The 120658-nt window shown below is 41.2% G+C and overlaps 4 protein-coding genes across 4 annotated transcripts; 2 read left to right on the forward strand and 2 right to left on the reverse strand.

Annotated features, from left to right (window-relative positions):
- Nucleotides 1–4015: 4015 nt before the first annotated feature.
- On the reverse strand, nucleotides 4016–6922 carry LOC135478308 (uncharacterized). Its single transcript, XM_064758584.1, has 2 exons — nucleotides 5231–6922; nucleotides 4016–4579 (listed from the first exon to the last, which is right to left on the reverse strand). Exons 1-2 carry the CDS (start codon nucleotides 6920–6922, stop codon nucleotides 4016–4018), a joined length of 2256 nt encoding a protein of 751 aa, XP_064614654.1.
- A 6574-nt stretch (nucleotides 6923–13496) lies between these two features.
- On the forward strand, nucleotides 13497–16250 carry LOC135477898 (toll-like receptor 4). Its single transcript, XM_064758110.1, has one exon. The coding sequence runs from the start codon at nucleotides 13534–13536 to the stop codon at nucleotides 16048–16050; it is 2517 nt and encodes an 838-aa protein (XP_064614180.1). The 5' UTR covers nucleotides 13497–13533; the 3' UTR covers nucleotides 16051–16250.
- Nucleotides 16251–22433: 6183 nt separating this feature from the next.
- LOC135477953 (diphosphoinositol polyphosphate phosphohydrolase 2-like) lies at nucleotides 22434–40253 on the reverse strand. The gene is made up of 4 exons (XM_064758189.1): nucleotides 40142–40253; nucleotides 25611–25766; nucleotides 23871–23955; nucleotides 22434–23065 (listed from the first exon to the last, which is right to left on the reverse strand). The coding sequence occupies exons 1-4, from the start codon at nucleotides 40238–40240 to the stop codon at nucleotides 22968–22970; spliced, it is 438 nt and encodes a 145-aa protein (XP_064614259.1). The 5' UTR covers nucleotides 40241–40253; the 3' UTR covers nucleotides 22434–22967.
- Nucleotides 40254–45837: 5584 nt separating this feature from the next.
- Nucleotides 45838–117879, forward strand: LOC135477517 (nostrin-like). The gene is made up of 16 exons (XM_064757651.1): nucleotides 45838–45972; nucleotides 93918–94003; nucleotides 97000–97080; nucleotides 102087–102149; nucleotides 102582–102663; nucleotides 103197–103259; nucleotides 103649–103759; nucleotides 104167–104283; nucleotides 107337–107444; nucleotides 108349–108468; nucleotides 110002–110110; nucleotides 111546–111634; nucleotides 112728–112856; nucleotides 113481–113616; nucleotides 114142–114237; nucleotides 116383–117879. The coding sequence occupies exons 1-16, from the start codon at nucleotides 45946–45948 to the stop codon at nucleotides 116487–116489; spliced, it is 1524 nt and encodes a 507-aa protein (XP_064613721.1). The 5' UTR covers nucleotides 45838–45945; the 3' UTR covers nucleotides 116490–117879.
- The last annotated feature ends 2779 nt before the right edge of the window (nucleotides 117880–120658 follow it).

Raw genomic sequence — 120658 nt, forward strand, 5'->3', positions numbered from 1 at the left:
CTTTCCCAGGTTTTCTCCCATCAAAATGCTGGCCGCTGTTGTATTTGTGAAATATTCGTGAGAACGGCGTAAAACACCAATCACATAAACAAAACAGTGCACACAACATGCAGCACTGCTGTTTGGAAACTACATGAGCACATTGATATTCCTTACTATTTATGTAGTAAATTTATCAACTTCACCCCCCCCCCCCAACAAATAGACCTATATCCTCTAAATTTCTAGCACACCATACCACCAATGCAGCTTGAGCAGTTCTCTGCAAAATATAAAAAAATCAAGTTAGCATGACCACCATTTGTTTAGTTGTTCTTGCTGGACTCAGCACAAAAAGTTTTCATTTCTATCCAAAACTGACAAAAATTGTGATATATTTATATGGGCAAAATAACAGTGCAAAAATTTATTGTGTATCTAAAACATATAATTACTATATGGTAGTATTATCCCATCAGTGCCACCTCATGCTGGCTTCCTGTCCGGCCGAACGTGGGAAGGTCTGTCAGCAGCCTGCGGATGGTCGTGGGTTTCCCCCAGGCTCTGCCAGTTTCCTCCCACCATAATGCTGGCCGCCATTGTACAAGTGAAATATTCTTGAGTACGGCGTAAAATATCACTCAGATAAATAAATCAAATCAAATCAGTGCCCCAACACTCTTCAGTTCTTAAGCAAATCTTAGACCCATTTGCACGGATTACGCATGTGCAACCTGTCCCATTCAGGCCAGAGATTCTCATACGAGAAACGATGAGAGGCCAATGAATCTATAGTGGGTACGCACTTAGGTAGCCTATGTTATGAGTTGCCCTACTGGACAACAACGGCTGACGATGAGATCAGCGGGAAGCGGCAAGGGCGATGTGTGTGGGCTGTTTGTATGGGCGTGAACCCTGCGTTGAAATTCCAACCACGCGGTTTATTTGTTAGTCATTGCGACGCCTATTTTAAATTGTGATGCATGACCGCTTACTTCCTGGTCATGATTTTTCCGGGGAATCCCCCTACAGTTTTTATAACCGTCAAGTGGGCAGATCCAACAAAGGGTATGCCCTAGTGTTGTTTTCCCATGACCTGAATCTAGGCGTTTATATATACAGACGTGTGTGTACAGGTAAACAGTAAGTGCATGAGCAATAGCTTTGATTTCAATCTTTATTTATGGTCGATAAATTTTGCTGGATTAAACCGACATATTTTATTAGCAAAAGAAACTTAGCATTAAGAAATAAAAATCCATATATAGTAGATAGATATAAAACTGGGCAAATGATAAACATATATGCAAGAGAAATCGGATAAAACTATATCATGGATCATTCCACCTATTGTTTCCTATAAAAGAGTATAACTCCTAATTTTTTCTATCTTAACACGTGCCGCCATGGATTCAATATCCTAAGATTGAAAGTGATAATAAATGATGTTATGTTAAAGCTGACAATTGTCACAGATGTATATGTCTGTTTCAAGTAAATTACTTCCTGCTTCCTATCCGTGAATGAAATTTGCACAAGCGAGCAACACAGCGTTCTTTTTATGACGACGACATACGCGACACATGGCGGCAGCCAGGTGAACAGCTTTACCTACAAAAAGAAGACAAAAATGAGTAATATAGACACAAAACGGAATAATACTGTTATTGATATTACAGCTGGCCATAATTTATTTATTTATTTATTTGATTGGTTTTTTACGCCGTACTCAAGAACATTTCACTTATACGACGGCGGCCAGCATTATGGTGGGAGGAAACCGGGCAGAGCCCTGGGGAAACCCACGACCATCCGCAGGTTGCTGGAAGACCTTCCCACGTACGGCCGGAGAGGAAGCCAGCATGAGCTGGACTTGAGCTCACAGCGATCGCATTGGTGAGAGACTCCTGGGTCATTACGCTGCGCTAGCGCGCTAATCAACTGAGCCACGGAGGCCCCGGCCATAATCAAATTATTATCATGCTCATTGCTTTTGAATCGGTGCCACAAGATTTGCGGACTCAAATCCGGCGTAGGGCACGGAATTTGTGGATTCGCCACTGTCAGAATTGGGGAGCCCTGGTGACAATGCCTGACGACCCAGGAAGGTCAGGCAGCTGTTCGCACAGTCTAAGATTGGATGAAGAACATTTGTCTTCCACTAATGTGGTGAACATATCTGTACACCATATATACGAAGGCTCATCAGTAACTGAATGTCGGTGGTTTTTTCCGGGCAGTCTGCTATACTTCACCTATAATGCAGACCTCTGATTACTCTGTTGTTTGAGCATGGCATTAAACAATAATGAAAATAACACATAAATAAATGAATTATTGATTTATTAATTTGATTTACGACATATTTTCAAAAATGTTTGAATTCTAACATTTCACAGTACCAGTATAATAAATGATAGAATAATACGAAATAAATATTACCAAAAACTAAAACGATCATAAAATAACAATAGATATTACATAGATACTAATAACAAGCAGTCTTAATGATAATCAGCAGTTCATAATCAGAAACCGTGGGCAAATTCCTACTCGTCCAAGAGTACGTGACAGATTTTGTCCGCTAGAGCTCACTCAGCGCAGCCATTATACTATTTATAACAATAGGGGATGTTCCACATTTTGTTTATATTTCACTAAAACACGAAAATATGTTCATGAATGAATACAAAATACAAATAAGTTGTTGCTCAGTTGGTTAGCGCGCTAGGGCAGCGTATTGACCCTTGAGCCTCTCACCAATGCGGTCGCTGTGAGTTCAAGTCCAGCTCACGCTCCTCTTCCTCTCCTAACAAACTCTCGTATGTTAGCTTATGCCTTGGTTCGTCCAGCGTGGAAAACACAGTGAAGAACCCATGATAACTATTCTTGTATCCCCTCTGAATTCTGTTATGCAAAATCAAGTGGTAAGTGTGTAAATATATTTAAATTTCCATGGTTCAGCTTGAGCACAATGGGAGATGATAATAATACCCACGAAGCCTGTAAATAGCGCACTCCTCAACAGCTCGGTACATTCGCCATCACGTGCAGTTGTTTACAAAAGGCGAATGATGAACAGGTGACGAAAGGCAGGAGCATCGCTTTCGGCGTCGCTGTTGTAAAGAGCATGGCGCCCAAGTATATTAGAGATGTAATCTCAACGGAAGCAGTAGTGTACATTTCTATTTCAGAATGATGTTGGATTTTGGCGGAAGACAGAACACTTGTGGCACGAACCGTTAATATATATATATATATCAGCATCAATGAAAATCAAACTGTGGGGAAGAAACCGTAAGACGGTGTAATTAAGAAACTGTTTATCTCTAATCAAAGATATTGTGTGTTAATATGTCCGACTTTTCAAGACAATAAAATATTAGTCTTCAAGAAATGGACAGTGGGCTACACTCCACAATTAATGCTTCGGGGTGGCAAAGAATGTAAACCCCTGCTTTTTTAAGATATATTTTCTTTTGCTCCTTTGGGTTGCCCTTTTTCGTTTTTCTGCTTGTTAAGTGGTATTATTTTGTAGCGGAGGCTTCAAAGTACTATTCTAGATATAAATTTGTATGTTTGCCTCTGCCTCGGTGGGTTTGGCCCCTATCAGCTGTTTATCAGTTTTATGACATCGGACAAACGTGTGTCAGGGGCTGACAGCAAACCTGGTTGGGCATTACATTGAACCCGAGAGCAGGTAAACCTCAGTTTCTCTGGTTTTCCGTGCGGGGATGACATATAAAAGATGTACTAGGAACGGTCTGTGGGAATATTTTGATACTGTTGGCGGATGTATGACCAGTTAAAGCTGGTCGTTGGGTAACAGTGCTACACGGTGAGTTGTGGTCAGCCGATGACAGGACTGTGACCAGATATGTCGGGAACCGTGTCCCGAGCTGCAGTCGGGCTGGTAAAGGGCTGTAACGGGAGACGTTGGGAAGCGTCTGAAGTTGTGATCGGGCTGTGAAACGGAATCCGTGTCCGGGGCTGCCATCAGGCTGCTGTAGGGTGTCAAGGGAAGCGCTGTAACCAGTCAGTGGAAGTGTGAGGCTGTAATTAGGCTGCAAGGTTTGTTGGCTGTGACCAGGCTGCGAGATTGGTTGGCTGTGACCAGGCTTCGATCAGGTTGGTTGGCTGTGACTAGGCTGCGATCAGGTTGGTTGGCTGTGGCTAGGCTGCGAGTTTGGTTGGCTGTGACCAGGCTGTGGGGTTGTTTGGCTGTGACCAGGCTGCGATCAGGTTGGTTGGCTGTGACCAGGCTGTGGGTTTGGTTGGCTGTGACCAGGCTGCGAGGTTGGTTGGCTGTGATCAGGCTGCGATCAGGTTGGTTTGCTGTGACCAGGCTGCGAGGTTGGTTGGCTGTGATCAGGCTGCGATCAGGTTGGTTGGCTGTGACCAGGCTGCGAGGTTTGTTGGTTGTGACCAGGCTGCGATCAGGTTGGTTGGCTGTGACCAGGCTGCGATCAGGTTGGTTGGTTGTGACCAGGCTGCGAGGCTGGTTGGTTGGTACCAAACTGCGATCAGGTTGGTTGGCTGTGACCAGGCTGCGAGGTTGGTTGGCTGCAGCAGGCTGCGAGGTTTGTTGGTTGTGACCAGGCTGCGATCAGGTTGGTTGGCTGTGACCAGGTTACGAGGTTGGTTGGCTGTGACAAGGCTGCGAGGTTTGTTGGTTGTGACCTGGCTGCGATCAGGTTGGTTGGCTGTGACCAGGCTGCGATCAGGTTGGTTAGTTGTGACCAGGCTGCGATCAGGTTGGTTGGCTGTGACCAGGCTGCGATCAGATTGGTTGGCTGTGACTAAGCTAAGTGAGGCTGTGAAGCTGTGACGAAGGTGCTCTGGGACCACGTACAGTTTAGCGATGAGGTTCAGCAACCAAGCCACCCTGTATTCGTGTTCTTTACACGACAAAATGTAAATAGCTCTTATTTTGAATGCATGTTATTTTTATTTTATTCATTTTTAATACTTTTTTTATTGTGCTTGTTGTTTAGTCGCAGTACAGGTTTACAATCTTCAATGGCCCCACATCCCTACTGCTGAAGGGGTTTCCTTGGTGAAAACCAAGACCAATCCTGTGTGTAACGGTTAACCAAGCTAGCTCGACAAGTTATACTGTAATCACCATCCGGTTGAATGTTATTATTTTTCGTCCTATCTCAGTTAATATATTTAGAATGCTTTCAAATGCATTCTGATAGACAAGCCGGTAAAAATGATACAACCCTCAAAATCAACTTTTTTAATCGACTCCCAGTAGGAAGTAGGGTGGGGTATGGAAGAGGTCTCGGGACGAGGTTGGGTGGGAGTAGGGTGGGGTATGGAAGAGGCCTCGGGAAGAGGTTGGGCGATGGTGAGAGTAGAGTGAGGTATGGAAGAGGTCTCGGGACGAGGTTGGGTGAGAGTAGAGTGAGGTATGGAAGAGGTCTCGGGACGAGGTTGGGTGGGAGTAGGGTGGTGTATGGAAGAGGTCTCTGGACGAGGTTGGGCGATAGTGATAGTAGAGTGAGGTATGGAAGAGGTCTCTGGACGAGGTTGGGTGAGAGTAGGGTGTGGTATGGAAGAGGCCTCGGGACGAGGTTGGGCGATGGTGAGAGTAGAGTGAGGTATGGAAGAGGTCTCTGGACGAGGTTGGGTGAGAGTAGAGTGAGGTATGGAAGAGGTCTCTGGACGAGGTTAGGTGGGAGTAGGGTGGGGTGTGGAAGAGGTCTCTGGACGAGGTTGGGTGGGAGTAGGGTGGGGTATAGAAGAGGTCTCTGGACGAGGTTGGGCGATGGTGATAGTAGAGTGAGGTATGGAAGAGGTCTCGGGACGAGGTTGGGTGGGAGTAGGGTGGGGTATGGAAGAGGTCTCGGGACGAGGTTGGGTGGGAGTAGGGTGGGGTATGGAAGAGATCTCTGGACGAGGTTGGGTGGGAGTAGGGTTGGTTATGGAAGTGGTCTCTGGACGACATTGGGCGATGGTGAGAGTAGAGTGAGGTATGGGAGAGGTCTCTGGACGAGGTTGGGTGGGAGTAGGGTGGGGTATGGAAGAGGTCTCGGGACGAGGTTGGGTGGGAGTAGGGTGGGGCATGGAAGAGGTCTCGGGACGAAGTTGGGTGGGAGTAGGGTGGGGTATGGAAGAGGTCTCGGGAAGAGGTTGGGCGATGGTGAGAGTAGAGTGAGGTATGGAAGAGGTCTCTGGACGAGGTTGGGTGGGAGTAGGGTGGGATATGGAAGAGGCCTCGGGAAGAGGTTGGGCGATGGTGAGAGTAGAGTGAGGTATGGAGGAGGTCTCTGGACGAGGTTGGGTGAGAGTAGGGTGGGGTATGGAAGAGGTCTCGGGGCGACGTTGGGTGGGAGTAGGGTGGGGTATGGAAGAGTTCTCGGGACGAGGTTGGGCGATGGTGAGAGTATGGAAGAGGTCTCTGGACGAGGTTGGGTGAGAGTAGAGTGAGGTATGGAAGAGGTCTCTGGACGAGGTTGGGTGGGAGTAGGGTGGGGTATGGAAGAGGTCTCGGGACGAGGTTGGGCGATGGTGAGAGTAGAGTGGGGTATGGAAGAGGTCCCGGGACGAGGTTGGGCGATGGTGAGAGTATGGAAGAGGTCTCTGGACGGGGTTGGGTGACAGTAGGGTGGGGTATGGAAGAGGTCTCGGGACGAGGTTGGGCGATGGTGAGAGTAGAGTGGGGTATGGTAGAGGTCTCGGGACGAGGTTGGGCGATGGTGAGAGTAGAGTGGGGTATGGAAGAGGTCTCGGGACGAGGTTGGGCGATGGTGAGAGTAGAGTGAGGTATGGAAGAGGTCCCTGGACGAGGTTGGGTGGGAGTAGGGTGGGGTATGGAAGAGGTCTCGGGACGAGGTTGGGCGATGGTGAGAGTAGAGTGAGGTATGGGAGAGGTCTCTGGACGAGGTTGGGTGGGAGTAGGGTGGGGTATGGAAGTGGTCTCGGGACTGCCGTTCATCAGCATACAAAATGGAAGATCCGCAATACTCTATATATATGACACATAGCTGTTCAGACACATTAAAAGTGGAGAAAAACACAAATAGTGCGAAAACTTACTGCCTCGCTACCTCGCTGCCTCGCCACCTCGCCTTTAACGAACACAGTCAGGAGCTTAGTAAATCTTGGAAACTTACCGTTATTTGACTGTAAACTGCCTCGGTGCCTTATTAATATTACATTACTCAACACGTAATGGCTCACGACGAACCTACTAATGGTGTCTTTTTCATAAATCCAGTATTCGGAGCTGATATTACGTAACCTTTGAGAAATCAGGAGATCACTTCAAAGAAGTGGGAAAGGCAGCTGGATGGGAGAGTCCATCGAAACTGTGGATAAGGTGGCGGGGGGGGGGGGGGAATTGAAACGAGGGGAGAGAGTATGGTGACAAATCACGTTGACGTAAATCACCAGAAAAATGTTGAAAACTTTCAATAGTACAAATGATCCAGCGAAGGTTTCCAATGAGTTTTTTGTGCTTAATTGGATGTACAACTCGACATTCGAGTACGGCAAAAGGCGGTAATCAACTAAATGAAATAAATGTTCCTTTCCTTCTTCTTTCCGGTTAACAGATTACCAACAAGGCCCATGGACACAAAACAACGTGGTAGTGACATGTCAAACAGGTCAGATTGTTTTTATTCAATTGTAAGATTTACACCGGTCATTACTTTGAGGCCAGGGGCCTCCGTGGCTCAGTTGGTTAGCGCAGCGTAATGACCCAGGAGTCTCTCACCAATGCGTCGCTGTGAGTTCAAGTCCAGTTCATGCTGGCTTTTTCTGGGAAGGTCTTCTAGCAACCTGCGGATGGTCGTGGATTTCCCCCGGGCTCTGCCGGGTTTCCACCCACCATAATGCTGGCCGCCGTCGTATAAGTGAAATATTCTTGAGTACGGTGTAAAACACCAATCAAATAAATAAATAAATAAACTTTGAGGTCAGGTTTTATGTTTATGCGCACATGTGGAAGAGTAAACACACGGAAACCAACCAATATAACAGTGGCAGACTGAGAAAAGTGTCATCAAAGGTTTCGGAGGTTCGACAGAAACAAAAGCTTCCCTTCACATCTCAGCTAAACAGAGAAGTACTGACCGAGTTTGGACTATTACATAATAGTTCCAGGGCTTGGCAATTAGAGTGTTGTTTTCAATCGGTCTCATACGCTGAATGGATCAGCCTGACACTAAAGTGATAAATAACCGAGAGGTAGCGATGCAAGGCAGCGAGGTTGCGAGATACTGTTTATCTCAAGATAGCGAGGTAGCGATGCCAGATAACCAGGTGGCAATACTAGGTAGCTTGCTATCGATGCGAGGTAGCGAGGTTGCGAGATAATGTAACTTCGAGGTAGCGTGGTATCGATGCGAGGTAGCGAGGTTGCGAGATAATGTAACTTCGAAGTAGCGAGGTAGCGAGATAGCGATGCAAGGTAGCGAGGCAGCAAGGTAGCGATGCAAGGTAGCAATGCGTGGTACCGATGTAGCCAGTTGTCGGCTTTATGTTTGATTTGAGCATATGTTTTATGTTTTGAATTTAACTAAAACAGTCTGTCCTGCTTGCAATGATCAGACGTTTTAGCCTGTTCGCAAAAGGTATTAAATGCATGTCTAATGAAAATTCTTTCTTTTGATTCTGAAGCATTTTGCTCATGGCAAAGACGTTAACTTCATTTCTATATAGTTTCCGATTTCACCTGTTGTCGAGGGATATATGACCACGATGGCGTATCTTTTGAAGATAAAAAAAAGATAAATTCGAGTTCATTCGAGCGTTCACCACATGCATGTAGATCTACACCAGCGTTGTATCCGTATGTACCAATATATGCATGAGATTTTACGTCGTACTTAACAATTTTTCAGTGACGAAGAAAAGCTATAAGGCGTTTGCACAAGTAATGCGTTTTCTTGTAGCACCTGGAATACATGTCGCCGACCTACAGTGCTATATCTATACGACATACAGGCATCTCACATTAAAACAGACGACGTAGCATATATCTATAGGCACCTGGCATTAAAATAAAAAACCCGCAGTACTGTATCTAAATAACACATAGCTATAGACACCTCACATTAAAATAGACCACCTGCAGTACTGTATATTCATGACATATAGCCATAGGCACCTCACATTAAAATAGACCACCTGCAGTACTGTATCTACACCACATATAGCTATAGGGTGAGTGGGTGAGTGGGTGCATGGCATTTAACCTCGTACTTAACAATTTTTCAGTAATTTGACGACGAAAAAACCCTTAGGATGTATGTAATGTGCCTCCTTGTCGCAGGACAGATTTCCTCCGCTTTTTTATCTAGTGCTGCTTCACTGATACGCCTTACCGAAGGCAAGTAAGGCACCCCGCCCATAGCTATAGGCACCACACATTAAAATTGAGGGGGGAAGGGGTACCTCCGTGGCTCAGTTGGTTAGCGCGCTAGCGTAGCGTAATGACCCAGGAGCCTCTTACCAATGCGGTCACTGTGAGTTCAAGTCCAGCTCATGCTGTCTTCCTCTCCGGCCGTAAGTGGGGAGGTCTGGCGGCAACCTGGGGAGGGTGGTGGATTTACCCCAGGCTCTGCCCAGTTTCCTGTCACCATAATGCTGGCCGCCGTTGTAGAAGTGAAATATTCTTGAGTACGGCGTAAAACACCAATCAAATAAATAAATTAATGAAAATAGACCACTTGCCTTACTGTGTCTACATTACACATAGCCATAGGCACCTGGCATTAATACTGCAGATACTGTATCTGCATGACACATGGCTCTAGACACTTCACATTAAAACAGGCCACCTGCAGTACTGTATCTGCGCGACACACGGCTGTAGACAGTTCACATTAAAACAGACCACCTGCAGTACTATAACTACACGACAGATAGCCATAGGCAACTGGAATTCAAATTGACGACCTACAGTGCTGTATCTACGTGACACATGGCTATAGACACTTCACACTAAAACAGACCACCTGCAGTGCTGTATCTACATGACACATAGCTATAGGCACCTCACATTTCTGATCTTCAGTGGTGGCAGCAATTTGGCGGCATGGAATCGCCTTGCCACAAGGAGACACAGTATATGTCCACACACCTGATGACTCCTCGTTGTCATATCGCTGAAAAATTGTTAGATACGACGTTAAACCCAGCATTGATTCATACATACATGACACAAAGCTCACATAGGCACCTCACATTAAAATATGAGAGTGGCCATACTGTATATACACGACGCATATAGCTATAGGCACCTCACATTAAAATAGGAGAGTGGCCATACTGTATATACACGACACATATAGCTATAGGCACCTCGCATTAAAATATGAGAGTGGCCATACTGTATATACACGACGCATATAGCTATAGGCACCTCACATTAAAATAGGAGAGTGGCCATACTGTATATACACGGAGCATATAGCTATAAGCACCTCACATTAAATTAGGAGAGCAGCCATGCTGTATATACTCGACACATATAGCTATAGGCACCTCACATTTAAATAGAAGAAATGCTGTGCTGTATATACAAGGCACATTACTATAGGTACCTCACACTGAAATAGGAAAGCTGCCGTACTGTATGTAAGCTAAACATACGTTAGCAAAATAGCCACCTCGCATTAATTTATTTATTTATTTTATTTGTGTTGACTGTCTTACACAAGAATATTTCTCTTACACCTCAGTGGTCAACATCGTGGCGGGAGAAAACCGGGGAGCCCAGGAAAAAGCAACAACAATCCGTCAGTTAACTTTCCCACGGACGACAAGAGAAAAAGCCAGCATGAACTGGACTTGAACTCAAAGTGATCCCAATGGTGAGACGCTGCTAGATTATTGTACTGCTCTATAGCACGCTAATCACCAGGAAAGCGCCCACCTCACGTTAAAGCAGGAGAGCTGCATTACTGTATCTACATGACACTTGGCAATACAGACGCATGACAGAAGGCCTTATTTCAAAGTTACCCCACTTATGACTTTCTGTATCTGTGTAGCGACATGTCTGACCCGGATCTAACAATTTGGCTAATGGCTCGGGATTTATGATTTTCACTCTCAGTTTGTTCGTTCACTCTACATTAACAATGTGGAGTTGTGATTTCAGCTCATAGTGCTTGAATCATGTCCACTATCGCCATTGTTAAACCAGAGCTCCGCTCTGACTCCATCGGCTGAGCAGGTAAGTACAATGTATATTACATAGAGCACATTAGTATCCATTTTGTAACCAGCTGTCCTGGTGGGATACCTACTGAAACTGTTTGTAGCTGATTTCAAACTCCGTTTGAAAGTCAGATAAACCTAACTCCCCATAACAATATTGAATACAAAGCACAAACAAAGGCATTCCTCCGGTTGTATTCGCCAGGCCAGTATCTCCAGAAAGCCCTCACTTACCTACATACACTTGCAAATATCTAACTTTGATTTGAGTGTGCCAACCAAGAACATACTCCTTAGAGAGCATGAGAGGCAATCTACCCTCGCTTTACTTCGGACAAGCATGACCCTTGCAGCAACATTTTAATGTACCTGGGCTTGTTTAGGCTAAACCCCATCACTAGTGTTCTCGCGACGAATGATTTGATCGGAATTCATCAACAAAAACGATTGGCTAGAATCATCTTGGGTCTACTTCAGGTAAAGACAATGCGCGTGTACACTGGATCTCATGTGTATTAGAACCAAAGGTTGGGAGGTTCTGTAGTTTGCGACATGACTGCCGAGTATAAAATGCAGTGATATAAACCTAAAGGATTATTGTGTGTGTGTGTGTGGAGGGGGGGGGGGGGCGGCATTATCCCAACCAAAAAGGAGAGGGTCCAGGGACCGCCAAAACCGCGGAATCTATTAGATAAAGCCGTACATGTTCTAAGAGAAAAATATCCATCCTAAAAGCTGTGGTGATACTTTTGTCACAGATTTAGTCATTGGATCGATTCCGTACTTTACACGTATCCACTTACTTTTTCGTTGAAATACTCGCTATGAGTTGCATCTACTTAAACAGCGCATGCGGATAAACTGACCAATGTTAATGAAGCATTGAACAGAGTCAGAACCGTAGCCAGCAGGGTGCAGAGGCGAGAAGATCGTACAAAGGCAAGCGGGAGTACTATATCCCAGTTAGTCATAGGCGAGATATTCCAGACAAATCGAAGTAAATGCAAACAAATGTACGGAGCCTTTAACTTGGAAAATATTGAAAATTTGTGTGATAGGGTGGGGGCATCGAATGCTGAGTTACATTTTCTGACAAAACTACAGGGAAATTTCAGACAAAGCTACATGAACACTTTTCCCGAGATCTGACCGATAAAACTACAATGCTTTGATCTGTTTGCATGAAATTAAAAAAAAAATGTTTTAACATACCATTCAAAACAATGAAGAAAACATTGAACATATGTTGCTACCCCTTCCCTCCAACACACATAGGACTTAGAAAGTCTGGGAAAATCCAATTTAACAAAATCGAAAATTATGTTGCAAATAATAATAAGTCAGTGAAAAAACTACCACAGAAAAGCACGAAACTGCAAGAAGTAAACGTGAGGCAAAAACCCCAAAATGCGAAGTAGGTACAGCGTCTCAATTTTGCCTCCACCTTTTTGAGACTTTGACTCACGCCATAGAGTTTACCACCATTTCTCAAGTCCAAAATGTCAATTTAACTTTGTGATTTAGCTTTCCATTTTCTGCTGTATAGTTTACACATGTGCAGTTCGGGCCTCCAAAGTGAAGTGTGAATGAGTTCTGACTAGACTGACATTTTAGGTTGTTGATACACCATGAGTTTTTGCACTCCTACTTTGCACCTGGTTAAAATATGTCAGAATTTCGTCTGTGTTGGATATAACTGAAAGCCCCTACCCCCACGCCCACCCCCACCCCCCACCCCCCCCCCCCCCCCACCCCTTCCTCGGCAATTCATACCAAGGTCTTCACTTCTAGCTGCAGGTAGTGGTCTGGCATGGTCAAAAGTTACGGGAGTAAATAAAAAGTTATGGTTTTAAGGCTCAAGATGACAAATTTACTGCATTGTTACTAACAAACGTCAATGGACTCATGTAAATCCTAAAATATTAGACGCGTATGCGTAGCCTTTATAGGCTCTTTTTAATGCTTAAATATTCAAAAATCTATGCCACATGTACCTTTTCCTCATTAGATCCCTGTAAAGACATTGTAATTTCAGTTTTAATAAGTATCACTATAAAATTGTAAATCAGTGTGTGCAGTAGTATCGTAATATTATGAAAAGACATGTGAAGTTCAACGCACATGTTTAATTCATTGCATTGAACTCAGGCTGCTGAGACTGTACGGTATACTGTATATTTGTTCCTTCACCTTCAGACTTTGCAGACGATGTAATTCCTGTTTACTTTGACATTGATACAGTGCAGAAACAATTAACACCAGACAGAGCAATCTCAAAACCTGTTTTCTGTGTTTTCTGTTATCCACAGGTTCCCAATGATAGATACTGAGTAGACTATCTCAGCGGCGAAGGAAGCTTTTTTGCGTAGAAAAAACATGATGTCAGCGTTACTAGAGACTGTTTTTTGGGGTTTTTTGCTGACCCTGCTTCACCGGTGCATTTCCACCAAAAATCATTGCCATTTCGACACACGCTGGCGGTTTCTTGACTGTAGAAACCGTGGGCTGAGGGAAATTCCCATCCACGAGTTTCATTTCGGTGACATATTGGGTATAGACATCAGTCATAACAATATCACAATCCTCAAGAACTTGACATTTATTAACGTCACCGGACTTCTGACACTGGATCTTTCTCACAACGCCATAAGTCGCTTGGAATCCGATGCCTTTGTCGGGCTTAACCGCCTAACTTCCCTGAATTTGTCCGATAACCCATTTGTCTTGAGCCCCACAGTATTAACTCCAGAGCTGTTTCAACCTCTCATCAGCCTACAAGAAATAACTATCAAACGTTATAGGAACTCAGAGTACCTGAACTGGAAAGGTATAGACGCTTCTTTCGCTGAGCTCAGAAACTTGACAAAATTGCTAATGAACTTCCCCACGGACTTTGTATTTGAGAAAGGATTTCAGAACCTGACAAAACTAATCGGAATCTTCGCCTCTGGAAGGCCAGAACTCGATGGAGACTGCGTGATAGGGACGCTGAGAAACTCCACGTTCGAAGCTTTCAGAGAAATTCCTGTGAAAGAGCTACACCTGGTGCACTGTAACATTGACACGATAGAACTCGACGCTTTCGACCCACTTCGCTCACTGACAACACTGGATCTTACCTACAACCAAGGTGTTGGTTTGCCAAACGCCTTGAAATCTTTGTACAGTTTGCAAGGAAGGAAAATGGAGGCGATTAAATTTTCCCATGTTAATAATGCTACTTGTGGTAATTCCAAATTCAGTTTATATCAGTCCGATTGTGAATATCTGAAAACCATTTGTGTGAAATCCCTGGATATGTCCCAAAATTATATCAACTTTGTGGATGACTCTCTTGAACCTAAAGTAAAATTAGACTGTATAGAAAAGGTAAATATTTCCTTTCATTCACTTCGTTGTGTTCCGTGGAAGCTCCTGATGTCAATGGAAAATGCCACACGTTTAACAGATGTGGACATCAGTTACGGTTTTGGAGCCCCGAATTATGATAGCAATGTCGCACAACGGTTTTCCATTCGCGGAAATACAGATTGTAACATTTCTGACCTGGAAATCTTTTTCCCGCCTGCTTTGGTGAGGTTAAATATGAGCGATGTCTCTTCCTGGCTCCACCTACATTCGGACATAAATATTAAAAGTGGAGGCAACCTCAGACAAGTCGTCGCTGCCTATAATAACTTAGACAACTGCGCAGGCTCTATTCTACGAGGAGTCGAAAATCTAACAGATCTGGATATTTCTGGTATGATTTGCCACACCATCCCGTCAGAATACTTCCGGTCGTTTCCAAAGCTGACTAAACTCTCGCTGTCCAACTCGCCAAAAATGGACATGGCACTAGTATCGACCACACGACCTTTTGCTTTACTCACAGACTTGGAAGACATTGATCTGTCCGGGAACAAACTCGTCGAAATTCATCCTGAGCTCTTCCACAACAACAAAAATTTGCGATCCATCAATCTAGCCAACAACAAACTTCGGCATCTGCCAGCAGCCTTGTTCAACATTCCCAGACTTCGGCAGTTGGATCTGTCCTACAACGTCTTCAGTAATCTTCTTGCCGACGAGATGAGGTTTCTTGACGGCTGGATGCTGAACCAAGGCGGAGATAGCTCGTTCAGGCTTCTTCTAGGAAATAACCCTTTTCAATGTACTTGCGACACGATTCTGTTCATTCGCTGGATTCTTCAGAGGACCGCATACATTGACAATTTTGAGGCCTACTCGTGCTATCTGTCCAACGGCTCCCGGAGCTCTGTGATTAGATTTGCCAAGGACTTGGTTGACTTTGAGGTGAAATGTGTGAGTCAAACTTACCTCATCATTTCAGTGGTCGGCAGTTTAACCCTACTCACCCTGATCCTACTGACGGCTGCAATCTACCGTTACAGGTCAAACCTCAGATACTGGCTCTATACTAAACTCAAGCCCCCAGAGAAAATGTTTGACCACCGACAATATGACTACGACGCGTTTGTCGCCTACACGTCTGATGATCACTTATGGATTTTGCAGGTGTTAAGGGTCCAGCTCGAGTTGGCAGATGAGCCAGTAAAGCTTTGTCTGCACGAGAGAGACTTTCTTCCCGGAAAGCCCATACACCAGAACATCGTGGATAAGATCAGAGAAAGCAGGAAAATACTTTTGATCATCAGCGTGGCTTTTCTGGAATCAACTTTTGGCCCTTTGGAAATCGAGTATGCAGGAATGAAATGTTTGGAAGAAGGCAGGGACGACGTCATAGTTTGTATTTTGTTGGAGGACATTCCTATCCATCGTATGTCGAAAGCACTGAGGAACCTCTGGCACAAGATAACATTCGTCAAGTGGACCACTGTGCCTGAGGATCAAGACGCTTTGTGGGCCAAAGTAAGGCGAGCTCTCCGTTAAGTATTGCAATTCTAAATGCACTGAAAACAGGACGTGACTAGTTTCACGCGTTCTCATCATGCAGTTATGCATGAGCGGTTTCAGGCGATTCTCAGCTCAACTAAACACCCGAAACTATTGATGGACGACTGTACAATTAAAGCCTACAACTCCAGTTTGGCCACAGCTATTTCTGATATACAGATATTGAATGTGTAAATGGATGCTATATTTCTTTTTTCAATGTGTCAATAAACTTATCATTAGATGATACAAAGGTGTTGTGTGTTAACTTTCTATCCATATATGAATATGGTCTGCTAGGTGTTAGTGATTTTGGATACACGATTTTGTACTTTTATTAGGAACTCCTATACTGTTTAAGAAGTATTATGCCCAAGACTCCAGACATGAACCCTCCAATTCCCCCCACCCCCAATCCCCGTCACACTAAACTGACATCTGGACAACCGGCCCTGTTTACCTTGCACTAACTTCTCAGTACTGAGCGCCAAAGTTTAAAGTACATGTATGACCTGACGCGCGGGTTTGATCACAGATCTCCCGACTTCCAAGCTGATGCCCTGAACATCATTCCACCGAAGCCGTCTAAAAGTTCATGTTCGTCAGTAAAACACGTAAAGGAAACTTCAGACATGTATTAACCTTTGCTGGCATTGAGTCAAGGTGCAACATTGGTTTCCAAGGCAGTCTCTACCCAACTAGGTCGTAAGTTCGAATCTAGCTCCAGTCATTTAGATCAGTTGTGACAAATGGTTGTGGTTTCCCAGGAGCTGTTTGCGCCACCGATGAACCGCTATAATAAAAATTATTTTCAATTTGCCATAGCCGTCAGTCTTATTGGTGTAGGAAACTCGAGTGCCAGAGTAATCCATCCACCTTTCCCGACCTAATGGCAAACGATCCCACGTGTGATATTTGTGCGACATTTGTCATACTGATAAATATGCTGTTTCCGTGACGACAGAATCTCTTCAGAGAGATTCTATTAGACTAACAGGGTTTTGTGTTGAGTGTGACAAATGTGTTCTTATGTTATGGAAAAACGGATTACATTCTAGTATCACTCAGACAAAAGACTTGCTGTTAATATTTACAGATTAATTTTTCAGTGTATAAAGTTAGGATGATGATCTTTTTCGATAAACTTTTATTGCCTATACTTATTTATGGAGTATATTGCCTATACTTAATTACATGGTTTTGAGAGATCGTCAGTTGTGCAACAAGTACATACTAAATTTTGTTACACTCACGCAGTAATCTACTCAAAAAAATGGCATTGTATACGGTGAAATGCTATACTTTGTAAATGATTGTCTTGTTGAAGATTACGAAGTTGACGTTCCCAAGATAAAAAGTATACGAAAATGATATTACTATATATTATATGAGGCCGGTATGCTGCTTAATACAATTAACTTCCAATGTACTTTTGCCTAAACGACTTGGTACAAGATGAAGGCTGGACTTGTATATCCAGAATTGCTGGACTTGTATATCCAGAATTGCAGGACTTGTATATTCCAGAATTGCTGGACTTGTATATCCAGAATTGCTGGACTTGTATATCCAGAATTGTTGGACTTGTATATCCAGAATTGTTGGATTTGTATATCCAGAATTGCTGGACTTGTATATCCAGAATTGCTGGACTTGTATATCCAGAATTGCTGGACTTGTATATCCAGAGTTCCAAGCATATCTAGAAATTAGTACAATAAAGTAATTCTAAGAGGTAATGACAAAAACTGAACACTTCTTCATACACAGACGTTGATAAGATGGAACAAACCAAAGAATACACCCGCTGATGTAAGAATGCGTGCCTATTACTGCCCAGTCCCTTAGGGCTAAAGAGCCTGGTCATGCCGGTCTGTCCCGCCCGTCTATGTGGCCTGTTTCCATCTTTGTGACCGTCAAATCTCTGAATCTATATTCAAAGGTTTTCATGAAGTTTTTCTTGACATGATCATTGGGTCCTTTGCCGTTTCGGGTGTATTCTTGCATAACTTTGCATATTTACTAGCTTAATTTGCGTACCGGCAACTATTGTCACCGTTGTAAACGCCATGTCGTTGTAACTGCCGGACACTGGCCCCCAATTACAACTCCGTTTTGTAGTTCTGTGAATTTTAGGGTATAAAGTCTTTTTTTGCTCCCAGGCGTCCATTTTTGGTGCGCAGGTGCCATGGCTTGGTATTAAAATGCTGGAAACTGTCTAAACTTTGAGGAGGTATGAGCTTTTATTGATGAAAGTTTGAAATTCTGGTGAGAGGACACGAGGTGTGAGGTAGTGATGAGGCTGCGAGTGACGTCCCCTTGGCGTTGCTAGGCACGCCTCCCAGCTGCCGGCATGGAAAGGTTCAGATTTTGACGGTCAACCTATGTCAAGATTTTTATGGCTTGTTTCTCCCAGGCTGGGCCAGGTATGCACCAAGGCTTATTGGCCACGGAATGTTTGGGACTGAGCTACAGCGCTAGACGTTAATATTGTCGCTTATGGAAAATTAATGGGGGTCCGAGGCCTGTACTGACGAAGTCACCAAAATGTGAAAAGTGTCACTATGCGCTTAGATTTCGCAGCAGCCTGATAATTTTTGGTGGGTATGTCTGTGATGTGTTTTGCATTGATTGAGCCGTTTTATAGCTTCTTGGGTCTATTTATTTTCTGAAAATATCCATTTTGATGAAAAATCGGTAAAATGCTGTTCAGTGTAGGGTAGCATGTTTATAGGCATCCTGAAATGAACAACATGCAACGCTCTAGTATTCCTACGCTTGAAAACGTTCAGAGCAGAAATTGCTGCAAAAATTGAAAGTTTCAGTGTTTATAGCGAAAACAGAGCCTGTCGAGTGTGGACTGGACCATTGACGAGGGATGGTCGATATGGCCTTGCCTCCTACAAAGACCCCGTCACACATCGATGGAAGAAGAGACATATCAGTAGACTTGTTTATATGGCCAGACAGGGGCTCTCACATTTAGATCCCAAGCTTGATTGTTCGCACGTGTGCCACAACACACGCTGTGTAAATGTGGACCACATAAGCTTGGAAACCGCATGGTGTTAACAATAACAGACAGCGCTGTTGCAACGTAGGGCGCTGTCTCGGCCATGGGCAGTATGCAAGGTGCATGCCGTATTTAAGACTGAGCAGGTTGGTTTCCCCTCATTAAAAATAATAAATAACAGATGTGTTTCAGGTTTTGCTCAATTTTCTGTTATCATTTTTTAATTTCTTTCATAAGCGACAACAGCAGTGACAAATTATATACAAAACTGGCGGTTACAAATATCTAGCGTATGTGTGATCTGTTGGGGTGTTGTCCAGTTGTCCCTTGGCATAATCAGTTTTCTCTTCTGGATTTGAAAGCCTGTACTCAATGTGCTCTCGGAGTTTTCTGGCTGTATTGCGGAGTGATCTCCCCCTTAACTGTCTGTTGCTTCTTATAAGCCTTGTGGTACTGGTTCACCCTTTCAATCTGTTGTGCTGTTTTCTCGCTCCTAGATGAAATACTGGCGCCGACAGCTTGGAGTTTGGCAGCCGTGGACTTGTCCTGGCATTGTTAAGTTTGTGGATTGTGGACGCCGCCCTTCCCTCCATATTTCTGCTGTAGTTTACATTCTTGGGCAAGGAGACGCTGAGTGATCTGTTGACAGCTTCGCATTTTTGAGTGCTGGTGTTCATCTGGAGACTGGCGCCGGCTGTCTCGCTCAACCTCATGTGCAGCACTTCGGTCAATAGTTTCCTGTCGTTGTCATCCATGTTGATAGGGCAGAGTTTAGTGGTGGATAAAAACAGGGACCTCTCCCACCAGCTGCTGGTTTCCCCTCCGGAGCAAACCACACTGTTCCTGCGGCATTTGGAACAGTCCCCACCGTAACACCTGACCGTTGCATCCACAACCCTGGGTAGGTAAGTTTTTATTTTCCTCATGTCACCAATGTGCTCAGACATCAGTTGAGAAAATATCAAGCTACACCTGGCCTTAACATCCTGACTCAACACCTTCTGTGCTTTCTTCCTGGCTTCCCTCGTTCGGCCCTGTCCTTCGAACATGGCATCGCTGAATTTAGCCTGGTTACATTTCTTGAACTGGGATCTACCTAGGTGCGTGGGATCTGCTAACCGTTCGACATCCCACAGTGGCTCGACCAGTCGGATGCCGTCCTCCACTCCCTTGGCTGACCTGGAGTCGCCGTCCGTGGTTACGTACTTGGCTAAAACACCTTGCCTCGCCAATCCCTCGCCAATCTCGTTCCCCATATTATACTCGGACCAGGGGGCATGTGGGTTTGTGTTCGCTGTGCACTCCTCGTGTCCTCCAGGGCACTTTACTTGGAAGCCTTTTCCTCTCAGCCAGGCTCCAGTGCAACACAATTTATTCTTCAGTGCTGCGGAGACAATATATTGCTTGTCTGTTGATGTCTCCGCAGCCAGTGAAATGGCTTGTGAAGCATTCTGGCCCGGTTTCTTGGGACTGGTTATGGTAATGCTGTTGTAGCGAGTGTCTGCGGCCAGATCTATTGTGCTGTCATCCTCTCCTCTTTGCCTTTTGTATGCCTTTACCTCTTCCACCTTATTTGCCATATCCTCTCTGTTCAGCTTTGCGATTACAGATGCGACATGGTTTGCAGTGCGATGCATGTTCCTACGAGTGGCAGGCGGCACGTCCATCGCTACAAATAGGAGTCTGGCTCGGGTGTTCCCCATTGGTGTGTCCTGGAGGCCTACTTGAAGAGCTTGGTTCACCGCCGCAGCTTTTTGGCCAGGTCTGTTGCATTCTACCTCTTTGTAGAATTTGTGGCAGCCAAATACATAGTCACAGTCACAGCACTTAAAACTGAACGCCCAGGGTAAACCCCATTTTTTCTCTGCAGCTATCTCTAACCTGGGCAGTGGACAGTGGTCCTTGGTCTCACTGTGCTCAAGCATAACTTTGTTCCATGTACACACCATTTTCTGTATATCTATGAGTCGCATTCCTTCAGCAGCCCATTCCCGCTCATGTGTATCTCTGTCTGATCCAGATGTGGAATCTACCTTGCACCGTCTTGGCCGCTGTATTCTCTTTGTGTCAGGCTGGTGTGTTCTTACAGCCTCCTGATTGGGCTGGAAATCTGTGTCCATCAAGGAACACCCAGGCACAGGATTCAGCATGTCTGTAACTGCTGACAGGTTATTTGAGCGATCCTGGGCCTTTCCAGCTTGAAATCTAGACTGTTTCCTCTTTCTGTCTCCCTTCATGGTGTTTTGGGGTAGATTGTTTGCCTTGTTAACTGTCAGACTGGCCAATATAGGTGTACTTGGTGGCTGCCTGATTGGAAATGTTAAATTCATGTTTTTCCTCTCTGTTTATCTGTTGTAGATGCCAATGTGACACCCTTTGATGTGACTGTGCAGAGTAATAACCTGCTGTGAGACAACAGCAATGGTGCAGGGAGGTTTTTGCATGGTGAGCTGGTCAGCCAATCAGCAGTCATGGGGGAGAAGGGCGGGGGGGGAGTGCCTGGCTTGGTGGTCTTTTAAAAGGTTTCATCATGTTATTCAAAGGGGAACTGGGATACTAGTCTTTTCTTAAGTCCTATCCACTGAAAAAGTGCCTGTGAGCAGGTCTTCATCACAAGCATTATTCTTGCTTTGATTTTGGTCACAAATGATTGTTCCGAAATTGTGACAATCCGCTTTGATACCCCCTACCACACTGTCAGTCAATTTTTTTCACATAGTTGCTCATGTAAATGTCTTATATTTTGACATTTAATTGTCAGATAAATTGCCTATATTTTGATGTATGCTTTGACACTTTTGGCTTGTAACTTTGATATTTAAAGCTGCTCTGAGTAGAAAAGTCTTCTTAAAAATGTATATTTCTCTAAATGGTTGCTTTTGAAAAGTCTAAAGTGCTTTGTCAATGTGATTTTTTTAACTTTTCATGCAGATAAACATCTTGTCTTTCCAAAGCAGTTGACCTGATGGAGATATCTTGACCGGTATATGCACTGCAAAGTTTCAAAGTTTACCCTTCAGAGTTTTTTTACCCTGAAAAAAAGACACATCTCCAAGAAGGGGGTACTCCAACTCCAAACTTTCTGCATGTATCAAGCCCTAATTTTGCCTGTGAGGTTCAGAAGTGTCAGGAATTATGTGGTGCGAAAATTATTGATTTTGAAAAAAGTTGGCTGATGTGATAGGACACAGACCCCCATTACAACTTCCGTTTTTCTACGATTGTAGTTCTGTGAATTTGAGGGTATAAAGTCTTTTTTTGCTCCCAGGCGTCCATTTTTGGTGCGCAGGTGCATGCTTGGTATTAAAATGCTAGAAACTGTCTAAACTTTGAGGAGGTATGAGCTTTTATTGATGAAAGTTTGAAATTCTGGGTGAGAGGACACAAGGTGTGAGGTAGTGATGAGGCTGCGAGTGACGTCCCCTTGGCGTTGCTAGGCACGCCTCCCAGCTGCCGGCATGGAAAGGTCCAGATTTTGACGGTCAACCTATGTCAAGATTTTTATGGCTTGTTTCTCCCAGGCTAGGCCAGGTATGCACCAAAGCTTATTGGCCACGGAATGTTTGGGACTGAGCTACAGCGCTAGACGTTAACATTGTCGCTTATGGAAAATTAATGGGGGTCCGAGGCCTGCCATGTCGTTGTAACCGCCATGTCGTTGTAACCGTCATGTCGTTGTAACTGCCATGTCGTTGTAACCGCGTGTCGTTCTAACCGCCATGTCGTTACGGAAAGGACATTTTCTTCCCATTGTACCGATTTTCCCCGGAATGACACAATAACGCCACTGTCGAGCTTGTCTCCTGACATACACAAGCATGTGACTTTCCTGTACAGTAGCATTGTTAAAGGTAGGTGTTACCAAAGCTTAACCTTGTTTTCGTACTTGCAACAGGCGATGTTATCTCAGCATAGCCTCTAGGCACTTCACTTGGAAAGGTTTATAAAGGGCCAGACAATTTCTTGCGTCGTCAAGGTCAAACCATTTTCTTTTGCGACCTACAATAGTAGTTGTATCATCCCGTATAAACTGTTTCATATGGAGCCGTTGAAAGACTAAAGGTAAGAAAAATTTCTGAGCGGAATAATAACACAGAAACTGTAAGTGTTACGCATGATTGTTGTTAACAAACAGTTTTGAATTCGTACTTCTCTTGTTCCAAAAGTCGTATAAAATCCTACTGTGACTTCTCAAAAATGCTGGGCAACTTCTGCTGACATTAATTTACTGATGACCTGTCTCGACCTGCTAGTGCAGGCACGACATATTTTCCTTCAAAAACTTATTAAGTTCATAAGCTTTCAGTTCCTCAACTTTTTCCATCGTTCATTTGCTCCAAAATAAGTCTTAGTGAAGTTTTCCTTCAGAAACCTGTATTATAGTATATGTGATTAAAAAGAGTTGCCTTACATTTCTGACTAGTCACGTGGGACAGTAGGACTGTTTTTACCATTACTGATGAAAGAGTTTGAAATCAAAAATCCCCTGTTAAGCCGTGTGCAAGACGACCACATAAATTCGTGATCTTGAGATCACTATGAGGTATTTTCTCTCTTAAAAGTTTGTTTCATACCAGTGTACGGTTTAATACGTATATGGACTAGGGAGCAGTATACTGGTGCTTGCATCCCAGAAGTCATCGACCGGGCACTTGTCATTTTCAAGACACCCGTACCACCAGAGCTTGTATAGCCATAAATCACTAATTTAAATCCCCTGAATGTCACGACACCAGCGTCACAAGGAGAAGGAAATGAGCTAAACTATGGGTCAGTCAAATTATCTACGAATAGATGCACGAACCCAATCGTTCCGACTCTGGCCAAGTATTCAACAGCTGTACAACACCAAGAGAAAACACCCAAGTCCGTTCTCGTCTGCTGGCATCCTGAAACAAGATGTGATAGATAATGTGATTGAAGTTTGCATAGTATGAAGGTATAACCAAAGATTGCTCAACTCTTACGTATTTATTCATTGACGGGTATTGTACGCCGTGCTCGACAAAATGTCACTTATACAGCGGCGGACAACATTAGGATGGCAGGAAACAGGGTTAACCTACGACCATCATCAGGTTGTTGGCAGGCCGTCCCAAGCCCGAGAGGAGGGGAGACCAGCAAAACCTGGACTTGAACTCACTGCGACCGCATTGGTAAGAGGCTTCAGGGTCACTGGTATGTGCTAGCACGTTAACTATAACGCCGCGGAAGCCCCATGTTGAAGTTTAAGTAAAACGAAACAAGTACCGGTATAGATATTAGGCCAACGGCCCACAGGATCAAAGAAAATGGACAGTTTTCCCAGTCTTCATAGTTTTCATTACATTTAAGATAGAGGTGTTCGTTGTGATAGCGGTGTAATCAGTCATCCAATAATGAGACCACTTCCGCTTGACCAATAAAGTCGCACTCCCATCGTGTTCGGCTGCACTACTGTCGTGTTTGGCTGCACTCCCGTCGGGTTGGGCTTCATTCACGTCGAGTTCGACTGCACTCACGTCGTGTTTGGCTGTACTCTCGTCTTGTTTGTCTGCGCTCAAGTTTTGTTTGTTCACATTTGTGTCGTTTTCAGCCACACTCCAGTCGTGATCGGCCACATTCCAGTTGCGTTCTAACGCATTCTCGTCGTGTTTAGATGCACTCTCGTCGTAATCAACCTCACCAGTCGACGTTTTGATATAACTAACTTTTCTGTACTTTACAACGCTCACACTGTTCATGGGGGCTTCGTGACAATAAGCAGTCAGAGACCTTTGTGTGGCCAGTTGCGCAATCTAAGGTTTGTTGCATAATCTAGGACAACTTGCTTGCTCCCATTATGGTCCAGGTGCATATCAGTACGTCAGACGTGTGAAAGCTCATCAGGAAGGTCGGGTGTTTTACCCCGGGCACTCCGGTTTCCTCCACCCATAAAACTGAACAACATCGTATAACTTGAAAATTCTTGAGTCTTGAATTAAAAAACACTCAAATAAATAAAGGTAAATAAATAAATAAATACACTTTGCAACAGCATACACTTGTTGCATCAGTCCGTCTTCGAAGGGTCGTCTGTTAAGCTTCTGTAAGGGGGTCACATCTCAAAACTACGATTTCAGGATGTATACAGACCATAGAGGAACATATTGCAATACGGGTGATGTAAATACTCGCCTTGCCACAAGAAGACATAGTGTATGTCCATAAGACACTGTATATGTCCACATACCAAATGACTCCGGGTCGTCATATGGTTGAAAGATTGTTTATTATGTGAAAACCTGGTTGTCAAGTCCGCTGAGGTAGCACCTCACTTATGTATAGACTGACGTACAGTTAGGTATGAAAAATGACCTCTGCCAACATTCTATGATATATGGAGGCCGGGTGAGGATCGCAGATGTCTGCAGAAACATGTCTGCAAACCCGTTGAACTCGTTTTCTTTTGATGTTGAATCGGTTTATTTTAAGTTTGAGCTAAAATAAAAACTAAAAAAAATTGTGATAAAATAGTAATAGAAAAAATATTGATAAAAGCAAGGCTAACGATAAACTTTCTCACTTCTACGATTCCATGGCGGCCGATCACGTGACCTCTGATCCCTGCTTCCTCGTAGGCCTCTCTCAGGGCCGCGCTCTCCGGATCCTCCCAGGGTTCCACCCCTCCCCCGGGCATTACCCACTTGTCCGAATCTATTGTACTGGAAACCAAGAGAACCTGGACGAAAAAAAACATAAAGAAATATTTGTAAACTGATACTGACTGTGATTTCCAATAAACTTAACAATGTTGATCACTTACTGCTACCAACGCATCCGATTAATGATCACATGACACAGCAAGATGGCTATGTATTAGTATATTATTATTACATACTATTATGCATGGACAATTAGAGATACACATACATTTCTTACATTTACAACCGTCTGTTGTATTTCTTAATATTTCATTTATTTATTTGATTGGCGTTTTACGCCGTACTCAAGAATATTCCACTTACACGAGGGAGGAAGGAAACCGGGCATAGCACGGGGAAAATCAAGATACGCAAGTTCCAGGCTAAAGAGCTACTTATTTTTAACCAAAAGATCACAAATGGCTTCTGATATCACAGCTCTGACGTAATGTTCACAAGCCCAATATCGGACCCTTCAGAACAGGGAATATCCTTGATGTCATGAAAATTTCTCTGACGTCGGGCAAGTGCTGGAATCCTGTTTCGGTGTCAATACACGCACCTTGCAGATACCAAAGTATTGATTACGTTCACCAGTCTGGCTTGGTTGTATTCATTCACAGTCATAACATCAGGCCTGGCCTGATGTCGTGTCGTTTACACATAACTGCTGGTTTGCATTGGCTGGAGTCAGACGTTTTAGCGAAAGATAGAAATGGCGGATCAGAGGAACTGGAGACAGAGGAAATATTTATCACCACGTGAAAAAAGTGTCACGTAGTCCATGCCCTTCATGTAGGACATAACGTAGTTTGACACTCCGTATCCTGGTGTATCTTTTCCGCCCTTACCGTAATGCGGAATGTATTCTCTGACACTCTTCCTTATTTCAGAACATTTCAAAGCACAGTTACTCTTTATAACCGCGTATATGTTGCTGTTTGATGACAGTAGTCCTACTTGTATATATCACTTATCATAGTCCTTCCTGTAGATATATCACGTAACATAGTCCTTCCTGTAGATATATCACTTAACATAGTCCTCCCTGTAGATATATCACTTAACATAGTCTTCCTGTAATTATATCACTTAACATAGTCTTCCTGTAATTATATCACTTAACACAGTCCTTCCTGTAGATATATCACTTAACATAGTCCTTCCTGCAGATATGTCACTTAGCATAGTCCTTTCTGTAGCATACTGTCCTCTTGTGGATATATCACTTAACATACAGATCTTTCCTATAGATGTATCACTCAATGTACAGTCCTCCTGTGGATATTTCACTTAACGCATTGTCTTTCCTATAGATATATCACTTAACGCACAGTCCTCGTGTGGACACAGCACGTAACGTACAGTCTTTCATATAGATATATCACTTAACGCACAGTCCTCCTGTGGATATATCACTTTACGTACAGCCTTTCCTACAGATATATCACTTAACGTACAGTCCTCCTGTGGATACATCACTGAATGCACAGTCTTTTCTGTGGATATATCTCTTAACGCGCCGTCTTTCCAGTGGATACATCACATAATATACAGCCACCTTAATCCGATGATATATCACTTAACATAGTCCTAGATGTAGATACATCACTTAACATGGTTCAACTTGTAAATATATCACTTAACATAAGTGGATATATTATTTATGATAGTCTTTCTTGTGGATATATCACTTATCAGTCCTCCCTGTGAACATATCACGTAACATAGTCCTTCCTGTAGATGTAACACTTACCATAGATAAGTCCTTCCTGTAGATATATCAGTTAACATAAGTCCTTCCTGTAGATATATCACTTAATATAGTCCTCCCTGTAGATATATCACTTAACATAGTCCCTCCTGTATACATATCATTTAGCATAAGTCCTTCCTGTAGATATACTACATAACATAGCCCGTCCTGTAGATATATCACTTAACAGTCCTTCCTGTAGCATACAGCCCTCGTGTGGATATATCACTTGACATAGTTCTTCCAGTAGATGCATTCACTTAACATAGTTCTTCCTGTGGCATACAGACCTCCTGTGGATATGTCACTTAACCTACAGTCTTTCCTTTAGATATATCACTTAACGTACAACCCTCCTGTGGATATATCACTTAACGCATAGTCTTTTCTGAGGACATATCACTTAACGCACGGTCTTCCAGTGGATACATCACACAATATACAGCCATCTTAATAAGAATGTGGCACTTGTCAAGATGAATAAGTAAAATGAGTTTTGGACATAGATTTCGGTGGTATTACCAATAAAGATGAGTTACCTTTTGTTTCCTTTACTTTAACACATCCCACCTGCAAATACATCACTGAAAACTTTTCCTTTTTGATAATACATTTAACGTACGGCCTAAACTTACGGGGAAAATACTGTAGCTTCCTTCAAAACATCAATAAAAACACAGTATATTCTATGACTGTTTCACGTAGCTTGATGTCAAAGGCGGATTTAGTGGAGAATGATAGCGGGGGCAGGGGGCGACTATCACAACACATCAGGCTAGGGTCGCCCACGGTGTTAAGTGATATATCTACAGGAGGGACTATGTTAAGTGATATTTCTACAGGAAGGACTATGTTAGGTGATATATCTACAGGATGGGCTATGTTAAGTGATATATCTACAGGAACGACTATGTTACGTGATATATCTACACGATGGACTATGTTAAGTGAAATATCTACAGGAAGGATAAGTGGGAAGGTCTGTCAGCAACGTGCGGATGGTCGTGGGTTTCCCCCGGGCTCTGCCCGGTTTCCTCCCACCATAATGCTGGCCGCCGTCGTATAAGTGAAATATTCTTGAGTACGGCGTAAAACACCAATCAAATAAATAAATAAATAAATAAATAAATACAGGAAGGACTATGTTAAGTGATATATTTACAGGATGGACTAAGTTAAGTGAAATATCTACAGGAAGGACTATGGTAAGTGATATATCAAAAAAAAGACTTATGTTAAGTGATACATCTACAGGAAGGACTATGTTAAGTGATATATTCACAGGAAAGACTTATGTTAAGTGATATATCTACAGGTTCTCGGTCGTTTGGAGGAAATTAATATGCATTGTATACGGTAATATTTTTTGCCTCCTAAGAGCTTCTCTTGGGACATATTAGACATTAAAGAGCTCTGTGGAGAAATCGTTGTCGGAACACTGTGATCTTTCTCTACCGCCGATCAGCCTGTTTGTTTTTAATTCGTTTTCTACACAGTATGTTGACATTTATATAAAGACGGTATACAGAGCATGTACTAATGTATTTTCATGCAATCGTACCACGAGATCTATACCGTTGAAATCCTGCCTGCCTTTATTTAAATGCCAGTATACTGTGAACATCAAATAAACGGACTGGATGCGAAACATTTCAGTTGAATGATTGAGGTTATTTGCACATTGCGGGCACCTGATACTAGAGGAAACCACGTACCAAGGACTAAGGCAAGTCACTGACATCTGTCCCCTTCCCAAGCTTTGTCTTACCTAAGCTGATTTTTGGGTATGGTACATTTATTCAACAGAGATCAAGGCTGCAAGATTTAACCCTGGGAACCATAACTAAACTCTCAGCCAATCAGCATGGATTCTGTATCTATTTAAAGAGTACAAAGCAATAAAAAAATTATTTTTGGGGACCGGGTGAGGGTGGCTGGGTAGTATTTTAAGAGCCTATCTAAACACATAAGGTGGGGTTCCAAGGGCAGAGTTGGCCATGGAAGCTCCACGACCCTAGGCTGTTGTATGGTCGAGTTTTCATTCATTCAAAGTTAGATTGTGTTCCGGAGACGCAGGGTATTAAAGAGTTCGGAGCGGAAAGCTGAGAAAGAAATGAACAGGCTAATAGTCAGTGGACCGGGTTTAGGAGTCAGGGCTCGGAGTTTTAAATGGCTGCCACATGCAGATGTACGAGTCTGCTGAATTTTTTTTTCACTCTGTTAAAAGCTTCGTAAAAGAGCCTTATCTCATCGAAAGAATTTCCAAATTTATAATATAATTTTGAATACTTTCTAATTTCATGCTAATTATGAAAAGAAGAAGAGAATCTTTAGACCTATAGTAGCCAAAGTTGTGTATTTAGCAAGACGCATTTATAGATAAATAAGAATCAGTCATAGGCACTTCATCTGTCTGAATAAGGAATAATCATTTTATCTAACCATTAATATGTCACACACAAATTAAAACATACACCCGTATTATGCTGTATACCGCAACGTTAAACGGCGACAATAAATCATGCTGTCTTCAGATGTCAAGTCTTCTAGAGGATTCACAACACACAGATTGCCACGGGGCTACATTAATACAATAGAGGCAGAGCATTTTGAAAACAAATTCTTCCGTATTATATTCAAGACATAGGTTACACCAATAGATAGGCTATTTCATGCAGATAAAAATACATGAGTAGTATAGAATGTTCCAAACGTGTCTCATTGGGGAGGGGTTTGTGGATGGATTTGCATATCGTTGAGTCCGCGCTCCTGCATACGTGTGACGTCAGTGCATGCGCGTTACGTCACACGTCACGCGAGGCGCACCAACGGACCAATGAGTGGAGCTCCTTCAGCTCCATTTCGCGCCAAAAGGGACCCATGGGTTCGCGCCAGAACTGACCAATGGGTGAACTCCATTCGCAGCACACACGAGAGGAACTCCTTCAGGCGTGTCGGACCAATGAACAACCACGCGGTCTTGGTATGTTGGGGGTTGAGCAGCTCCTTATGTAGTAAAGGGGCCGAACGTGTAGCATATGGGCGGAGCAAATTGGGTGGAGCGGGTGTTTCGTTCAGTCCGCGCTCCCATAAGCGCATACGTGTGACGTCACACGTCAAGCAAGGCCAGCCAACAAACCAACTACAACACCTCTTTCAGCTCTTTCGCGCCAAAACTGACCAATGGATGATGTCCCTTTTGCGCCAAAACTGACCAATGGGTGTGCGTGACGTCAAGCCCGAGAGCACCTCCTTCAGCTCGATTTTACGCGAAAACTGATCAATGGGTGAGCTCCATTTCGAGCCAAATCTGATGTCACGCGCAAGAGCAACTCTGTTTTCCCGCACGGTTAATTCGTTGAGGTCCGCGCAGCGTCGTTCAGTGAGCGAGGGGTATGAGAAAAAAAAGACAAGTGGGCTTAGATTAGCCATACAGGCCGCCTGGCCTGATAGACAAAAAAATCAATAACGTATTTTGTAAGCCCCCCATGGACGCCGGCTGCACTTTCTTTTGAACTCCTGGAATTAGGATCATGTTAATGAGAATTTCATTATGTTGTTTAGCGTCCACGCGGTGATGCCCCCGTCTAGTACGGATACATCACCTCAAAAAAGGACTTTTCTTTCTCAGTTGGTATACCCGAAAACTCACCGTACTATAAACATATGCCGTATTACGTACTATAAATGGTCCTATTTTCGATACTTGAGATTTACTGGTGAACTGCTTGCTGAGTGGCACAGCGAATGTTACATAGCGGTATGCTTCCAAGTTATAAGCTTATTTTGTACCTACATGTTGCCTAACACGTTTCTGTGGTCATATTCTCTGGATTTGGTGCCTTTTTATGTAAAATTGAATAAAAAAATCATTACTAGGCACCACAGATGGCGCTGTGCGGCTCCTCTAAGCCCAAATCTTTAAAGATAGCCGAGGATAACTCGGGTAACTACGAACTGAACTTGATCAAGCAACAGCTTTAACCCAACCTGGTCAAGGACGGTGATTTGGAGTGTTTTATCAAGCGTAACAATAACCACATGGCACTCCACACGCCGCAACCGAAATTTCTGGACATTCAAAATTACCGGGCCCCTAATTACAGTTACGACAAGTGGGTAACAGCTTATGACTTCCGCGTCACCAAAGGAAAGTTTTGTTACAGCTACATGGACTCCCTCGCCCGGCTGGAGGAAACATCGCTCCCACCCCGCCACGCTTTCGATAACGATCTGACCCACCAGCCGGGCACGGGAGTACAAGACCCTGCAGGAGACGTGGAGGAAGCACGACATGCGTACCGTAAAAGATTTGCTGCGGTGGTATAATAAACTGGACGTGATCCCCTTCATGGAGGCGGCCGAGAAGATGGTGGTGTTCTACCAAACCATGCATGTCGGCGTCTTCAAAGACTGTATTAGCATACCAGGGCTCACCCTCCGCTACTTGTGTCACGATTTGCGCTCAATGTTCACGTTCATCCGTGAGAAAGAGAAGACATGCACGACTGCCTAAAGAAAAACAGCGTGGGCGAGCCGAGCATCAACTTTCATCGGTACCACGAACGAGGCGTGACCTGTATACGGGGAGGTAAGCTCTGTCAGCAGATCGTTGGGTTCGATCCTGACGGATTGTGCTTGGCTTGCCTTGCCTCACCCATGCCGACGGGTCACTACATCCGATCGCGACGTGACAGGGAGAAGTTCGTTCCCTCCGGCACCGCGACGGAAAAATGGCTGGACTGGCAGTCGGGTCAGCTGGGGGTACCCATCCGCCACAGGCTGAACCATACCGAGAAATGGATCGGTGATAGGCAACTCCCCGTAGACGGGTTCGCCAACATCGACGTACCTTCCACCGTCTTCCAGTTCCACGGTTGCTACTAGCACTATCACAGCTGTCACCTGAATCACCCACGCCAAGGTGAGCTAAGCTACAACTACCGGCGAGGGTTGAAGCCTCAAGACTTGCGCCAAGAAGTGAGCAAGAACGAGGCCTACGTCCGCCACCAGGGGTACGAGCTGATATCCATATGGCAGTGCGAGTTTCTTCGCCTGCGGAAAACGAACCCGGCCTTGGGCGCCTTCCTGCAGCAGTACGGCTTACCCCCGCCACAGTGACAGCCCAAGACGGAAGGTCAGCTGGTGGAGGCTGTCGTTCAAGGCCGGTTGTTTGGCTTCGTCGAATGCGACATCCACGTGCCGGACCATCTCAAAGCGGGCTTTGAGGAATGTGCACCCATATTTAAAAACATCGATGTGAGCCGAAACCAGCATGGCGGAGTTCGCGGAGGTAAATAAGATCATACCCGGTTCAAGGCGAATGCTGATCGGGAGGAAATTCTGTTGGCCACCCCCTTGCTCCAGTGGCATCTCGCTCACGGGTTGGTAGTGACCCGCATCTACCAAGTGATGGAGTACACGCCCGAGCGAGACTTCCAAACATTTTCGGGTGCTGCCACCCAAGCCCGGCGAGAGCGGGACGCCGAACCTTCCAAGGCTGTTATCGGGGGAAAGGATGAAGCTGTTGGGAAATTCCAGCTATGGCAAAATCGTGACAAACCAAGACCGGCATGTGGATGTGAAAATCTATGACCTGACGAAGACGCCCAAGTTACTGGAGAGTTAACGGTGCAGTACCCTCGACCAAATCGATGACGACACTTCGAGGAGGTGTGAAGCAAGAGGACCATTCGTTACAACCTACCCTTGCAAATAGATTGTATGGTGTACCAGTATGCCAAACTCCATATTTTAGTGTTTTACTATGACTTTTCATGACTCGTTTTTTTAACAAGGCGGTCTTGCAGTACTGCGAGAGGGATACGGACTCCGCGTACATGGCCTGGTCTAACCCAGACTGGGAATCTTTGGTTAAACCTAAACTGTGGGCGTTATGTGAGGCGGAGCGGGACAAATGGTTGCCTCGACGCGACCACTACGATTTTCGTACACGTACGCCAGGGCTCTTCAAAGTTGAGTTGTATTCCTACACGCAACGGAAAGATGCTTTCGCCTATTTTTACGTGAAGCGTAAAGTACTGCCGGACAGTGTGAGCACCACCTGCCTGGATATTTGACCGGACTATCCCCGACGGTTATATACCATGCCCTTACAATGTGTTGCCGTTGAAGGTTAAAATAAATTAGGTCAAAACACCACTGTATGCGAGTGTCATTTTCTCTTTATTCTTTTTTGTCTCATAACGTGTGGAACAGGAGAAAAACATGGAAAGAAGGTTATTTTGCAGCCCATTGCCTGATAAAGTGATAAAAGACGGGGGCTGGGCCCCAAACTGGCGGTAACCCAATCGAACATCAATAAGTCGTTTTCGTATGTCGTGCTCGACGTGTCCAACGTATGTATGATAGCATCCATGGGACGACCTCGAGCCCGCCGGGTTAAGTTATATACACAATCTTGTCCGCACACGGCCGTGTCAAGACTCTGCAGCCGCCGTTCATTCCACGTCCAGTGGTGTGTCCTCCGGTTGAGCCAAGCAGTGATATCGGTGTGGAGAGGTCGGAGTACGTACGAATCAAAGCATTCTCTCCAGAGACGGATGGGTCTGGACACATATCTATGAAGACGGCTACCCAATGTTGTCCCAGGCGGAGGCACGTGCCTGTGTTGATGACGCCGGCCCAGGGTGTGTTGGTCACTTGGTTAGGGAGGTGGTCTCGAGTGTAGACATGCCCCCAGCACGGTGCGGGTAAACACGTCCGCCTGTAGCACACGTCGCAACTGCACAGTTTCCATGTTGTTCTGCTTTTTCAACTGGCGAAGCCACAGAGCACTTTTTGTTTTGGCTTTGTCTATTTCTATGATATTGCTTAATTCGACATGGCACACCACGTTAATGGTTTCCGGCAGTGGCCTGGCAAACCGCATCTCCAGGCGCAAATCACCTTTCTGGACCAGGTTCAATTGGTGATCGTCTTGGAGGTTGAGGGTCAAGTCAAAGCAAAACAGCATGTTGCCTTTGGGGAACGCGGCGCAAAGCTTGGAGATTCCCTTGTCGTGAAGCACTTTTCCCGTGTTCATGTACGTTTTCATGAAATTCCCCGTCTCGAAGTCGGGTGTCAGGGGCTTGGCAGGAATTTGACGTCCGCTGACTTGCAAGGCGACGAAGTTGCCGAAGAAGTGCTGGAAATGGAACCGGCTTTTAGCGTAGCTGCCGTCAAAAATCGTGTTGCTCACACATCCCAACTCTAAACATGTCGGTAAACTGCCCAGAAATAGGTTTTGTTCGATGATGCGGGTGTGGCCTTTGCGCACGGAGAAATACTTGGTTAGCATGCGGCGGATAAGGTACTTGGCAGGGGCTTTAGCCAACGCTTTTAAATACTCCAGCTGAACACTGTTGGTGATTTTAACTTTGCGCACAAAGATCAACACTTCCTCCAAGCGGGTCTTGTTGTCGGGGCCTTCCTCACCGGACATCAGGGCAAGCGCGTCCTTGGACGAGGTGGGACGGATGTGGATGCTCACGTTGTTCAGCAGGTGGCGCCGTTGCAGGAACATGTCGCAGTGCAGGCGTCCCAGAACCGTGGCGATAGCTAACTATATCCGGTGCGGAGAGGGGTCTGGTGCGTCGAGGTTGGCGAGGGAGAGTACGGCTTCTGGGCCCAACGGGCAGGCGAAGACAAATGGGAGTGGCGCGTTTTCTTGGTCCTCCGTGCAGGTGACGAGTTGGAGCGGTGTGTCGGACCTTCCACTTTATAAACGTCCTTCCCACCCCGTTCAGCTCGCCCAGCATCCTGCACTGGGCGTAGCGACGGGCTTTGACCACCAGCTGTTCCGCCCACCCCAAGAGCGCGTCGTTCCAAGGCCTGGCTCACAGGCACTCTCTCGTACCAAACGTCGTCCATGACTTTCAGTCCGGCACGTGATGCAGTTTTACCCAACGCTTTCACAGTCGGCTTTAACAAGGGCTGTGCCATTTTGATGAAACTGCCGAGCAAGCCGTGACTGCGCTGTACAACGGCACCTCAACACAAAAGTAACTCACCTCAGCCGGCTTGCTTGGTGTAATTTGTGTGGATGCAGGATCGGCACATGGCGGAGTCGTCTACGACGTTCATTGCACAGGTAATGCGTCCCGCTGTTGAAAGTGAAGTGTGATCGCCACTTTACTGCGTTCAAATGCGCCGGGTTGGAATGCTTGCGCCGTACGGGAATGTATCCCACGTGTTGGAAGGTGTTGTAGATGTGTTGACCGTACTTCCCATTCCTGGTGACCAGCGACAGCAGCGGCGCCAGCGTACCTTCCACCAGAAAAGGTTCGACAATGTCCGTGTACGCGTACAGCTTGGGTATGGTGGCACGGAAATCCTCGGCACCGATATGCGGCAGATCCGCCGGCCCCATGAACCAATCGTGCGTTAAATTCATGAGCTGCTTCAGAAGTGGGCTGAGCCCGAGCCCCAGTTGTTTCCGAAAGCGCAGACTGTATTTCCGCTGCACGTCAAAATCCGCACCGAACGTCAAATCACCGGCGTGAGCCTTGAGTAAAAGGATGCGTGTGTGTGTCAACAAGTCAGTCAGGCCCTTGGCGAGGTCTTTGGGTGAAGGGTAATATCCTGCCGGTAATGTTAAATTATGCTTAGCGCGGTGCGGGTTCTCTTTGGCGTCTAAGACATACAACACTTCGTCTTGCCGCTCGTTGAACAAGGTATGGTAGTATTGTATTTCTACAAGCCCACATTTCCAGTCACCAGTCAAATGCATGGGCTGTGACAGTTGGGTGGTGAAATGCATCAAGGTATTGCTGGGGAAGTAGTCGAGTGAGCTGTTACTGGGCAGCGGTAACGTAAAACATGTTGGTGAGGTGATCTCCGGGCGGACTGACCGTCTTTCCATCTGGCGCCGGTATGTAATGCGGACTTCACTTTAGCGGGGGCACGATGGCTGGAGACGGACGCAGTCCAGGTCGCCGCTATTGTCGTCCCTTGGGTTGGCCTTGTGTGGTGGTGGTGGTAGTAGTGGTTTTGACGGGAGGAGGAGGGCGAGATTGGCCTGGCAGAGACCGTGATCTGGCAGGGGATGTTTTCGTCTCGGCTGGTTTGTCCATTTTACTGGACACGGGGTACGGGAGACGGGTACGGAGGTGGTGGACGCGTGAGCGTGTCTAAGAGCCGTGACTCCACCAAGGCCATTTTCTTGGCGTCCCGCTTTACCTCCCAGCTATGCTCTTAATTATGCCACCGAAGAAGGCTGGTGCGGCGTTGAGGAGTGGACGAGTAGCGCTCAATGAGACCGCCGCGTTGAACAATCCGTTCTTTCTTATGTAGGGGAACACTTTTCTTGACCAAGGTGCGAAGACCCGTCTTGTGCCGCTGTAACTTCCCCTTCTGAGCCCACGATAGTGAAACGTTTCTATTAAACACATTCTTGGCACATTCACACAAACACCGAAGTAAACCTGGATCATTGCCGCGTAATACGGCGCGTTGAATGGCAAGGTGGTTCGAGCCAGTATTGACAGCAAGGGGCCGTAACTTTGGAGCCGGCGAGACATCGTGGGTGGCTGACGTGGAAACAATTGATTCGGCAGATCGTGCATACGAAGTCTCCCAGGAGAAGATGTAGGTGCGACGTCGCAGGTGGTCGGGTGTGATTTGCTTGAAATTCACCAGCAAATACCCTTCAGGTTCGGCGGTGGTATCATCAAACGCCTCGCGCACGTACTGCGTCCGCACCGGAGCCATCTGTTTAGCGATCCTGGTAATTTGAGACGCGTCTCGCGGGTTTTTTAACAACACCAAGTAGTTTGCATTCAGACCGATGGTGCGATGATTTTTGGTTTTGTTGAGCAAGTTCTGCACGATGTACGCCGCGCTGATATTGCGCTGGTGGCTGCCTTTTGGTAAAGAGTTTTGTCACGCATTCGTCCGCTTCGGCCATCAAATCGTCCCCGACGACTAATGTCCTCTCCCCGGGTCGAATGCTGACGGGGTGGGCACATTTTCTTTAAACTGAACGTTGTGTAACGTGGTGTACAACGGCTGCCACTCTCTGTAACACCAGAGGACGCGCTGCGGGGTGGGTAAATGAGAGCTTGAGCGTGCTCCACCAACCGTTTTACAAACACTTCCCCGCTGAGGATGCAGGTAAACGGATGCTCCCATCGAATATCCATGACGGGAGAAACTGGGTGAGTCAATTCGGCTGTTAAGGTAGGGTACAGTGTGAGAGGCCGCTGCGGTCACCGCCGCCGTCACCGCGGGCGGGGAAGGAGAGGTAGACGGACTGCTACTGCGACCGCTGCTGCTGCTGCTCATGGTCACAGCTGCTGTAAGCCGCTGGACTGTCGGGGTCGTAGTACAATGCATGGAGAGCGGTATCTGAGTATCTGTCCGCCAGCGTTCTTTGACCCCACTTCCGGTCCCTGCTGCTGTTGCGGCGGCTGCTGGCGAGGTGGGTGGCGGCCGGTGCGAGGCATAGTCCAGTGTCGTCCCTGTATAGTGAGTGAACCTATCAAAGACAGCGAATATGTATATATTATTCAGTGTACATGCATTTGACAACAAATTCCGGCGCTTTGACCGATCACGTGATCAACCATGGGTCAGCTTGGGCGCCAAGGAGCTGAAGAAGCCGCACCCAAGGAGCTGCTCTCGCGTGTGGTGTGAATGAAGTTCACCCATTGGTCAGTTTTGGTGCGAACGAAAGGGAGCTCACCCATTGGTCAGTTTTGGCGCGAACGAAGTGGAGCTCACCCATTGGCCAGTTTTGGCGCGAACCCATGGCTCCGTTTTGGCGCGACATGGAGCTGAAGGAACTGCACACATTGGTCCGTTTGCGCGTCTCGCCCCCACAATGAGACACGTTTGCAACATTCTGTACTACTTACGTGCATGTACTATAGTTTAAAGCTATACCACGTTCAAAGGTTGTGCATCACATGAAACGCGTTCACCGTGAAAACTCAAGGAAAAATACAACTGTTAATGTATGTAGTTACAAATGTAAAAAAAATTTCTTCACCGTTCTTGTGTTTGGGTGGGTACCCCTCTGCACCTCTCCCCCCCCCCTCCCCGCCCTTAACCTTCTAGATCCGGATATTATAATTGTTAACATGTCAGATTGTTCCCAGACAGCCTGTGTAATGCAGCTAGGCTGGGCTAATAGCTTCAAAACAATGGTTGCGTTATGTCTATTGATACATTTCGGGCTCACCGTCTGCTAAACTGAGGACGTCTGGCTTGCTGACAGGCACATTTATTTAACTTTCGGCAGCTGTTTTGGCATTCTTGGCATTTCAAAACAGTATATTATCACGATATGGCCGAAAGAAGGCAAGCTGAATTCAACCACAATCATTCCATCACTCATTCATTTCAAAAGGAGTAGACTCCATTCTCTGTTATATATATACTTTCGTTCATTTCTTTATTTGATTGATGTTTACTTGCAGCACGGGAATTAAGAATTTTTTCACTTACATGGTTTAGGTTTATGGGTGCAGGATGCCGGAATACTTGAAGCAAACAGCCATTCTCCTCCAGGTACCAGAAAAACAACCTTACTTTAAAAGGCAGCTAAAGCAGCCAGAGCTGGACTCGAACACGCGACCTCACTGGCGAAGTGTATGACGGTGGCAGTGAACCAGCGCTATTGTCGGTCCTTTGTATATATATATATATATATATATATATATATATATATATATATATATATATATATCGTGATGTTTTTGTGCTGCCTAAATGTATCACATTCGTCACTTCCGCTTTAGAAATCAGTTCATTTGTCGCTTATATTGAAACTAATTTAAAATGGGGTCGGATCTCATGTTCATGCAAAAGGGTCTGGAATAAAACTGAAACCCAGTCAACATCCAGTGGTCTTGTCCTTAAAATCCGGAACGGGCCAGGTAGTGGCCTTGTTTATATGACGCACGTTGTTGGTGAAAAGGAAATTAAATCACTCTATAGGTTGTCGGTGAAATGTCAGGATGCCATGTTTAAGAAAAAGACACCTGATTTTCTGATGCAAGTGAAAAGTGACATTTTCCGTGATAGCCAATGAATTAAAGAACGCACGAGTAAAATTTCTTGGCAAAGAGTACAAATTATCATTGGTCGAAGAGGAGTGTCTTCATTAATATTTACATAACTTACACAGAGGCGAGGTGTCGACTACCAAGTCTCGCATTTCCAACGCAATACAACGTACTTCAGCTACACCTGGTGTCACTGAGATGAACCGTAAATAGTCTCCATACTTAAGATCTGTGGGGGTTTTTAGCAGAGGTAATAGACGGAAGGATACTTGCCCCTGCACGAACAGAGTACATGGAAGCTACCAATGACCACTGTCGAGGGCTGCAGGAGAATTGCGCAAACGCCCTGTCCGTGGATGAGACTGAACAAACATCTTCTCTGATTAGGCAATTCAAAAACAAACAGCGCTCTAAGCCCCTCCCCGCCCCCTTTTTCCCTCAGGATTTTAGGCGACTATGGGTACTCTGTTTGTTTCCGCCGTCAAGGTTGTCCGATTTCTCGTACCGGACGTCTTGTCTGATTTCACTTCACTATCATTCATCCGCATTTAACACTGGTCCACTAGCCACACCTCATTCTTTTTGGTCGTTTTACACTATTATATAACCATACACTACTGTTACGAAATCATTAATTCTTTGATCATACCTCATTTTCATTTGGGTCGCGTACACAGATGGCTGCGGCTCGTAGTCGATAACCCTCCTTGTCATACGTTCGGGTAGAACCGGGCTTCACCTTCGGCATTACGGTTGTGTCGGTTGTCGAAGTGAGACAACTCCCTGGGCCAGCCACTAAACGGGACGCCGGATGAGTAGGAGTCAGAAGTAAGCCTATACTCCAGTGTCTTACTAGACACTACAGGCTTGCATGCAACGCAGGTGGTTCAGTATAGACGTGTGTGTACAAGTATATATATATAGATATATATATATACATACATGGAGTAACACTCCTGTAATACAGCGAACTGCCACTGGCGCTTCTGTGAGAAGAAAAACATGAGACATACCGCCTAAATATAGCTTCCAGCTAGGCCACTTTGATTGTTTTCGTGAGGGACAGCCCTCGCGGGTTGATTCCTGTACACACGGGAACAGAACCCTCATTTCCATTTAATACACGCTGACATATACGCCCCCCCCCCCCCTCCCCCCAAGGACTTACACGAATGTATAATGTGCTGCTTCAACACAGGGGTAATTTACTGACGAGCATGGAGCGAATAGACTGTATACGAGTAGAGGCATTTCGTGTATATGTTCAAGTAGATGTTACACGCCTTAATTCAGGGCTATCTATCGGGGATCACTTCATGCGCTAGTGTTGACACTGTATGGCATGTATTTACGAGCATGGGCATGTTTGTCCCTTGACTAAATGCCTTCGGCATATGTAAGTGGTAGTCCTTCAAACACTCTCTGTTACTTTAAAGATATCGCTAAATCGGAGAATAAAAACTGTAAGAAATGGCTTGTTCAACTCTCACACATCCATAACCATCACACAAAGAAACACGGACATAATTAGATAAATTCTATACATATAAATGAATAATCTAAACTAAATAGTACGACATATGTAGATTACACAAAACAATGTAAACAACACAATAAATAGTTTCTTTCGGAGATTTCAGCAGACACAATTCCGGTGCAAACACACGGAGTCTCCATCTCAAGTGTTAGTCTCAGTCCACAAATAGGTAAATCCACAGTTCCTTGTGAATTCCCCGAGTAAAAGATATCACTGGCATCCAGGTGACAATCAGTGGTACATACAGGCAGACTGACGAATCGTTGATATCCAAATCCCGCGTAAGGCACTAAGAATCCAGTCTTCGGGCCTTGACACACAGTGACCACCAGAGGAACGTTACCTTCAGTGGAACTGAGATAAAAGTACGTCACAACACGAGACGATGAGCAAGAAAAGCTTAGAATAAAAGTCTCAAACACACAAATAGTGGCTGAGGAAACACTCACTCGACGTGTGATCGTACAGTAAAAGCAGAGCTTTAAAAATAAACTAGTATTAAGGCCTAAATAACTATCAAATATAGAAATTAACTAATCTTAACAATGGACTCTCCCGACAGGGTAAAATTGATGAGTTGGACTGCTTTCGTCTGACGACTGCTTCTGGCTGATCTAGACTGCAAACCAACACTTGCGAGCTAGGCTATATATATATATATATATATATATAGATATAAGCTCTAACATCATTACCAATAAACATGTTTACAACAATTCCCAGATGGTTATAAAAAGGACAGTCTATTTAACATAAAAAAGCATATATACATTGACAGTGAACATCTCACCTTTTGACATTCCCCTGTAAACAGCCCCAAATCTAAGTCAAACGCCGACCCGTTTAGCTTCAAGCCGAGGAAGTCCAAATTCAAAGTTAAATAATTCAATGAAACAAAGGCGATCTATTACATAGGGGACCACAAGAGTGATGATAGGCTGTAAGTTAATTTTGACAACTTTTGACAGATTTTCTCGTAGTTAATAAGTTTCCTAACATTCGTCGTAGATCCAGAACTGCCAATTTGACTACTTCCTGGTCGAAATATAAACATCACAAAACCCTTATAAAAGCAGAGCAGACGTTTGCTGGCTTGCTAAAAGTTTAAGATAAATTTCATCGTAATTTTGATGATTTCAGTACAGTCTCCCTATAATTGTTGTATGCGTGAGTGATGCTGCATCACTGGAAAGCATGTCAAATACATCTTTCATTCACAAAAACTACACAAGCACTCTATTCACAAGTGACACCGATCCGACATTCCCATTATACTAAGAGCTATGGTGAAATACCGGACACGACACCCCATCACAGCTGACACCGGGCCAACAAGCGCTTGGGCTATCCACTTACACCGAAGGCCATGGAAAAACACCAGCAACAACACGCCATCCAGTCACAGTTGACACCGTGCTGATAAGAACGTGACCAGTCCTTTTACGCTGAGCACCATGCTTAAGATATCAGAAGCGTTGGGGGGTGGGGGGGCGACTCTCCAAACTAATAAGGTGGAAACCATAAAAAAAACTCGGTGTAACATATGGATTCGGTATGAACCATTTGTACTTCCACTGCTTATTTAAAGTTCCTTAACTTAGCCAATTTAAGAAACACACTCTTCTCCTTACAGTAATATATATATAGAATCAGTAAAGCTGGTTTGATTCTGACGAAACCAAAGAGATTCTCTTCAGTGAATTACATTCTTGTTTATAATAATTCGAAGTGATCGATAAACTGAGGAAACAAAAATAATGTTGGCAATTACTATTTTGCTGTTTTTACAGCAGACACAATATCAATATATTTTGGCACTCATTCACACATATTCGTTATCTCCATGCAAGCCCACGCAACCTGTAAGTAATTGGAGTGTTGGTGACGCATATACGCGATTGTATCAATGAACAAAAATATAACACCTAAATCTCAAATCATTCTACTTTAGATCACTGGTTGTAGTGGTGAGATTGTTCCCAAACACAAATTCGTTTGAAAGTTAAAGTCTAACGACCCGATATGCGCTTATTACCCAGGTAACGTTCATCAAAAAAAGCAATTTAAGCCAGCGAAATAAAAGATTTGAAAATTCATGTTATGTCTATCACGTTTAGTCATGCGTTTTACTGACTGCAAAAAATACCAACAAAAGGGATTCACGAAACTTCCTCCACTTGCCACTGGAAATTGCTGAGGTTTTGTCTTCTTCCCTGTGAACGACATTCCCACTTCACGGTCTGTTTGGTATACGTGACATACTCACTCTCCACTACACTTTTTCAAGAGCTTCTGAAATGGACTAAGGGTTTTCCCCTGCTGTCTGTATTTCTACATGCAGAATATATTATGTTCCTTTTTTGTTTCCTTTGATTGTAGTACAGTTTCTCATCAAACCGCCTTTGTTATCGATCCTACTTGTTCCTCAAAGTCTAACTTCAGATCGAATTTTAGGGCCTATATTGCTGTATCTCAGACTCCACTATCCGCACAACTCTCCTGACTTCTCTTCAATTGAAACCCGCTTGCACTACGTCATATACTTCACGGTGACCGGCACCCTATTTACAATCTTGGTATCTGTTATAAGCTTTTGGATTTGTCGACACATTTGGACCGTCCTATTACATACCCGACTACAACAGAAGAACGTCTTCCAAACTGAATGAATTTCCCAAACCTCAATTAATTTAACTGTTCACACTGAGCAGAAGTAATGGAAGAATAATCTACATAAATAAAATTGTTAACATATTTACAAAACGGAACACAACACCTAATTTTACAAGAGATGCTGTTAAATTAACATTTTTTTAATCATCATTTCGTAAAGTGTTCAATTTTTTACACTTATTTCGTGCTTGTGTCTATAGCTGTTAAAGGGCTAGCATCTTAACAAGTCGACCACGACCTGCTTTGCCGGCTGAAGCTACAAGTGCTGCGACCCCCACCCCACCCCAAGGTTATAATGTACACTCAGTTTCTTTGCTGTCTGTTAACTTTTGGTTTATTGATTTATTTGATTGATGCTTTACGCCGTAGTCAAGAATACTTCACTTATACGACGGCGGTAAGCATTATCGCCGAGACTGGGCTCACACCCACCGCTAACTTTTCAACCTTAAGAGCTCTTTAAAAATTGCACACAAATATATATTTATTTGAATCCGACCGATAACGTGTTTGCGAATTCTCAGTAGAGCACTTCTGTATATACAGGATAAGCCTTGCCACAGTGTGTTGACTTGATTATTGAGATGCTGTGTGCAGAATTTAACAACGATTGGGCACATATCTTGGTAAATGTCAAACATTGTTTGGGGAGTGGGGGGGGGGGGCTTACTTTTGATGCACTGTTTATGTAGGTACCCTTATACATCAAATTCATCAACAATTTTCGGGTAGAATTCTAAACAGAGATCAGTGTATTTAACTGATAGCACCGCGATTGTTTGATTTATCAGGCCTGTACGAACTGATAGCATCGCGATTGTTTGATTTATCAGGCCTGTATGAACTGATAGCACCACGATTGTTTGATTTATCAGGCCTGTACGAACTGATAGCACCACGATTGTTTGACTTATCAGGCCTGTACGAACTGATAGCATCGCGATTGTTTGATTTATCAGGCCTGTAGGAACTGATAGCACCACGATTGTTTGATTTATCAAGCCTGTACGAACTGATGCACTCATCTTACTGGTGTTGTACTTCGTACTCAAAAATATGTCTCTTATATATGACAGAGGTCAGGATTATGATGGGAGAAAACTATCAATGTCTATGCAGGCAGATCCTAGTGAGCCCCACGACCATCCGCAAACTCTTGGACGAAATTCCCACGCACGATCGGAGAGGAAGCCAGCAGCTCTTGGGTCGTTCTTCTGCGCTCTCGCGCTAACAACTAGGCCACATAGGTCCCTTCACATATACCCAGATCGAAGAAACTCTGATAACCTTTATGGCGCCAGCTCTATACCTGACACAAAGTTTAATCATTCAAGAATTTTTCAGTTACAAATCCGTCACGTTTGTGGGTGGCAGAAGGTGATCAGATATTTAGTGGAAGAGTCACCATAGTAACAGGTGGCTATGTATGCCTATCTCTAATTCGAAAGTTGGGCAATTGTAGCATATAGTGCAACTAAGGGTTATCTTTTTGAGTTTGTGATGGACGTCTTTTTCTCTCGTGGTGTTTCGTTATATCGTTGATTGTGGGATCAACGATATAACTGACATGTAGACGACATTATAGATAAATGTGAAATAATATGCCAACAATGTACTTCACTGACCATTGAGGCACAGGCAACGTGTACAAAACTTATCTTGTCTGTTAAATGTACCTTCATTGTGTATGTTACTGTTGTGTTTTTTTTTTCAGTCTTGTCGATGAAATAATATAAGAGAGCTGTGGATGAAAACAAACAAACCAGCAAATCGAAATTGTTTCTTCTTTCATACGTAAACGTTCTGTGATTCAGGGGAAATAATTTTGAATAAATCAAGAGTAACACCCTTATGCACATTATTACCTCCCTTTGATCACCTTCACTTTTTTAGGCATACAATACAGTATTGTTTTACTTTAGGCTCCTTTACTAGGTTCCCAGTGATGTCGTTATGTCATTTTTATTCATTCCTTTCTTATAAAGATTTCCTTTGGCAATCATTTCGCGAGAATGAAAAAAGCTAGCCTTAGCAGTACAATATTTAACCAATCAGAAAACAGTATTTCATTTACCGCTATATTTGACGTCGACCTTGTCATGCAGCGTGAACTTCCTGTTGCTGGGATTGACTCAAAATTACGGAGCGACTCTAAACTACTGTTTTGTTTGCACTTCGTCTGAGCGCTGGCTGTCAAATGGCGTGAAATTTAGGATAAACTGGGAAAAAGTACTACCTACAAAATGGCATTATTCCGGGAAAACTTCTGGGTGAGCTTGTCTTTCTTTCATCTTTATTGATCATCAATTTATGATTGACCCGTTCCTTCTCGTGTTCCTGCAGATCACCCCTTTTTTTTGTTGTTCTGATAGATATTTTATCAGCCGTCACTGTCAGCTTGTCGAGTTCGTGACACAAGCTATAATGATAGAGGGACGAAAGGCTTTCACAAATTTTATCAAAGATTGTGACGTATTATTATTAGTATTATTTTTTTCTTTTTGCGAGATAAATTATGTTACTTTGGATCAGCTGTCTTCGTGGCTGTGCAAATCGAACTTACGAAATTACATACCGTGACCTTTGTACGTTCACTACACGCGACAACATATGGCTGGTACCTGTTACTAGCTTCAGTTCCATAGCAGATGTGACCGTATCTGCTTGACGGTAGAATGATTTGCTCACATTTTGTTTTTATTTAGTCATTTAATGCATGACGTGTTTTAGGATTAAATCACACCTTATCTAATTCAGTCATGCAAGATTATAGAAGCTACCATACTCTGTCAGATATCTGATAAATGTCATCAGTTAATGGCACATTAAATGAATAGGCCTCTCCCGCTGTCAAATGTCATGTCACACCTCGCTACCTTGGTCCCCTGTTGATTGTTTTGTAGATATTATTATGACGTAACTGTGCTGTCTTCAGTCTTTATGTCTAGTATATCTAATTTCATGGTGGAAACATTACCATTACTACTCTGCAGAAAGGATACCACTTCCGTTTTGCAAGAACTTGGTTTCAAAGAAAATCTGGTCTGACAGACGACATGAGTCATGGGGATGCACATTTTTTTGACATTTAAAGATAGCTTATGGAGTTACACTGCAGATTAATTTGCATTTAAAGCATGTAAAATGATGTGTGTTTACATTTTAACATTTATTTTCATGTAATGAAGACATATTTAATTTGAAAGCATACATGTATATTCAGAAAATCTGCAATATTACTTCATGACCTCAGTCCTGGATACAGTGTCATGTGATTATGTTGCGCAGGGGAAAACTTGAGTAATACAGATCTGGATGTACACCACACAGGCACACACTTGTGTTCACATTAGCACCCAGACCTGTTAACAGCACCCAGACCTGTTAACAGCCACCATGTGGCGTACAGATTTCAGGCTTAACTTTGTGGTTTTCAGTGGGAAATAACTGAATAACTGAAGTTGAGATTTGTCTAACGGAAGTGTTAGTATATAAAATTAGACCCATGACAAATTTTGAGACTTCTGTATGTAGTTCACATTGGGTACATGTACATGGATATAAAATTGTGATAGATGAAATCTAATTAATGTCTTATTACAAAAGGGTATGTTAGAAAAGAGAAAAAATATTATACCTGCATATTCAGTAGATGGATGTATACTGGTCAGTTGTATCAATAGTATACAGTTACAAGAATAGTTTCTTTTCTTTTTATTTATTTAAACAGTTTTTTTTTTAATCTTGTGTGTAGCATGAATGGATTCTCTAAAGAGTAACCTTTCTTGTAACCTTTTCTATATTCTAAAACAGGAGGAAAGCAACACAGAATGTAGCCTCTGAATGGATGAGTTAGGAACTTAGTCATGATACCCTAATTCCCCAACCTTTTCACACATGAGCAAATTTCAATGCAATCTATGCATGTTTTTAGTTTGATTTTGAAGACAACTTTATTAGTTGGCTTGACCAATATCAGGCCTTCTCAAAAAGCATAACTTTATCAGTCTACACAGAATAATGCCCTCAGGACTCGCTAGAATAAACACTTTAGAAACATGGGAGACACTTGAAGAATTACAGTGTGGTACACTTCTCCTGTCACTGTATCAACATCACAGAACATCAAAGCTTGACAAAGAGGGACATGTTTAACTATCAGACTAGGTATTAGTGTGCAGTTTGTAGTATGTATATGTGTGTTAATGTTGTTGTAAGTGTTATTGTAACAGAATGGTAGCGCGTGCATAATTCATAAGTGTGACTGAGTCCCAAGCATGTTTGCATATAAACAGAAAGTTCTGACAGCAGGGACATTGATTCAGAGTGCCTCCCACCTTTAATCCGAAACACAACAAAAACCAAACAAACAAACTTGTCTTTCTCTAGCCGAGACCTTGAGCTGAAGTTAAAAAAGCTAAACACAAACACATGATCGAATACCTGTTGCCTGATCTGCTATACATGTATATGTACCTGTTGCCTGATCTGCTGTATGTGTACATGTACCTATTTCTTGATCTGCTGTACGTGTACATGTACCTGTTTCCTGAACTGCTGTACGTGTACATGTTGCCTGATCTGCTGTATGTGTACATGTACCTGTTTCCTGATCTGCTGTACGTGTACATGTTTCCTGATCTGGTGTACATGTACATATTGCCTGATCTGCTGTACGTGTACATGTACCTGTTTCCTGATCTGCTGTATGTGTACATGTTTCCTGATCTGCTGTACGTGTACATGTTGCCTGATCTGCTGTATGTGTACATGTACATGTTGCCTGCTCTGCTGTACGTGTACATGTACCTGTTTCCTGATCTGCTGTACGTGTACATGTTTCCTGATCTGCTGTACATGTACATGTTGCCTGATCTGCTGTATGTGTACATGTTGCCTGATCTGCTGTATGTGTACATGTACCTGTTTCCTGATCTGCTGTACATGTACATGTTGCCTGATCTGCTGTACGTGTACCTGTACATATTGCCTGCTCTGCTGTACGTGTACATGTACCTGTTTCCTGATCTGCTGTATGTGTACATGTTTCCTGATCTGCTGTACATGTACATGTATATGTTGCCTGATCTGCTGTATGTGTACATGTACCTGTTTCCTGATCTGCTGTACGTGTACATGTTTCCTGATCTGCTGTACATGTACATGTACATATTGCCGGATCTGCTGTATGTGTACATGTACCTGTTTCCTGATCTGCTGTACGTGTACATGTTTTCTGATCTGCTGTACATGTACATGTACATATTGCCTGATCTGCTGTATGTGAACATGTACCTGTTTCCTGATCTGCTGTACATGTACATGTTGCCTGCTCTGCTGTATGTGTACATGTACCTGTTTCCTGATCTGCTGTATGTGTACATGTTGCCTGATCTGCTGTATGTGTACATGTTGCCTGATCTGCTGTACATGTACATGTACCTGTTTCCTGATCTGCTGTACGTGTACATGTTTCCTGATCTGCTGTACATGTACATGTACATATTGCCTGATCTGCTGTATGTGTACATGTACCTGTTTTCTGATCTGCTGTACGTGTACATGTTTTCTGATCTGCTGTACATGTACATGTACATGTACATATTGCCTGATCTGCTGTATGTGTACATGTACCTGTTTCCTGATCTGCTGTACGTGTACATGTTTTCTGATCTGCTGTACATGTACATGTACATATTGCCTGATCTGCTGTATGTGTACATGTACCTGTTTCCTGATCTGCTGTACATGTACATGTTGCCCGATCTGCTGTACATGTACATGTTGCCTGCTCTGCTGTACGTGTACATGTACCTGTTTCCTGATCTGCTGTACGTGTACATGTTGCCTGATCTGCTGTACATGTACATGTTGCCTGCTCTGCTGTACGTGCACATGTACCTGTTTCCTGATCTGCTGTACGTGTACATGTTGCCTGATCTGCTGTACGTGTACATGTTGCCTGATCTGCTGTATGTGTACATGTTGCCTGATCTGGTGTATGTGTACATGTACCTGTTTCCTGATCTGCTGTACGTGTACATGTTTCCTGATCTGCTGTACATGTACATGTACATGTACATATTGCCTGATCTGCTGTATGTGTACATGTTGCCTGATCTGCTGTACATGAACATGTTGCCTGATCTGCTGTATGTGTACATGTTGCCTGATCTGCTGTATGTGTACATGTACCTGTTTCCTGATCTGCTGTACGTGTACATGTTTTCTGATCTGCTGTACATGTACATGTACATATTGCCTGATCTGGTGTATGTGTACATGTACCTGTTTCCTGATCTGCTGTATGTGTACATGTTTCCTGATCTGCTGTACGTGTACATGTACATATTGCCTGCTCTGCTGTACGTGTACATGTACTTGTTGCCTGAGCTGCTATACGTGTGCACGTACGTTTACATGTTAACTGATTGGTTGTATGTCTGCATACCTATTTACATGTACCTAATGCCTGATAAATAAAATGTCAATGATTGGCATTGTCAATGACTTTTTGCTGGGACCGTGAGAACTATGGAAATCCAATGGAAACCCTGAAGATATAGATGATATTTTACACTGTACTTTCCATGCTGTATAGGAAAAAAATAGAGGATGTTTTGTGCCATACTCTGTATGTAAATTTTAATTTAAATTTGTAAATATTTTGACAGTATCATGATTTTGTGTGTTTGATGAACAAGTTAAGCAATGTTTTTAGCTGTAGCAATGTTAGAAGTTGACTAAACATGTAGTAAAATATCATCCCGCTCAGATTGGAGTGTCATGACATCAGCATGTATGCTGAATTTCAAAATGTAATAACAGAAGTTATAGCTAATGTGAAACAACACTTTTATCTGGGAATGAAATGATGTTATTTATATTAATTATCATTTTCTTAAATTATTGCTCATATTTCAGAGACCAGTGAAATTTGTTTGTGAAGGTTCATTGACTGAAGTTTCCTTCCACCATAATACTGGACATCACCGTATTTATGAAATATTCTTGAGTCAGTTCAAATAAATCAATAAATCATGCACTGAACAGTTAGCCGATCACCTGAAGGTGTATGTGTACAATGTACATGAGCTGCAAGTCTTCAACCTTTTCAACCACTAAAGGACTTATTTCAGTGCCATTAAAGATACAAGCTTCATAAAACCTTTTCTCTACGTCCCATAGTTTCCCCCGCATGTTCCAACATATTGGTTGCTTAGGCAATTGAGTAGGTTGTACGTGTTCTCTGTCTTTGAGGATAAACTGTTTCACTGCATCAACTTGCTGTTACTCTCAGTATATATCCCAGCTGATGTACATGTGTGTCAGTATGCTCTGTAGGTAGCAAATTGTTTCTTTATTTGAGTTCATGACAGCTGTTTTTTTGGCAGAACACCCTTTTCTCTACATGGCGGTCACCTGTATCATGTTTGACTATCCACACGAGCTGTAGAACTTAGTCATGTGTCCTAGGTGTCAGGCTACAGAGAATCATGCAAATACACCCCCATTCACATACAAGAGCGTTTTATGATTTGACTTAATTATTTTGACCCATTTGTATCCTACCAGTTTTGATGTACACATGTTGTATACACATGTTCCATGTATATTCATAGCACCATTTGGATGCTTCACTAGTTCAGATTTAACTAGTTAACTTTTGTAACATAAAGTTATTATTAAAAAATAAAAATTAAAAAAAACAAAACAATTATTTTTTGTGACTGTTATTCTTCAACCTTTTCGCAGGTTGACAAGGTTTTATTCAAGCCTATTCTGAAGGCATTATTTTGTGTAGATTGGTAAACTTGTACTTTTCATAAGGCCCTGAAATTGGCCAATCCAACCAATGTTGTCTCCAAAATGAACTTAAGAAAAAAATGTGGATAAATTGCACTGAAAGTTGGTCTTTCTTATGCGAAAAGATTGGGGAAATAGGGTAGGTTATTTAGTGGGTGGTCATTGGTCAGAGATACATGTAGGATATTAGTAATTTGATCCACCAGCCCACCTTCCTATAGGGTCTCATGCTCCTTGTTACATGTAAAACCCCAGGGTGAAATCAGATGGTTGTGCGGCAGGGTCATTAAGGCATGGTGAAATATGTGCTTGTACTTGCACTGCATGTGTATTTCAGTTCACTCATCATGTTCATAGAATAACATTCGTTATCAGTATTAAAACCTTGCCAGTTAAAGTTGCTGTTTACCATGCATGTAGCCAATGCAGGGTTAAGGGTTAAGCTTTTTTCACATGACCCATTTTGCTTGATTCTTATTGAGTAATCCACCTTATATTGTCAATTAAGGGCTTTTTGTTAAATTTCATTAAGTACTCATCACAAAAACTTAAGTAGTATTGGCATCATTAGTATCATTTTAAGGCCTTGATTTTTTTGTGAAATAATATCAATTTCAAAACCGATGAAAAGCCTACTTGTAAATCCTTACATAAAATCATGAAGGTACAATGCCTATATTGTGCTGCACTTGTACATATAACTAGAAATTTCGTGTGTGTGCCATAGCCGTCACAGGCCAGGTATCCCACTATCATCGCCCTCTTTATCTAGGCTCTACCTTCTCATGTGCTAGGGTTAGATCGGCAGCTATTTCAGGACAGATCATTATCAGACCAAACTCGTTTGCTTCCAGTTATTATCCCACACCTTATCCTTGTCTTTTTGATTGAATTCCTGTGGTGGTATTATGAGCTAGTAATATTATTGTTATCCATTGTGAGAGTAAATCATCTCTCATTAGCATCAGGTGATTGATGTTATCAGCTAACATGGATACACATGCATGCACTGATGCGCGGTTAAGGTGAGTTGAAGTCCCGTTCATGTTGGCTTCCATTCCAGATGTACGTGGGAAAGTCTGTCAAGAGCCTGCTGATGGCCATGGTTTTCGCCATGGCTCTTCCCGGCTTCTGTATGCCATCATGATAGTAGCTGTCGTATATTTAAAATATTCTTGAATACATCTTACAAGAACAGTTACATAAGTAGGTATGTGTATTTACTGATACAGGTGCAGGTTTGCATTTCTACTGGGAATGGGAATAGAGGTATGTTTAAATGACCAAACATTGAGTACCAAACATGTTATAATTCAGTACATGTGTACAAATGTAGGCGCATTTTATATTCCTAGTACAACTGGATTGTGGTTGAATTAGAGTCCATCTGTTGCCTGGAAACCACATGTACATGTAGCACAATATGTATATATATATATATATATATATATATATATATTTCTGTTCAGAAAAATAAGTTATAGTTTAATAAAATGTAAAAGCGATAAAAACAATGTATTCACACATGTAGCTGATAAGCAGTTTTCATTCCATACCGTTAACAGGGAAGTACATGTATTTTTATTTTTCATTTATAAATGCCTTTTTTATGAACTCCAGTAATGAAGAGGAGTATAAAATGAAATACAAAATATGTTGTACATTTTGGTGCATGGAGACTTTAATTCCACAGTTATTGTTGTTTCATACAACTAAGCCATGAAATGTTGTTGTAGATGTAGATGTATTTGGATGAATCCCAGTATGCTTGGACTGTGTATGAACTATATTGATGGAATGTATATGTAATGATGAACGTACATGTTGATGTGTGTATCTGTATAGTACATATGGTATATGTAGTACAGTCAGTTTGGTTTGCCAACATCTGCATAATAGCCACAATTTATTGATTTGGCACCAGAATAATTCAGAACATTCGTCTAACATTGATGTCATTGATAAGCTAAAATTAGGCTCTCTGCGAGACAGTATGTGGGCTGGATTGCTTCCTTCAACTTACTCAGTTGTACCTTATTTGATGGAAACTAATACATCCTTTTTTTTTCAGTTTATGGATATTTTGTCAGTTTAGAAGGTTTTCAAATGTCTTATTCTTTTACAGTTTTGTACTGTTAAATATCAGCATTATATGTTGAAGTTACACTTCAGAGTCCTCTGTAGCAAAACATAAAGGCAGCACTATACCCCCCACCAGTGTGATTGCTAGAAGTTCAACCCCTGCTTGTGCTGGCTTCTCTCTTGTCTTACATGGAAAGGTCTGCAGCAACCTCCAGATGGTCGTGAGCTTCCCCCAGACGCAGCCGGGTCAGCCCACCCCCCACCCCACCACACCATAATGCTGGCCGCCATCGGCAGTCAAATAATTGAAAAAGTCTTTAGTACAGCGTACATCTCAACCCAATAAATAAATAAATAAATAAATAAATAAAATTACACTTGAGAGTTTTTCCTATGATCTGGAGGACTTGGCGACAACATACACTTGATGTGTTATTTATTTGCTCATTCTATCATTATTTGTCTACCACCAATATGGTGCTGTAATTCTTCATGTCACACGTAGGAATGTTTGTGAGCAACTTGCCAAATGTCTGTGGTTTTAATACCCGTGGGGGAAATTCTTGAGTACATGGCTCAGTACAATAGGTCAGTAAATAAGTAAGTATATCCACCTTTAGAATTGACTTGGTCATTATGGCATGTAGTGTGTGTTCAGATTGGTGTATAGCTCAAGTGATTGTTATAATGAATGGCCAAGTAAGGTAATCACTACCCTGAGCCTAAGGCAGATCAGTAGATGTGGGCATTGTGCAGGTATGCAGTAGGTTTTTAACTAGTGGTATGAAGAGCACTTGTGTATACATGTACACCAGGGTATGGGTTCAATCCTGGCTTTTGACAGGGAGCTTGTGTGATAATAAGCAGGTCAGCAACGGTAATATAATGGTTTGCGCAGGTAATGTTTGTCGAATGCCACTTAGTTTGTTTTCCATCAGTATGGTGTACTGTATGTACATGCAGCAGTGCAACACGGACATGTGTGTGAGAAAGTTTGTGAGTGACGTGCCAAATTCTGCTTGACACTCCTATGCCATCAACTGACCCCCTCCCCCCCCCCCCACTGTGTAAGTGAAAACTTTTTATGGCATCAAACAACAATCAAATAAAAAAGAAAAACAAACAGATACCTGTAAATTAAAAAAAAACAATCCAACCTATTTTCAACTCATGACACTAAATTCTTGTTGATAATAAATGCATGTATTTACACGTAAAAGTATGATGGTGTACTGTCAATTCTTATTAAATCTGTTTTTCACCCATACTAATCATGCTAACAACGTGTACATGTACCCTAATTATTCTGTTTTTTTCAGCCAACATTCGAAACATTCCAAGAGAATTACAGGGTGTAGAGAAATAATTTGCACAGTTTTATGAAGCTTTCATCTTTAATGAGACAAAATAATCATTTTTAATCATTATTTTCATAATAATTTTTAATCATCATTTTCATAATAATTTTGGGAATAAATTCCACTGAAAAAAGTGCTTCAGGGGTTGAACGCAGTGGGAGATTTGCAATACTTGCCAGAAGAGCATCAGTAGGCAGTGTGCACTGATCCTATTTGTCATGGAAAAACATGCAAGCATTTATGCATGGTCAAGAAGGAAGTAAATGTGGTTGTAAGATATATATATATATATATATATATATATATATATATATATATCTTACAACCACATACATGTATGCTTCCTTCTTGAACATGCATTGTTGAAAGATGATTAAAAGATATAAGAGCTGATAGCCTGCTACAGCTGAGCCGGTACTGGTACAGATGTACATGTGCATGCTGGTTAGATGAAAAGAATAGACAGGGAAGTTTATATTTGTTTGTGCAGGTATATTTACAAGTGGATAAAGGTTTAAAGATAAGGGTATTGTATGCCCGTACATGTACATGGAAATCCCACCTCTCATACTTTGGAATTTCCGAAGGCCTGTTGAGTGTACGTGTATTTGTACCCTATACAGTGTCATTATGGTTCAGCGTCATCAATGTGAGCTTCAAGGTTGAGTGAACAGCATAAATACGCTTTATATAGTCTATGTACATGTAGTTGACAGATGTGTGTGTCTTGCCTGGTACTGTGGGTACTGCACATGTAGGTGACAGATGTGTGTCTTGTCTGGTACTGTGGGTACTGCACATGTAGGTGAGAGACGCGTGTCTTGTCTGGTACTGTGGGTACTGTACATGTAGGTGACTGACGTGTATGTTTTGCCTGGTACTGTGGGTACTATGTGTGTAGGTGACAGACGTGTGTGTCTTGTGTGGTGCTGTGGGTACTGCACATGTAGGTGACAGACATGTGTGTCTTGTCTGGTTCTGTGGGTACTGCGCATATAGGCGACAGACGTGTGCGTATCCTGTCTGGTACTGTGGGTACTGCACATGTAGGTGACAGACGTGTGTCTTGTCTGGTACTGTGGGTACTACGCATGTAGTTGAGAGACGTGTATCCTGTCTGGTACTGTGGGTACTGCACATGTAGGTGGCAGACATGTGTATCTTGTCTGGTACTGATGATACTATGCTTGTAGGTGGCAGACATGTGTATCTTGTCTGGTACTGTGGGTACTACGCATGTAGGTGAGAGACGTGTATCCTGTCTGGTACTGTGGGTACTATGCTTGTAGGTGAGAGACATGTGTATCTTGTCTGGTACTGTGGGTACTACGCATGTAGGTGAGAGACGTTTGTATCCTGTCTGGTACTGTGGGTACTGCACATGTAGGTGACAGACGTGTGTCTTGTCTGGTACTGTGGGTACTACGCATGTAGTTGAGAGACGTGTATCCTGTCTGGTACTGTGGGTACTGCACATGTAGGTGGCAGACATGTCTATCTTGTCTGGTACTGTGGATACTATGCTTGTAGGTGGCAGACATGTGTATCTTGTCTGGTACTGTGGGTACTACGCATGTAGGTGAGAGACGTGTATCCTGTCTGGTACTGTGGGTACTATGCTTGTAGGTGAGAGACATGTGTATCTTGTCTGGTACTGTGGGTACTACGCATGTAGGTGACAGATGTGTGTGTATCTTATCTGGTACTGTGGGTACTACACATGTAGGTGACAGACGTGTGTCTTGTCTGGTACTGTGGGTACTACGCATGTAGGTGAGAGATGTGTATCCTGTCTGGTACTGTGGGTACTGCACATGTAGGTGACAGACATGTGTATCTTGTCTGGTACTGTGGGTACTATGCTTGTAGGTGACAGACAGGTGTATCTTGTCTGGTACTGTGGGTACTACACATGTAGGTGAGAGATGTTTGTATCCTGCCTGATACTGTGGGTACTGCACATGTATGTGACAGACATGTGTATCCTGTCTGGTACCGTTGGTACTACACATGTAGGTGGCAGACATGTGTATCTTATCTGGTACTGTGGGTACTACATGTATGTGACAGACATGTGTATCTTGTTTGGTACTGTGGGTACTACGCATGTAGGTGACAGACGTGTGTGTATCTTATCTGCTACTGTGGGTACTACACATATAGGTGACAGGCATATGTATCCTGTCTGGTACTGTGGGTACTACGCATGTAGGTGACAGACGTGTGTGTATCTTATCTGGTACTGTGCGTACTACACATGTAGGTGACAGACATGTGTATCCTGTCTGGTACTGTGGGTACTACACATGTAGGTGACAGACTTGTGTGTATCTTATCTGGTACTGTGGGTACTACACATGTAGGTGACAGACATGTGTATCCTTGTCTGGTACTGTGGGTACTACACATGTAGGTGACAGACTTGTGTGTATCTTATCTGGTACTGTGGGTACTACACATGTAGGTGACAGACATGTGTATCCTGTCTGGTACTGTGGGTACTACGCATGTAGGTGACAGACGTGTGTGTATCTTATCTGGTACTGTGGGTACTACACATGTAGGTGACAGACATGTGTATCTTGTCTGATACTGTGGGTACTACACGTACATTGGTTGCATGTTGACACATTGCTTTGTACTTATCTTAACGGTACTGTGCACTTAAATATGTGTGCAGCTATTCTGTCAATAAATACCTTGTTAAGACATGCATGTATTAGAGCTGAAAAGAATAGAATGGAAAGATAATGTCAGTATTATCTGATATGGCGACTTTTTGTTTTATTCAGTTTGAATGGATTTAATTGTAATTGTCCGATGTTTTAATGATGCAGCTGAAACAGTTGTTCAGTGGTAGTTCTGATTGCAATACCATCTTTTCCTCATGCGTCATACCTGTGAGTTAGTTTTGAATTATGGTAGGTAGGTTTTGATTTATACACAATCGACTGTAATAATTTAAATGCTGCCTCTTGAAATCATGTTTGTAACCTTTCACCTTGGTAGGTGAACCTTTCTTCCTATTGAGTGAGACTTTCTCCCTGGAGAGTGAACCTTTCTCCCTGCTCTCCCTGGAGAGTGATCCTTCCTCCCTTCTCAGTGAACCTTTTCCTTTTGTCCACTACCTGCATATGGGAAGGCCTGTCAGCAACCTGCAGATGGGCATGGATTTCCCATGGGCTCTGCCTGGTTTCCTCCCAGCATAATGCTAGCCATCGTCGTAGAAGTGAAATATTCTTGAGTATGGCGTAAAACACTGATCAAATAAATACACAAATAAATTGTTTGCTACCATTTTCTGGATTATATCCTTTCTCTGAAATATGAACTTTTATCAGGTTTGAATAATTGTTCTTTTCACATTATGTCGACAATTTCTATCACGCATACTCAAGTACATGTGTTACAGGCCTAAGTAGTTGGAGTACTTCTGGTTATCTGGAGGGGAAATGAGAGCATGATATAAAGATCAAGTACTGAATGTGCCCTAAATAATCAGGCTGTATACAGGCAGTGCTGACTGCTTCCTCTATCAACCCATGTACTGATAACGTACACTGGACGTGATGTGTAGGTACCTATCACCTAGCACTACAAGGTTGTGTGTTCATGTACATGGATACATGTCATTTAACACACGAGTCCCAGTTACATTTTTGATATATTTTGTTCATTTATTTATTTATTTATTTATTTGAATGCTGTTTTACAACATACACAAGAATATTTCACTTATACTACTGAGGCCAGCATTATGGTGGGAGGAAACTGGACAGAACCCAGGGGAAACCCACGACCATCCGTTGGTTGCTGCAAGACCTACATTTTTATACAAGATATGGCATGTATAATGCATGGACACTAATACCAAATGTACCCTAATTACTCAAACCTTTCGCATATGAAAGAACAACTTTCAGTGCAACTTATACACTTTTTTTTAATTTGACTTTGGGGTCACAATTTCACTTCTGGATTGGCCCATTTCAGGGCTTGAAAAACGTATTATTTTATCGGTTTACAGAGAACAGAATGTGCTTGAATAAACATCCTGCAAAGATGTGAAAAAGTTGAATCACAGACTTAGTACATGGTTAGCACAGCTGACCATCGTGAGTCTGATTGCTCACTTTACAAAGAAACAGACATCAGAGGGGTAATTGCAGTGCAATAAACGCACCTGAGCCCGGTTTCACAAAACGGATTGCGACATTTTTTTATGGTACATTTGTCATATCATGTTTTGTACACCGCTGTTACCATACCATTGTTCAATATGTGCCATTATCGTACATGTACATTATCTTTGTGAAACAGGGTTCTTATCCCTGGATATTAGCTCAACATCGTTGGCTAATGAGTTCTGAACATGGAATATTACTTAGTGACGTTGCTTTGCTTGAGCGTGTGATCACTGTTCACCATGTTTTATGGAATATCATGTGACCGTGTATTAACCATTGGAAACCGAAAATCACTCTATATGAGGTATAATCAGTACAGTACCTGTTACGTATGTTGTAGCTGGAGATGTTCACTTGATACATCTTTCTGAAAGAAACCTACACTTAATGCGCATATTCCTCTTTACATGTACATGCAGTTTATCCAATTCATTGTTTATAGGAAACAGTGTATCTACATGCATATGTAAAGTCTGATAAAACTAGTCGGCTCTACGAGGATAGTGGAACGACTGGCAGACCTGTGTCAGTATAATGGTTCAGGTGGGGCGGATTACTTGCCTTTGGTAAGGCGTCTCGGTGAAGCAGCACTAAATAAAAGAATGGTGGAAATCTGTCCTGCAACAAGGAGGCACATTACACATACAAACACTGTACACTCTAAGGACTCTAAAAATGTAAAGGACGATCTTAAACCCTTAGGCAATCACTCACTCATTTTGATGTTCACAATATTTCGCCATTTATTTACCGCCAATATTTTGGTATCATCATAATGCATTTCTTTAGAGAGTTACTTTGTTTATTGATTAAGTACACCCAGACATGATCTGGCATAGAAGCATGTGTATACATGTGTACATGTAAATATGCACATACATGTAAATATGCACATACATGTAAACAAATAAAATTGGTGTTGTCTAAAAGGGATGAAAACATAACAGTGAAGTTACAAGCATAAAAAAAGACTATTAAAACTATACCAGTACCTAAAAACACCATTACTTTTTCGTTTTTGTTTTTAGATTTTTTTTTGTCTCTCAGTTAAATGCAGTGAATTGATTTTAAGATGGGCTGTAATATACTTGTAGATATTTGTCGTCCTTGACAGTACTGACATCTTTCTGGCCTTGAAACTGTATATATTGTCATCCACAAGCACACAATACGAGAGTAAAGTCCACAGGAATTTCATTCAGACCTGATGATAAAGGTGTAGAAAAAGGCAAAGAGATGTACATATGATTTACTGACATACATGTAGATTATCAATGTGATCGATAAATCTCACATTACATGTAGAGTATATGCCAAACATTGAGCTGCAATTTATTCATTACACAAAAAAAAATAACACCAAGGAAGTGTATTTTCAGTTTATTATTTTATTTTCTTTCATTTTTCCCCATTTTGTGGGGCAGAGGTCTTGTGGAGGCCCTGTTAATTAGTACACTGATTACAAGCTGAAATGGTGGTCAGCCTGAATTGGATTTGTGGCTTCTGCAAAGAAGCCTGGTGATCATCGCAGGGTCCTTCCCGACATGCACAGCTAGCCACTTTATCGGGTTGTTAACAACCTCTATCCGTTATCCTCCCAGATTTATCCAAAAAAGTAACTGCTTATTGATTTCTGACTCCCTCCCTGTCCACACAAGGTTGTTTCATTTTATCAGGCTCTGCATTCCATTCCCAAATCTGACAGGGAAAAAAATAAAAAGCTCTCTCCTAATACAACTGAGTTGGGGCTGTAAACCACGTCATGTAAGCTCCACAGCCGTCATCATGTTGTCTTAGCGATCTAAAACATGTTTAAACAGTTACATGTCCATTTAGGTTTTAAAAAAATCTGTTGCATGTCGGAAGTGGGCTTTGATATTAAATATGTTAAGAAAGGTATGCTGGAATGCTAAGCAACTCGATCCAAGCTTCAGAAACTGTTTCACATAACCCAACCCTGTGTGGAAAATCAGAATAGGTCGAGTGGGAAGTTTGTTTTAATTTTGGAATAAAACTTTTGCATTTCAAGAAAAATTACACTGCAGAAAAATTCTGGAGAAAAGCCGAATAAAAACTCTAGGGGAGGACCACTTTTGGTATGCTTCCCAAGTTATATGAAACAAGCATATTTTTTACAGATGTCCCAATGGCTGAATGACACGGGGAAAACTAAAAATCTGATAAGAGGATCTTCATCGACATGTGTGCCTAACCATAAACCTGCGTCACATAGACAATGGATCAAAACTCTCCCCCTATTTAGATTGGCCTTATGCTAGCCTCACAAGTCTCTGTACTTCGATTGGTCTACTGTGTCGCTGCCATGACAATGCCGAATCTTGTCAAACAGATGCGCCTTTCCAGACTGTGCCTGGGCGTGTATAGGCCGGCCTTGAACCTCCAAATCCTTACCTGTAGCTATTTGCATTATGGATTGTTGTTCATACCTGGCACAGGTGTAAGCCCCATCAGGTGTATAAACACCACAGTGCTGGCTTATTCCCTCACTACTTGTAGAATATGAATCTGTACTATATGTACATGTACATGTACGTTTCAAATAGTCTATTGTGTTGGGTGGACTGGTAAAATTTCATTTCATTGTGAAGTACATGTGCACTAATCATAGTCTGTAATAGCCGACAGGATTTTTTCTGTTCATGCAGTCAGTTGAATTTTATTTTTTCTTTGGAAGCACTGATTGCATTTAAAGCTGCTGTTGTAAAGGTGTAAAACATTGACAAATTGTAATATGTATTAACTTGCTTGTACACATGTACTGCATATTTAGCTTCAGACTGTTTGATTGTACATATACAATATCTGTGTTAATTGACAAAGTAGGCTCTGCTGTGTCTTATGTGAGTTATTCCCCTTGAATTGCACTTTAGCAAGTTAAAACGTCTGTCTTATTTTCCTTGTTTCTTTCCCCATTTACTCAAGTGTTGATGTGTATACATGTACCTGTAGATCTATACACCTGCTTTGCATAGTTTTATCAGACTTTACATATGCATTTAGATACATTCCAGACAGATCACTGGCATAAAAGACAAGCACATTTACAGGTGTACACAGTACATTTATGTGAGTGCACAGTACATTTACATGTGTACACAGTACATTTATGTGGGTGCACAGTACATTTACATGTGTACACAGTACAGTTATGTGGGTGCACATGTACTTCATATTGTTTATGTTAGGGATATGCACATTTAAAGTTGGATAACACATGTGATCAAGTTTGTATACCTGTATCTGCATGTTGTCAATTCATATTCCACTATTGAAGAACTTTCCTAGAGTTCACTCTACTGTGAGAACAGTTCATACACACATATTATTAAATAACATAGATAACATGCAAATGAGGTAGAGCAAAGATTTCCACAATTCCACGTTCAGGGATCACACATGTAAACAGTGTGATAGATTGAAAGCGAATGATAAGTCTATAGTGAACTAAATACACTCTTTTTTTTTCCATTGTTAATGTATTATAAGATATTTATAATTTAACGTATATTGGCCTGTAAATGTAATCCTTAACATATCTCCTTACTGCATGTTGTATAACTTCATGACCACATCTACAGTGGCATTGATAGCAGTGCAGCTCGCTGTACCACTTTTCATTTCCCCCCCCCCCCCCCACCCCCCAAATGTGAAAAATTAAAAAGTAAAAAAAAAAATCAAAATTGCAAAATTGCAAACCAACAAAATGAAAGAACATTCACACACCTGTACACTGTTATACATATTACAATATATAGTGGATTCTGTTGGCAACCAGGAACAGTTAGGCTGTATAGTTGATATTGTGGACAGAAGATAAACTCTATTCAAGCTGACATAACCAGTTTTGGAAGGGAAGTGTGTTCAGTCTTTATATTTAGCCTGATGAAATTAGACCTTTGTTCACTGTAGTGTGTGCAGTGTTTGATGGAAATGTGGGCATATAGGGGATGAAATGCAGAAAATGTTCCTAAAAAACAGATGTGTAGTGTTTAAAAAGTATACATGTACGTGCCATGTTTAAAAAATGTTATCTATAAGTTTTCAGTGAAGATTTCTTTCTTTATGAGGATGTTGCTGTACATGTAGAGTATTTAAAAAAGCTACTGGAAGATGTAATCAAATCGTGAAGTTGAAAAAAAAAGCATTGGATAGAAAAACTAATATATTTTTACCTTAGCTTTTAAAAGTTATCTGCAATTCGCAGTTTAATGGATGAAATTACATTTATGTTTTACATATGCCTGTTATACAGCCGTTATTAAATGTGTTAAAATTGTACTTAATGTCATGCAGGTATTTGTACGTTTTTAGTCACATGTAGGAAAGATTCACCTTGTTTATGTAATAAGGGTAATGGATTAGATTTCAAACTAGAAAATACAGCATACAGTTTGTACATATATACCTGTAGGAGAAAAATAAGCCAAAGAAGTTTACAGGAGTACTGAAAGTCCTGAGACGCTAAAGGACTTGGGGTTTAATGCTTATTTATTTATGTGATTGGTGTTTTATGCCATACTCAAGAATATTTCACTTATACAATGGAAGACAGCATTATGACGGCCGTGAGGAAACCGTGGAGAGCCCAGGGGAAACCCAGGACCCACTCCGGGTTTAATAGGAACAGGTGAAGTTCCTTCCCTCCATCGTGTGTTTTGCGTTCTTAATGTCAGCACTTGTTATACAGGATGTTGTCTGGAATAACAGTGACTTCATATAGATCCAGGATTTTCAGAAGACTCTATTTGCCTGTTACAGACTCCTAACGATAAATTATAACAAGTTGTTGTTAAAGTGAGATGAACACACCATACCAATAGGCTGTGGATGATCAGTTGTGAGGGAGAGGTTAATGGGGTGTGGGAGGAGGGGGAGGGACAGATTACTCATGGGTGGTTACCATGGTAACAGACATTAAGCCCCTTCTTCCTGTATACATCAGGAGTGTCCTCTTTGTCAGTTTTAGTTCAGGCCATGTGTGGATAATGGAATGTACTGTATGGTCTGAGCAGCCAGGTCTATCCCACTAGAAGGTCAAGTTCACTCATTACAGTATGATTATACACTAATTCCTCAAGCTTTTCACACATAAAAGAACAACTTTCGTGGCAGGTTATGCACATTTCTAATTTGATATTGGAGAGCTTCGCATTAATCATAGTTTTATCAGTCTAGGCAGAATAAGGCCTTCAGAATATGCTTGAATAAACACCTTGTGAACATTTGAAAAGGTTGAAGAATTACACTACTAACTTCTTCAGTGCCCCATAATCTGGGATAAGATTAAGGGGACATCACTCTGTCAAGTACATGAGTACTTCAATTTTTTCACTATTCAGTCAAATACTGTCACGACTATGCGTCTGCATAGATCAGTGAACAGTTCTCAGATACTTTGTAGTAATTTAGATGTACATGTATAACTGTAAGGGGAGAATTTCAGTATGTGCAAGCACATGTAGATATGTAATGTACGTCTCTCTGTCTTTGTGTTTCTCCACAATCATTTATCCAATCAACTCCGTCCTTGTCAGCCAGGTGTGTAGCTGAGCATCCAAGGAATGTGGTGTTGAGTATGAACAAATTGTGTACATGTACTTGTATGCAAAGTAGGTGGTGATGAACTCACTTTGTTTTTTTCAGCGGGCACTACATACTGTATATATGCATACCTTCCACATAATGGTTTTGTACACAAAACCCGCATTCTCAGATTTCCAAAAAGTTGTATATATTCTTTATTCCTTACTACATGTACAGTGTACCTGTGAAATGCTGTTTTACTCTGAAATGGCATATACAAATCACTGCAGATTATAAAATGTCCTGAGCTGAGACATGCATGCCATTTTGTCTGTCTGGCATGCACTTGCATGTATATGAATTACACGTGTTTTTGATGGGCTCAGCACTACAAATCATAATTTTGATACTAGCGTGTCCAAGGCTTTAAAAAACTCCTAGGCGTTTGCCTCTCCTTGCCTGTCATGCTAACATCCTCATGCTCAAAGTGACTAAACTTGACATTGTTCACCTATCCGTATCTCAAGGGAGCGGTTGTCATGTAGTTCTGTATTTGTACCTGGATGTTTTTACATGTGCACTGTATGCATGGCCTTCACAACATTACAAACAGTCCTGTCATGTGACTCATAGACATGTACGGATATATACACTCTCATCAGGCACAATTACATTATTATTATTTTTTCACAAATGTCCACATGGATGTCCAAAGCCATGAATAGTTACCATGGTAACTGCATAACTTTGAATAGAAATTCCCCCTTTTAATTACAAACATGCAAATGAAGCCGGAAGACCTTTGTCTGTAGTGATGGGAAGGTAACGGTTAATTGTTTCTTGCTATCATGTTAATCCCTCAGGTAATGCCCACCTGAAAAACGCTGGAGGCTGACTACAGTTAACAGCCCTCTCAATTCACAATTTTGCCTCAGACAAAAAAAATGCTCAGGCAAAACAATAATTCCTTGGCAGAAGTAAACTTACCTCGGCAATGATATTTAAGATAAATACAAACACATAAATTCAGTGTTGACTGTCTTGGACACACGGTCAGTCACATTATTTTTCTTGATAACGTGGGTACTGCAAACCAAATTGTCGGAAATTTGTGAAACAAAACTGCAAATTCAAGTTTCTTGAATTCAGTGAAAAGTTCTTAGAGTAAAAATTTTGCACGCTGTCAGAAGGACTGAACCATCGTCAGCCAATTTACATTCAATAAAATCAATCCTCCATCCAGCCACAGCCTTTTTTTTTTTGCCATTGCGTCTAAAAGTTCCAATTCTGACAGGCACACGTTGTCACCTTTGTGGCATCATTTTTCAATTGGCTAATCCTTGTACTGAGCATTGTACTGTGTTTAGACCATCACTGGCAACCCACGTCCAATAGTGTAGAGGCGTTTCCACGCCTAAAACAACATTTTATACTTGAATTAAATCAAATTTTATTTAACAACACAAGAGTCAAAGATTTTGTGATCAGATTTTTATGGTTAGAATGGCACATCCCTCAGCAGTTTTTTTGGCCGTGGCAAAGCAATCATACTTCGACATTGACCTCGGCAATTGCTGATTGGGGTAAGGTTTGTTTAGAAAGAAAATTGGGGTAAGGTTTGTTTAGAAAGAAAGATAATCCATATATCCTACTGGAAAAATATAAGTTTCATGACCAAAATGTTTTGAAACATTTAGTAAATAAATTATTAAACAAATAAATGTTTCAAAATATTTTGGTGCTGAAACTTATATTTTTCCAGTAGGATATATGGATTATCTTTCTTTCTAAACAAACCTTACCCCAAATTTGTGAGGTTAGTTGATCTCACAGAATCAAGCGAAATGAGCATATCTTGCTCATGAGTGAGGTTTTGATACCAAAGTTGTAATCAGTTCAAGACTGAATAGAAACAGGCTGACATTCAGGAAAAGAAACATGGCAGCCTTGCATCCCTCTAGCCTAGCCACACATTACCCTCCCCCCACCCCCACCCCCACATAAAACAAAGTTGTAGTTTGTATTTATACATGTATTGCAGATTTGTCATGATTTTGCCATTGATATTCCAGAGTGGGAATTGATGACAGAACTTACCAGTAACATGAAAGCAAAGGTCCGTTGTGTTAACCAGGGATAAAAATATTTGCATGCATTTATTGAGCTTGTAAAATTTCATTAAATACATAAGGTGATATGCACCCATGTGTATAGGCGCTCTCAGCTCTCAGCCTGCAAAAACATGAATAAAAGAAATTTTATATATATTTATAGATAACAAAGAAACCTGTAGTAAGAGAAGTTATTGCGTCTAAAAAGTTCAATAATATTGCCATTGTTCATTGGCTGTAAAAGGGGTAAGCAGATTGTTATATGGCAACTGGCCAAGTTTTCCTATTCAAGCTGCTATTAATATTCTGCAGTGATTTGTAAAATTTCTGTGATTTTCTAGTTCCCTGGCTTTTTCCAGGCACATGCTTTAATATTAACCCTATGCATACTCATTCCTAATGATGAAAAGTGGTACTGATGCGTGAAGATCAAGTAGTTACTGAGAGACTTCTGAATAATGGATCATTAATGATGGTGAATTACCTGACTTCCACCTACCTGGGTCTTTTTTGGGTGTGGTGGAAAAATGTGTTTCCATAGCGACATGCGCATGTACAGGTAACAGACTCTATTCAAACAACACAGGTAGATGTAGAGTACATACACATCGGCCAGGTGTGAAGCCGGATCTCTGTCTCGATCATTTCAAGCTGTGTCATACCTTAGTTAATGGTACAAACACTGTATTCAGAGTAAATTAGATGAGTAAGATACATTACATGAAAAGATAACAACAGACCAAATGAACAGATAAGGTATGCTACATAGAACATTTTAAAGAACATACCTTTTCTTTTTGCGATGTAGCATACACTGTAGCTGAGATATTGAGATTTCAAGTCAGCACAGTACTGGGAGCTTTAGGTCAGTCTCATTGAGATAATCAAAAGCTCTGCCAAGGTATTTTAACCAAGAATCCACCTGTTTCCTGTAGCGTGAATTGAACATTCACTTTTTTGCCTTTTAGCCGTATGGACTTAGGGTACATGTATGTGTGTTTCCAGTTTCACTAAGATGGCATATCCTGTGGCCTCAGAACAAAATGGCTATGGCTATTTATGTTTGTTTACAAGACATTTGTGTAAAGAAGCAAATTTTTTTGGCATTTATCATATACCTGTTACCAGCCTGATACAGTGTGTATCTGCCTGTGGAATATTCATTTTGTACAATCAGGTATGTCTGCAGATCGAATCAGATTTGCTAGCTCAGGTTGAAGTCTGGTTGAGTTTGGTTGAAGTCTTGTTGAAGTCTGGTTAACAACCAGTGAGTACTTGTTTGTATATGTACCTTACTTCTTCCAAGTTTTGGAACACCTGGTGTGCTCTTTTTAACCAGTATACAGGTAATTGTAGCAGAAATATATAGTTCCTTTTTCACATGGTTAGTACATGTACATCTGATGACCAACAAATTCATATCGTTACTTGCCCCCAAAAAACTGAGAGAGACATGTAACTCTTTGCTTTCAGCACTACTTATATATGTCCTAAAAATTGGAAGAAATAGAGTACCTTCTAACTTCATTCTCTGCCCATAGTGCACTACTACTTGTACAAGTATTGGAGGTACAAAAAAATCTACCTATACATGTAGGCTACGAACATAGCATGTATTCCTGGGATTGTCATGCTAGTTTTATTAATGAAATGGGTTGTTGGGAATTTGACTTTGGGTTTCGTTTTACTGGTTAACGGCCTGAACTGTGATTTGGATACTTCACTTGCTATGTGACCTTTATGCCTTTACATGTATATGCATATGTGTGTACATGTACCTTTAACACTGATTGGTTGACTTAAATTTCTTACCATTCAAAGAGACCTTTTCACTGATTGAATGACTCAGAATATACCAAAGTATCCGTACGAGTACATGTATTTTGTTCAGTTTAAAATTAAACATTTCATTGCAGTTAAATTTGTGTAAGAAAGATGTAAGGAAATGGATGAAGTTGTCCAGACATTCATAGCGGTCTGTCTGGTGCTTTAATACTTTCACTTTTGGTTGCTTAATTTTTTTTTTCTTAAAAAAGCTGTATAAGTGTACTGGGCCAGGTCATGTACATGTACATTGTGTATCAGTGATAGGGGGTGATTAATGCTTCAATACTTTACATGTGGAAAACATCAGACAGCTTTAGGGGAGGCTGCAGTGAGAAGCTAATGCTGTAATGAAACCAGTTATCTGGGGATGACACTCCCCTTAGGGAGCTGTTGAGGGGGTGGGGGCAGTGTTTGAAAGAAAGTGGCGAGAGGGGAAGGGGGTAGGGTACAGCTGGTAAGAAATTCAAGCCAGTGCTCCTGATGCTGTTCAAAACTCTGTCAGTATCTGGGTCAGATGGGAAGAGCTGGCTTCTGACTCTGGTTGGTGGATTTAAACTGCCATTACCATCCCAGCATCTTCCACATGTGCTTAGAGGCATCCCATTCATTGTGCCAGGAAGTACATCTACATGCTAATGTACAGTGCAGCAGGAGAACCATAACAGTTTATCCTTAAATCTGGAGAGATTTTCAAAAGTGTGCCTAGAAGATTTCAGAAGTGCAGACATTTTTGAAATACGTTTAAAAGAGCACTTGAGGCTCAGTATGCATGAAGGTTCTGCTTTCTGTGCCTCAGTTAAACAGAAGTCAGACTAAAACTTAATGGAAACTCTTCCCAGTTTCTGAGGAATAACAGTTTTCGAGGGAAGGTCTTGGATGAAGTTGAAGCTTGGAGTTTACGTGTACATGTACACATGGACCTCATGTGCTGCAGATAAGCATGTATAACCGGAAAGGTCCTGAAATCTCTGAGACATGTGGATGGATTTGTGAGCTTCCTTCACTTGTGCACATTCATTACCCTGCAGTTTGTTTTCAGTCAGCTGATCTGATAAGTACTTGTGCATAGTATTTAATTGAGTGATGTAGTCAAGCTGCTAACTGCTGCTAGGACTGTAAGACCTGTGAGGGAGATGCTTCTGAACATCCAGGAGAAGATTGTGAAAGTGTTGTGTACCTACAAGTGATGCTGGTGTGCACACGGCAAGGGTTAAATCACAGGATTACCAGGGATGACATTTTGTCGGGGTTTTTTTTTGCCCTCTTGGATAAGCAGTAGACATTCATCATTTTAATATTGTACATGTCATGGATGTGTCTTCTGAAATCTGTTAACAATGGGACACTCTTACTTGTCAATGGGAACATTTTGAAGATTGGTTTCCTGGAGATTGCTTTTGTGTCTTTGTTTTTGGAGGTGCTAAGAGAACAGGCGGCTAGACCCCATAGTACTCCGGTATACATTTAATGTGCTGTTACATTGGATCACCAAATGTCTGGAAGTATATCATTGATCATTCATTTACACCGTTGGCAGTCATGCACAGTTGTCCTTCAAATTTAGCAAGTTTGCATCTAATCATAACTGTCAGAACAAGGTAGTTCTCAGGAAAGGGAGATTCTCAGGAAATGGCAGTTTGCGACATGTTTTGTCCAAGTATAAGTACGTAAGATAACTGAGATATATCTGTTTATATGCTTCATGTAAGTGCACATGCACATGTATTTGCTTGAGGTATTCCATCACCTCTACCGTTGTTTGCCACGGGGAATCCTGCACTGGAAAATTTCTGGTACAGTTATCTGTACCTCTCAGGTTTGTGGGTGATGCCCAGCCTGGTGGCTGTATCCCAGAACATAGTTACCTTTGTGTAGTCACATCCTGATGATAAAACATGCCTGATTCTGTGTGAAGGGTAGACGCAAGCATCCCCAGCAATTCTCAGGGTACGCCTTTCTGCAGATTGGATCCTGGGAGGAAATACCAATCTCTCATTATTGAACAGTTTTGGCGTGTATACATTCCTGCCTTGTGGTTCCCCCCATCATTCCCCCTAGTATCAGAAAATCCAAAGTGGATATCACATACATGTAGTACACCGTTTGCTTATGGCCTCTGGTGTATCTGTAGACAGAAAACTATACGTAGGAACCTTCAAGAACTGTTATTAATTTTAATGTTCTTGTGTATAAACCAGTACCCATAGATGTGCTGTAAATTATTACATTGAGCATCTGGGCAAGCCACTGAGCCTCACTGTCACCCCTTTTGGAGAACAGTGGACCTGTGATTTTTCATGATTGTACATACATGTACCAAGGACATGTTTCCTAGCAACGGACGATTCCTTTCTGTAGAATAGGGGTATTAAGATTGTAAGTGCAAGGTACCACTGATTTCCTGTTGGTGAGTTTGGATTAATGCTTGTTTGTGTAACCTACAAGAGCACAACTTTACCTTCATCTGGATAGCAAAGGTTTTTGCTGATGAAAAAAGTGGTAGGCTAGAGAAAGGAGCGCATGAACTAATGTGCTGACATTTTCAGGTAGGCCTGTTTCAGTGCTGGGAAGTTTATCACTGTTGTATCTCATACGTGCACACATGTATGTTGATGTGTTTATGAGTGCATACCTAGTAAGTTGGAAACACATGTATATAGAATACTTAAATTGACTCTCAGCCTTGCAAGAAAATACAAGTTATTTGCCACCGGATTTCAAGAAGGTCTTGGTGTATTTCAACCCCATTTCAGTGCAGACTCAGTCTGTGCTGATTTACAAGTCAGCTGACTGACTGACTCAATCCCCTGTCTTCAGTCTGTCTTACCCTCGTGTTTATTTTGGGAGGGTGCAACAGGCTTGGAGTTAACAACTTGCCAAGTCGGTGTTTATAACTAGAGTGGATTTACCTACATGTGGGCTAAGAAAGCCACACACTGTGGACGACCTGGAGGTGGGGGTCTCTAGACTTCCGTGTAATCACATGTACCTGTACGTATACATGTATACTTGCCAGCTGTATAACGATAGGAATTCATAACGAGAAATCACCAACAGGTGTCCCAATGCCACCAGTATCCAAGGGTGACCCTCAAGGTCACAGGATATAGCAGACGCAGACTCCAAACAGACCAGGCTCATGCCAGGGATGAATTTTTGCTCAGGGTGTCGTTCGAGCCGCTACAGGCAAAACTTGAAGCGCAAACGAAAACGCAACAGCCTGTACTTGCTGATGTCTGAACCACTGGAACAACTGTGGCAGTCCTTTGCTAACCCCCTTCCCCTGCCGAGGAATGATGTGGCACAGGTACACGTAGTTATGATCTCTCTGGGAAACCATACATGAGTTTGTTAGATGTGTTAAGTGAATACTAACTAGTGAAACTGTTTGCGAGTGTTGTAGATGTAATGTCAGCTGTAGACAGTGTTATTAATGCATGCGCATGTAAGTATATGAACATGCATGGCCATGAACATGCATGGCAAGTAAGGAAGTGGTTTGCATGTGTTGTGTTGATGCAGGTTCGGGAACAAATTTTCATGTGGATACATTTCATAGTTTGAAGATAAGGCTTTTTGTGTAGCATGCAAGTAATGCCAGTCTGAGACACAGGAGCTCACGTCCACATTGCACTTGAACTTGAAATGTGTTAGGTCTCTCAACACATTCTATATGATAAGGGTATCAGGTTAGGATATAGTTTGATCATGCTGTCTTGTTGGCAAAGTCTTCAGTATGTCAATTAACCAAGTTGCTCATCACAATGGCTTGACGTACCTATAGCCGATGGAATGATATATACAAAAGGAAATGATTTGGGAATTGGGTTTTGGAATAGTAACTCTTTGATTACCTTTGATATTGTTGCCTGAAGTTAATTGTCATCCAGTGTATATGTGCATGTATAAATGTAGGAGAAATTGCACAGTATTCAAAATCTTGTTTACATGGACAACATTTACGTCAGACATATTCAAACAGGTTCCAGATCTAGCCAGAAATTGGACCACAATTGTTGTCAAATTACATATAGTTTTGCCATACTCACCTATAGATTTGAAACTCCCTTTAGATATGATGTACAGGAGAATGGTAGTTTATCTACATGTAACAAGACAAAACTTCCTGACATTTGCCTGCAGCCAAAGCTGGATTCCTGCTTGTGACCTAATGAGTCACAGCATCTCTGAGGAACTTGGGGGAAAAGTATGAAATTTGCTAACGGCATAGATGATAGAGTAATATGTACATGCGTTCAGGCCGTAGTCTTCCTGTATGGCCAGTTTTGCTGAACAGCTAAGCATAAACAAAAATCGGTGATGCTAAGTTTTTCTGTTGTCAGATTTGACCATGCTTATAGACTGTAGCTAACTTGTATATCATTCATATAGTAATATCCAACTGCAGCATAGGTTTATACATGTACATACCCATTTACATTTGTGTATGTACAGTGATGTAAATTCCCGAGATGGGTGGACTTGATTCTTTAGGGCTAAGTTCTGGCCACCAATGATCCCTGACAGATATGGCTATATCATATAACATGTAAATGAATATACTCAGACCTGTAAAAACGTGTACATTAACATCTATGTACTTGTACCACTCACAATTACCAGTAAAACGAAACCTCATTTCATATCCATTGGCTGACTCAGGCTGAGCTATTCATGTATTTGGGGTTATAAAAATATATGACGCCCCTTGATCGACAACTGACCTCTTTGATGGCCTAGTGGTTAGATTGTCCACCTCAAAGCTGTGATACCTGGGATCAAACCCGGATCAGGACATACCAAAACATTAAAAATGGTACATGTACTTGTTGCTTCCTCGATTGGTGCTCTCCACTGAGACGTTTGAGCAAGGAAACAGAACTGGTTGGCCCGGTGTCAGTATAATGTGGTTGGGTGGTGTGTCATGTCTTGTGTCATCAAGATGATACCTCTGTGCCAGCAGCAATTTGGCAGCATGGACTCACTCTGCCACAGGAAGATGCAGTTTATTTATTAGGGATCCCGAACGGGATCCCTATTGTAATCGTTCTGTTTTTAGGGATCCCGTTCTCCCGAACGGGATCCCTTTTGTTATTGTTCTGTTTTTTCTTATTATTATTATTATTATTATTTTTTTTTCACCGACTTTGTTAGCAAGGAAACTTTTTTATTGTTCAACATAGAGGTCTGAAATTTAGCACACATATTTTGGCGGTGATTTTCCAGGGATAAATTCTCCATTTTTTTTTCATGTCACGTGGTTCGGCCGCCATATTGGATTTTGTGTAAAATCTTTAAAAATCTTCTTCTCAAGAACCACTGAACCGATCGTTTTCAAATTTGACATGCGGCTAGTAGGTCACGAGTTCTTTAAAGTTTGCGAAAATCGTTCACTTCCGGTCAAAACTCTGGAAGCTCGCCATTGGTCGAATTTGTGACGTCACAAAAAGTTCTCAAAGTTCAATTGTTCTGAACGTATTCTGATGTATCTTGAGCTGCTGATTCCGAATCTGGTTGTATTTTTTCTATATCTGTGTAACTTTTTGAGATATGAGCAAAAAAGTCAAAAAAGTGACGTAAGTTCAATGACCTGTAACTCGAGAACTATGGCAGCTAGAAATGTGCAACCTGCACGAAATTGTAGCCCAAGACATGCTCTTTCGAGCATTCGTCAATGGATTTGAGCTCCGATCAATAGTTTTTTGGCTACAAGCGTTTAAATGACAACACCGTTTTTTGTTTAGAAAAAGATGGGAATCCTATTGCTTTAACATGGAGTTAGATGGGGGCTGGACTGGGTTTGTAGTATTTGACCTGATGCTTTCGGCTACATTGTCCGTGATCTCCCGAAACGGTTGTAGGATGACATTGATTCCAGTTCCCATCTAACTCCAGTACTCTACTAGATGGCGTAGAGATCTAACTACAACTGAAAACGACATGGACCTGTAAAAGTTAGCTTTGTTTTGCGCAGACCTCGTGCTCTTTACTATACGTTAAACAGGCCAGGGTGATTGACAGATATGGACATGGGCCATGGTCCAAGTGCTGACTTTCTAACGATGGCCGAGCTATCAGTGGAGCAGTGAGTCTGTGCATGGGATGTCGTGGATTGAGATGTGAATGTACAAACTTGCTGTTACACTGGTCGTGTTTTTGCCTTATTTCTTACAAATAGCGGGCTAAGTCTGCCAAGAAACGACCGTTTTTCACTGGGCATACCGTAGCATCATTAAGGTCGCCGATCTAATCGAGGGATTGCAAATGACCGGCCGACTGCCTCAGAGACAAACGGTGTAAGGTCGCATGCAAACTTTGAATGCCGTGTATGTGGAACATGTGTCCTTCGAACACAAAACATGAAGGGGAAAACGTCATCGATCCGATCCGGGATCCCGGCCTAGGATCTGCTGTTCGCAGATCCATTCTAGTTTCTTATTATTATTATTATTTTTTTTTCACCGACTTTGTTCGCATGGAAACTTTTTTACCGTTCAACATACAGGTCTGAAATTTTCCACACATATTCTGGCGGTGAATATCTCGGGACAAATTCTCCACTTTTTTGTTATGTCACGTGGTTCGTCCGCCATATTGGATTTTGTGTAAAATCTTTAAAAATCTTCTTCTCCAGAACCACTGAACCGATCAGTTTCAAATTTAACATGCAACTAGTAGGTCATGAGTTCTTTAAAGTTTGCGAAAATGGTTCACTTCCGATCAAAACTCTGGAAGCTCGCCATTGGTCGAATTTATGACGTCACAAAAAGTTCTTAAAGTTCATTTGTTCTGAACGAATTCTGATGTATATTGAGCTGCTGATTCCGAATCTGGTTGTATTTTTTGCATATCTGTGTAACTTTTTGAGATATGAGCAAAAAACTAAAAAAATTACGTAATTTCAATGGCGTTTTAATCGAGAACTATGGCAGCTAGAAATGTGCAAATTGCATGAAAATGTAGTTCAAGACACGCTCTTTCGATCATTCGTCAACGGATTTGAGCTCCGATTAAAAGTTTTCTCGCTAGAAGCGTTTAAAAAACAACACCGTTTTTGTTTAGAAAAAGATGGGAATCCTATTGCTTTAACATGGAGTTAGATGGGGAATGGACTGGATTTGTAGTATTTGACCTGATGCTTTCGGCTACACTGTCCGTGATCTCCCGAAACCGTTGTAGGATGACATTCAGCTATACAGTACTATATTAGATGGCGTAGAGATCTAACTACAACAGTAAACGGCATGCAACTGTGAAAGTTAGCTTTGTTTTGCGTAGACCTCGTCCTCTTTACTACACGTTAAAGAGGCCAGGGTATTTGACAGATATGGACATGTGCCGTGGCCCAAGTGCGGGCTTTCTATTGATGGCCGAGCTATCATAAGAGCCGTGAGTCTGTGCATGGCGTGTCGTGGATTGAGATGTGAATGTACAAACTTGCTGTTACACTGGTCGTGTTTTTGCGTTATTTCTTACAAATAGCGGGCTAAGTCTGCCAAGGAACGACCGTTTTTCACTAGGCATAGCCTAACTTCATTAAGTTCGCCGATCTATTCACGGGAATGCAAATGACCGGCCGACTGCCTCAGTGACAAACGGTGTAAGGTCGCATGGAAACTTTGAAAGCCGTGTATGTGGAACATGTGTCCTTCGAACACAGAACATGAAGGGGAAAACGTCATCGATCCGATCCGGGATCCCGGCCTAGGATCTGCTATTCGCAGATCCATTCTAGTTGTATTTGTTTTCGAAGTACAATGTAAAGCGTACATATGAGGTCAACTGTTAGAACAACTTCAAGATTTTGTCCAGTTACTTATAAATATATACATTTTTTTTGATTGGTGTTTTACAGCAGTACTTAAGAATATTTCAGGTAAACTACAGTGGCGAGCACTATGGTTGGAGGAGTTACCTGTAAATGAATACCTGTTAGAAAACACTGTGGTTTCCCTGGCCTATAAAGGTACATGTAGACGGTGAGATATTCTTCAATAAGATGTTGTTAAACACCACATTCGTGAAGTAGTAATCAGTACCATGTCTGTAGTTGTGCCCTCCTGTACAGTTAATTACAGGTACATGTATGTGTAGATTTTCTGATTCTACTTGTCAGAATACTTGTAGTGCCAGCAGATCTCTTACAAATTTCACGTAGAAAGCCATTTTATGTATGACAGATTTTCATTAGTTTTTTTTTCACAGAAAGTTTCTTTTGTTTGCCTTACATGTAGCTTACAGGTGTATCACACCAGTTTGTCCAGCTTCTCAAACATAGCGACACAACCCATTTAATAAGTTTACACTTATAAACTTGCCTGTGGTGAAATAACGTACCTACTGTACCTGTACACTGACAAGCTACGAGGGATTTCTGTCGACATGACCGTCATGATGATGTTGAACATCACCACACAGGTCATACAGTCGTTTCACTGTCATGATGACGCTGAACATCACAGGCCATACAATCATTTTTACTTTGCCAGTGTCAGTGTCGTGGCCGTGTCTCTGTATCTATTTGTCTGTCCATCCTCATTTTAGTGACTGCCACACATCTGAACCTATTGGAAGGAATTTCATTAACTTTTGTTGACATGCTCAGTGTGACTTCTATTTTGGGAATTTTCATCTCTCTCCATGCATTAATTTGCATATTACTTGGCAGTTGCTTTTTCTGTGTGTATCCTTATGTGGGTCTGCTGTATGTTTTTCTGTGTGTATCCTTATGTGGGTCTGCTGTATGTTTTTCTGTGTGTATCCTTATGTGGGTCTGCTGTATGTTTTTCTGTGTGTATCCTTATGTGGGTCTGCTGTATGTTTTTCTGTGTGTATCCTTATGTGGGTCTGCTGTATGTTTTTCTGTGTGTATCCTTATGCGGGTCTGCTGTATGTTTTTCTGTGTGTATCCTTATGTGGGCCTGCTGTATGTTTTTCTGTGTGTATCCTTATGTGGATCTGCTGTATGTTTTTCTGTGTGTATCCTTATGTGGGCCTGCTGTATGTTTTTCTGTGTGTATCCTTATGTGGGTCTGCTGTATGTTTTTCTGTGTGTATCCTTATGTGGGTCTGCTGTATGTTTTTCTGTGTGTATCCTTATGTGGGTCTGCTGTATGTTTTTCTGTGTGTATCCTTATGTGGGTCTGCTGTATGTTTTTCTGTGTGTATCCTTATGTGGGTCTGCTGTATGTTTTTCTCCATACATGCTGATGTCAAAAATGCATGTACATTGTACCTGTACAGTACACTTGTATATACATGTACATTGTACCTGCACAGTACACTGGTATATAGGTACATGTACATTGTACCTGCGCAGTACACTTGTATATAGATACATGTACATTGTACCTGTACGGTACACTTGTATATAGATACATGTACATTGTACCTGTACAGTACACTTGTATATACATGTACATTGTACCTGCGCAGTACACTTGTATATAGATACATGTACATTGTACCTGTACGGTACACTTGTATATACATGTACATTGTACCTGCACAGTACACTGGTATATAGGTACATGTACATTGTACCTGCGCAGTACACTTGTATATAGATACATGTACATTGTACCTGTACTGTACACTTGTATATAGATACATGTACATTGTACCTGCGCAGTACACTTGTATATAGATACATGTACATTGTACCTGTACAGTACACTTGTATATACATGTACATTGTACCTGCACAGTACACTGGTATATAGGTACATGTACATTGTACCTGCGCAGTACACTTGTATATAGATACATGTACATTGTACCTGTACAGTACACTTGTATATAGATACATGTACATTGTACCTGTACAGTACACTTGTATATAGATACATGTACATTGTACCTGTACAGTACACTTGTATATACAGTGTAGGTACATGCATATGACTGTATAGAAAGTTGCTCTGCTTGTCTTCGTACAATTGCACATGGATCTGCCCTGCTGTCTACATTTGTTTTGATGTGGTCGATTGCCTGGTCTAACTCCATTGTTCTGGAGAAGTTTCCCATCTGCAGAACACATGTGATGTAATCTGTGCAACATTTGTTCACAAAGTATCATTGTTGGTACATACATGTACATGTACAAATGTGTTGCAGAGAACAACCTCTATAATAATAAAAGTATACATGTAATCACTTCATCTGCCTCAGCAACAGTTACACAAACATACATGTATACCAAAACACATGTATCAACAGTTGAAATGCTGACACTTGAAAACATGTAAAATTTAAATGTTTACAATGTACAAAGTTACCCACATGAGTTTATTTGGGCTAGGGTGATGACTGTTTATAAAGGTGCTTGCCCATCAGTTGCTAGAGCCTAGCACACAGTCAACATTTTTTGTTGAAAAACACATTTTCAGATCTCAGTGGCAAATGTCCCAGAATATCGGTTTTATTTGGTTGCATTTGTTGTCCATTTTTGACGACTCTAGCTGGCGAAAGACCGTCACACGATACGTTCAAGGTCATGAGACCCCAAAAGGTTGTGTCACAGCTTCCATTTTGTATGTACTCACATGACATTTCCATGAACGCTGATTGGTTGATGTAGACGACAACGAGCTCACAAAATTCAGATTGCCCGCAGACGAGCAAAACCCTGTGCCCAGCTCATTTGTTTCTGGATTCTTTGTTGCCCAAAATGGACAGGTTAAATCTTTGAATCAAGTGTTCCAGACTCAGGAATTCTTGTTGTGGAGACCCGCACACGACTAAATTTTGAGGATTTTTGTTGTCTGAATCAAGAAATCTCTTTGTCAACATCAAGTATTGGCTGTGTGTGATAGGGTTAAAGACGTTCAAGGTGTAGGTTCAAACCTGGCAATGGACAGGGAACTTGTAGATTCCCCAGCTCTCACTGCTTATACATGTACTGCTTTGGTAAACCACACTCATGTTGTTGATACACAGTCTAAGATATGTCAAGAAATACAGGACCCCATGTTGATAAAAACTGTAATGCAAGAGCTTGGCAGTCACACAGTTTAATAGTTTGTGGCATCTTTTGATATTGACAGTTCCTGAATATATCCTTTTATGTTTTTTTTTCGGCTGAATGTATCGTACAAGATACATGTACCTGTCACAAAATCATTGGATTCATTTGCAGCGCATGTACATGTACGGGTGTAAAGTATTGCTGTGAATCAGTGACTGTGTTGTTGGCGTAATACAGTGAACAAGTATCCTGGAAGCTTCTCTCTGTACAGGGAATAGCATTCCAGCAACATCTGTGTAGTCATGGTAATTACACACGCCCACTCCAGCTCCTGTGCGGAGGCAGAAATTAGAATATATAGGTACACTTGATATATATATAGCCCATTTCCCACTTGTGCAGAAATACACTGCATGTTTGTGGGGGAGGAAGATGGAATTCCATGTAACATCTAACAATTACTGCATTATGGCAAATTGGTACTTTATAATGGCAGTCAGTTTTATGGGGAGAGGAGTGGAGCATCTGGCACAGTCCACCAACCTTTGGCAAGTTACTAGCAATCTTTTCGACACATGGTGTTCCCTGCTGACGCTGAGAAGGAGGTTTTCATGTGTGGGGTTTAATTGTGTCACTATGTTGCCTACTGACACTGAGAGGGAGGTTTTCATGTGTGAGGTTTACCTTAACGTGCTATAATTCTGTGCCTTAAGCTCATCCAGCACATAATAATAATAATAATAATATCTTTATTTATCAAAGGTATCTTGGTCAGTTTACACTGAAACTGTTCTTCCCCAAGGCCTTCGCAGTGAAAACAAATATATAGGACACATGTACAATCAAAAAATACATTAGTATATATATAAAACAAGATAAAGCACCATGTAGTTTGAGACGCTATATACATTCATACATACAAAAAAACAACACAACCAATAGTGCTGTCCCTGTAACTGTCTCAACCAGCAGAAGTAAGGTAGTGGGAGATGGCCCATTGTCCAGCAGGAGAAGTAAGGTGGTGGGAGACGGCCCATTGTCCAGCAGGAGAAGTAAGGTAGTGGTTGACCGCCCATTGTCCAGCAGGAGAATTAAGGTAGTGTGAGATGGCACATTGTCAGGCAGGAGAAGTAAGGTAGTGGTTGACCGCCCATTGTCCAGCAGGAGAAGTAAGGTAGTGGGAGATGGCCCATTGTCAGGCAGGAGAAGTAAGGTAGTGGGAGACAGTCCATTGTCCAGCAGGAGAAGTAAGGTAGTGGTTGACCGCTCATTGTCCAGGAGGAGAAGTAAGGTAGTGGTTGACCGCCCATTGTCCAACAGGAGAAGTAAGGTAGTGGGAGATGGCCCATTGTCAGGTAGGAGAAGTAAGGTAGTGGTTGACTGCCCATTGTCCAGCAGGAGAAAAGGTAGTGGGAGATGGCCCATTGTCAGGCAGGAGAAGTAAGGTAGTGGGTGACAGTCCATTGTCCAGCAGGAGAAGTAAGGTAGTGGTTGACCGCTCATTGTCCATGAGGAGAAGTAAGGTAGTGGTTGACCGCCCATTGTCCAACAGGAGAAGTAAGGTAGTGGGAGATGGCCCATTGTCAGGTAAGAGAAGTAAGGTAGTGGTTGACCGCCCATTGTCCAGCAGGAGAAATAAGGTAGTGGTTGACCGCCCATTGTCCAACAGGAGAAGTAAGGTAGTGGTTGACCGCCCATTGTCCAGCAGGAGAAGTAAGGTAGTGGTTGACCGCCCATTGTCCAACAGGAGAAGTAAGGTAGTGGTTGACCACCCATTGTCCAGCAGGAGAAGTAAGGTAGTGGTTGACCGCCCATTGTCCAACAGGAGAAGTAAGGCAGTGGGAGACGGCCCATTGTCCAGCAGGAGAAGTAAAGCAGTGGGAGACAGCCCATTGCCCAGCAGGAGAAGTAAGGCAGTGGGAGACAGTCCATTGTCCAGCAGGAGAAGTAAGGCAGTGGGAGACAGTCCATTGTCCAGGAGAAACACAGCATTAAACTGACTATCCTGAATCAGTGCTGTATGAGCAAGTTCCTTGAGGTGTAGGTATGGACATAATTCATTTGCTTGGCTGGGTAAAATAGTTGGGATTCGAAGAACATGTGTGTCATTTACAAGGTTAATCTTTCTGTTTCATTTTTTGTTTTAGATTAACATCACAAACCTGCACATTTTCAGAAATCATTCGTCTGCATGTACATCATCTCTGTCCAAAAGTGGAATAAACAGCTAGCAGAGAAAACAGAAAGAAGCATGAGCAATAAAAAGAAGCAATTATGGTGCACGTAGTAAATGTCACCTAGGTGTACAGTGTATGTAAGATTCCTTGCCTGGACGTTGAATGCACATTATCTACTGGCGCATAACTTTTTCTCGCATAATTACCTATCTTAGATTTTATCTCTGACTGCAGATGTCTTTCAGCCAACAGTTTTTTCTTTGCCCCCAGAATTCTTAAAGCAGCGTTTTTATTTATAAGAGAACACTACCCTTACATGTGCATGTAGATTTCTGAATCAGTCCATGGTGAGGGACTGTCTCTGTATTCGAGGGTTTTCTGAAGGCTTTACTTGAGTCACCTGGTACACCTGTATAACTGTGCTGTATCCCCTCTCAGTAGATCAGGGGATGTGGACTGTGTTTGCCTTATCATTCATGTAGATGTGTGCTTTACTAAATGATATTGTGTTGTCAGTTGTGATAGGAGACACAATCAACTCTCAGTTCATAGTAAAACAAAGCCCACGATTGAGCAGCTAATAAGTAGGTGAGGAACTTTGAAGAGCATCAGCGAGTTCCTTATGTTTGCCAAATAAATGGGAATTAATTAGCAGTATGAACAGCCTTCATCATATCTGAGTATATATACTCTTAGCTACAGGCTACAAACCAGTTAGGCATGACGGAAATACATGTAGCGGAACTGAGCTGATGGGATATTGAGAAATCCGGTTTGCCGTCAGTTTCTCAGAGTTTGTCTGTCAATCAGTACGCACCTGGGGAAAACACCTGAGGATGAATGTAGGTCTGAGAACAGCTAAAGGACTTTTGTAACACCTGGCATTTACCTGGATTTACCACCTACTTGGTTAACTTTTGTCACACCTGAAGCCTAGATGTTATTGGATACCATCCACAGCATCACGCCTTTTGCAGGCCAGATGTTGTCGTCTCCATTCTCAGATACGAACAAGGTAACAAACCAGAGTGTTACTTTTAGCAGTCAATAGATCAATGTGGCTCTGTCCATGTATCACAAGATCTTTTATCCCAAACTTCTGGTTTAAGCATTTCAGAATCAGATTTGCATATTCTGCAGTGTTGTTTAGCTAAATGAGACAGAGGGCGTAGTGATGCTGTTTTTTTTGTTCTGTGTTTTTGGAAATTTAGACTTTTTGCTAAAAAAAATGTCTAAGACATTGATTTTTCTTTCATTCTTCAAAATAATTTTTGCATCTACAGTTTTCTTTATGGTTAGAATGGATTGACACTTGTGATTTAAGGTACTACATCATTTCTAAGAATCGGGTAACATACAAGTATCCGCACTGCGATGAAGCATTCACTCATTGGTTCTGTCTGTTTTGGTCCACCTTCAGTTTTGACAGAGGCAGGATAACTTGACCATATCAAGTCCCTTGCATGTGTACATGTATGTTTTGAAGATATATTAGGGTATTTATGAGTACTGCTGACAGTGAACCATGGCTGGAAATGGCAGTGGTCTTTTGTACACGTACATGTATCTATGTATATTTAGCAAATAGTTCATGATATGTACTGTATACATACAACAGGTATTTTACATGTAAGTGTACAATATAACACACGCTGCACTTGGCATATTGCACATTGCACATTGCACATGTATGCGAACGTGCACACTGCAGTCTGGTGAACACCAGTTTGTGCCCAAGGCAATTTTTTATTGCCACTGGTTTGTTAAAATATGTAAATGTAGTACATGTGGAAAGTGACTTGTACTGTATGAAAGCTAATGTATTCAAGAAGTAGATTTTAATAAGAAGTTGTAATGAAGTCCACAGGTGAATGCCCTGGATCATTGAATGTTGCCTGACATGTCATCTAAAATTGAGAACAGATTTGAAGAGATTTTTGTTAGAAATCCATTTGTTGTTATTGTGCAGGTATATACATGACCAAGACAAATGTAGCTGTATTAGATGTTTGAGCAAGTTTGTTTAAAGTTAATTAAAAACCTCTTGACAACACGTGTCAATACACATGAAGTTCATTGAATTCTCTTTTATATACATGTACAGTACCTGCACACAGACCACATCAGAGATGTACATTACATTCCATTTGTCACTGTTGTACTAGAGACATGAAAATGTATAAAACACAACAAACAACCATTTATTTGTCTGAAATTATGAACATTGCGCCGTACATGTACAAAGTCATCTTGCAGGAGTAAATGTACGATGCATACCATTCCTGTACTATCTCTGCCATTGGTTAAACCAGGTGCATGTGTTTATATTAATGTTCCGTGCAAAGTATGTCAAAATGAGGGTAATGTAAACATTGGAGGAGTTAAGATAGAGACAAGTTCATGGGACAATTCTTTGATTCTTTAAACCATAGCCTTGTAGTTTTAAGAGTAAAATCCTGTTGACTACTTCTTTGATGTCTCCTTCAGTGTATGGTAAGATATGAAAAACTGTGCTCAAGGCATCATGGTGTAGACACATGTTTGATCCAGTGGGTGGATGTGGATCAACATTTTGGTTTTGACAAAGGCATCAGCTTGAACACTCTCTCAGATGAAGTGTTCAGATTCATGTACATTAACATCTACCAAAAATCATATGTAATTTTTTAATTATTTTTCATGAGCGATTCACCCTGTAGGTGGAAAATCATGGTATACATGTAATTCTCATATTGTTCACCCATGTGTAATACAGTTCTTTCAGCTGCATTATTAGTTTATGAAACATTTCATGAAATTTATATAATAGGTCATTGATTGTAAATGTACAGGTGTCTAGCATGTGTGTGCATTTATACGCACAGCAGTCCATTTATGTGTTAGAATTGGCGCAGCTGGTAATGCGGATACAGGCTCGTTACAGGTGTTTTTATGTCATACCTTTGCTCGAGGTAGCTTCAGGTAAGGCAGAGGGTCAGATGTACAAACAAGCCGACTTTTGTTACCCATGTCACCGAGTTCAGGCTAATCTACATATACACCCAGTATGACAAACCTGTTTCTTCAGACAGTGTTTTTCTGAGACGCCGCTGATGTCACTCCGTGCCGAGACGTAATAAGGTACATGTTAATGCTACTGATGACGAGGATCCCCTTCAATTGCGGGCGGTATGCAATAGCACGGGCTAGTCCTGAAAGTAAACTCTCTGTGTTGTGTAGATCTTACTGTTCTGTCTCCTTTTGATCACATCATGACGTACTGGAACAGTGGATCTGATCCATGAAGCACGAAGTACCATACGAGTGATCGTTGCTGAGGCATGAAGTGATACGCATGCACGGCTGACAAACGGAATCATTCAGAAGGACTTCACGGGCACTAATGATGATATGCTGTAGACGGGTAACTTTACTTCATCATCCTGTGTATAAATTGTTAATTATCTTGAACAATTTTATCATGAACTGGAAATGGAAGCCTCATACAGTTCTAGCTTGACATATGTTGTACATGTAGGTACCATGTTTTTTTGTTGACACACAAAGTTTTGCTCTTCAAAAAGTGTGTTTCTAAGCAGATTAATGGACATTTTACATAGACATATGCACATTATTGCTTAAGTTTACCTGTAGGTTCTTGAAGATAAGATACACAGTTGATTACTACATGTACGTGTGAAGACGTAACTTCGCATTCTAAGCTCAAGCATGTCAAATACCTGGCAGTTATAATTTACGGCTTGTACGTGTAGAAGACAGGAATGGCGCAGGAAGTGTTATTTTAGTCCCATTTTGAATGGATGACATACATGTACTTCCTGGCTGATTCACCTGTACAACACCCCTAAATCCTCCATACCTGTACTTCCTGGCTGATTCACTTGTACAACACCCCTAAATCCTCCATACAGGTAAATTTTACCACACACAAAGTACTACATGTAAAATGTTGGCTGATCTGCACAGGTTGATATGTACCCTTGTCCAAGCAATAGTCTCAAGTCTTCAAAATTTTCTGAGTTATTTTTGCAAATTACATCTAAAGTTATCCTTCCCTGGTCAAATTTATATACATGTACGTACCAACAACAAAAATACATCCCTCAGTATACTATAATGCCTATAGTGTTAAGGTCCATGTAGACATGGTCACAAGTACTGTCTTACAAAGACATGGCCATTATATATACACACATATATACTTTATACAGTGAAGATTACATGTACATGTACGCAGCAGACTTTTACAACCGACTTTTTTGCCTCACTTTACACGGTGATTTAAGTCCGTGTGTTAATTATCATTGCTGTAGATACATGTAGCTAGCCATGCCAAGGCGTTTCTATCCAAGGATGCCGAACTGAGATAACCAGACTTTCAAAACAGTGAGACTTTTGCTATTTGGCCCAAACATAAACATATGGGCCTGCAGTGCTACATGTATGCAGTATATGGACTGCATACATACATGTTTGTTTTGGTGTCACTGTGTTTGATGGGGAATCAAATCGTCACTTATTATGGCTGCGAGACCTACGGTCTTATTTTACAATCCAGTTGTAAAGACGACACGTCATTTACATATAGGTATCATTAACAAAGCTGTTTTTATTAAGTCCAGGAACTGTACACAGATAGCATAAAAGAATGAGGAAATTGAAAAACTACAGTATTTCCCACCTGTATCAAGACGGTCCAAAACCTGGAATTCATTTGTTTCCGTCGTCACAGTTATCAGTGTACTTGTAAAACTTATATGAAGTACACAAGCACTGCGATGTCATACAAGAAAACGATGCAGTCTACCGTCATTTGGACCTTCTGCATAGCGCTCTTCATCGAGTTTCCCTTTAGTACCTGTACAGGTATAGTTTCCCCATGACATGAGTACATGTACAGGTATAGTTTCCCCATGACATGAGTACATGTACAGGTATAGTTTCCCCATGACATGAGTACCTGTACAGGTATAGTTTCCCCATGACATGAGTACATGTACAGGTATAGTTTCCCCATGACATGAGTACATGTACAGGTATAGTTTCCCTATGACATGAGTACATGTACAGGTATGGTTTCCCCATGACATGAGTACATGTACAGGTATAGTTTCCCCATCACATGTGTACCTGTACAGGTATAGTTTCCCCATCACATGAGTACATGTACAGGTATAGTTTCCCCATCACATGAGTACATGTACAGGTATAGTTTCCCCATCACATGAGTACATGTCCAGGGTATAGTTTCCCCATCACCTGAGTACATGTACAGGTATATGATATTAAGGTACTGTACATGTATGTAATCAAATCTGTGATCCCAATCATCTGTCTTCATCTCATGAACTGCACATTCATCATAACTGATTAATAAATGATCTTCATCCTGGGATTTTTTTTACCACTAAATTCCCACCTTTCATTATACAAGTTCACGTGATCATAGCTCAGCGCTTGTCGACATTTATAACATCAGGAAATCTATTTACGTGGATAATTTATGTGCGTTTCAGGATAAATGCATATAATGAATGTCTTATTGCATACATTTCCTCTAACTATGACTGAGAGTCTTTGATGTAAACTTCATAGTACTGTATCAGTGTTGTTACTCATGGAAAAAAAGAAAAGATGGCTTAATTTTGCTGATGCCCTTTTTATTTCCATGGTATCATTGCATGATATTAAGTTCATAGATGAAGGTTTGGAAGTTTTCGTTTATTCTCTCAAGGTTGTGTACATCTATCCATTATGAAGATCTTGAGAAAAACTGAATGTGCTAGGTTTTAAGAACAGTAGTTTGGGAGGTGAGATTGTTTGAGTGACTTTCAATGATTGCTGAAGGTTCACCTTGTTGAACTGCGAATAATTGACTTCACATTTACCTGACATGCATGTATTCTGTGTATACAGATATGACAGGTGTGCAATGCACTGAGAACAAATAGTTTTGTAGAGTGTACATTGACAAGTACTTCTAGATTACCATCTAATTAGCTGTAGTGGTCGAAATTCCTAAATTGTAGAAAGAATAAAAGTTTTTCACCTGAAGAATTTCCCAGGTGAGCTTAAGACTTTGTTACACCTGACAGGAAGCTCCAGATCTCACTCAGATCTGGGTCACCTCCCTACAGGTATCTCAGATGATTCAGGTATTGATTCAGCTCACTGATTCCTATCTCATGATCATAGCTGATCACGTTTTATTGCTCTTTATTTTTGGCTGTTTGATGTTTAAGGACAGAAATGTGACGTTTTCATTCAGCATGTATTTGGCATGTCAGAAGACCTATCTTCTTTAAAAAAAGTATCTGGAAAAAAACAGAATGCAAAAAAAACTTCAGATTTCACTGAATTTAGTGGCTTGAATTAGTGATTTTTGCAGCGTGTAGCAGAATAAATTAAATAATTATAAATAAAAAAGGTCTAAATTTGCTCCTGTCCATAATTAATTCAGGTCAAATGGCCATATCTGATAACTCTGTGACCAGTTTCTAGTTCCTTGTTCAGTTTTACTCTATCTCTTGTACACTGCACATGTATGTAAATCCAGCTATAGGCGCATGTACATGCATATTTGCTGAGGTGTAAGATAGTATCAAAGTGGTCAGTGGTTAACACACTGGACAGTGAACCATACGTGGTCTACATGTACATGTACATCTACAGTTGTGCGCAGTTGTGTAAAAGATCGCAGAGATTTGCACAAGCTGGACATACCTCAGACGTTTTCCTACTCCAAGGGCATTGCTTGGACTGGCGGTATACAATAACTGGAAATCTTTGAAGTTTGTTTACTTGTTTACAAGACAATGAAAGTGCTAGAAAAGGAGCTCATTTTGGGACAACTCCTGGCAAGTACCTGTATCTGTGTTACATATTTATGTACCCTAATTCATCAACCTTTTCAGCTGCCTCAGCAACTAAAATTTTTAAACATTCTGAGAGAACTGTGAGGTGTAGAGAAATGATTGTTGAAAAGGTGGAAGATTTACAGAACATGTATATATGTATATGCTAAATTGACAGATAAATAAGCTGGCTAAGTACAGTACTTGTAGTATTCAGTAATTGCCACAAGAAACGTTGCCCTTAAAGGGTACTTGTAGTATTCAGTAATTGCCACAAGAAACATTGCCCTTAAAGGGTACTTGTAGTATTCAGTAATTGCCACAAGAAACGTTGCCCTTAAAGGGTACTTGTAGTATTCAGTAATTGCCACAAGAAACGTTGCCCTTAGAGGGTACTTGTAGTATTCAGTAATTGCCACAAGAAACGTTGCCCTTTGAGGGTACTTGTAGTATTCAGTAATTGCCACAAGAAACATTGCCCTTTGAGGGTACTTGTAGTATTCAGTAATTGCCACAAGAAACGTTGCCCTTAAAGGGTACTTGTAGTATTCAATAATTGCCACAAGAAACATTGCCCTTTGAGGGTACTTGTAGTATTCAGTAATTGCCACAAGAAACGTTGCCCTTTGAGGGTACTTGTAGTATTCAGTAATTGCCACAAGAAATGTTGCCCTTAGAGGGTACTTGTAGTATTCAGTAATTGCCACAAGAAACGTTGCCCTTTGAGGGTACTTGTAGTATTCAGTAATTGCCACAAGAAACGTTGCCCTTAAAGGGTATTTGTAGTATTCAGTAATTGCCACAAGGAACGTTGCCCTTAAAGGGTACTTGTAGTATTCAGTAATTGCCACAAGAAACGTTACCCTTTGAGGGTACTTGTAGTATTCAGTAATTGCCACAAGAAACATTGCCCTTTGAGGGTACTTGTAGTATTCAGTAATTGCCACAAGAAACGTTGCCCTTAAAGGGTACTTGTAGTATTCAATAATTGCCACAAGAAACATTGCCCTTTGAGGATACTTGTAGTATTCAGTAATTGCCACAAGAAACGTTGCCCTTTGAGGGTACTTGTAGTATTCAGTAATTGCCACAAGAAACATTGCCCTTAGAGGGTACTTGTAGTATTCAGTAATTGCCACAAGAAACGTTGCCCTTTGAGGGTACTTGTAGTATTCAGTAATTGCCACAAGAAACATTGCCCTTTGAGGGTACTTGTAGTATTCAGTAATTGCCACAAGAAACGTTGCCCTTAAAGGGTACTTGTAGTATTCAGTAATTGCCACAAGAAACATTGCCCTTTGAGGGTACTTGTAGTATTCAGTAATTGCCACAAGAAACACTGCCCTTAAAGGATACACGATAAGCATGTTTTTTTTATTTTTTCATTTCTTAATGTGACATATATGAAAGACAACCAAATGTTCCCTGCCTAGGTCTAAAAAAATAACTTAAACTACAGTTTTCCAAAGGAAATTAAGAAGCTACATGTACATGTAGTTCTGGTCATGTGAACGATGATAGCAGTAACAACATTGATGATCTCCCGTTTGGACGGGAGGAGGGGGGGGGGGGACCTGAACAGGAGCACTAAGCTGGTCCAGCTTTCGCAGTATGGTAATTGTTACTTTAAGGAAAGAATTGCTTGTATTTGGAACCCGGAGAAAAAAATACTTTTATGCAAACAATGGCCTCAGAACATTGGGACGTAAATGAATGTGTGAAGATTCATGTACTGTATTGACAACATGACATCATCCTTTTGTCTATACACATGTAATGGTGTTACAAGTTTTAGCTCAATTCTACACGCTCAGTTCTCCTGTAAAGTTAAACCACTTAATATGTAGCTGCAATTCCTTGAGTTCATATATGCGGTATGTACTGCACATCTATACTGCTTTAGTGTGAATTTATGTGTCTTGTGTTATTATATAGTCTTTATAAAATATGGTATGACATAAAGTTCTTCTAGTACTGTTTACATGTATGTATCATCTGCTTTTCCTGGACTTACTTTGGTATCCTTGTACATTGAATAACACGTTCCCCCAACCCCCTCCCACCTTCCAACCTTTCATATTATAGTTGTATACAGTGAACATATGGCTTGTGGCAATGTTATATAGAATACATTTGTACATTTTTTTGTTTTTTGTCTTATTTTGACAGGCCTGTTTTTGTACTTCATGATCATCTACACCTGACTTGTTTTTAATCAGATTACTCGTTAATTACACCTGTCCCCCTTAGGTGTATTTTGACACCGGACCAAATTCATGCATATTTTATAGTGTGTGGTGCACCACAGTGCTCAGTTTCAAACAGGCCAGATAGTGAAAGCAACAAATAAACAAAAGGCAGACATACATGTCGTAGATTCCACTAAATTTTAGGACCATTAAATGGGAAAGGCATCGCCAACCAGAAGTCCATTGGGCACATCTCAGCACTGTATTTAGATTATATAGTTCCTAGAAATGCCAACAGGTATCATTCATGCATTTTTCACGTGCTGGTACCTGAAGTTGAACCGACAGTGTACACGTTTACACATACATGTGCACTTCTATTGTTAATTTAGTCAGCATTAAAGTCTGGGGAGTTGTCCTGCACATGTACACTTAATCAGGTCCCCACCCATTACTGTGACTAACATTGTACAGGTAAATAAAAAAAAATCAGGATGACATTCTGTACAGGTAAATAAACTGGCCAGCAAAGTCATCTCATTTCAGTGTGACATTAAATAACAATCAGACCAAATCTTTTTTCTTCTACATATACAAAATGTACATGTATCTTCAGACTTGTAGAATTTGATTATTTTTACAGTAAATACATATAACCTGTATGGAAATTACAGGTTCATTACTATGTTAATCTACATGTATATAGTGTTAATCCTTTAGATATCAGCTCTAATAAGCACACATCTACACTGTACATGTATATACTATAATCCTGGGATACGCCATTGTACGACTTTCTACCAAAGAATCTACATGTACAGTAATACTTGTACATGTACACGTACACGTACACGTATGTGTGTGTTAGTCTGGTACTGTTTGTACATGTACATGTACATGTATGTGTGTGTTAGTCTGGTACTGTTTGTACATGTACATGTACACGTATGTGTGTGTTAGTCTGGTACTGTTTGTACATGTATATGTACAGAATCTGTAGCTTAAAACGTGTTCAGGTACGTTGGGATTATGTGTATTATTAATATTAAAACCCTGCTAAACCACCAAATCTCTCAGAAGATTTGATATGCTCTTCACCAGGGAATTGCCTGTGTGGTTGAGAAACTTACCTGTGTGTGCGGTAATTGTATCCTACATACATTGTACGTCATAAGACAAATCAGTAGAGGACTCCTTTGAAGATTGCACGAGGACAAGTATAAGGATGGTCATCACGATGTTAACAGTTAAGGCTTTACAGTATTGGTACTTCTGCTGTATATCTCATCTAAGATACATGTGATTAGTACTGCGTTTACAGCCATAATGTTATTAGAAAGTTAACATCAGTATACATAGCAAATTTTTTAGGAAATGTACAGGTGAGTACTGTAATTCTTCAACCTGTTTGCATGTTTGTAAAGTGTTTAATCAGGCATATTCTAAAGGTATTATTCTGTGTTGACTGATAAAATTATAATTATATTATAAATCATAATTGAGTTAAAAATGTGCATACATTGCACTGAAAGTTGCTGTTTCATATGTGCAAAGGTTGAGGAATTGTGGTGCCTGTCTATGTTGACAATCGTGCCCATCATTTTTAGATTTTCATGGTACATGTACGTTAAATCAATAAGACTCCATATGCTCTGTCACATACTCCATATGCTCTGTCACATACTCCATATGCTCTGTCACATACTCCATATGCTCTGTCACATACTCCATATGTTCTGTCACATACTCCATATGCTCTGTCACATACTCCATATGCTCTGACATATACTCCATGTGCTCTGTCACATACTCCGTATGCTCTGTCACATACTCCATATGCTTGACATATACTCCATATGCTCTGACATATACTCATGTGCTCTGTCACATACTCATGTGCTCTGTCACATACTCCATATGCTCTGTCACATACTCCATGTGCTCTGTCACATACTCCATATGCTCTGTCACATACTCCATATGCTCTGATACATACTTCATTTGCTCTGTTGCATACTCCATATGCTCTGTCACATACTCCATATGTTCTGTCACATACTCCATATGCTCTGTCACATACTCCATATGTTCTGTCACATACTCCATATGCTCTGTCACATACTCCATATGTTCTGTCACATACTCCATATGCTCTGTCACATACTCCATATGCTCTGACACATACTCCATGTGCTCTGTCACGTACTCCATATGTTCTGTCACATACTCCATATGCTCTGTCACATACTCCATATGCTCTGACATATATTCCATGCGCTCTGTCACATACTCCATATGTTATGTCACATACTCCCATATGCTCTGTCACATACATGTATGTATTCACAGCTACATGTACATGTGTAAATGAAAGGAGCATCTTGATACACATGTACAGTACTTTCTGTGCGTGATCATGTATGTGTACAGTCTGTGAAAAATGACTAGGATTTTTGCTTCAGGCTATGTACATGTACAGTGCACATGTATATGGGGATGACATACACTACATGCATGTGTACATGTAATAATTGAGCTCCCTTGTGAAGATGATTATGAACTGTTTTATGAAAATACAACATGTACATGTAGCAGTTAGACAGTATGTAGGACATCACATTTATATGTACATGTACAACTGTATACAACGTTCAGAACTGAATTGTCATGATCATTAACACAACTAAGAAATTTTATTATGTATTACTGCACTTGTAGCCTTTTTAAGTTAAAATGATGGACGCAGTTGTGCAGGTACACGTGACTACTCCGTGAATCTTTATAGCCAGTGTAAATTTGTGTTCTGCATGCATCAGCCTACTGTGTGCATGATTGAGGTCATCAACCAATATCATTTGATACAAGAAAAAAGCAATTTATTTCCTCCATTAATGCATTAGCAATTTTTTAGTGTTGTCAAACTCTTCATGATTTCTGACTTAATAGGTACAAACAGAGACGTGACAATGTCTTTCTTTGTGCATTTTATTGGACATGGCTGTACATTGTAGTCCCCTTTTATCTGAACAGGTTGTCTGAAGCCTGTCAGATTTGCCCATCACCATACCCAGTACGTACATGTAGTAGTAACGCTTCCGTGTATTTCTTTACCAGGGTCTGAACGGGTTTGAAGAACTGAGGAAATACATCAAACAGGGAAGTGAGTTCTGTAAAGAAGTGGTGGCCATCCTACAAGAACGGTGAGTCATCCATGGAGCTGTGACCCAGAGTCATCTGGTGTTTATTTACGTGTGGATAATGATGCATGGCAGATGGTAATAACAACCTCAGCTTAATTGGCTAATTGTTACAGGTACTCACATGTACTTGTCTGAGGATACCAGAGCCAGGGGATTGAGTCATATACATGTATGTACATGTGTTTGATTACGTCAAGTAAATTCAACGTTGGTGAATTTATAAATGTACATGATCAAGTAAAAAGGGCCGTCATTGTTGAAGTGTAAATGTACTAAACAGGGCCGTCAATGATGAATTGTAAATGTACTAAACAGGGCCGTCAGTGATGAAGTGTAAATATACTAAAAAGGGCCGTCCGTCCGTGTTGAAGTGTGAAACTACCAAAAAGGGCCATCAGTGTTGAAGTGTAAATGTACTAAACAGGGCCGTCAGTGATGAAGTGTAAATGTACTAAACAGGGCCGTCAGTGATGAAGTGTAAATATACTAAAAAGGGCCGTCCGTGTTGAAGTGTGAAACTACCAAAAAGGGCCATCAGTGTTGAAGTGTGAAACTACCAAAAAGGGCCATCAGTGTTGAAGTGTAAATGTACCAAATAGGGCAGTTAGTGATGAAGTGTAAATGTACTAAAAAGGGCCGTCCATGTTGAAGTGTAAATGTACCAAAAAGGGCCGTCCGTGTTGAAGTGTACATGTGCCAAAAAGGGCCATCCATGTTGCAGTGTAAATGTACACTGTAGTCCGGTATCAGTATACATGTGCATGTATAAATTAGGCGCATTTCCATAAGTTCTGCACCAGTGTGGGCACCTGTTCCGATCCTTCCCCAGCTCATGCTGGCTTCCTCTCCGGCTGTAAGTGGAAAGGTCTGTCAGCAACCTGCAGATGGTCAGCAGCATTTCCTCCCACTGTAGTGATGGCCGCCGTCGTATAAGTCAGATTTTCCTGGGTAGGGCATAAAACATCAGTCACATAAATAAATCAACTCCCAGCCTCTCCCACACTGTTCGTTTTCCTGTACCATGTACACCTCAGGTTATCAGGGCTGTGTATCTGGAAGTAAAGTAGAGGCTCTTATCCTAGACTTTATAGTTGACATTGTTACCATGCAGGAAGAAATTTTATAAAATGTTGCTCAAAATAATGGTTTCTGAGAGCTTTTAAATCTGTGAATGAAAGAAATTCCTGTGAAAATTACCTTTTTTTTTTTTTTTTTTGTTAATTTAATTCATAATTTTAATGCAACTTGATTAGTTTGAGCACTCACTAATTTGGGATGTCGAACAACTGAAATGGTTGTAGATGTAGCCCTAGTTTTGTTGTCTGTCAGATAGGTTTTCAGTTTGTATTTCGATTTTAGAAAACGTACTTGAGTGGTAGAACAAATCCTACACAGAGGCTATATCTTGAGGAACATTGTGAACATCTTTAAACATTTTGTTTTGTGAAGATGATTAAAATGTTGAACTTAACCCCAAAGTGGCCTTGTGACCTAATCCCAAGAGGCTGAACTTGAATGTGGACATGTGTGTTGACATGTGTGTTGACATGAAGTACTTGTATACAAGGATAACCACCTTGTGTATACATGTATGTACCTACATAGTGTGATGATGATGATGATTTCATCATGGCCTACATGTATACCATATACATTTTAGCCGGTTATTACTTCATGCTGTGTTAGGCCTGTGAGTTTCCTCAACTTGGGTAATTCTGGCATTTTGGTCTCCATGACAACAGCCACCTGTTTGCGATCAGACTGCAAAAAACCAGAGTGAAAACATTAGGTAACCCTGTACATGGAATGCCCTGTGCACATGTACATGCCCCATGTGTGTGGATGTCAGTGAGATGCGGAAACCCAAAACTCGGGGGATGGAGATTTTTCAAGTGGCACAATCTGCTTTAATGTGATTCTGATTGGTTCCTCTATGTTATAGAGCTACTAAGGAGTTTATATAATATAAATATTTTTTTTATGAGTAAAAGTCAAGTGTTGGCATTGAGAGTATGGTGTTAAAGCCTTTATGTGCTTCTGAATGTACTGTACAAGTTCACATACTACACGTCAGGTAAACTACGGTGAATTAACTTAATACCTGTACGTCCATGTTATGGAAGTTGGGAGTTCTGCGTATAGGTTATTGTCACCTTCCATACTGAGTGTCCTATGGCTTAGAAATCAGATTTTGGATATGTGTATATATTCCAAAATAACTTCCGGGACGTTTTCTGATTAGAAATGCTTTGGGGAAACAAGGTTTTGTACATGCATTAATACGTTGAACTAAAAGGTCTGTGACTGGTGAGGTCTGAGGCTTGAATTTTATTGCAATACTTAAGAATGTTCCCCTTATTTGATGACAACCAGCTTGAAGTGAGGAGGATTGTGAGGTAGATGTACGTGATGTACTTGGCAAAGGGCAATACATGCAGTTTACACTCAACGCTCTATACGTGATGTACTTGACAAAGTTCAGTACATGCAGTTTACACTCAGCACTCTGTATATGTGATGTACTTGGCAAAGGGCAGTACATGCAGTTTACACTCAGCACTCTATATGTGATGTACTTGGCAAAGGGCAGTACATGCAGTTTACACTCAGCACTGTATATGTGATGTACTTGGCAAAGGGCAGTACATGCAGTTTACACTCAGCGCTCTATATGTGATGTACTTGGCAAAGGGCAGTACATGCAGTTTACACTCAGCACTCTATATGTGATGTACTTGGCAAAGGGCAGTACATGCAGTTTACACTCAACACTCTATACGTGATGTACTTGGCAAAGGACAGTACATGCAGTTTACACTCAACACTCTATACGTGATGTACTTGGCAAAGGGCAGTACATGCAGTTTACACTCAGCACTCTAACGGTGTTCATCGTTTACTCTTCAGACAAGGTATTATGTTCGTTTTAAATTGTGGACATTGAATTTAAATTTATATATGTGTAATTTTATCCTTGTTGTATTGTTACGTTTCAGATCCGACCTAGAAAATAATTATGCCAAAAATTTAACACGACTGAGCATCAAATTAAACAAAGCAGCCAGTAACAGCTTGGGGTAAGTTTGAATGAAACTGTGAATGAATACGGGTTGACCTTGATATTTGTTTACAGGTACAAATTTGCCATAACTGTATACATGTATATGTAGAGCTACTCCCTATCCTAGAGATTTACTATTGTGGTGTTGGTACAATGGGAGGTAACCACAAGGCATAGGTGTAGGTTCAACCCCACCCTTGGACAGAGAAGTTTTGTAGATTCTTGATAATCTTGATCTGTTGATGCCAGAAAGCGATTGACGATGTTCATTGGGCTGTTCACGCAATCTTTCATTCAAGACCAGTTGGCTTCCCCTGATATGGTGTTCAAGTCTGCAAACATCAGCGGTTTACTCCAGCCACTCTGGTGTAATACATTCAGGAAGCTTACCATTTTATACTGTTTATTCATAAACCTTACCATCTTATACTGTGTATTCATAAAGCTTACCAGTTTATATTGTAAGGGAAGAATTATTGACTATCAAAATATGTGTAAATGGTAACATTGCAAGGGGCTGTTGCATTGTTCCTGGATGCTATTGTGCAAGTAAAGTAATCTTCAGTATGATGTAAAAACTTTTACGAAATGGAACAAATGACAGAGACTTGTGGGTGATGCAGACACAGATTTTATCACACGAAAAAGGGTTGCACTATATCCTAATCAATGTGTTTGTGTGGTTGACGTGAAATTAACAGCGTAACATGAAGTTTGAAATGTGCATATGGAATGCTGGCTTAGATCATCATCATTAACCAATCAGATTGCTTCTGTATACATGAACTAACTTGACAGCTATGACCTTCTAGGTATGGGCGTGGTAACCCTAGGAGACTGAAGAGGTGAGACTGCACATGTCACCATGGTAACCGTGGAAGCCTCGCCTTCAGTACCCTTAAGTTTGCAGTATTCATGTACAATTATGTTTCAGTTTCGCAAGCTTGTTCATGTCCTCCCATGACTGACTTTCACTTTCGTTTTTCCAGTCCGCATGGTCAGCATGCCAAAGCACTGGCTTCCAAGGCTCTGTAGTCTTGATTTACCTGGTGTCCCAGTTAATATCCACTTGACAGTGTAGCACTAAATTCCGGACCAAATCAGTGTCATTGTGGAGTTAAATCTATCAGATGTACAGATTTGGATTACAAAACCACAACAACAGCTTGGCATTTCTGTATTATGTGGCTCTTAGTACATGTATTGTCACATTTCTGCCATTTTTATTTTAATAAAATTAGCGATGTCCAACATCATCTATCTTGATTTACTGAGCCATTTTAACACATCATAGCTCTGTGGTGTGACAAAACGTTCATTCATAAATAGGCATGATTAGGCCGATCTGGTCCTACTTCACAAAGATTGACTTGAGCCTTGGTTTGGCTGACGTTGTGCCAATGGAGTAACTCTGAACCTAGATACATTGTTTTGTAAAGGATGAGCAATGATTGGCTGAAAATCCTCAGGCATAAGTACATTGTTTGCAGGGCACAAAGTCATTGACTGTCAAACAGTAGGCTTCTGAACACTTGAGCATTTAAAATCAAGCCTACAGTAGAGAATCAAGCTTACTGGCAGTAAGATGGTTTTTACATGCATAAATTGCACTTTGGACGGCATAAATATGTCTGATTTCAACAGCAAAATTGTGGCTGATTTGAACAACATAAATTTACTTGATTTGGACACATAAATTTTCCTGGTTCGGACAGCATAGATTTACCTGATCGGGACAGCATAAATTTACCTGATTTGGACACATAAATTTGCCTGGTTTGGACAGCATAAATTTACCTGATTGGGACAGCATAAATTTGCCTGGTTTGGACAGCATAGATTTACCTGATTTGGACAGCATAAATTTACCTGATTTGGACACATAAATTTTCCTGATTCGGACAGCATAAATGTACTTGGTTGGGACATCATATATGTAAATTTGCCTTAGTTTGGACAGCATAAATTTGCCTGATTTGGACACATAAATTTGCCTGATTTGGACAGCATATATGTAAATTTGCTTTATTTTGGACAGCATAAATTTGCCTTAGTTTGGACAGCATAAATTTACCTGATTTGGACACATAAATTTTCCTGATTTGGACAGCATAAATTCACCTGGTTGGGACAGCGTATATGTAAATTTGCCTGATTTTGGACAGCATAAATTTGCCTGATTTGGACAGAAAAATTTACTTGGTTTGGACATCATACATGTAAATTTGCCTGATTTGGACAGAAAAGCTTTACCTGGTTTGCTACAGGCTGATCTACATGTATATTTACTACGTACACTGTATATGTGAAGTACTAATTCTGTACCAGAGCCCTGTTAATGTGGACCACCAAGAACTGTAGGATATTCTGAGATCACCCGGGATGTTTCAAGACTACAGTGTTAAAACTTCTGCATGTAATTGTATATATACATGGACATATGTGTACATTGTAACATAGATGGGATATTGCATTGTATGCAGCATAATCTCCTCAGATATGATTCATGGTTTAATGTCTGAATTGGCCAGCATTTTATTGGCACTGTGCATTACTCATTGCTTCAAAGGTCTATTTGTCCCGTACCAAAGCAGCATTACTGTCACCAGGATCGTTGCTAAAATTCCATCCAATAAACCCATGTACTGTTGGTATTTATGTGATGATGATGATGATGTAGTAATGAATGGCATGCACAGCATGCACCTGTACATGTGCACTACCTATATAAGTAATGGTGCATGTACATCACTTGTATTATATGGTTGTCATTGTGTGTGTGTGGATGTATGGTGGACCAGAATCTGAGAAAAATCCTCAAGCGCCAGACAAAACAGGGAGAACTACATGTAGATTTGAACTTGTAACCACAAAGTCAAGGCCAAATACATGTAGTTGCAGGGAACCAGCACTTTAAACCATCTGAGCCAGCAAGTGCCCCAGTGGTATGCAATGGACTCTCTTCTAATTTATTGACGTGTAATAAAGAAGTGTTCATTGATTATGTTAATACAAGGATTATAGTCTGTCAACCGTTGGCATCTTTTAGCACAGACTGTTCAAGAATGCCTAAATAGTGATGTGCATGTACATGTACCATATAGGGACCTGTATACATTCACATGGACATGTACCAGATAGGGAGTCATGTGCATTCAAATGGACATGTACCAGATAGGGACCTGTATACATTCACATTCACATGTACCAGATAGGGAGTCATGTGCATTCAAATGGACGTGTACCAGATAGGGACCTGTATACATTCACATGGGCATGCACCCGATAGGGAGTCGTGTGCATTCAAATGGACGTGTACCAGATAGGGACCTGTATACATTCACATGGACATGTACCAGATAGGGAGCCGTGTGCATTCAAATGGATATGTACCAGATATTGAGCCGTATGCATTCACATCCACATACCAGGTAGGCAGCTGTATGCATTCACATGGACATATACCTGATAGGGAGCTGTATGCATTCACATCCACATACCAGGTAGGCAGCTGTATGCATTCACATGGACATGTACCAGATAGGGACCTGTATACATTCACATCCACATGTACCAGATAGGGAACTATATGCATTCACATGGACATGTACCAGATAGGGAGCTATATGCATTCACATGGACGTGTACCAGATAGGCAGCTGTATGCATTCACATCCACATATACCAGCTATTGATCCATATGCATTCACATCCACATGTACCAGATAGGCAGCTGTATGCATTCACATGGACATTTACCAGATAAGGAGCTATGCGCATTCACATGGACATGTACCAGATAAAGAGTCATATGCATTCAAATGGACATGTACCAGATATTGAGCCGTATGCATTCACATGGACATGTACCAGATAGGGATCTGTATGCATTCACATGGACATATACCTGATAGGGAGCTATATGCATTCACATAGACATTTACCAGATAGGGAGCTATATGCATTCACATAGACATGTACCAGATAGGGCTCTGTATGCATTCACATAGACATTTACCAGATAGGCAGCTGTATGCATTTACATAGACATGGACACGTACCAGATAAGAAGCTGTATGCGTTCACATGGACATATACCTGATATGGAGTCGTATGCATTCAAATGGACATGTACCAGATATTGAGCCGTATGCATTCACATGGACATGTACCTGATAGGGAGCTGTATGCATTCACATGGACATGGACATGGACACGTACCAGAGAGGGAGCTGTATGTATTTACCTGTACATGTAGGTACTTGTGAGATCTGCATGTGTGACTGGATGGATTTTGTGTCGATGTGGTCTGCTGGTGTTGTGATCTGACTGTGTACATGGATGTGAACTGTCTTTGTAAAATACGGAACGTGCTGGTAGAGTGATCAGACATGCTGCCCTAGAGACCAGCTGTCCTTTGGCAGTGAAGCCAAAGTGGGGTACAAATTCTTCTGCAACTTCCTGAAGTACACGTCAATCCATGTCAAAAAGTTCTTAATATACTATATTTGTTAACCTGACAGTGATCATAATGTAAATGTCAAGGTATATTGTACATGTTAAGGAAGAAGTCTTAAATATGTTATAAAACACCTGGCAAATAAAAAAAATAGTTTGCCGTGCTCCAAATTGTTTATTAATAAAGCTAGATTTGTAAGTAAAGATATAATATAAATCATATCAAAGGTGAGAAATGGGGTTGAAGAAAGTTGGCTGAATTGATGTAAACTTTCATTGACTTCTGCATGATTGAGCAGTGAACCAGATACTAGTTCCAGCTACAAGTTCCAGCTACTAGTTCCAGCTACTAGTTCCTGCTACTAGTTCCAGCTACGAATGGGTTTGTATGTATCAGGACACCTTGTAGGTGTATGCATGTCATAACATGGCCGACCACGAGCTGTTTGACACAAGTGCAGTAGTGAACTTCTCTCCACCGTTAAATGCACATTTTATGCACCTAGAACTTCATATACTATTTTCTCAGTTATTAAGCAATTTCTGTATTTTCTGCGATTGTAGCACACTGGCGGCAGGCTGGAATGCTGTGGCGACACAGATGGAAAATGAAGCAGATCTGCACAAGTGAGTAGCATGTACATGGATAATGTGGTCTGAATGGACAAGATGGCTCCTGTTACAAATAATTTCTGTCTGACATAGTGTAACAGTTTGACTTAGCGCTTTATTTAAACCCCCCCCAAAAAAAAAAAAGAATGACTAATGTAGAATGACTAACTTTATCTCCAAAATTCAATTAAAAACGTGCATCAATCACACTGAAGTTGCTCTTTCTTGTACGAAAATGTTGAAGAATTGTGATTTTCAAATGCGTGTTAAGGATCACTATATGCTGTTATTGTTTTCTGGGTAATAGGCATTTAATCCTATTACATTCTGTACCCTGATGTGTGCTAACAAAAATATACTGACAAATCTCATCGTATGCCTCGTGAAACATTACTTTTTTAGGGAAATAATTATCCTCCACTAATTTTGTTTTTTGTTAATTTTCAGGAACCTGGCCACATCATTACATGATGACATTTGTAAACCACTCAAGTCCCTTATAGAAGAGCAACACAAGGCTAGAAAGCCTGTAAGTCACTTAGCCATTCATCTGCTGTAATATTTATATATTTATTTGATTGCATTTTATGCCGTACTCAAGAATATTTCAGTTATACAACAGCAGCCAACATTATAGGGGGAGGAAACCAGACAGACCCACTGTTCACTTTTTTGAAGCATAAGTAAAATATTATGGTCAGGGATGAAGTGTTTACCTTCTCAATGTCTGTTTGTGTAATTCTAAACTCTACCAGGTATGATTAGATACATAAGCCATATTTTTGGTAAAAATTCCAGTATTGTGAAGGGAGAAAATGCAGGAACTAAGTTCACCATTAAGTGGAAGTGTGTGCTTGAACATCTCTCCCGTGACAAGACTTATTTGGTAAAATTATCATTTAGTTTTTCTTTTATTCAACCGAGATTTTCCTGAAGCTGAAAAATCTGTTCCCAAATCCTTGTGCTCCGATGTATTAGGAAAACGTGTATGTCAGTATGTGTGTAAATACTGTATGTCCTGTTCTGTACATGTAAGTCATGATAACCTATCCTGTATTACAGGTAGAGTCTATGGTTGAAAAGTCCCTTAAGTGTCTGCTGGATAGACGCAATGAAGAGAGTAAGGTGAGTGTGCTCTAATAAATGCCCGCCATCTGTATTTTCCTGTAGTGGACATTACCCTGTGTTTTAGCTTCTCAGAATCCAACACATTTTCTTTGTTGTGAAAATATGAAGCAGTGATATGGTTTGTCGTACCTATGACTGGAAGTATGTTGGTGCATGGTCATGTTTTTTTAGTGTTTTCACATGGTTTTTTGTAGAGTCATGGGAGACAACTCTGTGCATATTTGTTTCACAATAATGTTGTCTCCCCTTGAACCACACTTAGGCCTTTGTTCTGAAGGTTCTGAGATGACATATGTCATCAGTCTAACTGTATATGTAGATATATCAGGTGTGTGCATCTATTGTCTTAAGAGTTCTTATTTGCAGTAATTTATTCATGTTTGCAGTGCAAAAAGAGCTGCTTTTCTTCTGCGAAAGATTTCGAGAGGTCACAAGATGCATTGTTAAATGGAAGACTTGGGAAAGGAAAGTCATTATCAGAAAGAGACATTAGTAAGGTGAGGTTGATGCATTTTAACTAGTGCACAGGTGAAAACATGTATCTGTAGAAATCAGGCTGCTTTCATCATTATAGAAAATATCTACCTAAATTACCTTAAATTTCATCCATGACTGACTTGCACGTTTTTTTCCGATTTTGGGAGTTCTATTGATTTTAGAAGGGTGTTTTGGGGTTTGCTTGGAACATGGGACGATATTCTGCTGGAAAATTGTCAGTTTCAGCACCAAAAATAATATTTTGTGACATTTATTTGCCTCTAAAAATGTGCCTTGGTGGACAAAATTTTAGGTCATTTAGGGTAATTCAAGTGTCATTATTTTTGCCTGTAGTTTATGAACTCCCAGCCTATATGACAGATGGATACAGACAGAATAAAAGTTTGTGTATCTGTGTCTTTCCCAGCTTGAAAAGAAAACTAAAGTGTCTCTGAACAGTTTGCGGAAGGCTGACAAAGATTACACGGAGGCCAGCCAGAAAGCAGAACAGGTGCGTCAGGACTGGGAAGTCTCTGTGGCCAAGGTGAGTTATAGTGCTCAGCACCTATAAGGATAGAAATTGGAGCATATTAATTCTACCCAATCACAATCTCACTACTTTCTACTCCTGAAACAAAATCATCACCCACATGTACTTGCAGATGTGCTATCAACACACACACATGCCATGGGGAGTATGAAGTTAGGTGTGCTACCAACACATACACATGACATGGAGAGTATGAAATTAGATGTACTGTCAACACACACACACATGCCATGGAGAGTATGAAGTTAGGTGTGCTATCAACACACACACACACATGCCATGGAGAGTATGAAGTTAGGTGTGCAATCAACACACACACATGCCATGGAGAGTATGAAGTTAGGTGTGCTATCAACACACACACATGCCATGGGGAGTATGAAGTTAGGTGTGCTATCAACACACACACATGCCATGGAGAGTATGAAGTTAGGTGTGCTACCAACACATACACATGACATGGGGAGTATGAAATTAGATGTACTGTCAACACACACACACATGCCATGGAGAGTATGAAATTAGATGTGCTATCAACACACACACACACATGCCATGGAGAGTATGAAGTTAGGTGTGCAATCAACACACACACATGCCATGGAGAGTATGAAGTTAGGTGTGCTATCAACACACACACATGCCATGGGGAGTATGAAGTTAGGTGTGCTATCAACACACACACATGCCATGGAGAGTATGAAGTTAGGTGTGCTATCAACACATACACATGACATGGGGAGTATGAAATTAGATGTGCTATCAACACACACACACACATGCCATGGAGAGTATGAAGTTAGGTGTGCTATCAACACACACACATGCCATGGAGAGTATGAAATTAGGTGTGCTATCAACACACACACATGCCATGGAGAGTATGAAGTTAGGTGTGCTATCAACACATACACATGACATGGGGAGTATGAAATTAGATGTGCTATCAACACACACACACACACATGCCATGGAGAGTATGAAGTTAGTTGTGCTATCAACACAGACACCTGCCATGGGGAGTATGAAGTTAGGTGTGGTATCAACACACACACATGCCATGGGGAGTATGAAATTAGGTGTGCTATCAACACACACACATGCCATGGGGAGTATGAAGTTAGGTGTGCTATCAACACATACACATGACATGGGGAGTATGAAATTAGATGTGCTATCAACACACACACACACATGCCATGGAGAGTATGAAGTTAGGTGTGCTATCAACACACACACATGCCATGGAGAGTATGAAATTAGGTGTGCTATCAACACACACACATGCCATGGGGAGTATGAAGTTAGGTGTGCTATCAACACATACACATGACATGGGGAGTATGAAGTTAGGTGTGCTATCAACACAGACACCTGCCATGGGGAGTATGAAGTTAGGTGTGGTATCAACACACACACATGCCATGGGGAGTATGAAATTAGGTGTGCTATCAACACACACACATGCCATGGGGAGTATGAAGTTAGGTGTGCTATCAACACATACACATGACATGGGGAGTATGAAATTAGATGTACTGTCAACACACACACACACACATGCCATGGAGAGTATGAAGTTAGTTGTGCTATCAACACAGACACCTGCCATGGGGAGTATGAAGTTAGGTGTGGTATCAACACACACACATGCCATGGGGAGTATGAAATTAGATGTGCTATCAACACACACACATGCCATGGGGAGTATGAAGTTAGGTGTTCTATCTACACACACACACACACACACACACACACATGCCATGGAGAGTATGAAGTTAGGTGTGCTATCAACACACACACACACATGCCATGGAGAGTATGAAGTTAGGTGTGCTATCAACACACACACATGCCATGGGGAGTATGAAATTAGATGTGCTATCAACACACACACATGCCATGGAGAGTATGAAGTTAGGTGTTCTATCTACACACACACACACACATGCCATGGAGAGTATGAAGTTAGGTGTGCTATCAACACACACACACACATGCCATGGAGAGTATGAAGTTAGGTGTGCTATCAACACACACACATGCCATGGGGAGTATGAAGTTAGGTGTGCTATCAACACATACACATGACATGGGGAGTATGAAATTAGATGTGCTATCAACACACACACATGCCATGGGGAGTATGAAGTTAGGTGTTCTATCTACACACACACACACACATGCCATGGAGAGTATGAAGTTAGATGTGCTATCAACACACACACATGCCATGGGGAGTATGAAGTTAGGTGTGCTACCAACACATACACATGACATGGGGAGTATGAAATTAGATGTACTGTCAACACACACACACACACATGCCATGGAGAGTATGAAGTTAGGTGTGCAATCAACACACACACATGCCATGGAGAGTATGAAGTTAGATGGGCTATCAACACACACACATGCCATGGGGAGTATGAAGTTAGGTGTTCTGTTAACACATACACGTGACATGGGGAGTATGAAGTTAGGTGTGCAAATCAAACATTTACCAGGCTGTTCTGAAACAAAAAAGGAAGACCAGTAACAACCTGTTTTGTGTGCGTAATGCTGCCCAGTATTTCATAGTCAAACACAGCTACATCTTTCTCTCCTATGCTGCTCAAATACCCTATCTGTGGTATACCCTGACACACTCTTACTTCTGAATAATGATGGAAACAGACCTAGACCGGCACCGTCATTTTGTTCTGACGCTTTGAAGAACTCTGTAAATCAACTTTTGATGTGGAGGATTTACTAGGCTATGAGATATGCGCTATTCTAGAGAAACTGGAAACACCATGTGATGTCTGTCACACCCCAAATCCATGTTAAACGGCAAAATACGTGCATTCTCTTGCTGTAGAAATAACTCGCACCTGAGAGGTTGAAATTGATAATATGGTGCCGCTTCAGTGTTTCAGTGTGTGTGATTTGTTAATCTTACCTAGAATACATTATTTTTTCATATGTACACTTAGTCTAGTGTTGTGTTTTTTTAATTCATCCCTTGAAAATGGTGAGGTACATGTAATTACTATGGCATGTTTCAGGGGAGTGGCCAAATGCAGGAGATAGAAGAGGAGAGGATAAGGAACATGCAGGACTATCTCAACAAATACAACAGTTTTGTCTCGTTATTGGGGCCAAAGTTAACACAGGTGAGAACCATTACAGTTGCCCTGTACATGGTCAATATATATCTGTCAGTGGATTGTAAGCCAGGACACGCAAGGTTGTGGGTTCATATCCAGTACCAGCAGCATTTTTTTTTACTTAAATAAGTTATCATGCGTTTCATGAAAACATCTCACTTTTAGAGTGGAGGGCAATCCGTGTTAGGATTCATGTTGAATTGTTTAGGAACACAAGTTACTTGTGCCAGTTTTGCCCGCCCCTGAAATGCCCTGTGTGTACATGTATACATTGAGGACGGTCTTGTTTACTAAATGACAGGCCAGTTTTTAAATGGATAACTAAAGACTGCCTTATGGTATACCGGTATTGAATGATTGCTTTCTAAACAGTTCCTGGTATGACACCTGTAGTGAAGACATACTTTTTCTCTTATTTTAAGTTTAGCTATTGTTGATTCTGTGTAGTTGGCAAGTGGTGTCCCTTACAAGATTTCACTGTTATGAAAAAACTTCTGTTGTCATGATTAAAAATGTCTAAGTCATAACTTGTTCCAAGAAAGTCATAAATTGTTTAATTTTGGAAAAAGTCCTGAATTTTTTCTTTTCTGCGCATGCACATATTTACATGCGTGTGATGTTAGTCTTACTAGACATGTTTGAAGCATGAGATACTTTGATTTCTTCTCTCTTTGTTATTCCAGTTTCATGGTTAAATGCCAGTGCAATACCAGTCATTTCATAATGGTAGAAGTCATGAATTATTTTCAGATTTGGTTGACAAAATAGTGCATTACATATTTGTTTTGTTATTATTTGTGGCAGCCCTACCATGAACTCTGGCTAACTTTCCTCAGACACAAGTCTAACGATTGTCATACATATAGAATGGTGTAAAACAGTTCTTTCAGTAAATACTTGTTGTTTGCAGGCTTGTGCTAAGCTACATGAAGCAGTGATTTCAGTAGACCTTGAAGTAGACTTGAGAACTGTCATTCAACAGAAAGGCACTGGACCGAACCAGCCAGAACAAATTCTAATTGACTGTTATGTGAGTATCAGTGTACTGTGGAGTAAGTGTGCTTCTTTTTTGCAGGCAGAAGATGTGAATACATGTTGTGTGATGTGTGTTACCGTTTTGCAGGCAGAAGATGTGAATACATGTTGCATGATGTGTGTTACCGTTTTGCAGGCAGAAGATGTGAATGCATGTTGTATGATGTGTGTTACTGTTTTGAAGGCAGAAGATGTGAACACATGTTGTATGCTGTGTGTTACCGTTTAGCAGGCAGAAGATGTGAATACATGTTACATGTTGTGTGTAACCGTTTTGCAGGTAGAAGGTGTGAATGCATGTTGTGTGATGTGTGTTACCGTTTTGCAGGCAAAAGAAGTGAATGCATGTTGTGTGATGTGTGTTACCGTTTAGCAGGCAGAAGATGTGAATACATGTTGCATGATGTGTGTTACCGTTTAGCAGGCAGAAGATGTGAATACATGTTGTGTGATGTGTGTTACCGTTTTGCAGGCAGAAGATGTGAATGCATGTTGTGTGATGTGTGTTACCGTTTTGCAGGCTGAAGATGTGAATACATGTTGTATGATGTGTGTTACCGTTTTGCAGACAGAAGATGTGAATACATGTTGAGTGATGTGTGTTACTATTTTGCAGGCAGAAGGTGTGAATACATGTTGTATGATGTGTGTTACCATTTTTCAGGCAGAAGATGTGAATGCATGTTGTATGATGTGTGTTACCGTTTTGCAGGCAGAAGATGTGAATACATGTTGTGTGATGTGTGTTACCGTTTTGCAGGCAGAAGATGTGAAAACATGTTACATGATGTGTGTTACCGTTTTGCAGGCAGAAGATGTGAATACATGTTGTGTGATGTGTGTTACCGTTTAGCAGGCAGAAGATGTGAATATATGTTGTGTGATGTGTGTTACCGTTTTGCAGGCAGAAGATGTGAACAGATGTTGTATGATGTGTGTTACCGTTTAGCAGACAGAAGATGTGAATACATGTTGTATGATGTGTGTTACCGTTCTGCAGGCAGAAGATGTGAATACATGTTGTGTGATGTGTGTTACCGGTTAGCAGGCAGAAGATGTGAATACATGTTGTATGATGTGTGTTACCGTTTAGCAGGCAGAAGATGTGAATACATGTTGCATGATGTGTGTTACCGTTTTGCAGGCAAAAGATGTGAATACATGTTGCATGATGTGTGTTACCGTTTTGCAGGCAGAAGATGTGAATGCATGTTGTATGATGTGTGTTACCGTTTTGCAGGCAGAAGATGTGAATACATGTTGTGTGATGTATGTTACCGTTTTGCAGGCAGAAGATGTGAATACATGTTGTATGATGTGTGTTACCGTTTTGCAGGCAGAAGATGTGAATACATGTTGCATGATGTGTGTTACCGTTTTGCAGGCAGAAGATGTGAATACATGTTGTATGATGTGTGTTACCGTTTTGCAGGCAGAAGATGTGAATACATGTTGTGTGATGTGTGTTACCGTTTTGGAGGCAGAAGATGTGAATACATGTTGTATGATGTGTGTTACCGTTTTGCAGGCAGAAGATATGTCATTTAACATGAACAAGGACAGGAGGAGAGACGCATTAACCAGTTATTTATTAACACTGCAGCAGTCTATAGAAAGAGAACGGAAAGCCAAGGAAGGTAATTCATTTGAGATTTGATTACACATGCCAGGGTCAAGTTGGAAGAAACAAATTTTTTACATTTACACAATCACAATTGCCTTAATTCCTCAACCTTTTCACATATGAAAGAGCAGCTTTCAGTGCAATTTATGCACATTCTGAATCTGATTTTAGAGACAAAAATACATGGTTTGAATTGGCCAGTTTCAGGGCTTAATTATAAAGTATAATTTTATGTCAACACAGAATAATGCCTTCAGAATATGCTTGAATACACACTTTGCAAACATGCCAATAGGTCGAAGAATTACAGTGAACATTTGTGGATGCACTCGCTAAAAGATGGGTGCAAGACGTCGTAATGATTGAAATATTTTTGTGCACAGCGATAAAACTCCCGTGAAGTAAAATATAGAGCATCTAACTACATGTAATTTTGTTTGTTGGACGACTATGCTGGCCTTCATCACATGAGGATATAGATAATAGACACAGGTGTGAGTGTAAAAACTTATTTTTGTCCTTGTAAGAATATTCGACTGAATATGTAATTGATACAGCTAAATTGTATCAAAGAGTGATGTTCAAAAAAATCAGATATAATATGAGACATGGAGCTTAGGCATGAATACCATTAAAATATTAGAATTAAACAAGGCTTCATGTCAAGAAGTTCTCAACCCTTTTCTGGCTCAGACCTATTTAGTGCTGATCTCAGATCAGTGTATTGGGTCCTTAAGCTACAAAGTCCCTGTTCAAATGCAACTCAGGTCTGTCCGCAACCTGCGAATATGGTGGGTTTCCCCAGTCTCCTCCCGCCATAATGCTGGCCACCGCCGTATAAGTGAAATATTCTTGAGTACAGCTTAAAACACCAATCAATCAACCAAATACAACTCCTGGTGTGTTTGTACTTGCTTTAAGTAAGGATGTTTTAATCTGACCTTGGGATCACAAAGATGTCTTAGACCCATTAACTCAGACAGTTTTAAGTTGTGGTTTTAGATTTTACTTTAAACACTCATTTGTAGTTTTATCATGATGGTATAAGACAACTCTTAGAATCACAACTTAGCATGGTAAACTTGTTTGAAGTTCAGATTGAATTTGGTGTAAGCCATGATCCTGGGGCCAGGTGGTTAGCAAAGTGCAGTGGTTTACCACAACCGCTGCTGTTTTTTCCTCCCATAAGGTTCTTGAAAGCACCGCCTTGTGCTCGGGGCCCCTCCTTAAGCGAAAAAGCACACATTAGAAGATAGGAGGCCCATGTTAACTGATACCGTGTTGTATGTCAAAAATTTCTTTAATGGACAGACTTAATGACCACCTTTAATACAGATCTGCCTTATAGTCGCAGCTGAGAATTGTTGAGTAGTGGTTTTGACAACAACACCGATGTTGCAATATCTATCTTTTGGTCAGTCAGTCAGTGAATCATTAAACATTCGCAGGTGTGGAGAAGTTAAAGGAAGTGTATCAGAACCGTCCGAACTTTGCTGACCAAGAAGCTCAAGAGGACACCCGACAGAAACTGATTGGGGTGAGTGATGATTCAGATCTCGGCACAGTTTGAACCTTCTGTGACAGTGTTACAGCAACACCATGTAATGTTTTTTGGACATATTGTTCTCCAGATCACAGAGAGTCAAAACACCAGACATCATTCCAGGTCCTTTGCTGCTCACGTAGTGTGGTTGGAGCCTGACTTCAGATTATAAAGTCTTGGAAGTCCATTGCTTGGTGCCAATTGGAGAGTGCAGATACATGTATTTTCATTTTGTCTACCAGGTGACACTACGCACTGGACGACTGGGGTCAAGACAGGTCTTAGCCTACTGGGCATGCTTTTAACCAAAGAACCAAGCCAAATTGCTCTCCCGTAACTGCATTAACCATCAGTTTTGCACTGTGCTGAACAAGGGACAGTACCCTACCTGTAGTTTGTAAATTTATAGCAGAGTAGTTGTCTTCCCTTAGCAACCACAACATCATTAAGTAAAAGACTGCTGGGTACAAAACTCCTGAAAAAGAAAGCAGCAATTGAAAGTTTTCCTACACCATTGCACCATGGCCAGATGACTTACTGTATGTACCAAGTTAAAAACTTGAAAGCGCATTCAGTCGCAGACCGGAGCTATGTAGCGCATTTGCTGGTTCCCTGCGCCTGACATCAGATGGCGCTATTGACTTCAGCGATAGGGACAGGCACAGTATAAATTCACTGCACCATGTCTGGTGCAATGATGTCATCTTTGACCTCCACTCACAGTGCTGTTGTACATTGTCAGGTAAAATTCTACAGTTAACACATCACAGCAACCCTTTCATACGCCATACTTTGTTGATAGGCGACCACCACTGCAAATGTCTTTACTATATATATAAGTGACCAATCGTAGGGCAGATAGCTTTGTGATGTGCCTGACGTCACATTGAACGTATGCAACATACATCAGGGAACCGGACTATTTAGCACCTCAAAGAAAATCTTTGATACCAAAGTCATGACGGTTACCGGCATTGGTTGTGGTACATACATGTAATGTTTATTTTGACTCATGTTACAGCTTGAAATATTCGTGAAATAAAATAAATAAATATATCGTTACAATCAATGTTATAATTTTTTTCAGACAACTTACACGTTAAACTTGTTGGAGGCCTCCCATTACAAGATCTGTTCAGCACTGGCCAGTATAGATGGGCGAGCCAAACCTCAACACAGGTTCTCTCAATATATCGAGCAGTCTAAAGACAAACAGGTGAGTCTGATGACTGCAAACTTGCACACAAGTTCTCTCAGTATATCGAGCAGTCTAAAGACAAACAGGTGAGTCTGATGACTGCAAACTTGCACACTGATTGTCACAGTATAATGAGCATTGTGAAGACAAACAGGTAAGTGTGATCAATGCAGTGCACAGTATATTAAGCAGTCGAAATACAAACCAGTAAGTCTGATCAAAGCAAGCTTCAAAATAGCTTCTAACAGTGTATCAAGCAGTCAGAAGACGAACAGGTAAGTCCAATCAGTGCAGATCTTCTCACAGCATATATATCAGGCATTGTTTGGACAAACAGATGTGAATCAGATAAGTCCACACCTGCACTGCAAGTGACATCTTCACTAATTAATTATTCTCATTCAGCAATCAGCATCTTGGTCAGTTTTTACTTGTATGGTCACAGCTTGTCGGGAGAAGCATTCAGTGAAAAACTCTTTATAGACCAATGTTAAAACTCCAATCAAATAATGAATAAATTCAAGAACAGCACTTTAGGACTCCTTCAAAGATATTAATTGTTGACATCACAGTGCTGTATATATACATGTACAATGTTCATCTTTTTTTTTTTATTTATATTTATTTATTTATATTTTTCAGGGCTTACCGCTAAGCTTATTAAAGTTACCGCTGAATCTGGCCATGGAGGGGACAGGCTATGACCTAACCCCGATGAGCATGGACTCTCCGGGATCACAGTCTTATGACATGATAGATGATGGCGACCCTGACTTTGGTAATTTACCATTCCATTGATCCACTCCCATCACAAAGGATAAGCCAAACATTTTGATTGGCTTTTCCACTCACGGCACATAAAATTAGTCCAAGATTCTGATTGGTTATTCCACTCAAAGATTGTCTAAGATTTTGATTGGTCATTCCACTCACAGCACATGAGATCTGTCAAACATTTTGATTGACTTTTCCGCACACAGCACAGAAGATTAGTCAAAGATTTTGATTGGCTATTCCACTCACATGACACTGAGCACATGAGATCAGCCACACATTTTGACTGGCTATTCCATGAATATATCAATATAAATACATGTAGACATATTAGTAGTGGAACTGGTTACCTAAGTCGGAACAGATAAATGGAAAATTTAACATTTTATGTGTATTTTTATTTTGTGTAGGTAGTAAGTATACCAATGAGGACCCTTCCTTTGCCTCAAGTAAAAATTAAAACACACATCTGTCACATAAAACATCAAAGGAATGAATGAATAATATGTCAGTGGCTTTGTTTTCACAGATGATGATTTTGAGGATGAGGACACGATTATTGGGAAATGCCGAGTTCTTTACGAGTATCAGGCCAATCAGAGTGACGAACTCTCCATTCGACCAGGTAAGCTATAGTCAGTTATGTCTGATACTTAATTGAGCAGTTTGGTCTGGTGAACTCACCCTTGGTTGGTCTGATGGATGTGAGTTCCCTGATGTTGTCTGGCAAACTCACACTTGGTTAATCTGATGGATGCGAGTTTCGTGATGTTGTCTGGCAAACTCACACTTGGTTGATCTGATGGATGTGAGTTCCCTGATGTTGTCTGGCAAACTCACACTTGGTTGGTCTGATGGATGTGAGTTTCATGATGTTGTCTGGTAATCTCACCTTTGGTTAGTCTGATGGATGCGAGTTTCGTGATGTTGTCTGGCAAACTCACCCTGGGTTGGTCTGATGGATGCGAGTTTCGTGATGTTGTCTGGCAAACTCACCCTTGGTTGGTCTGATGGATGCTAGTTTCGTGATGTTGTCTGGCAATCTCACCTTTGCTTAGTCTGATGGATGCAAGTTTCGTGATGTTGTCTGGCAAACTCACCCTTGGTTGGTCTGATGGATGTGAGTTCCCTGATGTTGTCTGGCAAACTCACACTTGGTTGGTCTGATGAATGTGAGTTCTGTGATGTTGTCTGGCAAACTCACCCTGGGTTGGTCTGATGGATGCCAATTTCGTGATGTTGTCTGGCAAACTCACCCTTGGTTGGTCTGATGGATGTGAGTTCCCTGATGTTGTCTGGCAAACTCACACTTGGTTGATCTGATGGGTGCGAGTTTCGTGATGTTGTCTGGCAAACTCACCCTGGGTTGGTCTGATGGATGCCAGTTTCGTGATGTCTGGCAAACTCACCCTTGGTTGGTCTGATGGATGCGAGTTTCGTGATGTTGTCTGGCAAACTCACCCTTGGTTGGTCTGATGGATGTGAGTTTCGTGATGTTGTCTGGCAAACTCACACTTGGTTGATCTGATGGATGCGAGTTTCGTGATGTTGTCTGGCAAACTCACCCTGGGTTGGTCTGATGGATGCCAATTTCGTGATGTTATCTGGCAAACTCACCCTTGGTTGGTCTGATGGATGCGAGTTTCGTGATGTTGTCTGGCAGTCTCACCTTTGGTTAGTCTGATGGATGCGAGTTTCATGATGTTGTCTGGCAATCTCACCGTTGGTTAGTCTGATGGATGCGAGTTTCGTGATGTTGTCTGGCAAACTCACCCTTGGATGGTCAGTAAGGTCATGTTGGTAAAAATTGTAACACAAAAAGAAAAAGAGTCAGTTCATTTTAACTTAGTCATACTGGTGACAGTCACTATCATTGTAGCAGTGTGGTTGGATATTCTAGTCATTTCAAAATTGAAATATAAGGCACCTTTGCATGCAAGAAGTCAGTAGCCATTCTTCACCTTTAATCTTTCGAGATGAATAAAAAAAATTATTATTCTTTCATCGTACTTTGAAATATTGCACTGGGTGGCTCACAGTTTATCTGATTAATGAAAATTGTTCGTGCTTGAGCAGCACATGTGGGAATGTGTTTTCTGGGTGGTAAAGTGTACACCGTATATAGTCCATGTCCCAGTCAGCATTTCACTCTCAAGTTTTAAGTCTTAAATCTTGATAGATAAATTGTCTTAAATTTTTATGCATAAATTTGAAGTTGTAAGGTTTATCAACTGGTACATTATGAGACATAGTTACATTTACGGGTAGTGTGGTAGTATTGTCCTGTTAAATGACTTGTTACTTACAAGTGTGGATTTAGTGCAGGGTAGGGATTTCTTCATGGCTTTAGGCCAATCTTTCCTTCCATGGTTAGATTACAGTGTTGATTAAATTGTATGGAATTTGGGTGAAGAAGGGTGAGGAATAGGGAGGGTTTTGTGAGGGACCAGTCTTAATGATTAGAGCATCAAGGGGTTCGGGATGTAATTGACAAAAAGCAGACTGTTTGATGTCCTTTTCTCATGAGACGCTTGTTGTTCTCAAAAAGCTGCATGTCTCTGTAGTGTGATTAACCTTATTCTGTGGATGTGTCGATCTGAGCAGCGGTAAATTCTGCTGCGGAATTGATGCCCCAATATGCCCGTTCACACTTCCGCTGAAAGAACGGCCTTCACGGCTAATAAACCTACATTGTAGCCAAAAGTTGGATCAACCTCAGCCCGTTGATTTGCTCTCTTGTGTAAACGGACTCGTTTGTTCTCATTCCCAGGGGAGGTAATCAACATTTACGAGAAGCAGGACGATGATTGGTGGCAAGGAGAACTGCGTGGAACGGTGGGAATATTCCCGGCGAACTATGTGCAGGAAATGCGCTAGTTGCCATGGAAACTTGCAAAGGAGAATTCATTTGCGTTTTGTCAGCTTTGCTCACCCTCTCAGTCTCTCTGGCCCGGAGTCTTCTGAACCGTTTGAACCAGGCTGAGAGATAGTGACTTTGTACATCATACACCCCTTTGGATTAAAATGGAATGTGCTGTGGGATGTGTGATGTAGGGATTACCAGCGAAGATGACATTTAACCTTTCATTATGGACTGTGCCACCTTTGCACAGAGGGAAGGGTGTGTGTTTCAGCTGAACTTTTTTCCACAATTGGCAGGATGGACTTGTATAGCTGTATACAGTATATAATGTTTAGAATGTACATACATGTTTGACACGTAAGTATTGTAAAATACCTCTAATGTATATCCGTAAGCCTGCTGCCATTACAATTTGCAGGATTTGGGTCATTTTGAGACATTTTCTTAGTACATGTAGCACATACAATACATAGTAATTAAGCTTTCAGTTGAAGCAGCATTCTGTGTTAAAGTTTTTTTTTCATTTTTAAACTCTTTTTACTATTAATTCATTGTTTTATGACTTCTTTTGAATTTTTTTTATTGCCTAACATTTTTTTTAAATTGATACAGTTTGTATTTCACTGTCTTAAACAGGGACAGGATTCCATAAAAGGGGATTTGAAAACTACAATCACAAAGAAAAGTTGAACCAAATGACAAAATAGATTATCATACAACCTTTTGGAGAATTGTGGTTGAAACAAGCAGAGCCCTAGTTTTCACTTGTAATATATAACAGCAACTCCTGAAAGTGACAAGTAATTTTATTTCTTTTAGTATATGAATTGGAAACTAATACATTTATATGCATCATAATTTGGTTAAATTCAATCACATTTTATTCAAGATCGTGTTTTTAGAATATAATAATTTTGCAAACTTACATTTTTAACATCATCTGTGAATTCAAGTTTCATTTTTCATTTTGAGATCTGATCAGAGAGTCTGTGTTTTAGCAGATTTATGATTGTCAAGTGTCATTTTTTTTTTCCTTTTCATTTTGTTTTACTAACAGATCTGTGGATTTTAGGTATTAAAAGAATCTATGTTATTTTTAGCTGAGTGTTTTTGCTAAAGAGCATATTACAAAATTTTGCTTAATGTTTTAATTGTCAAGATGTCATTAATAGAAACTACATATATGAGAAAGACTTTGCATTAGAAGTGGCAAAGCTTGTCTCAGCACACTAAAAAGTGAAGAACCACATAAGGAAATACCTGACTTTACAGTTGTTTACATGCTAACTATACAGCAGCAGTTGGCAATTACTTTTTTTTATTTCATGAAATAATGCTATATACATATATCTGATTAAAACCTTTTAATTCAAATGAGTAAAATCCCAGTGTCAAACGAAGGAAATTCCACAAAGGAACCAAAAGATTGTACTCAAAAGTCTTTGATTCAGGCTCGGTTTTTATATAAGTACAGTATTTCACATGAATAAATGTACGCCAAGACATATAATCTTCATTAAAAAAAGTACAATTTACATTTTATTTTGATATAGATAGCACAGAGGGGTACAGTATTGTTACCATGCTGGTTGTAAGTTCTCAGATATGCTGAAGCATTGAGATAGTTGGAATGCTGAGGTAGCTGAATTGTTGAGTTGGCAGAAATACTGAGTCAGCTGAAGGTTTGAGTGAGCTAAAATACAGGTATCTCTTTGCAGGTATTCTTCAATCTTATGTATGTATAAAAAGGCAAAATTAGGCACAGGCACACAGTTTTACATTTTATTCTACTTAAAATTAGTTGAAATGACCAAGAATAAGGATGTCTTCAAACCGTTCAGAGTGTATTTGTATTACTGGTCGGCTAGATCGATTACATATATGGTCATTTTATGATATATTTGAAGAAGATATACCCAAAATTTTTGGCACATTTGCTAATTAATTCAAATTTTCCCTCGTTATCATACCAAGGATAACTTACATTAATACCTTTCAGTAAAAATAACACTTGTACCTGGACTTTTAATATTTATAGTGTTAAAATCATTCTAAAATTTGAAAATGTTACATGGATACCACTGCCTGCTGCATGAGTTTGATGAACTTCATGAGGGGTTTTGAACTGTAACATGTGCAAAGACAAGGCTGACATTTTGTGAAAGATACATGTAATTGTTTGAGCTACTCTATAATACTAGTAACAAATCAGTTGCATTTGCGCTGATAGACTTTTTTTCCAAAAATTTCGGGTGTAGCTTCTCTAAATACGTCCAGGTGTAAAATGGAACAGGTAGGCATTGAACCATATAAACTAACTAGGAAGTTGACGACCCCTGTAGATGTACATACAGGTAACATCATCAGTACTAGACAATGACCATGGAAAAATAGAATTTTAGGACAAGTCTACAGTCTAAACAGGCAATAGTATACAGGAGGTACATGTAGTTTAAGCCTGTAGCCCATGTATTTTAGTTATCAATGATTTGAAGAAATCCTGTCCCAAGGTGAAATCAAAATATGTCAAATGTTAGGCTAGTAATCATGTTGGTGTACATAAAACTGACTTTCCGATTCACCATTTTACATTGACATGTTTTTCATTCATAAGGTGTGATATTATTTGGACTGTTCCAGATTCAAAGCCGCATTTTTAAATTTAGACTCACTGTTTCATGCAACAGGGTGACAAAGACGTGTAGGAGACATGTTTTGTACAAAGGCCATTTGCATAGTAATACTCAGTGGACAAGTCTAGTGGGCTTTTGCAATCTTCACATTTAAAACAACATTAGATTCCAGTGACATCTAGCTGTGTTGCTTTTTTGAATTGCTTTATGTGTCTCCCTCACTTTCCTAGAATTTCTGCATAAAATAACTAGTAGCATCTGAGGTTAATCTATGAGTCTTTCACATTTTCAACACTTACTTTCATGAACTCAAAGTATTGAAAGCGCATCTAATTCAGTACAGAACAAAATCAGATGTTTGTTTACATACATGTACATGTAAACTTCCAACAGTGAACAAAGAGAAACAAATATGTCTTTTAAAAAATCAGATTTGAGAGAGTTGTCATGTGTTTGGTTTTTGTGCTTGGCGATGGGTGATTAACTGGTTTGACTGTGAGCACTGTTATTTTCCCCACCCAGTTACCTGAACACTGTCCGAATTAATATTAAACCCCAAGTAAATAAACCAATCAGTATACACAATACCTCAGAATTATGACCATTCTTTGCTTTCCAATGAAAGTAGGACAGACTAGCCTAAAGAGTGATAAACAAACAGTCATTTATCAGTCGACATTGAATAATACCTTCAGAATACGCTTAAATAAACACCTTACAAATGTGCGAAAAGTTGCAGAATTAAGGTACTTGCTGCAAACTAAACACATTTATTTGACACCATTTTATCGTCTACACTTGCACGTGTCTGGAGAATTTCATCAGCTTTACAGTACCAGTATAAACAACAGGCATGATTTGCTCAGTAGGTAGGCACACTATACCTGTAGTTCAGATAAGTCAGAGTTACATGTATAATCACAACTATTTGTTCCTGATTGTGACAGGTTTTCTGTCGCAAGTTCATGGACCTGTTGCCGTGTTGGTTGCCTTTTTTTTTTGGTGTCTTTTACATAGCTTTTGAACCAAAAGAATATTGAAAATGAAGAAATAAATGGAAAGGCATAGAAAACACACTTTAAGTATATTTTTAGTTCTCTAAGCTTCAAGATGAATGTTAAAAGAAATTGTTGTTATTAACAGTTCGAAAAAAATTCCAATATTTTCCTTGCTGTTCAAGAGCTGAGTTGGTTTACCAGAAAGGGAACAATGAAATCTCTTGTGGCCTCCCATTGTGGTTATTTTTGAGGACATGTTATGTGTTCCAAGTGATTTCTCCCCAAGGCTACGCTGGTTACAGGTTCTACATTTAGCCAGCAAGTGTTTACAAAAACAAACAGATATGGTTGAAATAACTTGTTGCTGTACCCATGGCTGTTCAGTCCAGATGTCCTTTCCCCGAATAGCAGTGTCCCTACTTTACATGGTTTTGAGAAGTGCCAGATTGTTGGTGTGTTTGTGATAAAAATGGGTGAATGGGGGAAATACGTTAGCCATTCATAATGATGTAGAAAGCGAATATGCTGCAAATGATTCGAAATTATGTCCAA

The sequence above is a fragment of the Liolophura sinensis genome, chromosome 11 (assembly GCF_032854445.1).
Source record: "Liolophura sinensis isolate JHLJ2023 chromosome 11, CUHK_Ljap_v2, whole genome shotgun sequence".
Classification (NCBI taxonomy): Eukaryota; Metazoa; Mollusca; class Polyplacophora; order Chitonida; family Chitonidae; genus Liolophura; species Liolophura sinensis.

Excerpts from the sequence above, each read along its gene's own strand:
- LOC135477953 (XM_064758189.1), bottom strand. The coding sequence starts at position 40,240 with ATGCCGAAGGTGAAGCCCGGTTCTACCCGAACGTATGACAAGGAGGGT. Across the intron at positions 23,956-25,610 it reads GCCGCCATGGAATCGTAGAA|GATGCCAGCAGACGAGAACG; the intron begins GTGAGAAAGTTT and ends ATCTTGTTTCAG. Across the intron at positions 23,066-23,870 it reads GCCAGAGTCGGAACGATTGG|GTCGCAAAAGAAAATGGTTT; the intron begins GTTCGTGCATCT and ends CTACTATTGTAG.
- LOC135478308 (XM_064758584.1), bottom strand. The coding sequence starts at position 6,922 with ATGAACGGCAGTCCCGAGACCACTTCCATACCCCACCCTACTCCCACC. Across the intron at positions 4,580-5,230 it reads CACCCTACTTCCTACTGGGA|CCTGGTCACAACCAACAAAC; the intron begins GTCGATTAAAAA and ends ACCTGATCGCAG.
- LOC135477517 (XM_064757651.1), top strand. The coding sequence starts at position 45,946 with ATGGCATTATTCCGGGAAAACTTCTGG. Across the intron at positions 94,004-96,999 it reads GTGGCCATCCTACAAGAACG|ATCCGACCTAGAAAATAATT; the intron begins GTGAGTCATCCA and ends GTTACGTTTCAG. Across the intron at positions 103,260-103,648 it reads GACGCAATGAAGAGAGTAAG|TGCAAAAAGAGCTGCTTTTC; the intron begins GTGAGTGTGCTC and ends TCATGTTTGCAG.
- LOC135477898 (XM_064758110.1), top strand. The coding sequence starts at position 13,534 with ATGATGTCAGCGTTACTAGAGACTGTTTTTTGGGGTTTTTTGCTGACC.